The sequence below is a fragment of the Cricetulus griseus genome, chromosome 6 (genome assembly GCF_003668045.3).
Source record: "Cricetulus griseus strain 17A/GY chromosome 6, alternate assembly CriGri-PICRH-1.0, whole genome shotgun sequence".
NCBI classification, from domain to species: domain Eukaryota; kingdom Metazoa; phylum Chordata; class Mammalia; order Rodentia; family Cricetidae; genus Cricetulus; species Cricetulus griseus.
The window spans coordinates 26,138,816-26,282,994 of NC_048599.1; the positions used below are offsets into that span (position 1 = coordinate 26,138,816).

Here is a 144,179-nt window from a genome sequence, read left to right on the forward strand (position 1 = left end):
CTGTAAAATTCCTGGCATGCCCTAAATGCAACTGTGCCCTGAAGTCATGTGCCTTTCCCTGCTGCTTACTATCTGTTAGGATGTCATCACAACATCCCACAACTGCTGGACATCTGTCCATCCGTCCCCTGGCCCCCACCCCAGAAAGTCAAGGCAAAGACATGAACTGTTGGGAGTTTTGTGTTTTGTTTCATTTTGTTTTGTAAGGCTCAGAGGGCTCAAAAGATCCTTCAGTGGTTAAAAGCACTGTCTGCTCCTCCAGAGGACTGGGGTTTCATTCCCAGCACCCACATGCCAACTAACAACTGTCTGTAACTCTAGTTCCAAAGGATCCAGTGCCGCCTTCTGGCCTCTGCAGGCACTGCAGACACATGGTGCGCAGACATACCTATAGGCAAAACACCCACACACAAAATTTGGAGTTTTTTTCCAGACAGGGTTTCTCTGTGGTGTGGCCTTGGCTGTCCTGGAGCTCTCTCTCTCTCTCTCTCTCTCTCTCTCTCTCTCTCTCTCTCTCTCTCTCTCCTCTCTCTCTCTCTCTCTCTCCTCTCTCTCTCTCTCTCTCCTCTCTCTCTCTCTCTCTCTCTCTCTCTCTCTCTCTCTCTCTCTCTCTCTCTCTCTCTCTCTCTCTTTCTCTCTTAGACCAGGCTGGCCTCAAACTCAGACATCTGCCTACCTCTACCTCCCAAGTACTAGAACTAAAGAAAGGCATGCACCACCACACCTAAGAATTTTTATTAATAGGCTCTGCAGGCAGTCTCCTTCCTGAGTTCAAATCCTAGGTTTACCCAGAATCAGCTATGTGACCCTGGGGCCAGACTCTCAACCTCTCTGTGCCTTGATCTCATTATCTGGTAGACTGGGATAATATCAGAACCTACACCTTAGAATTGTTTCATGGTAAGGACTATTACTGTAACTGCAGGCTAAGGCTATTGCTTCTTCCTAGCTGCAAGAGAGCAGGGTGGGAAGGGACTCAGAGCCATACCCTGACCAGGGCCAGGAAAAGCCCACCATGGGAAGCCTACCAGAAGCCCATCCAGACTCCCCAACCCAGCCCAGATATTAAGTGGGAGGCTCAGTGTGAGCAAAAACAGAGGTTAGGCTCTCTGCAGAGGATCCAGGAGGGACCAAGATCCATAGGCCTGGGTCAGAACCATCCACTCCTGAGTCTAACCATGCCTGCTTCTCAGTATCTCTGACAGGGCAGATGAAGAATGCTGGGACTCAAGGAGCAGTAGCCATGGACCTCTGTGACCCACAGAAGAGACCTGATCTGGACCCCAGAGGGAGATCTTGTTCACCTCCCATGATGGTTGGTTCTAAATGTCAGCTTGCCACAATTTAGAATCACCTCATTAGGGAGTCTCAATTGAGAAATTTTCTACAACCTGTGGGGAACCGTCTTGTCACACCTTAAATGTGGTGACACCTTCCCTTAGCAGCGCAGATTTTAAAAAGGGAGGTGTCTTAGTCACTGTTCTATTGCTGTGAAGAGACACCATGATCAAGGCAACTCTTATATAAGAAGGCATTTAATCAGGAGGCTTGCTTACAGTTCAGAGGTTTAGTCCATTATCATCATGGTGGGAAGCAGAAAGATGTGGCACTCGGGCAGTAAGCTGGGAGCTTTACATCCTGATCAGCAGGCAAAAGGCAGAGGGCCTGGCCTGGGATTTTGAAACCTCAAAGCCCATCCCTTGTGACACGCCTTCTCCAATCAGGCCACACCTCCTAATTCTTCCCAAGCAGTTCCACTAGCTAGAGCCGCGCATTCAAACAGGTGCACCTATGGAGGCCATTCAAACCATCACAAGACAGAAAAGGAAGATCATTCTCTATTTGCTCACTTGGCCTCCCTCTTGCCAGCAAGTTAATTCACCCCATTGCTGCCACTGCAGGTTCCTTTGCTGATATTAGAAGCAGTTTCCCTAACCAGCTTCCAATAGGGACTGAGGAACAGTGGCTCTTCGGGAACACTCAAGACCTTTGGTGACAGTGGGACTGCTGAGACACTTAACCTCATGGACTGAGCAACCACTGGGCTCTTGGCCTTTCAGATGTGAGACAGCTGTTGTTTACTATTTTGACTATTGCATAAGCTGATTTAATCTTTTTAAATGTATGTATATGCGTGTGTGTGTGTGTGTGTGTGTGTGTGTGTGTGTGTGTGTGTGTGTGTGTGTGTGTGTTGGTTTTGTTCTTCTAGAGAACTCTAATACAAATTGTGGAAGCAGAAGTGTGATGTAGTCCACCTCCTCCTGGTCCATACTTTCTATCTCACCTTTGGGGCTCACTTAGTCTTAAGTCTGCTCATTGGCCTACAGGCAATGATGGGTAGACCCTGAGGGATGTACACTTGACTTGTCTGATGTCTCCTTCAGGGAAAGTCTAGACACAAAGGATTAATTCTCTCAGGCAAGGGCAATACTGCAGGAGGTAGGAATGGGGCGGGGGTGGGAATGCATCCTCTGCTAAGAGTAGGGAGGGTATTTCACTCAGCAGAGTGAACACATCAGACCACCTTCAGCCTCCATAGAATCCTCCCACAATCCTATCCAGGCTATAGGATCCCATTCTTTTCCAAACATTTTAACTGCAAACATCCCTGATGCTGATGGACTAATTGCATTGTAAGTCAGCCAACCATATATCATGTGATGAGGACTTGGGTTCAGTTTTCTGAACTTGAGATCTATAGCTTCTGGAAAGATGACTCTTCAAAGGCACGTGTGAAAATATTTAGATTAAACCATTAAGATTATTTATGTTCATTTGGAGTTGGTCAATTTTATCACTGAACTCATTTCCTTTTCCTTACTTACTTTGTCCAGAATTGTGAAAAGGAAGTAGCCAGCGGCCTGGTGGCAGGTGGACTACACTGGACCATTTCCATCGTGGAAAGGGCAGCATTTTTGTCCTTACTGGAATAGACTCCTACTATGGATATGGGTTTGCCTTTCCTGTACACAATGATTCCATCAGGAAGCATAAAAAAAGATCCCTTTGAAGGGAGAGCTAAGATCTCCTCCTGGGCACTTTGGGCTTATAACGCCCTCAGGTCAATGGTGTCAAGAGGTGTGACTGATCAAGAAAAGTGTAGCTTGGGTGTAAGAAATATGATTAAGGTCAGTGAAAAACTACAACAACCCAATTCAGGGAAAATGACAAATGTCCTAGAACGGTGGTTCTCAATCTTACTGATGCTCTAATCCTTTAATACAGATCCTCATGTTGTGGTGACCCCCACCACCACCACCACCACCACCACCACTACTTTTGTTACTACTTCTTAACTATAATTTTCTCTGATGTAAATCATAATGTAAATATCTGTTTTTCCCGTGGTCTTAGGCACCCCATGTGAAAGAGTCATTCCACTCCCCCCTCCAAAGAGTCACAACCCACAGGTTGAGAACCACTGGCCTAGACCTCTGAGGAATGAAGATATGAGTAACCTTCCCAAGTAAAGAACCAAGACCTACTGCAGTGCTTACTGAGAGTGGAGGAAATACATAATAGGTAGCAGAAGATAGAGACATAAACACCAGCTAAGATCATATGACCAGCTACAGGAATGATTACAATTGACATGAGTGTTTTTCTATCTGTTGAGAATATCCTTATGCATATATTCAGTAGATGGTTGTATTTTGTTCTATTTCTTTATCATGTGATATTGATTGAGATATCAGTGGTTGTGCTGTAAAACTATATGATCATATTTAAGTTATGGGATGCTAAAATATTAAGCATTGGTCAAGGGATTTAGAAGCCAAGATCTTTGGAACCTAAAATATTAATAGTCCAAGCTCCAGTTGTTGGTCATTGGAGTTACAAGATTTGGTCTTTTCCATGCTGGATTTTGCTTTTGCTTTGATGTGTTTGTTCATTTGCTATGACTTTTTTTCTCTTTTGGAATAAAGAATGTTTACTTGGTAACATAATTGTGGTGATACCTTGTTTGTACTCTAACAAATAAAGCTTGTCTGAAGATCAGAGGACAAAGCTTAATTAACTGTAGAGGTCTAGGGGTCTGTAGAGACAAATAGGAAGTGATATGGATTGGTGGAGAGAGGAATCTAAGGCAGGAGGAGAGTGGAGCTTGCTTTCTTTTCTGCTGGAAGTTGGCAAGGTTAGGTGTGGCTGTGGCTCACTCCTTTGTCTCTCTGATCTTTCAGCATTTACCCCGATATCTGACTCCAGGTTTTTATTATTAAGACCAATTAGAATTCATGCAACACATAACATGTTGGAAAAATGTAATTTGCTTTTTATAGTCATAGGAGGTTAAAGTCAAGAGATTTGGAACTTTTAAAGTATTGGGATTTTAAAAAGATTTTGGGGACCTTTTAAAGTTAAACTATATTTGGGGATGGAGAGATAGGTGCCTCTGTAGTTAAGAACACTGATTGTCTTCCAGAGGACCTAGGTTTGATTCCCAGCACCCACATGGTGGTTCACAACTGTCTGTAGCTCCAGCCCTGAGGCATCTGACACCCTGTTCTGATTTCTGTAGGCACTGCACACACATGGTGCACAGAAGAATACATGCATGTGAAACACCCATCTACATAAAATAAGTAATTTTTAAGAGTTAGACTATATCTTACATAATTATAAAACAAACATAAGACTTTGGGACAAGGCATGGAAGGTTGTGGTTTTTAAAGTGATGTGTTTCTGTGTCAGCTTGATAAGGGATTAGGCTGTGATCATTAGTTTTAAATGTCAATTTGTCACATGTAGAATTACCTGAGCAGGGAGCCCCAATTGAGTAATTGTCTACATTAGGTTACCCCACGGGTGCATCTGTAAGGAACTGTCTTGATTGCCTTAATTGACGTGGGGAGACACACCCCAAAAAATGAGTGGTACCTTTAGATAGTGACCCAGATCAAAAGAGAGATAAGAAAAAAAATTCACTCTTCCCTCTTAAACTGAGGTAATTTATCCTGTTTGTTGCTGCTGACTGACTCCTGCACTGACATTAGAACCAGCTTTTCTAGGCTTCTAACCTGAATTTCGAGCCAGTGGCTGGCTCTCCAGGAACTCTCCTAGTGTGAGACAGCCATTGAATGACCACTCTGACTGCCACTGCTAAGCCTCGAGCCCACTGCCCCTTTCTGACTCCAAAGAAGGCCTCAGCTCTGCTAGCCCTGATGCTTGGGGCTATTGGGAGGTAACCTGTTGCCACATCCACAGCCTGAGGACTCTGCCCAGAGCCACAAGACATGCTCCTGAGAGGTCCCCTGTTCAAGCTGGTGGGACCTCATGCTTCATGGCCTCTAAATAGAAGTCCACACATGCCCCAGAGTTGACCTTCTGAGAGAGACAGAGGCCAGGCAGAAGTTGGGACAGGTGCTTCTGACCAAGAAGGGTCCTCCAAGTCCAGAGAAGGGGCCATCTGCTACATATTCAGATATCCTTGATACAAGGCACAGGGCAGCTTCCAAACACTTTGGCTGGGGCTGAACTGCCTGGCAGCCAAGGAGGACAGACAGCAGGGACAAGGGACAAGCAGACACTGTCAGCATAGAATGACTTCTGAGAGGCTGAATCAGGCTGCCAAGCCATCCAGCATCCCTACCATATGATCTACCTGCCATGCCACACAAAGCCCTGGTGGGGTGGCCTGCTGCATGGTAGCCAAAGCATCCGGGGATCCTGGGATCCCTTTGTGTCTGCCTAAGGCCTTGCCAGGCATTATGACCTGTCTGGGCATAGGAGGGCCCTCAGCAAGTGAGAAATGAAGCCCAGTCTTTGTCACCTGTAGGACTCAAACACAGAAGAATATTTATTTTCTTCTCCAGAATTGTGCAGAGCCAACAGATAACTGGACTTATCCAGAGAGAGGCAGTGTGGGGGCTTCTGAGGAAAGGGCTACATCCCCTGGGCTTGGCAGGGAGTGAGCCAGGGACATGTAAGACCCTGTGGGTCCCCTGCTACAGAACAGAGGAAAAAAATGGACAACTCGAAACATGAGGTGGCAGCCCCACGTCACAGAGGACATGAGGACGGGCCCCCCGGTTTCCGGATGCCACATGAGGCAGGAAGCACCTGGCCTGACTGTCTCTGACCTCTGCGGGGCTGACTCAAAGTCTGGGGTGACGTAGAAGAGCTAGAGTGTGCTGGAGAGGCTGACCAGGGCCTCAGCAAGGAGACTGAGGAATGGGGCCTCACGGAGGTGGGGCAGCTGGGGTCCACAACCCTGGAGGCTGATGCCCCCAGGGAAAGCATGGACAGGGAGGAAGGCGAGGCAGCAGTTGTGCTGCTGGCTACCATGTCCATTAAGATCTGAGCCCGGATTGACTCCAGCTCACTCCGGATATCACTAGCCACCCAGCGGATGTGCCGGCCCTGCTGGTCCAGGACCTTATGCATCAGGAAGTCAGGATGGTTGACTTGCTTCAGGTCGGAGAAACACAAGCTTTGGTAGATCTGAGGGGAGATCTAGGAACAGAACAGGAGGTAAGCGCCTGCTGGAGCTGGTGGTACCAGGGACCAAGAACAAGCTTGCAGCAAGGGAGAGCCCTCAGGTCCTTCCCACGCCAAGTAAATCTCCAGCACTGTGACTGCTCCAGAAGACCACAGCTGTGAAGCCCACAAGCCCTGAGCAGGCCCCACCTTCTCACTTTTTCCTCCCCACACTTGTCTGTGAGGTGAGCCTGGCTCCAGAACTCTTCTGTTTGAAGCCTGAGGTGGACCTTGTGTGGCCTGGTACAGAAAGTTCCTGGATATACCTCAGGGCCAGGCAAGAGACAGGATGGAGTCTGACTGGCTTTTTTAAGTCCCTGATTCCCCTTTCTACGCCTAAGGAGAGCCACCCACTCCGTGTATCCCCCTCTTGTGCACTGGGTACCCACTCACCTCACATCTACTCTTGACCACCTACACTCATGAGTACAGGGACAGTTAATCTGCTAATGAGTACTCAAAGACTATAACGGTGCCCTGGGGGCTACAGACAGGAAAGGCCAGAGGAGGGCCACCCCTCCATAAGTTCAGGGCCTGTGTTCCCAGAGACAAGGCTTCTGCTGATGGAGACTATGCCAGCCTGGCCAGTTTATGCCAGAAACAGAGAACACAGACAGACCATGGGGTCTACTGGCCTCAGATGGCCCCAAAATCTCAAATTCAGACTCATTCCCTCACCTGCTGCCTCATCCAGCTATAATGCACTCTGGTGGATAGGAGTTTGGGGTTCCGCACATGCTCCTTGGGCTTGTAAGCTGCTCCCACGATTTTGCTTACCTGCAAAGAGTCACAGGTGAGAACAGTAGCCAGAAGCTGGGCCTCCTACCCTCCTCCAACTCTCCCCACCTGCTTGTCCTTGACCCATTGGTTCCAGGTCTTCTCAATGTCATCCATGGAATGCTCTTTGGGCCATGGGGAGATGGGGGCCATCTGGCGCAGCCTGGCTAGTGCCTCGGCTTCCTTCTCTTCTTTCCCATGCAGAAAGGCCATCAGCGCTGTCTGCTCACGCTCCTGGTACACCAGGGCTTCAGCCAGTTCCTTGCTGTGAGAGGTCTCCTTCACAACATGTGCCTCCCAGCCTCCACCCCCGACCCATGCCAGAGGGCCTCCCCTTTCTGGGTCTGACCCTCTCCAACCCTTTCCTGCCTCCTTCCAGGGCCCAGCACTGGACAAGCACTGTCTAACATGGGCAAGGCCCAGGTGCACTGGCCCAAGATCCGCTGTGTTTTCTTTCACTCAAGCCTCAGCTAGACCTCCCTGGCAGGATGTGTAAACATCCCCACCCCAAGGAAGCTCTGTCTTGCCTTGTTTTATAAACCCCCACAACAAGGCTGTCCCTCCAAAGAGGAGTATGCCTTGATGGGACAACAGGAGCCATAAAGATTCCATGGGTACCTGGAAATTACATTAAAATCAACTCCACAGCATCTCCTGTGAAGCCTTCGTCATTTAATCCAATCAGGTGCTAATCTCTACACAAACTCTCTTCTTGCTGTTCCCAACAACTGTCAGATGGACCCCAGCCATGAGTTTACATGTCCATCTCCCCATGTAGACTGTGGCTTCTCTATGTTAGACCTGTGTATGGTGGTAAAGGCCTTGTCACTAGAGGCACTGAACCATATCTCCAGCTATCAATAGAGAAAAAAGAAAAAAAAACAGATTTTTTTTTCCCCTTGAGACAGGGTCTCTCTAAGCAGCCTTGGCTATCCTGGAACTCACTGTGTAGACCAGGCTGGCCTTGGACTCACAGAGATCCACCTGCCTCTGCCTTCTGACTGCTGGGAATGATGGTATGGGCCACCATGCTCAGAAATAATAAAAATATTTTTGAAGGAACTGAAATCATTTGAAATTTAAGGAATAAGGGTGGGGTAGGTGATGTGGGTGGGAAGGAACCCAGAGGAAAAACAATAGCTAGAGAAACAGCCCTCTCTCTCCCAGGCATCACACAGCATCTGCTCAGGACCACCACCTCGGGTACTGGCATGGGCAGCACCCTGCCACATGGTAATGACCTCTGCAGATGCCACTGCTGCCCTGCAGATCTCAATCTAACTCAGGAGCAGGGCTCTTCCTGACTGCTCGCTCTTGCCTCTGAGATGGTTAAATAGGGCCACAGGTTGCTTGCAGATCCTAAGCATCTCACCCCACCCCAGTGAGAGACTTCTGGGAGCCAGGGAGCCCCAGGTGGCTACAGTGACGCACTGCATCTCCAAGAAGGATTTCTTGAGGGTGGTGCCCATGAAGTCGGGCTTCTCCTCTAAAGTTGCTTCCTGCTCCTGATCTTCAATCATCGTGGCCTCCTTCAGTCGTTTCCACATATTCAGGCCCAACGTTCCTGTAATGCGAGCAGACCATGCTCAGATCCAGGACTCCTGAAGCCATTGCTTGTGCCCCTCCACTCCAAGAGGCAGTGAGTGGCCCTGTGCTCCACCCCACCCACTCACCCAAGCATGCAGTGCCTGCCATGTGCCAGGCATTATACTGACTAAACAACAAATATCTAGATATGCCAGACTCCATCCTAGCAGGTACTTGGAGCTTAGGCCTAAAGCATCCTGCACCATGTGTAGGCTGAAATGGGAAGAATACTATGATGAGGGCCCAGTGACCCCTATTCAGATTCCCAGCAGCTCATGTGTGAAATGACAAGGGCATAAAATGACTGGGAATCTATCTAGGTGAGATCTGGAGTGGAGCAGAAGACAGAGAAATCAGTGTCCTGCTCTGGTCCTGGCATGGATGACCTGAAATCAGCCCCAGAACTGATGTGGTACAGAGAAAACCAATTTCTGTGAATTCTGGCCTCCACGTGTATATAGTAGCACAGGCATGCCATGCCATGTGTGAAACCACCAACACACACACACACACTAAATAAATAAATAAATAAATAAATAAATAAATAAATAAATAAATACTGGCCATTCTCCTGCTATTGAATTATTAAATTAAGAGAAAGAAAAGATACAGGTTGTAAAATGCCATTTTGGAGAAATCACCAAAGAGCTCCAGCAGTCAATAAGAGAGCAACTAAAGTGACAGACAGGGAAGTTTGCAAGAAACCCTAGTCTGGGAGTCACTTGCTTCTCCAAGAGTTCCTGGTGTGGGTCCAAGCTGTGTAAGAACCAAGCTTGGCCTAGACAGAAGGATGGATGCAGCTGTGGGACCAGCTGAGCTCCTGCCAGCCCTGCAGCCAGCAGCACTGAGTCTTGTCCTAAATGCACAAAAGTCCTGTTAGAGGTGCGCTGAGCACTAGGGGTTGGGCTAGGATGAGATCAAGAGGGAGGGCCTCCCAAGAAGAAGCCGGGACATCTCTGCTTTGAAATACCCAAAGATAAGGTAAATTGAGTCTACCCAAATCTGCTTTCCAGCCCCTCCAGCTCAGACCCAGCTGAATGAGGTGAAAAAAACACACACTCAGGGAAAATAATCCCAACTCAGTCTTCACAAATCAGTTACACAACATCCAGAAAAATCTCATTGTGTTCTGTTTTTGAAATGTATGTGGTAAACTATCATTTTGAGCTCACTAAGAAGTTGGCTCTGGAAGCAGGGTGACTCACCCCCAAGTTGAGTAACATCCCCAGAGTTGGAACTCAAACATATTTATCTCAAAGTCTCCTCTAAGACCCCTGTCCTAAGGCAGACTGGTCCCCTAACCCTGTGCAGGAAGAACAGGAAAACAGCAAAAGAGTCTAAGAAACTTGTGCAGCCAGCATTACTCTGATACCAAAGCCAGACAATAACAAAAAGAAAAGTACTTGGTAAACAGAAATGCAAAACAATAAAGTCAATGTCCACTGCATCAGCATGAGCACCAGAGCTCAATCCCCAGAGCCAATGCAGAAAGGTGTGGTGCTAAACCCCACTGGCAATGGTGAGGCTCAAACAGGCAGACCCTGGGATTTGCTGGCCAGCCAGCCTTGTCCAGCTTACAAACACGAGGTCAGGGAAAGAGTCTGATTCAAAAGACATCTCCACATGCATGCACTCACATGTGCACATTCATGAGCACATGCGTCACACAAGAAGACATCTTAGCAAGCTAAGAAAACAACCAGGGAAAGTCTTTAAACATTGGTCTTAGTAATGACTCCCTGGCCGGGACACCAAAAGCACAAGCAACAAAGGCAAAAATAGACAAGCAGAGCTCTGCACAAGCCTCTGGGCAGGTGAAATGCTACCTTACCATATATCTAACACGGGACAAGCTAACCACTAAAATATATAACTCCTCCAGACTGATAGCAAAAAGACCTGATTTTAAAATGCACAAAGGACTTGAACAGACATTTATCCAAATGAGAGATACAAATGGCCAGCAGGCTGTGGGAAGATGCTCAGCACCTCTACACAGGGAACAGGAAGACACCTCACACTAATTAGTGGGGCTGTTATCAGAAGGGTGGGAAACAGGCATCTCTCTGCATCAGGGAACATGCAAAGAGATCAGAACCCTTACAGCAATGTAAACCTGGATAACTAGTCTAGAAAGTGATGTGGCATTTCTCAAAGTTGAAATTGGGACTTCTATTCAATCCAGCCACCCCCTTTTGGTTATTTTCCTAAAGGAATTAAAAGCATGTGGTTAACCCATTTGGGTGGCAGAAACAGGAGAATTGTAAATTTGGGGTCAATCTGGCCTACATAAGGAGACCTTTCCCCCTTTATACACACGCACGCACGCACGCACGCACGCACGCACGCACGCACTGAAAACAGGATCATTTGCCACTCTACCCCCCCCCCCAGTCTCATTACTGCCAGCAGCCAAAACATGTAAACAACCAAAGCATGGATTGACAGATGGATTCAGACAACACGCCTATAATGGTATGCTCTTCAACCTTAGACAAGAAGGGAATTCAGTGACCATGACAGCAGAGATGAACCTTAAAAACACAAGGTCCAATGAAATGAGCCAGACACAAGGCAAACTGCATAATCTCATGGCTATATGGTATCTAAAATAGTCAGGCTCATAGACAGAAAGCAGAGACCAGAAAAAAATATATATATAAAAAAGAAAGAAAGAAAGCAGAGACCAGGACTGGGAAGAAGGGAGACACTGCAGGATAACAGAGTTCAGGGATCTCAGTAAGTGTAGCTAACTTAGCAAAGTGCTGGGACAAAGAGTTTTTATATTTGGCTGATGAAAGAACAGGAATTTGGAACCACTTCAAAAGACCACGGGGCAATAGCAACTGAAACCAAGAAGAAAACATATATCATTGATTAAGAATAATCTCTAGATACATACAATAGGAACAAATATATTTGTTTATTTAAAAAAAGTTACAAGAGTGTTTCTAGAGGATATAGGAGTATTATTCTCAATCATGCAAAATAGCTAGAAAAAGTAACATGGGTTAAGCATGTTATTTGCTGTGGATAAACTTCACAGCTAGACCGTTTAGAGAAAGAAAACAGAAACAAAGAAGAGCCCATCACATGATCCCATATGTACAAAGTGAAGAAACAATCAGAGCTTAGAAACCAGGCCAGAGATAGTGGCCCCCACCTGGGACCCAGCACTGGAAAAGACAAGAAAGAGGATTGAGAGGCCAAGGCAAGCCTGGGATATCATAGTAAAAAGCTGTCATTAAAAAAACAAGCAAACAAACAAAAAGGAATACAGGTCCAGAGAGATGTCTCAGCTGGTAAAATGCCTACTACAGAAGCCTGAAGACTGAGTTAACACTGCCACCACCCATACTTAAAGCCAGGAAAGATGAATCCCTGAACTCATTGTTCAGCCAGCCTAACCAAATCAGTGAGCTCCAGGTCCAGTGAGAGCCCGTGTATCAAAAAATAAGGTGGAGAGTGACTGAAGAAGACACAATGTCGACCTCTTGCCTACACAATGTCGACCTCTGACCTCTGCATGCACACACCTGTACACCCTGTATATACAACACACCTACACATATACAGAAAAAGAAAAAAAAAGTGTCAGGGTCTGGCGAGCTGGCTCAGTGGGTGAAGGCACTTGCCACCAAGCCTGCCGATCTGAGTTTCACTCCAGGGACGTAGTAGAAGAACATAACTGTCTCTCACAGTTGTCCTCTGACCACTGCATACCTTCCATGGCATGTGCCTCCCTCAATAAAGGAATAATTGTAACACACACACATAGCAGCCAAGGTAGGGATGAGAAGGGACCCCCAGGGGTGTATTCTTCCCAAAGTGTACAGACAGATGGATGTACACTCTAGAAATTCAAAGTAGAACACTTTGAGTTTCTGGGCTTTCCTTTTCTTTTTTCACTGTTTAAGGAATTTTTATTAAAGCAAGAATTTTATAATACAAAGTACATTTCCTTGCTCAGTCTTCAGTTCTGCTACTTGAAACAGAACTGACATCCCAAGCTATTCCACAGTAAAGAATTACCAAATTAAAGAAGGGAATGCTTTAAATTTTTGTACTTTGCTGAAAATTCTTTTCCCAGGGTCTATAAAATTTGTTTTTATATTTTACTATTTTTTTGTATTTTTTGTTGTTTTAAATCAAGTAATCTAGGACTAGCATTGTTTGCTAGACCTTGCATTTGCTCGGTACATAAGGTTCAAAGTTTCCTTTCCTTTTTATTTATTTTATATTTTGCAATGTTTTTTCATTATATTTAAATTTTTCAATGCTTAGATATTTTTTTCTTCGGTGAAGCACAAGTTTCTTTTCATGGCCTCTGATCAACTTAAACATGAAACCCCAGTGACACTGTTCACTGCCTTCTGGGCAGCCTCTTTTGCTTGGTGAGCTTGTAGTACAGCTACAGCTTCTTTATATAACACCAGGACAGAAAAGAACAGAGCTTACCAAATATACAAATTTTCTAAAACTCACCAAGACAAGCAAAGCTGGGTGGGCGAGTAAATGCATGGAAAGACAGTTGATGGATAGTAGGCAACCAGACAAATTCACATCTTGCAAGGTTCTCTGGGCAGCTGCAAGAGCCTTCTCCCCTCAGACAGGGTGTCAGGGGTGTGCTCCATCAGGGGCAGGGACAGGGACAGGAAAGGCCATGTCTCAGCAGTGCCCATACCTATGATATCACCAGAGAGTTTCCAAATCTTGACGTCCCCATCCTCACTGGCACTGACAACCAGCTGGAAGATGTCCACATACAGGACATCTACCACATTCTCCAGGTGGCTACGCCAGGTAATCAGAAGTGGTGGGGGAACCAGAGAAATGGTCTGGCCTTCCACAACCTGTAGGGGGCAGTAGAGAATGACTTAAACCATGCTATCACTCAGACTTGTTAGCAGTTACCCAGCAGTTACCCAGAGCAGCAGAGTCCAGGGGAGGGTACCTGGACATCAGCCAATGAACTACCTGTTGTGGCTGACCTTTAGTAGGTCTCAGCACTTCTCTGGCCTCATGGGCCCCTTTATTAAAGCCATCAGAATCATTCTCCATTTGCCTCTTCACAGACCATCTCATTGGAACCCCACAACCTCATACTCATGCGCCATAGAGCATGTTCACCACTTTACTGAGAAGACAGAATCAGAGATATTCAGAAATCAGTCTGAAGCCACAGATCTTGAAAGTAATGGGACAAGAGCATAAGCACATACATCTTCTAACTCAGCTGAGCACTGGAAGAACAGACGTCAAGAGGTGGCTGGTGACACATCACATTAGGAAAAACACTACACTGTGAGAGAAAAAAACTCTATATAATTGGGACGCAACCAGGAGCGTGCGTGCGTGCGTGCGTGCATGCGTGCGTGCATGCGTGCGTGTGTATGTGGTGTCATATGTAATGCATGCTTGCATGTGTTTGGCCCACATGCATACATGTGCGCATGCATGTATATGGTACAGGTGGAGGTATGAAGTTGACCTCGGGTGCCCTCCTTCATCTCTCAGGATCTCTGGTTGAACCCAGAGTTTGATAATCCCATCTGGTCTAGCTAGCCAGCTTGCCCCAGGGATATCCAGTCTCTGACCCATGCCATGCCTGCCTAGCTGTTACATGGGTTCTGGGATTCAAACTCCAGTCCCCACACATGAGCAACAAGTGCTATATCTATTGAGCTGTCGCCCAAGCCCCAACCATTTTGAGATCAAACAAGACTGAGGAAGGAGCATTTATTCTGCTACAGTCAGGAATAGGAAGTTAGACAATTAGACTACTGCAAACTAACCCAACAGTCAGAGACAGCAGCAAGCTCAGAAACCATCCCAAGAGTGGGTGAGAATAGTGTCAGGAGGTGTGGTTCAAACATATACACAGAGGGCTGCCAAAAGAAAAGCAACCATTATCACATCTGAAACTAAAATAAACACTAAGAGGTTTGTTTTTTGGGTTTTTTTTTATTTGTTTTGGTTTGGGGGCATTGGTTGGTTGGTTAGTTGGTTAGTCTTTTGTTTTTTTGGCTTTTAGGTTTTTGGGGACAATGTCTCATGAGGTATATGCTGGCATCAAAGTTACTATCAAAGTAATCCTGGCCTCACAGAAAACTCTTAGAAGAGTTTGTGCAGAACTGTCATTTATATTTTCAACCTTGAGCATTTGTGTCTCTGCATGCCTCTGTGAGATGGTCCATCGCTAATCCATCCCTTTAACTGCTTTATTCAGATGTCCCGTGTCTCCACATTTCCTATCTCTTACTGAGTCAGTTTCACGTCTTCCTCAGATTTTGACCACTTCTTTTTTTACAGTAAAAAATTAGAGCTGAGCAGTGGTGGTGGCACACCTTTAGTCCCAGCACTCAGGAGGCAGAGGCAGGTGGATCTCTGTGAGTTCCAGGCCAGCCAGGTCTACAGAGCGAGTTCTAGAACAGCCAGGACTACACAGTGGAACCCTGTCTTGAAAAACCAGATAGATAGATAGATAGATAGATAGATAGATAGATAGATAGATAGATAGATAGATAGATAGATAGATAGATAGATATAGATGAGAGAAAGAAAAGAAAGGCTGTCATTTGTCATATAAGTCAAATACCACATAACCTCATGTATGTATAGAATGACGAGGTATTAGTTAAAGGATTCTTTGTATGTGGAATCTTTAAAACTGTACGTGTATACTTACACATGTACACATAAATGCATTAATATATGACATGAAAACGATAGAAGGAGGACTTTGGTGTAAAAGAAGGAAACCAGCAATTGGGGCAGGGAGGGCAGATGAGAGAGCTAACGGGGTGCAATACAAGCAAAGTAGGATAGTAATCATGTGGGGAAATATCATGAAGCTTATTCTGTATGCTAACTAAAAATTAATTAAAATATCCATATGAAAAGAGAGCACAAAGTTTCCGTTGGACAGAAGAAATAAGTTTTGAGATTTACTGTATAAGGCCAACAACGAAATGCTGCATGCTTAAAATAGCCAAGACTATAATCAATAATATATTCTTCAAAATAACCAAGAGTAAACTTCAAATGTCTTATCACAAAAATAAGTAAGGTGATGAATATGTTAACTGTCATTCTCCTTTGTAAACACGTTACACTGTACCCTATAAATGTGCATCATTTCGATTTTCAGATAAAATAATATTAATAAAAATTTTAAGTGAAAAGAGTGTTTGATGATGATCTACTTGTGCAAAACATCAACCACAGTCTCTTTTAAATGCCTCATTAGAATGCACACAGGCTTGAGCAGGTTCTGAAGTTGGCAGATTTGGTTTTAATCTCAAACCCAGTGCCAGAAGCTCCATAGGCTTAAGTGTGAGTGCTGGCATCTCTGTTCCATACCCCTCATCAGCAAAGTATCACTCCTCATAGCCTCTGAGGGGACCAAGGGCACATTGCACTTACCACAGGCGGAAACACAGCTCACAGTAAGCAAACATGTCACTATTGTATGGTTGTGTTAACATCAGATATTGCTCATGTACTGAATCCACGAGGGGCCAATTCCCAGCACACATGGATGCAGTGCAATTTCTTCATGCTAAAACTAGTCATCTGAGCACGACATAGCTATTGTCAAATAATACCCCAAAGTGACTAATTGCCAATGCCTGCCCCCAGGGGCTGTTCCACTTGGTTGGCTTCCCTACAGACTTTGGCTTGTGCCTTTTTTGGTTTCAGTCACCCTAGTGAGGATATAGTAGCATCACTCTGTCACTTCCATTTGTTTTGTTTTTTCTGGGTAACTAAAGAAAGATACTTGATTTCCTGAGGCCCTGGTACTTTGAACCACGTATAAGTGTTGACTACTTGAAAAAGTACATAATATTTCAACTTTAAACTCATGACTCTGGGGTCCTCACATGTGTGGGAAGGGATGGTAGGCACATATCTGTGTGTACATGTGTGATGAATACCTGTGGGCTTACTTGGCCCCTGGCACCTGTAGTAATGATGACATCTGACTAACAGATTTTTTTCCATGCAGGCCAGACACCATGAAGGGAACATGAAGACTCATAATGTCCATGAAAAACCACAGTCCTGGCTCCTTAGTGGAACTTTCCCAAGCAACCCTCCTGCCATCTTCCTACCTCCTTCTCCGTCTGGGGGATGTAGTGCAGGGAGCGGGCCTGGAGTTGTTGAGGAATTAAGAACCGGAACTTGTTCTCCTCTTCAGTAGAGATCTTGATCCCACTGGAATGGACTGATCTCTGGCCAACAAATAAGCAGTAATCCTTGATGTCCCAGATCTAGGTACAAAGTGTGAGTTAGTGGCCCTGGCCCCAACCCCAGAGCATGTGTGGGTTCCTCCCACACTGTTCCTTTGAGCTTTGGGAGTGATTCATTACATGTCTGTGGAAACTAACTATATAGCCCCACCACAGAGGGGCTATGTAGATATGATAAGATAAAAGGGTAGATTATTGAATCTACTTTTAAAAAGCAACTACTAGTTTTAAATATTTTACATTGGATTGGGTTTATTCTGTATGCTGTATATAAATATTATATATTGATACAAATTTGAGATTAATTTTGTTAAGACATACTGTACATATATTTCTAATTTTGTTCAAGGTAATGTACCGATACAGTTCATTTAACAATGTAATGCAAATTTCTGGTCCTTGAAAGTTATTATTACCAGCTATATAAGACAACAAGGAAATGTAAGTTAGTAATTAGTCACCTACTACAATCGAACTTGTAATCACACTAGGTATGTTTTCAAGGTCAAACAGAGATATATTTTAGAAAGACAGGTCATCTTCAAACACTTCAGGGATCTATGGAATATGACATTTAAGATGTTTTAATAACACAGGTTCTTTTTTATGACAGTGAAATATCTGCTCCTGGCAATACCAATCTACTTCAGAGAAGATGATGGGCATCAAATAAACTCCACATGCTTCTTTGTGGCAAAGGTAAGCCGCTGGGCAAGAAAGTGCCCTTGCCTCAACTGCTGACAGTGTGCTGTCCAAATTGGACAAACAGAACACCAAAAAGAGTGACTGAAAACCTTGCCAAAACAAGGTGGGACAGTCTTTCAGAATATCCTGCTTCACAGAAATGTCTGTCAGATATGCTAGATCTAGGCAGAATATGGATGCCCCAATGTTGCAGAGGAACCTTGGGTGACTGTCCAGGCAGCCAGCTCTTTCTGTCATTTCTCACATTTTTGGAAGTTGTTTGCTTGCACTTCCTGTTTACTCAGTTAATATTATTTCCTTCTCGGGTCTCTGAGGGAGTTGAAGACTAGATAATATAGTTACAATTTTCATTGTTTACCAGACTCAGAAAAGAAACACACTAAAGATATGTAAAGTGTTAAAAGGTTGAGAGACATTAAAAGATAATTTGGTAATGCAAATTAGAACAGAAAGTAAATTAGGTACAAGACTTTGGACTCACAAAAATAGGATAGATAGTCTAGTATTTTCTCTAAATTTGTCAAATGCAAATGGACTAGACATTGTTGATACTTATTGCCTGTATATATTGTATATACTTATTGTACTTATTGTATATAATTTTTCTTATGTTGCTTGTAGTCTTTCATTTTTTTATTAAACAAAAAAGGGGAAATGTGGTGATATATTGTTTATGATTTAATAAAGAGATCAAAATGCAAAGCCAGCCACAAGCCATAGAGGTCAGGCAGTGGTGTCACATACCTTTAATCACAGGACTCTGCAGACAAAGGTAGATGGATCTCTGTTAATTCAAGGCCACACTGAGCTACACAAAATTGATCCAGTCTTAAGAGAAACAACTCACACAAAGGTGATCTCAGCACTTGGGATCACATGCCTTTAATTCCAGCACTAGGGAGGTGGAGACAGGAGTGAAATGACTGGGCAGAGAGGGAGTATATAAGGAAGAAGCAAAGTCAGTCTCAGAGATTTATTCTCCAGCCACGCTGAGGACAGGACAGCCCTTTCAGCTTGAGGTAGAGGTAAGAGCTGTGGCCAGCTGCTTTGCTTTTCTTATCTTCAGCTTGAAGCTCGAACCCCAAAATCAGTCTCTGGGATTATATTTTTCGTGTTACAGGGCCATAGGGTCTTCTGAGCCACACCCTTGGTTAGCAGGCAAAGGGGTTTTGAGTGGCTTAGATGGACAAGGCACTCATGCCTCATGTTTCATCAAAGAGTACAAAATCAACTGTGAGACAGCTGTTCAAAAATGAGACACATGGCTGGCAGATGATGGATAATAGGGTCCACTGGGGAGGGGAGCAACTTTGAAAGACCCTTTCAACAAGCCCTGGTTCATTTCACTGACCATGGCAGATCAGAAGACTCCTAAGTAACTTTCCTTGCCCCTACCACCTTCTCCCGTGAAACCAGGACCCAATGGGAGCAGGAGGTAGACCAGGACCACAGGCAGCACAGGGATGGCCAAAAGCTGGACTGTTCCAGTCCTTCCTCACCTTGATATTTCCTATACTGTCCCCTGTGATGAGGATCCAGTCGTTTTCGTCAGTGGCCATGGCACCCACAACAATATCCTCATCCTCTTCAAGGTCCACAGGGAACTTCCCCAGCAGGCCTCCATTCCCATGGATGGACCAGGCATAGATGAAGCCATTGGTGCAGCTGCTCAGCATGGCAGCTGTGTGTGGCAGGCGAGGCCTGGTCTGTAGAAAAATGATCTGCACAAGAGGGGTGGACCTGGCTCAGCAGTGGCTTCCCCTGGCCACAGTTACACATTACTAATGGACCCAGACAAGTCACCACACCCAACTGATGCCCAGGCTCCCAAGATGTTCCTTGCTTCCTGGCAAGAACGAGGGTCTGTGAGCTATGTGAAGGCAGGAAATGGTGTCTTTTTGTTGCTGTTAATCACTGCCCTCAGTACCTATAGTGGCTCCTGATACCAGAGTATATAGAAGAAGACACATAAGTTTGCCTCACTCATCTCAAGTTTTCCCAGTCTTATTACTCTCTCAATGTGACATGGAGAACTAACTCATTCTCCTTTAAATGTATTTACAGCAAAGTGACCATGTTAATGTCAGAGGACAAGCACATTTACCCACTGAGCTATCTCACCAGCCCAGCACCTTGAACTTTTTATCTTACCTCAGAAACTAGCAGTATCTCTTTACTATAGTAGAAACTTTATTAAGCCATCTAATGAGAAACCTAATTAAGAATTAGTTCCTAGCTGGGCATGATACACCCCTTTAATCCCAGCACTTGGGAGACAGAGGCAGGCAGATCTCTGTAAGTTTGAGACCACCCTGGTCTACATAGTAAGTTCCAGGACAGTCAGAGCTATATAATGAGACCCTATCTCAAAAAAAAAATTGCTATTACTATTCCAAGTTGACATTTTTTATTAAAAATGGTTTGTTTCTTCTTTGGCAATTTCATACATGAATATAGTATATTTTGATCACATTCATAATACCCAAATTCCTCTCTCTTACACTCCTCCCACTCCTTCTGGACCCTTTCTATTCCCAACACACCTCCCTCCTGCTTCTACACTTTTTAAGAGAGCCCACTGAAGCTGTGGTAGCACACACTCTCAGGAGGCAGAGGCAGACAGATCTCTGAGTCTGAGGACACCCTAATCTACCTAGTGAATTCTAGGCCAGCCAGGGCTATAGAGAAATGCTGTCTTAGGGGGAAAAAAGGGTGGGGGGAGAAAGAGATAATGCATTGAGTTGAACTGAGGTTGCTTGCATGTCCATGGGTGTGAGGTTATTTACTGGCCAGCTCCAAAATTCTTGAGTATCCTGCTTGTTTAGAAGCCCTAAACAAGACGCTCAATCCTCGTCCCATTGACCCAGGTGCAAGGATCAAAAGAAACAGAAATCCTTTAGACCCTGAACCTGAGGGCAATGGTGGGTGAATTCTACCCAACATTTAAGGAACTAGCAATACCAGTCCTTCTCAAACTTCCCGGAAGAGAAGGATGAGAAGGAGAAAGAGGTCGAAGAAGGAGAGGTGGGAGAGGAGGAGACAAGAATTCTTCCAAATGCACTCTATGAATCAAGTATTACTCTCATGGTAACATCAGAAAGAAACTCCACAAGAAAACTACAACCAGACAGCTTTGGCGAACACTGATTAAAAAAATAGAACCCTCAGTGACATATTAAAGGGGTAATATACCACAACCAGATGAGATTTATCCCTGAAAATAACAATCAAAAACCAACCAGCACCTGGGGTAGAGCTCAGTGGTAGAATGAATGCACATTTGAGGACATGAGTTTAGCCAATAAATCAACATTTTATATTAGCAGAAGGAAGGAGAAAATGCACACTGATTCAGAAAAAAACCTGAAAAAAAATTGACATCCTTTTACCATGAAAATACTGAACAAACCATGAATGGAAAATAGTTATCTGAAAGGAGGAGGGCATTTTCTTCATTGGTGTAGCCACTGGCAGGGTGTCCTGTAAACAGACTCCCCCATGCTTCTGTAACCAACCCTAAGGAAACTCACTAGGTGAAAAGCATACATTCACAAAAATACATACACATTAATAAGATAATAAAAATGTAAGTAGTATTAACTTTTCAATTAAATTAGATTTAAAACAAGATCCAACTCTTTGTTTGGTTTTGGTCTACAAGAACCATCTCACCAGCAAAGACACAAAGAGACTGAAAGGGAGGGAGGGGTATATGGTGGTTTGAAAGAAAATGGCCCCCAAAGGGTGTGGCACTATTAGGATGTGTGGCCTCCTTGCTGGAGGAAGGGTGTCACTGTGGGGTGAGCTTTGAGGGTCTCTTCTGCTCAAGCTTCCCTCAGTGTGACTGTTCAGTCGACTTCCTGTTGCCTGCAAGATGCAGGACTCTCAGCTCCGCACCACATCTGCCTGCATGCTTCCATGCTCCCCACTGTAACGATAATGACTGAACCTCTGAAACTATGAGTAAAACCCAATTAAATGTTTTCCTTATAAGACTTGGTGCAGTCATGGTGTCCCTTCACAGCACTAAAAACCTTAACCAAGACAGGATGGAAATCAAGATACCAGGCACATGGAAACCTAAAACAGGCAGGAATACTAGACTCCCACCTGATAAGGCAGATTAAAAAAAAAAAAAAAAAAACTAGTTAGAAGAGACAAAAGGCTCACTTTGTATTATTAAAGGGGATAGTTTATCAAGAAAATACAATTGCAAATATGCAATTATATGTAACAAACACTGGGACACCTAATATCCATAAAACAAACACTACTGGACATAAGAGACAGACAGGTCTAGATACAATCATAACTCTCAACACGTAGAGCAGACCAAAAAAAATCAACAAAGAAACTTCAGAGTTCATCTAAATCATAGTTCAAATGGACATAACGAGCACCTAAAAAATACTTCTCCCAGCTGCTTTAGATCACATTTAGGACATAAAGCAAGTCTTAAGACCAAAAACACTTATTTTCTTATCAGATAATAGTGGAATAGACATACCAGCCAACATCAAGAGAAAGGTTGGGCATGGTGGTGCAGGCCTTTCATCCCAGAGCTTGGGAGACAGACATAGGTGGATGAGTTCAAGGCCAGACTGGTGTACATAGCAAGTTCCAGTCTGTTGGCTGTGTTTATGCTCTACTGATAGCTTGACATACAGAAGCTTCTTAATTTTATGTAATCCCATTTGCCAATTCTTGAGGCTAATGCCTGTGCTGCCGGGGTTCTCTTCAGAAAGTTCTTGCCTATCATTATATATCTTTAAGCCTTTACTTATGTTTTGCTCTGCCAGTTTCAACAATCCACTATTGAATTTTGAATGTTGATTTTGTATCCTGAAACTTTATTCAAAGTATCAGATCTGTACATAAGGTGGTAAACAGAAAGAGACCTGTAGACGTGGCTTATGTGCAAAGTTTATTGGGGAGGGGTAAGAAAATAAGGGAAGGAAAGAGAGAAGAGATAGAGACAGAGACAGAGGGGACAGAGAGAGCTGCCTCTTCAGAGAAATGACAGAAGAGAGAGGGAAGTGGGTGGAGCTTTCCTCTTAAAGGGCCAGGGTACAAATGCCTGCCATGCACAGAGGGGTGGCATGCTGTGCCAGATTCCAAAGGGGCAGGGCCAGGTTTGCCTGGGTTACAACACCTATGCCTCATAGTAAATGACTGGATGCTTCCAGATGAAAGGAAAACAAAACATTTAAAGTTTATGCAAGTTCAGGGATGAAGAGATGGCTCAGCACTGGCTGAGCACCACTGGCAGTTCTTTCAGAGGACCCAGGTTCAATTCCCAGAACCCCCATGGCAGCTCACAATTATCTTCAACTCCAGTTCCAAGGGATCTGGAGTTAAATGGTCACACAGACACAACAACAATGCACAGGAAAAAAATAACAATAAATAGGTCATTTTAAAAATTAAAATTTATGCAAGTTGTTAAGGTCTGAGCAAGTGATTTAAGATTTGTACAAATGAGATTTAGAGATATTACATATGATGTTAAAACTTCAAAAGTTTAAAGTTTTAACACAGTAATCAATGAGTTTCAGATAAGCTGTTAATCTAACCTTGGTAAAGCACTGGCTACTATTATCATAGTCTCAGACTTGACATTTTTTGTTTCCCTTGGTTGTTTTCTCAATATAAAATTAAAGTGTTTCTCGTGCTGAAAACACCTCTGTCCAATCTGTACGTATCTAGATGTGCTTCCATCCTGCTGGTAACTTCTCGGGCTTTGTTTCCCTATGGCTCAAATGCATGAGCTCAAATACTCCAGCTATTCACAGACACTTGTTATCTGCTTTTTGTACAATGTGGGTTTCGATGCAGATTACAGATGGTGGTCATGCTAATATATTTAAAACTTTTGTCTCTTTTTGTAAACTTCAGGAAAATTCATATAAACTTCAGAGAGTCAAGACTTGGATCCACCTGTCACAGGTCAAACAGACTCTGGGATCCCTTAGCTGACAAGCACTCTTGCCAGTCAAGAGCTTAAGCTTTCCTGCCTACTGCTTATCCCTGAGGATGGGCTCTTCCCTTTCCCTTGTCTTGGGACTTCCTCACAACCCCTCCAACTACCAGGACTGCAGGTCCGGGAGAGTCAAGTGTACACCCAAGACAAATATTTTCCCCTAAATTCTTTAACTTTACCTCTGTCCCTAGTCTATATCTGTCCCAGAAAATTTCCACACAGCTGACAGATACCATCCAGGAATCAGCTTCAGTCCTGCAAACTGATCCAAAATGCCCTACACCTCATTATCCCCCACCTGGTCCTGCAGACCTGGAAAGCCTGGACTTGCTGAAAGCTGATGTGAAAGGGAACTGGTTTATAAACTATGGCCTCCAGGGGATGACTCCAAGTCTACTCTTTGGTCTCCCTTGGGCCCTAGCTCCTACCCACTCCCAGACTTTGACCCACATTCCAGCCTTCCTGTACCACCACAATGACCTTCCAAGCTGAGAAGTAGTTACACAGAAGATACTGTGTTGTACCTTGTCATCAACAAGGCTGGAATGACGGTTCCAAGGCAGTCCAAATATACAGAAATGAGCTCAAACTCAACTATAGAAGATTTTCTGGTGATTAGATAAAAGCCAGCATTCCTCAGGAACTTGTGAAACCAGTTGCCATCTGCCAAAGGGAGTCATTTCCATCACCTCTGGCAGAGGGGACATATGGCTACCTGTGGCACCTATCGGCACACCAAAGCCCACGCTGCCTCCAGGCTCCCTCAGCACCACAAGCACCTGTTACACATTTCAGAGTCCATGCCAGCATCCTGGCCTTTCTCACCTCCTCCCTAACCTAAAATCCCTCCAGCTCACCGGCTTCCCTCTCCCAGATCCTCATCCCTCCCATACCCCAGCGATGCTCACTATTCTCGCTCAGTCTCTTGCTCTTTCCCTATGCTCCAGTGTCTGTTTCTTGCTGTCTTGCTATATCTACTATTCTCTCCCACTCTCTCACTTCCCTAGGCCTGGCCATGAGCATCTGCCACTTCTTCCTCTCTCTGCTCTGAACTCTTCTGCTTGTTCATTCTCTCATATCTACAACCTTAACCATATCCTGGAAGTGGCGGAGAGATTATGCTAAGCCTGCCCTGACAGACCTAGTGTGTTGCTTTCCTTAATGATGACTCTCAAATTATATTAAGTTTCAGGCAGAAACAAAACAAAAACCTAGATCAGTCCCTACGCAAAACTAGTAAAAAGAATGAAGTAGATAAAGATGTGAGGTCTGACAGGAAAGGTTATCCACCGAATGCTGACATTTAAAAAAAAAAAATGCTAAACTACAATTTCAAATGCTTAGTTTGATTTTTTAAGCCAAAACCTTATCTTTGTGTATATACAGCATACAGGCATAGCAAAGAATTTCTAAGAAAGGAAATGCAGCATGCCTGCGCTATTTTTGTAGGAATTTTTAAGGCTGATTTTTATTTATGCGTGTATTTATATGTGTATGGTGTGCACATGGATGTGGGTGCCCACAGAGACCGTAAAAGGATACCATGCAGGATTCACCGTCATCCACACCACACGTGTCTCACTTCTGAATTGGGGAAAAAACTGAGGCCTCCTTCCCAAACCTCACTGCCAGTACTATGGTAGCAGAACAGCCAGAGGAGAGTGTGTGTAGGCCTATGGCAACATGCCAAGCATTGTGGGCCAAGCGAGGGCACAAGACTAGATGTGTAATTGGCAGTGAGGATGTGTATAGTCAAGAGGCTGGCTCTAGGAAGGACCAAGCAGGATTTGTATGATTGAGAGGAATGGATAACCAACACGATTCCTGTTACATTCTGGCTCTGGCCCCTCAAACCCCAATCATAGTCCCCTCTCATTGTAGAAGGAGCTTTTGGGTTGATAATGGGCTCCCAGGCACCCTCAGCCCAGTCCAACAAGTTTCCAACCACAAGAGGCTAAAGGTCTTCCTGTAGCCCTTTCAGAATAAGCCAGGATAGCTAGCAACCACTAGAACTCAATTCTTAGGGAATTTGGGGCCCTTGATTGGCCTCTGGGGCACCTTTATGCATGTGCACATATAAACATGTGGACAAGCATATACACAGTAATAAAAATTAAATGATATCAAATTTTTAAGAGGCTAATGACCTAAGGCTGGGAATGTAGTTCAGTTGGCAAAGTGCCTACCAAGCATGCCTGAGACCCTGGGTTTGATCCTCAGCACTGTGTAAGCCAAGTGGTGGCAAACACCTTTAATCCCTGCACTTGAAAGATAGAAGCAGGAAAGGTCTGAAGTTCAGGATCATCTTCAGCTATGTGAGCCTGGTATATAGGTGACTGAGTTAGGATTTCTGTTGCCGTGATAAAACACCATGACCAAAAGCAACTTGGGGAGGAAAGGGTTTATTTCATATTACAGTTCCACATCACAGCCAGGACGTAAATCTTCAGAAACCAGAAAAGCATCATAGTGAGGGTTCCAGGTCGGAGATGGGGCAGGAGGAAGAAATGAGCACAGATGAATCAACCCAGCTTGCACCCCACTACTGCTGTGGGATATTTAATTTTGTAAAGGTGTGCTACACTCGTTTCTGTTGCAGAATATTACTTTAACTGTGTAAAGGTGTGTTACGTTTGTTTGTCTGCTGCCTTTGTTAATGATGTAAAGATGTATTACATTTGTTTATGCTGCATTTCTTTAATGATGTAAAGAGGTGTTGCTGTTTCACCTTGCCTGCCTAACGTACCTGATTAGACTAATAAAGAGTTGAACGGCCAATAGCTAGACAGAGAAAGGATTGGCAGGGCTGGTGGGCAGAGAGAATAAGTAGGAGAAATCTAGACAAGGGAAGGAGAGGACAAGAGAGAAAGAGAGGGACACACCTGTGGCCAGAACCAGGCAGCCACTAACCAGCCAGACACTGGAGTAAGCAAGAAAGTAAAACACGAGGGGTGGGGGGGTAAAAAAGCCCTGAGACAAAAGATAGATAAAGAGAAACAGGTTAATTTAAGTTAAAGAGAGCCAGCCAGAAATGAGCCCAAGCTAGGCTGAACATTCATAACTAATGAGTCTCCACATCATGATTTGGGAGTTGGTTGGTGGCCCAAAAAGGAAAACCAGTTACACACTGAAAAATACCATCCAAGGCAAAGAAAGAGACTTCCAACAGTGGGTTCTAGAAAAGCCATTTCTCTATCAGCCCCACCCCTGACCAGGCCTTAGCAAGTTGTTCTGGAATTCCAAATTCACCAGGCCCATGTGGCACACCCACCCCTGCCCTGCCCAGCCCAGCTGCCCACTCTCCAACTGAGCGAAACTCACCTTCTCCACTGACACTTTTGACTGCAGCTGTATCTTCTTCCATAATTCCTCCGTTTTCTTTAGAGGATCTCTGTGAAATGATGCTTTGGGATGGGATGGTTTACTGGGGAGCACATTAGACAATGCAAGTCTCCGAGTATTGGAATATTTCTAAAAATAAAAAATGGCCTCTTGGTAGCCACATGGCATCCTCCCTCCTATGCATCCTGGAGATCAGAAGTAGGGGATAAAAAAGCAGCCATAGGGACCCCATCCTGCAAAAAGGCCAGTGGGGTATGTGGTTGGGCCTTAGGATACTCTGAGACTGAGAGGTTTCTATTTTTAGTGATCAGCAATTTTGCTCTGTAGGGCAGAGACTTGGGGTAGACCCTCCCATTGTCCTAAAAGGGAGGCTAGAGGGGCCTAACACCCATTCTTCTCAAGATACAACTGCAGAGGCCTAAATTGATCAAAGATGGCCCGGTGTCTGACAGTAAAGTATATTCATCTCACAGCACCCTCAAGTGCCTGAATCTCACAGTGCCATGGTGTGCAAGCACTTCACAGTCCAGCACATCTCATAGGGCTGTAAGGTATATGAATCTCACAGCAGAAAGTCATCTCAGCAGACCATGCTGGAGCTGGCCTATATTGCCCCATGCCTGGGACTGGCGCTGGCCAAAGCTGCCCCACACCTGGGAGTTGGAAAGCTGGTGCCTCTCCTTCAAGGGGTCTCAGAAATCAGAATTCAGCTGCAGAAGCAACTGGATTGCTTCCTCCATCTCTCTGGCCCTGCACCCCAAGGGTCTCCTGTACTCAGTGTTGGGATACTGTCATCATTCCTACAAGCCCTAGGTCAGTTACCTTCCTTCAGACCTTGCTCTCTTCCCACATCCTAAAAACCAGAGCTGTCAAATCAATCCTGGGTCTTCAGGTCTTAGAGGTGAAGACCATCTTACTGCATCTTTCCCTTCTGCACTGTAGCTTAAGCTTTGGAGAGGTGGCACTTGGTGCCCTGATATCTCACTCCTGGGCCAGGGCCAGGGCCAGGGCCAGGGCCAAGGCCAGGAGGCTCCATCTTAAGAACTAAAGCCATAGAACATGCTCTAACATCCAATTTAGGCTTCTAGAACTGTTCTCTATAGGTCCTATTCATAAGCTTTCAACTCTCAGACCTGGTCTGGAGATGCCAGCCATCCCCAGGCGTGAGTAGGCAGAGTGTGTTAGCTATAGTGCAATCAAAATAGAGAGGCAGTAGGTGGTGGGGGCACACACCTTTAAACCCAGCACTCAGAAGGCAGACACAGGCAGAACCCTGTGAGTTTAAGGTCAACTTGGTCTACAGAGTGAGTTCTAGGACAGGCAGAAACCCTGACTCAAAAAAAAAAAAGAGGAACTCTGTCCCCCCACACACACACAGACACACAGACACACACACACACACACACACACACACACACACACACACACACACACACACACACACACACGCCATGTTCAAAACATGTGAGCTGGACAGTTGGAGCAGGAGGGATGCTCCCACTCCCACCTTCTGAGACATCCTCCTTTCTTGGTCCGATTCTCTTCGGTGTCTCATCACTGGGGGAGCTGACATCAACCTCGGACTCACAGTGAAGCCAGCAAACTTTGTGGGAAGCTTGTGTGCCCACTTTTTCGCATTATCTTTTGGGAAGACATTGGTTCTGAGTACACATTCCTCTGAATCTTTCACCTGTGCAGAGAGAGAGGGCAGATCCAGAAACCCCTCCACAAGGGGAAAGCTCAGGCCCTCCTCAACCCAGTGCTGAGGTCACTGGCCCTCCAGGAACCCAGCATTGCTTCCCAGAAATCTTATGCCTTGAGAGGCCTCAGACCAAAGCTTATAAACCCACCCCTGGGCCTAATACTAATACTCTAGGCAGGACACAGCTCCTGAGAGGAACTCAGGCTCCCCATCTGAAAAAATGGACAGTGGTTTCTAAATATTTACTTTGTCACTTTTAATCTTGGGCAAGCCCACAGTACAAAAGAGATAAAACAATGAGCTCTTTTGGAGGATGTAGTACCTACTAGAGTCCCTGAGCTCTGCAGGAGCTTCCACCCATCAGCACACCTGCCATGAGGTGACCTGTAGTACCATTCTTGCTTTGGGTTGCTACAATGTTGCAATTTCGAGATTGTTCATGATTCCCACATCCCTATCATGAGTCTAGGGATCTTTGTAAGACATCTGTGCCCAAGTGGAGAAGTTGTAGGCAGGACCTACTGCCAACCTGATGGGATTGGGAGTATCTAGAAGAGTAAAGCCATACTGGGTGTGTCTGTGAAGGTGTCCTCAAGGAGGAAACAAAGGAGGAAAAACCACCCTGAATGTGGGCCCAGCTGGAACAAAAGAGAAAGCACATTTCTCTGGGACCTCTTTCTCTGCTTCCTAGTCACCCAGATGTGGCTACTCTGGCTAACCTGGCCCTCCTGGCAGGCTTTGACTCTCTAAAATTGTGAGCCCTGGCAAGTCTTCCCCTTTCAAGCTGTTTCTGTCAGGTATTTTTTTGCTAACATTGGGTTGTAGGGGAAGCTGTAGCCACGCCTACTTAGGGGCTGGCTACAGGTGTGCCTGACCACGCTGGCAAGGGCGTGGTCAGAGTGACGCAGTATGACTGTGTTTGCGCTTTCGGTTTCACTTTGGTACTTGCTGTACAGACTGCTGCCACGCCGGCTGGCTAGGTCGCTCTGTGAGTAAGGCTTTTCCCTATTTAAATACCCTTATATTTCTACCTGACTCCGTATTGGTAATTTCCCTATATCTGGTTGTCAGGAGCAGGATATTGGAAACCTACACCCCATTTGGGACAGGCTGTGGGTTCCACCAGGCCTGCGGCCTAGACCCGGAAAGCGCCCTCTCTCCACAGGTGCTCCCAGCTAGCAGCCGACCCGCTGCAGCTGAGCTGCTCAGAACCATCCACCCAGCTTGGAGACAGTTTCTAGCTGCCTAGAGTGGAGGTAGGCCTCGGCTTTCAGCAGAAGCTTCCCCTGGCCACTGTTGTGGTAAAGCCGCATCTGTTTCAGTGGTTGCAGCCACAAGGCCGTATACTCTCTAAGATAAGCCCAGCTGCTTTTGTGACCTCTCTCCACCGCTGACCGACTGCTGCAAAATGCCGTGGACTAACTGAACGCATGTGCTACCTGCTGGTCAAATATAGTTACTACATCTGGAGTAGAAATCAGTTAAAATTATGGTAGAATATTTATCATTTGCTAAAATTGGTAATATTTTTGCTTATTATGTGAATTCACTGTTTGAGGAGGATGTTAATGTGCCAATTACCGGCCTATATACTGTAATGGCATTTAGCTTGCTGGTACAAATAATATTACTAGCCAGAGGACTCAGGAATAGGGATAAGGATAACCTCAAGACCTACTTACAGGAAATAACAGCTTTACGCACTGAGGTTTTGGAGAACAGATTAGGTCAGACCACAATTGTGCAGCAAGTGGAACAGAAATTGGATGATAAGCTTGGCTCTGTGTCCAATACACTAAAGACAGAGCTGTCTGATGAGATGCAGCATATTTATGATAAGATAAACACAGAGAGATCCTCCATGTCTGAGGCCTTAGAGGCTAGGCTATCAGAAGACCATGAGGAGCTAAAGAATATCTGTAGCCAGCTAGAAACTCAGATAGGCAATGTTACCCAGCAACTAGATGCAATGCTGCAAAATACCCAGGATAGGGTTGAAGAATTGGACAATGCCATTCAATCAATTATTGAAGCATCCAAGGTAGCAGATCACAAATTTGAGTCTAGATTTGAATGTTTGGAAGATAATTTATAGTACAGGGCTGACAGATTACATAGATCCATATGGTCGATTGCTGAGGACTCAAAATCAGCAAATCATGACCTCGAATCCAGACTCCAATACCTAGAAGGCAGTTTCCATGCCATCCAGATGCTGCCTAAGGATGATCGTATTAAAGACCTAGAAAAACATGTAAATGAGCAGTTAGAGCAATTTACAGATTCACTGACATGCTTGGAATCTTTTATGATTAAGGAGATTGAAACTTTTCAAAAGGATATCATCACTAGGCTTAATGATCATTGGGATGCCTCAGAAGCAGAATCACTCCAATCCCTGGCACCTACTCCACCCAGGTATCGTGACTATTCTTCTATGGTTGTTACTCGTACACCATTAGTGTACCCAGCTACCATGGTAGAAAAGTCAGCTTCTAAGAAACACCCATGGATAGATGGCTTATGAATGGCAACCTATACAGCTGAAGGATCTTAAGAATATTAAAGAATCAGTTGTCTCATATGGTCTCCATAGCCCATACATAAAACAGCTATTACATTCATGGGCAACCTTTAACAGGCTGACACCCACAGATTGGGAATGATTGGTAGCAGCTGTACTTGAGAATTCATGCCAAATCCAGTGGAAGGCATTAGTAAGGGAAAAGGCAAAGCTCCTTGAGCGTCAGGGCATAAACGAAGGTTTTAAAGCCCCTCTAGATAAGCTTCTTGGTCAGGGTATTTATGCTGACCCACAGGTTCAGGCTGAATATGATGACGATATACTGTCTCTATGCAGGAAAGCAGCATTAAATGCCTGGGATAAGGTTCGTGAGCCAGGAGAACGCCTAGAAGCTTATACCAGAATAGAACAGGGACCTACAGAACAGTTCCAGGACTTCTTACAAAGGTTAACTAGGGCAGTAGAATTACAGGTAACAGATCCAGAAACAAGACAATCAATTATATATACTATAGCTTATGAGAATGCAAACCCAATATGCAAAAGAATACTTTTGCCTTTATGTAGGGAGCCGTCCCTGCATTCTCCATTACAAGATGGCGCCTGCATCCGGCAGGCACCGAATGTAAACAAGATTATTGCGCAGGCGCTGGGTAATTTTCCATTCCTTGATCTCTGCCTATTCCGTGGCGTCATATGGCCGGATGAGCTGCAGCCAATCATGGGGTGACACGTCCGAGGCGGCGGTTGCCAGCCTTTATTAGGGGACGGGATTCTTGGCTCGGCGTCTCCGCTCTGGGAAGCTTATGCTCTTTCACTCTCAAAATGCATTAAAGCTTGTCTGCAGAAGGATCCGAGTGTCCTGCGTGTATTTCTTGCTGGCGAGAAATACAGAGCGTGCGCGGGACATATGGTGCCGAAACCCGGGAACATATGAACATCTCCAGCACCGCGGAGACCCCTTGGCTACAAGGCGGATTCAGAACTGCAGGGTGGTAAATTCGGAGAGGTATGTTTTTTCTGGACTTTGGCTTGGGAATGTTGCTATTGTGGGAGGTTAATATAGAGGCTTCTATGCTTTTACTAGGAGCTATTTTGACTTTTCTCACTGTTGTAACAATCTTAAAGAAGTCCAGAATTACATATCAGAAACCGAATGTGATGAGAGATGGGGCGCGCCTAACAATAAAATATAAGAAAAAAGGACCTCCCGGGATGTCTAGTGACAAGGGAGTGAATAATTTGTTAAGAGAAACAACAATAAATAAGAAAAAAGGACCTCCTGGGATGTCTACTGACAAGGGAGTGAATAATTTGTTAGATGATTCTGTAAAAGCTTTAAATCTTGATAGCTCTGATGACTCTGAAAGCTCAGGAGATGAAGTCTTAAATACTGGGGAAACAGCTCAGCTAGGTGAAAAAGAAACAAAAATGGAGGGAGAGAAAATATGGGATAACCAGTCACACCCCGGTAAATTTAAGAGACCTGTTAATCCAGCGGGTGTACTTCCATCAGCACCCCCATTATTTGGTACCGACTCCTTTTTACCATTAGAGGAGCGGAGAAAATTGCAGATGGCTTTCCCAGTCTTTGACAGGGGAAAAGGCCGCACATGTTATTCAAAACTTCTTAGAGGCCTGGGGTGCCTGGGAAAAGCCTCATATCCTAAAGATGCTCAAGTAATTTATGTATGCTTGTTTTAAAATGTTCCATTTCCTGGTATGGCCATTTTGTAGCTGGTCACATGACTGACGGTAGCCATTTTGCTAAAGTTAAAAAAAGGATACTTAAACCGCCATCTTGACTAAAGGTTACCGCATGGAAATTAGAAGTACCATCTTAGAAACAAGTTTTTCAGTTAAGATTTAAAATGTTAATGCTTCTATATATTACAGAAAGACCTTAAGGAAATTTAAATTTCTTTTTAAAACCAGTTTTCAAATGTTTGATTTTATTAATGTTTATACTTAAAGAGCTTCAATTTAGAATTTTTAAGCAAAGCCTGACAATGTAAAGTTCTTGTTTTGTAAAAGATGCTAATCTATTATGTTGGTAGCACACACCTTTAAGCTCAGGGTGTTGATGACACACGCCTTTAAATTGAGGGCGTTGGCGGCATACGCCTTTAATCCCAGCACTAGGGAGTAAGAGGCAGATGGATCTTTATGAATTCAAGGCCTGCCTGGTCTGGCAGATCAAATTCAAGGACAGGCTCCAAAGTCACAAAAAAAAAAAAAACCTGCCTCAGAAAGAAGTTAAGCTACTGTTTAAGGAAGTTCAGCTGTATTACAGAAATAAGACTTTACCTAGCCACCTGTGTGCTTCTTAAAAACAGATAATGGGCCGGCTTATACCTCTCAAAAGTTCCAGCACTTCTGCAGACAGATGGAAATTACCCATCCAACTGGCCTACCTTATAACCCTCAAGGACAAGGCATTGTGGAACGTGCCCATCGCACACTTAAGTCTTATTTAATCAAACAAAAGGAGGGAATGGGAGCATCCTTACCCTCGGTGCCAAGAGTTGCAATATCCATGGCACTCTTTACCCTTAATTTTCTAAACACCGACGCTCAGGGCCATACAGCGGCCAAGCGTCATACCTCAGAACCTGAAAGGTCTAAGGAGATGGTAAAATGGAAAGATGTCTTAACTGGTCTTTGGAGAGGCCCGGATCCTATTCTCATAAGATCCAGGGGAGCGATATGTGTTTTTCCACAGGATGAAGAGAATCCCCTGTGGATCCCGGAAAGACTCACCCGAAGAGCCCCTTTGGACCCTCAAAAGTCGGAACTCCACCCTCTCCCCGGGAGTTGAGAGCCGCTATTATCCAGATTAACTCCTGTCCTTGACGGAGGGACTGTCATCATGGATTGCTTCAGCTGTCTCCTATTTTAAGGAATGGGTGGAGGTGGGATTGTTTGGTGCAGCCGTTTGCTGCGGATTGATGTTGCTTCTCTGGCTGGTCTGTAGGCTCAGGGCTCAAACTAAGAGAGACAAGGTGGTTATCGCCCAAGCGCTTGTAGCTTTGGAACAAGGGGCTTCCACTGATATTTGGCTAACTATGCTTAAGCAATAGGCCGCTGGCCAGACAGCTCTTGCACACCCGGAGCCTAGGCTCATTGCACAGGGTAGAGTGCCTGGCTTGAGCAGCCCATGAGGGATGTCGAGCAAGGCATCGCACAGAGAGTTGCCCAATATGCAGGCTTCTCTGGGAGGCATGTTGTCCTGCATAAGGGTTGCCTGCCCTAGTCTCCCTTTCCCAGAAAAACGGCAGAGGACAGGTCGAGAGCGCTTCGGGTCAAGCTAACAGCCTGATGGCGACTCTTGTACACAGTCTTAATATTTGATTGGGAAGGTACAACCTCTGCCTCTATCCCTCAACATTTGGGTGACCTATTTGCTTGTAAAAATATAAAGCCTTATCATTAATTAATAAAAAAGGGGGATCTGTAGGGAGCCGTCCCTGCATTCTCCATTACAAGATGGCGCCTGCATCCGGCAGGCACCGAATGTAAACAAGATTATTGCGCAGGCGCTGGGTAATTTTCCATTCCTTGATCTCTGCCTATTCCGTGGCGTCATATGGCCGGATGAGCTGCAGCCAATCATGGGGTGACACGTCCGAGGCGGCGGTTGCCAGCCTTTATTAGGGGACGGGATTCTTGGCTCGGCGTCTCCGCTCTGGGAAGCTTATGCTCTTTCACTCTCAAAATGCATTAAAGCTTGTCTGCAGAAGGATCCGAGTGTCCTGCGTGTATTTCTTGCTGGCGAGAAATACAGAGCGTGCGCGGGACACCTTTAAAAATCAGATCAGCTCCAATAGAAGAATGAGTTTTGTATGCAGCCAACATTGACTATAATGTGCAAGATACTGAAGCTTGGGTAGGAGAAGCCATCTCCAAAGGTTTAAAACGGCAACAGGAAATTAAAAGTTCTAGAGGTGAGGATGTAAGGGCTTGGCAAGGAGAAGCACCTTACAGAGGTCAACATAGGTACCAAGAGGCTAGAGGTTACTACTACTATGAACCAGAACCTTGGGTAGGAAGAGCCTTCCCCTGGAGACCACGAAGGCTCCAGGAACCTAGATGTTTCAACTGTGGTAAAATGGGACATACTAAGAGAAATTGTAGACAAATGAATTCTAACAATGCCTCATATGGAAGGTCACTGCCTTCTGGATTGTGTAAAAGATGTGGTAAGGGCAGACAATGGGCCAATAAATGTAGGTAGACCAGGGACATACAAGGAAACCCGTTAAGGTCGGGAAACCCAGAGGGGGACCTCAAGAAGGCCCCCACATCGAGAAAGGTCCGGTCATTCCCAGTAGCAGTGGGAGACAATCTCTCACAGGAACAATAGATAGTTCTTTGCCTATTGTGAAAAATGATACTGCTCTAGACGGTAGTTTGAATAGTGATGAAGAATCAAGTGTGAATGGACAAAATGAGAAACGCATATTTTGGCAAGCTTCTATTAATGATAAAAGGCCTCAGTTGGAAGTGAAAATTAATAATAAAGTTATTTCTGGCTTAGTAGACAATGGGACGGATGTAACTATTATTACTCAAAAGTCTTGGCCTCAGAAATGGCCTCTTAGAGAGGCAAATGTACAATTTTTAGGAATTGGAACTCTATCTAGAGTTCGACAGAGTGTTAACTCGGTGGTCTGCATTGGACCAGAAGACAGAAAGGGATACTGAAACCATACGTGGCAGATATAGCTATAAATCTCTGGGGTCGTGATCTCTTACAGCAATGGAATACTCAGATTAATATTCCTCCAATGTTAGATACAAATTATGTACAATCTTTAGATAGTAGAAAAGATCTGGTAAGACGCTATGGAAAATGGTTACCAACCATCCATGCTGTACAGAAACTAGGTACAAATGATGGACCTTCAGAGGATCCAAAAGCCCTGCCATTGAAGTGGCTTACAGATGAACCAGTTTGGGTAGGACAATGGCCTATGACCTCTGAGAAACTAAAGTTAGTACAGGAACAGCTAGATGCTTGACATATAGGGAATCTACCAGTCCTTGGAATTCTCCTGTATTTGTTATCAGAAAGAAGTCAGGTAATTGGAGAATGCTGACAGACCTGAGAGCCATAAATAAGGTAATTCAACCAATGGGCTCTCTGCAACCTGGAATGCCATTACCTTCCTTAATACCTAAAGGGTGGCCTATCATAGTCATTGATCTAAAAGACTATTTTTTCACAATACCGTTACAGGAAAACGATAGAGAAAAATTTGCATTTACTGTACCAACTCTTAATAATTCACAGCCAATTAGGAGATATCAATGGAGAGTTTTGCCACAAGGAATACTAAATAGTCCTACTTTGTGTCAGCATTTTGTACAGCAACCTTTGGAAATAATTCATAAGAAATTTTCACAATCTCTTGTTTATCATTACATGGATGACATTCTTTTATCAGGTTCTAATAAGGAAACTTTGGAACGTATGTGTGAAATGGTGAAGGAAGTTCTGCCTCATTGGGGTTTACAGATTGCCCCAGAAAAGATACAAAGAGGAGATTCTATTAACTATTTAGGTTACAAGATAGACTTACAAAGAATCAGACCTCAAAAGGTACAAATTAGGAGAGATTGTTATCAAGCTCTTAATTCTCTTCAGAAATTATTAGGGGAAATTTCTCAATTACAGACGATTATTGGTGTAGAAGGACATGACTTAAAGCATTTAAAAATGGCCCTTAAAGGTGTTAAGGACCTAAACAGTCCAAGAATATTATCTGCTGAGGCAGAAAAAGACTTACAATGGGTAGAAAACAGAATATTGGATATACATGTAGATCGGATAAACCTTGATTTAGACTGTATTCTGGTTATCTTTCCATCCAGAGAATATCCTTCTGGGATTCTGATGCAAAGGGAAGACACTATATTGGAATGGATATTTCTGCCACATAAACAGAATAAAAAGTTAAAGACATATATAGAAAAGATTTCTGATTTGATTTTAAAGGGTAAATTAAGACTTCGTCAGCTGACTGGAAAAGATCCAGCAGAAATTATAGTACCTTTAACTAATGAAGAAATTCCTCCTTGTGGAAGGATAATGAATATTGGCAAATAGCTCTTACTGGCTTTTTGGGAACAATTAGCAACAACTATCCCAAAACTGACAGAATTAAATTCATAAAAAAGACGGTCTGGATTCTTCCACATATTGTAAGACAAACTCCCATTTCTGGAGTTCTTACCTTCTACACTGATGCCAACAAATCAGGTAAGGCAGGTTATAAAGCAGGTGAGGTAAGTAAAGTAGTTCAAAGTCCATATACATCTGTACAGAAGGCAGAATTATATGCAATTCTCATGGTACTTATGGATTTTACAGAACCTCTTAATATAGTTACTGATTCTCAATATGCAGAGAGAGTCGTGTTACATATTGAGACTGCAGAATTCGTTCCTGATAATACAGAATTAACCTCTCTGTTTTTACAATTACAGGAAAATATCAGAAACAGAAGTAATCCTATATACATTACACATATCAGATCCCATTTGGGTCTGCCAGTCCCACTAGCACAAGGCAATGATGAGATTGATCGTTTATTAATTGGAAGTGTGCTAGAAGCCTCAGAATTTCATTAAAAAAATCATGTAAATAGTAAAGGTTTGAAAAAGGACTTCTCCATCACTTGGCAACAAGCCAAGGAGATAGTGAAAAACTGTCCTTTTATAATCAAACTCCATTGAGAGCAGGTTGTAATCCTAAGGGCATTCGGAGAAATGAGGTTTGGCAGATGCATGTCTTTCACTTTGCAGAGTTTGGAAATTTGAAATATGTGCATCATACTATAGACACATTCTCAGGGTTTCAATGGGCTACTGCTCTTAACTCTGAAAAAGCTGATTCTGTTATTACACACCTGCTAGAGGTGATGGCAGTTATGGGTATACCTGCACAAATAAAAACTGACAATGCTCCAGCATATGTCTCTACAAAATTGGAACAATTTTTCAAATATTATAACATAAAGCATGTTACTGGTATACCACACAATCCTACAGGACAAGCAGTGGTTGAGAGATCTAATAGAACACTTAAGGAGATGCTCAACAAACAAGCTTGGAAGACTAAACTCCCCAAAACCCCCCAAACATAGATTGCATAATGCTTTATTAACACTAAACTTTCTTAATGCCAATGAAAAAGGACAAACAGCTGCAGAAAGACACTGGACTACGGAGAAAACTGCCGAACTGAATCAGCCGGTATACTTCAAAGATGTACTAACTTCTGAATGGAAACCAGGACATGTGTTACGTTTGGGTCGGGGTTTTGCATTGGTTTCCACAGAAGAAGAAAAACTTTGGATACCATCAAAGTTGATCAAGATTCGAGTTGAAAAGGAAAAACCTCTCAACGAGGACAAATGACAGGTATTCTACTAAGGTATATCTCATAAACTAAATAAAAACCTCCCAAAGGAAAGGGAAGTGTTTTGCTTTTATCTTCACAGGAAAACTCATCTTCAGAAGGCAAAGGACACTGCATGGGTAGATACTTAAGAAGAAAAGGTAGCTATAACCATCAAACAAAAGGAATGTGCCATACGGTAAACTTTACAGCTGTCTCTCAAAAAACTCTATTTCTCTTTATTTCCTAGTCCCTATTCAATTAAACCAATGCTGGATTTAGAGGTGGATTTGGCTTTCCTCCTCTAAAATCCAAGCACGTTATTTAACTAAACTTTAGTGTTTCTGTGTTGTATCAAGAAGCCAATTGATGTAATACAGAATAAAAGAAGAATTTGGGGACTGTCTTTGTCTTTTCTTGGATCTTTTTCTCAAGGGTACACCCTCTCATAATTGTTATTCTCCCATGGTTGCCTTTCCCAGTATGTGTACATCACAAGCAAATATTTCTCTGCTAACTGTTTATGTTTGAGTCCCACACATCCAATGAAGACCTGCCTGTCAGCAATCCCTTGAACCCCTGGAAAGAAAATGGGCCACACCTCCTTGACTGCACTGGATCCAACTTGCTCCATTTCAACTGACACTCCGGCCAAAGCTTCGGATACTGACTTCAATCAAGTTGAGGATTTCAAGCGAGATCTTCTATCAAGAGAATCCCATCTAACATGGACTGGATACAATCCATTCAAGACTTTTACTACACTAATATTTTCTTCCTACAGGACCCCACATGACTATCATCGTCCCATTTCAGCAGGAAGTAACTTGGAGGATGCTACGCCCCCTTTCCCCATTGTTGTCACTTAGGATAGTGTATATACCTAGTTAGGGATAGCTTCCTATTGTTTATGGTTGGGATTGGAAGGAGGTGTTCAGGCTTGGACACCTCTTTCAGATGACTTTAGGGTTTAGTTAAAATAGATAGTTAGGATGTGACATAAGCAGATTGTTGTATCTTCTTATATTTCACCTTTATGATTGTTAACTTTGGATACTTTACACTGTTAAGTTTTAATCCTCTTTTAGACTAAAAGGGGAATTGTAGGGGAAGCTGTAGCCACAACTACTTAGGAGCTGGCTACAGGTGTGCCTGACCATGTTTGCTAGGGCGTGTTCAGAGTGACATAGAGTGACTGCGTTTTCTCTTTCGGTTTCACTTTGGTACTTCCTGGACAGACTGCTGCCACACCGGCTGGCTAGGTCGCTCTGTAAGTAAGGCTTTTCCCTATTAAATACCCTTATATTTCTACCTGACTCTGTATTGGTAATTTCCCTATATTGGGCCATCCTCACGGAGAAAGTAATCCATTGAAAAGGACAGCCTAGCACCACCAGGCCTTGGAGTCGGACTGTCGTGGTCTAGATCTACCCCTTCTTGGTTTATATGCCCTGAAAGAGGTATCTAAGCTCTTCACACCTCTTTTTTCTGTCGCTTGAAGATGCTCAAGGAGCTACCATCCACTCTCCTAGCTACCACGCCTCCCCACCCCAGTGTAAGACTCCATCTCTCCCTATGCTCCCTTGTTGCTCTCTCTGCCCTCCAAGATTCTGGCCCATAACCCAGACAAAACTGAAAGTGGCCTGTGATTGGAGTGAAAGGCACCTGAAAATCTAGAAAAGGGCATGACACTGTACCTTCTTTGGCTGTAAAGGCAGGGGGCTCTTGGAGGCATTGAAATTCAAGATGGGCTTCAACATGCTGACATTCCAGAAGAGGATGTCCCCATTGTAGGAAGAAGTGCCAAGGAACTGGTTCTGATACTTGGCCATGCACAAAACGTCCTCCGTGTGGTAAGTCTTCCAGTGGCAGCAGGAGAGTGCCATCTTGGTCCTGTGTAACCTGTGCACATGGCCAGAGGCAGGAGGGTCAAGAGCTCAAAAGCTTCAATACTCTTTGTGGGGAAACCACAGTCTTTAGGATTCAGAAGCCAACTCAGAGCAGCATTGTCTTGTGGGTCCAGAAGCTTGTTGAACGCCCCCACTGATCTCATTTCCTAAGCACCCACTATGCATCAAATTGGGGTATACAACTGAGGAGTCTTAATTCATCCCCTGAGTAAAGCGTCTGGTTCAAACAAGGGCAAGTGACAGTTGTGACCAGACCCCTCTAACAGAAGGGACCTTGTACATGTTGGTCCTCCAAGAAAGTGTGTTACATCTCAAGTGCTTCCCTGATACCCCTCCCGCTCATATCTCATCCTGGGCCTCCTTGACTAAGCTGCTCTGGACCACTTCCTAACACTAAGGATTCTGCTCCTCCACAGAAAGCCTACTCTTTCCCCACAGCAGTCAATATATTTTATAAATCAAACTATCCCATTATTTAATAGAGACTGGGTGTTTGTATGTACTTAAAACTCATATGTTAAGCCAGGTGGTGGTGGTACATGTCTTTAATCCCAGCACTCGGGAGGCAGGGATCCACCTGCCTCTGCCTACACACCTACACAGAAAAACCTACACAGAAAAACCCTGTCTCAAGAAATAAAAAAAAAAAAAACCTCATATGTTAGAATCTAATCCTCAAGGAGGGAGTGGACCTTGGGGAGGACATCTGGTCATGAAGACAGAAGCCTTGTTAATGGTATGATAAGGAGACCAAAGAGATCCTCCACCCTTCCCAAGACTACAGCAAGATGATGACCCTTTATAAATAAGAAAAAGACCCCCCACAAGACTCCAGAATGCTTTGGCCTAGGACCTTTCAGCCTGTATAAGTGCAAGAAATAAATCTCTATTGTTTGCATGTCACCTACTCTGTGGCATTATGCTGAAGCAGCTTACTCGGCTAAGGTAGAAGCTACAGAGAGAATGAGGTGCTGCTGGAACACATAACTAAAACTATGCAGGTGACTTTGGAGGTGGCAGATGAACAGAGGTCAAGAGAATTCTAAAGCACATTCCAGGAAAAGCCTACAGCACCATGTCTGGCCATCAAGGATGGCTTCAGAGAGGGCATAGAAAAGGGGAGAGCTGTAGAGAAAGCCATGCTGGGGATGTAGCTCAGTTGACACCGCACTGGCCTAGCATCTGTGAAGCCCTGAGTTTGAACCCAAGCACTGAATAAACTAGGTGTGGTGGTGACAGCGGTAATCCCACCACTAGAGAAGTGAAGTCAGGAAGATCAGAACTCCAAAATCATCTACATAGGGAGCTCAAAGCCAGCCTGGGATACAGGAGAGGGAGGGAGGGAGGGAGGGTTGGAAGGAGGGAGGGCTGGAAGGAGGGAGGGCTGGAAGGAGGGAGGGCTGGAAGGAGGGAGGGCTGGAACCCCAGCTCAGCATGCACTACTGAGTTACCCTCCCAGCTTCATCGATTTAAAGATGACATAAGCGATCCTAAATTACAATATGGATGATAATGACCATTACAATATCTCAAGTAGAAGTGAGGAACATGCTACTGGAAACTGGAGGCATAGCCATCATGGGTACACAGTGACAGAGAACTTGGCTGGATTGTGTTCACATTCTAGTGCTGTGTGGCAAGTAGGGCTTGCAAGCCATGAGACTGGGTATTTATTAGGCTGAGGAAATTTCTAAGAAAGATATTCCAAGGTGTAGACAGTTCTCTCCTGTTTAAAGTAAAATTCTAGAAGAGATGAATAATTTTAAAACAGAATTGTTGAGCGAAGGATAAGAAAGCCTGGGGTTGCTGCTCAATGGCAGAGCATTAGCCTAGCACATATGAGGCCATGGTTCAGTTCATAGTACCAAAAAAGGATGGGGGACACAACTTAAGGTTTGAGACCTCCTCTTCTCAGCCCTTATCTACTGAAAGGAAAGATGAGCCTGCAGGGGTGTGGTTCAGACTGTGAGAACACTGTGGGTCAGTCGCTTGGCAGAAGCTGTGTGCTATGCTCTAAGACAATGGAAAAAAGACTCTAAGAGCAACTCAGGCATTTGAACTGTCCTTCCTGTTGCAAAAGGGTTTCAGAAAAGAGACCACCAATACAAGTTAGACTTCAGCACACCCTTGCCTTCAACACCTCACTTCATAGTCTCTCATCTCACACTCCGGTATCATGTTCTTTAGCCATGCCCGGCATGGTTCCTGAGGGTGAGAGTATAATACAAGCTATACCAACAGAGATAGGAAAGCTTGGCTACTTCCATCATCTACATTCCAGTAGGCAGAGCCATGTGTTCAGGACTACAGCCCCAAACAGCCACAGGATCCATGCAGGGAATAGAACCAGAACAGGGGCATAACCTGGATCCAAGGCCACCAAGAGGACATAGCATTCCAAAGCCATGGAAGCAGATTATCTAGAGGTTTACATATTCAGCCCCTGCAAAACAGGACCTCCATCTCAGGAGCCTTGGAGGCAGAGCAGCAAAAAAAGAGGATTAGTTTTGTGTCTTAAGATGACTCAATGGATAAAGGTGCTTGCTATCAATCATGATGACCTGAGTTCAATCCCTGGAACCCACATGGTAGAAGTAACAAACTGACTCACCCACAAGTTGTCCTCTGCCTATATGCCATGGCACACATAACAGATAGACAGATGGTTGAATGATAGACACAAAATTTGCTCCAATGAGTTTTAGACTCACTTGGGATCTGCTGCTCATTTCTTTCCCCCACCCCTCCACCCCTGTCTCCACTCATCTGTCCTGTACCCATCTCACTGTTGGACTTTGGAAGTTCATAACAAGTCCATCACGTGTTTAGAGCCAAGGGAGAATTTGCCTCAGGATAAGTGGTACACTGGGTCTCATATTTAGACGATACTTTGGACATAGACATTTCAAGTGATGCTAACCAAATGATACCCTCAGTACCACCCTCCACTCCAACCACTAGTTGGTGGACTTGTCCCTCCTCCTTAGCTCTGTTTCTTGGGAAAGTCTCAGTTCTGAGATAATTGCATAGATCAGTCATTCCAGGGACTAGTGTGAGCATATTAGGAGGTCAAGCCTTTGGAAGGTGGTAAGGTCATGTGTGTGGAGCCCTCATCAGTGGGATTATAGCCCTCAACCCTTCTGTCAGGTAAGTTCACAGGAAGGAAAGAGCTTTCTAGGAACCAGGAAGCAGGCCTTCACTAGAAACCAAACTTGCGAGTGCCTTGGGCTGAGAATACCCAGCCTCCAGGACTATAGGGAGTAAATCCCTGTGCCTTGTAAGCTACCAGTCAATGGCATCTTGTTATAAGAGACTGAAGTAATTTCTCCATGGAATGAGAAGCTGATGGGGACAAAGACTGTCACTTTTGCCATGGCCATCACCAGCAGAAGGCACCTCACTACATGCTACATGAATGGATAGGAGGATGCAGGAGTGAAGCAATGGCTGGTGGCTTCCACAGGTGCCCTGCTCGCTATTGCAGCTGCTGAGAAAGCTCAGAATGAGGAAAGCTCAAAATAAAGGAGACCCCAGCAGCCCACGCCTCCCACTCACACTTCTGCTCACCTGAAATTGGTGATCCTCTTACTCCACCCTGTTGCATAGTACCCTTTGTTCATGTGAACAATTCCACTAATCTGTTGGAGACAAAGAAAACAGAGCACTAGACTCCTTGGAGCATACCTTTGGGCCCTTGATGCTTTCCTAAATGCACCCACCAGAAAGTCAAAACTCAGTGAAGGTGAGAATTCCCAGAGTCAATGCCACCATCAAGCTTTTAGAGTGCCTACTAATTACCTAACTGAAGGGAGCTAGAGACCATCTAACCTGGTGTATCTGAAAGAGGCAGATAATGTGGGTACCCATGTTCATTTTACAGAAGAGATAACTGGGCAACATGTGACTCAGCTAAGGCCCAATAACTGCTGAGAGATCCAGGCCAAGGGAAAGGCTCCCTCACTGGGAGCTCACCCATTAGGCTAGTCTGGTAGGATAGTAAACCTGAGGGACCTGCCTGTCTCCACCTCCCCAGTGTTGGGATTAGAAGCCCGTGCCACCACACCCAACTTTCTATATGGATGCTGGAGATCAAACTCTTCTACTGATGTGTTCTCTCTCTGGCACCCTCCCCTCCAGCTTCTTGACCAAGTGTTCTTTCTGCCCAGGTTAAAGGAAGGGGGCTCAAGTCCCAAAGTGGCACTTACAGCTGACTCCACTAGAGCCCTACTTTCTGTCTCAGGCTGTCCAAATGTCCAGAAATGAGTGGTTATCTAAAATCCAGAATTCTTCAGGAACTTGCGAAACCATTGCCCATCTTCCAAAAGTCATTTCCCTCACCTCTGGCAGAGGGGATATATGGCTACCTGTGGTGCCTATCAGCACACCAAAGCCCACGCTACCTCCAGGCTCCCTCAGTACCACAAGCACCTGTTTCAAAGTCCATATTTGCATCGTAGCCCTTCTCACTTCCCCAGGCTTCCCTCTGCCCCCACCATTCTCACTACATTCTCCTTCTCTTACTCACTCTCTCCTATTCTCTTGCTATGCTCTGTGCTCTGTCTCCACTATTCTCTCCCACTTCCCTAACCCTGGCCATGTTCAGTCTACTTCCTTCTCTCACTGCTCTGGACTCCTCCAGATGCCACTGGCTCTCTCTCTCTCTCTCTCTCTCTCTCTCTCTCTCTCTCTCTCTCTCTCTCTGTCTCTCTCTGTGTGTCTGTCTCTCTGTCTCTCTCTCTGTTTCTCTCTCTTTCTCTCTCTCTCTCTCTCTCTTACACACACACACACACCTACAATAAAAACCCTAACCTTGTCATGGAACAGTCATATCAGCAGTTTCTTTCCTGTACCCATTCACATACACTTTCAAATAGGAGCGAGCACAGGAGCCTCCAAATCAAACACCCCCCACCGCTAAACACACACCCCAAAGCTCCAAGGTGCAGAATAACATGTCCTTGCACATTTTAAATGCAAGAGCATTTATGGAACCCTCACTAGAGACACTGAGTAGCTTCATTTCATGCAGGAGGACCCAAGGGCTCCAGTAAGTTTGAAGGCAGGCAGCCTGATTATGCTGTGCAGCCTCTTAGACACACAGAAAACTACGTTCCAGGGTTCCCAGGAACCTGCTGGCTACGCCTAATAGACCCCACTGACCTCCACATGGTCCCCGGTGGAAAATGTCAACAGACACTCCCCAGTGTTGTAATTCCACATCTGCATTGTGCCATCACGCAAGCCTGTGAGCACACACCGCTCCGACTCGTCCAGGGACATGGCAGTCAGCTCACTTTGCTGAGTGCCAGATACAAAGATCTCCATCCTCTTCTTCCCCGTGGTGATGTCCCACACACTCACTGTGCCCTGTAGGCAGCCACTCACCACCTGTAAGTGGAACACACAGGTGCCCCAATTCACTGCAGGGCAGGCCTAAGTATGCCATGAGGCACCTCCCTTCCAAGCCTCCGCCCTCATGCTGGCAACCTGTGCAGCACAGGTAATGCCTGAAAACACACCTTCCTGGGTTCTGTGTCACAAAACTGTTGCTACTACTATTTTTAAATGAAGCAATTTCATAAAGCTCTCAATAACTCAAAAATGGTACTTGGGAATTCAAGTACCCAAGAGACACCTGTATTAAAGATTGTATAACACAGATCAACTGGTTAGAATTTCATGACTATGGAGGGTTAGAATGTTACAGTTCTAGACCCAAATGATCCTGGGCTATCTTTAGTTCCCTTAACAGCCATTCACCTCTTAACCCACTTCTGTGTCTGATCTAGCACCCTTTCAACTCTCAGGAAACACCTCTGAACTGTGTTAGCTTAGCAGACCACCAGCTTTCACTGACCCTATGGCTGAGAACAACATGTCAGATATATCTGACAGCAGAGGTCCCTGCTTTACTGTCACTCACCTACCTGATGCTCTCACCAATGTATTTGGGGAAATACCTCAGTGTGTTGATTTTTTCATCCCATGACTAATTATAAATCCCAGAATGTGTAATTTGATAAGACAACAAAAGGAGATCAAGAGGATACAAATTGGAAAAGAAGTCAAACTCTTGCTATTTGCTGATGATATGATAGTTTACATAAGTGACCCCAAAAATTCTACCAGGGAACTCCTGCAACTGATAAACACCTTCAGTAATGTATCAGGATACAAGATTAACTCAAAAAATCAGTAGCCCTCCTATATACAGATGATAAACAAACTAAGAAGGAAACCAGCGAAACAACACCCTTTACAATAGCCACAAACAACATAAAATATCTTGGGGTAACTCTAACCAAACTAGTGAAAGACCTATATGACAAGAACTTTAAGTCTTTTTGTTGTTGTTGTTGTTGTTATCTTTTTTTGAACTTTAAGTCTTTAAAGAAAGAAATTAAAGAAGTTATCAGAAAATGGAAAGATCTCCCATGCTCTTGGATAGGTAGGATCAACACAGTAAAAAATGTCAATCCTACCAAAAGTAATCTACAGATTCAATGCCATCACCATCAAAATCCCAGCACAATTCTTCACAGACCTGGAAAGAACAATACTCAATATGGAAAAACAAAAAACCCAGGACAGCCAAAACAACCCTGTACAATAAAGGATCATCTGGGGGCATCACCATCCCTGACTTCAAGCTCTACTATAGAGCTATAGTAATGAAAACAGCTTGATATTGGAACAAAAACAGACAGGTAGACCAATGGAATTGAATCAAAGACCCTGATATCAAACCACACACCTATGAACACCTAATTGTTTTTTACAAAGAAGCTAAAAATATAAAATGGAAAAAAGAAAACATATTCAAAAATGGTGCTGGAATAACTGGTTGTCAACATGTAGAAGAATGCAAATAGATGCATAGCTATGGCCATGCACAAAACTCAAGTCCAAATGGACCAAAGACCTCAATATAAATCCATCCACTCTGAACCTCATAGAAGAGAAAATGAGAAATACCCTTGAACACATAGGTACAGGAGACCACTTCCTAAATAGAACACCAGTCACCAGTAGCACAGACACTGAGAGCAACAATTAATAAATGGGACCTCCTGAAACTGAGAAGCTTCTGTATAGCAAAGAACACAGTCAACAAGACAAAATGACTCCCTATAGAATGGCAAAAGATCTTCCCCAACCCCACATCTGCCAGAGAGCTGATCTCCAAACTACACAAAGAACTCAAGAAACTAGAAATCAAACTACCAAATAATCCAATTAAAAATGGGGTATAGATCTAAACAAAGAATTCTCAACAGAACAATCTCAAATGGCAGAAAGACACTTAAGGAAATGTTCAACATCCTTAGTCATCAGGGAAATGCAAATTAAAACAACTTTGAAATACCATCTTACAGTGATCAGAATGGCTAAGATCAAAAACACTAATGACAGCTTATGCTGGAGAGGATGTGGAGAAAGGGGAACACTCCTCCGTCGCTGGTGGGAGTGCAAACTTGTACAGCTGCTGTGGAAATCAGTATGGCAATTTCTCAGAAAATGAGGAATTTTCTGAGACCTCAAAACCCTGCAATACCACTTTGGGGCATATACCCAAAGGAGACACATTCACACTACAAGGACATTTGCTCAACTATTTTCATAGCAAAATTATTCATAATAGCCAGAACTTGGAAACAACCTAGATGTCCATCAACCAAAGAATGGATAAAGAAAATGTAGTACATTTACACAATGGAGTACTACTCAGCAGTAAGAAACAATGACATCCTAAAATTTGCAGGCAAATGGGCAGAACTAGAAAAAAAAACATCCTGAATAAGGTAACCTAGACCCAGAAAGACAAATATAGTATGTACTCACTCATAAGTGGATACCAGACTAAAAGCAAAAGATACCCAGCCTACAATCCATAAGCCAAGAGAAGCTAGAACCCTCTTCCAGAAACAGATGGAAGCAAGGGCAGAAATCCACAACTAACCATGGGGCCAAGCTCCTGGAGTACAATCAAAGTGAGGGAGGAGTGATAATATGGACAAAAGGGTCAAGATCATAATGGGGAAACCCACAGAATCAGCTGACCTGAGCAAAGTGAGAGATCACTGACTCCAGTCTGACAAATGGGGAACCTGCATAAGACCGAACTGGACTCCCTTAATATAGGTGACAATGGTGCAGCTGGGGCAATATATGAGGCCACCGGCAGTGGGTCCAAGATCTAACTCTAATGCACAAACTGACTTTGTGGAGCCCATTCTCTATGGAGAGATACCATGCCCAGCCTAGACACAGGGGTGTGGGGGTGGAGAGGTGCCTTGGTCCTGCCTCAACGAGGTGATGGGACAGGCTTAGTAGACTTCCTAGGGGAGGCCTCACCCTCTCTGAGGAGCAGATGGGAGGTGGGGAAGTGGCGGGAGTGGAAGGAGAGGAGGGAGGGGGTACTGGGATTGGAATGTAAAAATAAATTAATTTTTAAAAGACTTAATAAAAAATAAATAAAACCGGGGGAAAAAAAGCAAGAACATGTAATTTGTGGGAAACTGAATCCATGTTCCCAGAGCACCATTATTCATAGTTGGCTCAAGACAAACTCTTCTTCCTGTGAGGTGAGAGTCGTGGTTTGCATCAACTCACTCATCACTCTCTCAGCATGGTATAGAGAGCACGCTTGCCAAAGCACCGTTAGTCGGGACCCAAATGGTGGCAAAAAGGCCAAGCAGGGAACAGGCTCCTGGTCCCTCCACAGAGAAGCTCAGAGGATGCAAGATGGCTGTGCTTTCGCTGCCATCATCTTGTTCTGAGGCAGTAGCCTGGAAAGCCACTTTATACTGGCATTGACATTCCCACTGCTGAGAAGAGCTGGGTGTGTTTACAAACAAAAACAAAAGCTGTTCTGCAGCCCTGAGGAACCCATAAGGTACCTGGAGTCTGAGACAGTGATACTAAAGCCAGAATTGGAGGAGCCAAAGCCACTCCCTCACAGATAGCCACCTGTCCACAGCCCAGGCCAGACAACAGGTGCCACTGAGAGTGGGCAGAAGCCTGCAGCTCTTTCTGCTCACATTCCCTATAAGCATTCTGTGTGCCCAGATGTCCTACACACAATGAGGCCTCTCCTCAGCCTAGGGCACTGGGGCCATGCCTTCCCCATAAGAAACAGAATGCGGCTTCCACAAAGTGGTATTCTGGGGTAGCTCATAGGGTGGGAACTTTGAGGGACACCCTGCACCAGCATCTGTTTCCATGCTGAGGACTGCCTGCCCAGAGATGACCTAAGTGACATCCCAAGGCAGGGATACTCAGAGGGATCAACAATCCAGTGACCAGATGGGGAGCTCGGTCAGCTCCCATGACAACCAGTCTACATTTTGTCTACATTTTGGTGACAGCAGGACTATAACCACGCACTAATGATTTCCAGAGTGCTACATGAGCCACTACTGTTTGAATGCAGACTCGGACACATGGAGAGGTCTGGGTCCTGATGGTGGCACTGGCACTCCTCCCAGCTGCCGAGGCCAGCCCTGCCCACTCACCTGCTTGAAGATCTTGCTGTAGAGGACTGCACTCAAGGCTGTGCTGTGAGTTGTCATCTTCCCTGTTTTCAAGGGCCCCTGGGACTCCAAGTACCCTCTGAGGATCCCGATCTGTGAGCAGGGTAGGGGCGGACAGCTGAGCAGTCAGATGGGCTCTACCCTCTGTGACTAAGACATCCTGTACCCCCATAAGGCTCCTCAGAAACTTAGAATCGCACCTCTTCTCTTACCCTAACCCAAGGCCCTACTTCCAGGACTGAGACTCCCAGTCCCTCATGTTCCAATAATCTCTGTGAGGCCCAAGTCCATGGTCCTCTTACCTTCTGAGGAAGGAGCTAAAGCCTCATTCAGGTGTTTCATTTGTAACCAGCCTGGCAGATATGAAGATATTCTAAAGAGACACTTGGGTCTTCCGATCTGACTAGGAGACTGTTGAAACAGTGAACCCCAGAGAAATAGGAATTTCCCAGGATCTCATGCTGGGAGAAGGAAAGAGTGCCAGCCAAAAGGGGGTTGGGATGGGTGGACACAACTTATCTCCGGGAAAGATATTTCACATGGTTCTACATCAGACCATCTTACAGGAAGACACTGAAGCCAAACAGAAATGGGCCAATGGCCAATCTACCTGGGACTCTATTTAAACTTGAATCTCACTTCAGGACCCCAAAGATAGACCTGAGGTATCTGCTGGATCTCTTTGTCCCTCTTCCCAATGTGACCATACTGAACAAATCTCCTTTTTCCGATTTCCACTATCAATTTGACTGTTTGTTTGTTTTTGGTTTTGTTTTTTGAGACAGGGTTTCTCTGTGTAGCCCTGGCTGTCCTGGAACTAGCTCTGTAGTCCAAGCTGGTCTCGAACTCACAGAGTTCTATGTTCCTTGAGAGGGTGGTCCAGCCAACAGTGGGTACATGGCTTCAGTGTCAGGGTACATGCCACTTGTCTGCCACTGGGCTCCCACACGGCACCAGGCCTCACCATGGCCCTAGCCAGTCCTCCCCTTCCAGCCATCCTCAAGGTCATAACAGACCCACAGGCACCAAGCAGGTTATAGCTCACAGGCACTCTTCCTGGAAGTTTTCTCCAGGGCCTCTCTGCCTTCCTGGAGTTGATGATTACAACTGATGGGGGAAAGGAGCATGGAGGGATGACAGGAGAGCCCAAGGGGTGCATGAGTAAGGATGGAGTAAGGGCAGTAGGGGGTGGAGAAAAGGATGGACTAGGGTCCAGAACCTGCTCTCCCTGAAGCTCAAAAGCCAGAGCCTCACAGACTCCAGGGCCAGGCCAGTGCAGGACAGACCATCAGCTGTGCCCATTCCTACGGCAGCACTCACGTTGTAGGTGCTACAGATGAGGGTGCGGTCTCTATGGAAGTAGGCGCTGGTTATGGGGCAGTTGCCCAGGGGGAAGAGCTTCCCACAGAAGGACTGGAGGCACACATAGTCCTGCAGGTCCCACACACGAATGTTCTGTAGGGAAAAGGAGAGAGGCAGGAGGGTCTGCAAAAGCAACCAGCACCCTAGGCCCTGGGGATGCCCCTAGGAGCAAGGCCACCCATGTATAAAGTATCTGCTTCGGTCACAGCACCGCCCAAAAAGGCTAAACCAATGGCCACATAATCCATGCTCTTAGTGAGGGAGAGAGAACACAGCCTCCCTTCCTCAGCTTTCCTATGCACCTCTGTGCTGCCTGGACTTCTAAGCTCAGCAAGCTAAAGGTAAAGGCTGCAGGAGGTCCACTTCCTACCTCAGACCTTCACTTGCTCCCCCACCCCAACCAGCTCTAACTGCTCAGAGCTGGGCTCCACCCCCACCAGAGGCTTGTGACTACCTGTACAATGACTCCTCTAGGGTACCTCCCAGTGGGCCTTGGGCAAAGTGTGAGGCCAGCAGCAGGAAGGTTACCTCTGTGCCTCACACTCCTCCCAAAACTGGCTGAGCTATATTAGCACCCCAGGGTCAGTGTCTTTTCCTGGGGAACATAGCTGGAGGGATGGCGGACAAAGGTTATGACCCACGAGGGTGACACCTTGTCCCTGGAGATGCTGATCAGGATGCTGGTGTTCTTGCTGTTCACAAGAAGGTGAGTCACTGATGTGTGATGTCCCTTCATCAGCCACACAGGCCTTTTGGAGACCAGGGGGTTCCACAGGCGGATGTGGGGGTCATAGCCACCAGTTGCTGGAGTCAAGAAATTTGTATCAGCTACCAGGGACCTTCTTCCAGGGCCAGGCCTCAGACCCCAGTCAGAGTGGGTAGATGGGGAAGGCCGCTGTGATCTGTCACTGTCCCTCTTGCTCTTTCCTCTCTGTGTCCATCTCTGACAACCTGAGTCACACCCCACCTCCCAATGATATAGATCAGCAGAGGAAGAAGCCAGAGGCCAGGTGCTACAGGCCTGTCCTCAGCTCTGATCATCCACAGGCAGCTGCAGCCCCCACCCCAACTCTGCTTCTGGGGAACACAAAGATTACTTACCCAGGAAGTTCCTGTCTGGACAGTAATCAAAGCAAAGAATTCCCTTTCTTAAATTCAACGATGATAACCTAGAGCAGAAAATCAAGGGCGGGGGAGATGCAGGGCTAAGAGCAGCAGCCTGGGCTCCAGGAGGGGCGGAGCTAGGTGCTTCGTGGGGAGGGACCAGTATCTCTCTACCCAGAAAAAAGAGGGGCCCCAGACCCACGCAGTGCTCACCCAGCACCCAAAGCATAGCTCGGTGAAGTAGCAAATGCTCAAATCAGTAGCTCACCTTCCCCATCTACCCACTCTGACTGGGGTCTGAGGCCTGGCCCTGGAAGAAGGTCCCTGGTAGCTGATACAAATTTCTTGACTCAGTAGCACCCACCCTTTAGGAAGCAAAACCCCCCAAACATGAGCAAATCTTTCCATTCATACACCTTGTCTTAACTTGATTTTACACCTACCACCTTCAGGCAGGTATCCTCCAAGCCAACACAAAAACAAAAATAAATTTAAAAAAAAAGCAGCTCAGGGCCATTGGTGCTGTGCCCTCACTCTGCACTGGATGTCATCTCACAGGTCACCTGGACCCCACATTCAGTCCTCAAGAGTGACATTGCCTGGTGCATTGAGAACACTAAAACCAAGAGCTGGGGCTGGAGAGATGGCACAGAGGTTAAGAGCACCGGCTGCTCTTCCAGAGGTCCTGAGTTCAATTCCCAGCAACCACATGGTGGTTCACAACCATCCATTATGAGATCTGGTGCCCTCTTCTGGTGTGCAGATATACATGGAAGCAGAATGTTGTATACATGATAAATAAATAAAATCTTTAAAAAAAAAATCAAGAGCTGACAAATGGATGCACTGTCAGGGACCTACAAGGGATGAGGACTGTGCCCTGGTGGGTACAACAGGAAATGACTCAAGACATCCAGGAACAGAGAAAAGGAGGAAGGGAGGGACAGGGCACAAAGGTCAGAAAGACAGCAACAGGATCCCAGGACTGTCAGGCCCCTACACAGGCCACTGAACTGCCTTGTCTAGAAGTTTCCTGGGACCATAGTCAAGCCAACTCTTCCTTATCACTTCACACCACACCATGCCTAGTCAAGGGCCCCTTAGTTTCCACAGCAGCTGTTTCTTAGCCTCCATCCTTGCTTCAGATTTTCAAGAACACATCAGAGCATGCATCCCCCACCAACGGGCAAGGTAGAGATGTGAGCCACTGAGATGGCTTGGTAAATAAAGACACTTGTTGCCAAGCCTAATAACAGGGTTCAACTCCTGGGACCCACACCCTGGCAGGAGAGAACCGACTCCACATTGAGTGCAGCAGTGTGTGCCACCATTCCTATAATACGTATATGAAAAAAAAAAAAAAAACAGAAGCCTCCATCTACACGTTTATGTGCAGAGAAATGTTCTGGAACAATGGTTGCCAAGTAGATAAAAGGAATTACCTCAGATTAGCTCACTCATCTATGCAACAGGCATCTGCTGGCTCCTGGTCCCTACCAGGACTAGGGAGCCGCTGTGCTTCCTGCCTTACAGATCTTGTCTCCTGGAGCAAAGCACAGGAGCAAGGAAATGGATGAATACAGGTGGGACAGTGGCCAACTATGAGGAAGCCTGCCGGGGAAGCGAGGAGATGGCTTGGCAGAGGGAAACTGAATGACTCATTTTGGACAGCCTCCTCGGAGAAGGGTGATGGGAGGCAGAAACCTGCAGGGGAATTAGAAATGGCCAAGGGGAGCATGCAGGGGTGGGAGGGAGGGCAGAGAGATGAGGCTTCAGACCCAGGGAGCAGCTAGTGCAAGGTTGTAGGGCTGGCGGAAGTGGTCAGAGGCAAAGGTAGTGGGGAGCTGAACTATGAAGGATTCAAGCAGGGCCCCACAGGGACGAGATCTGCAGATGGCTATGTATAGGGACAGCAGCCAGAGGGGACCTAGTGAGCAGTGACAATGACTTCAGATAGGATTTGATGGAAGAAATAAGAAAAGAGAAAGGATGGGAGACAGGGTGGGTCAGTTACACACTCCAAACCAGTTCCTACACCCCCAATCCCTGATCTTCCCTCCAGCTCTGCTTCTGGCTCGACCACCTACCTGAAGAGATCAGGTAACACCAACTACAATGAAGCTGGACCTCCAGGGACCTTAGATGCTGAGGGTGACTCCATAGGAGTCAGGTTTGGCAATTCAAGTCTTTTCTACAGAGATTACTCCCCAAGAGGGCATCTGGTACCAGAGACCAGTAGGCAACTAATAGTGCCACCTCCTGGCCTTAGGTGGTACTGCACCAAGACTGAAAAGAAACGCTCTGTGTGCGTGTGTGTGTGTGTGTGTGTGTGTGTGTGTGTGTGTGTGTGTGTGTGTGTGTACGTGTACATGTATAATAGTCCTCCAGCCTATCTCCAAATTAAATATTCCAACCTCTCCACCCCAACCCTTGGCCCCCCTGGTGGCCCCACCTCTCCTGGCCCTTAGACTTGAAGATATAAGTTAGGATCCCTCCATCCCTCTGCTCAAAATCATCTGCACTTTGCTTATACCTGATTCCAAAGAATTAGAACAAGACACTCTAATGTACTTGAACTAGTACCTACGTGATAATAAGAAATTTTGGATTTTTTATGTTCTTATGTGTATATTTGAGATTTTTCAAAATGAAAATGTTAATAAGAAAATGAGATGCAGAGAATGATGACGCATGCCTTTAATCCAAGCACTCAGGAGGCAGGCAGATCTCTGTAAAGTTAAGGCTAGCCTGGTCTACATAGTGAGTCCAGACCAGCCAGGGCTACACAGTGAGACCCTGTCTCAAAAACAATTTGAAAGAAAGAAAGAAAGAAAGAAAGAAAGAAAGAAAGGAAGGAAGGAAGGAAGGAAGGAAGGAAGGAAGGAAGGAAGGAAGGAAGGAAGGAAGGAAGGAAGGAAACAAGAGACAGCTTAGACTTTGGCTCAGTGATGGAGTGCTTGCCTAGCAAGCACAAGACCTTGGGTTTGGTGCCCTGGAAACAGGGGTAAAACTGAACAAGAAAGCCAGATATAGTGACACATGCCTATAATTCCAGCACTCTGGTGATAGAAGCAGGAGAACAGCAAGTTCAAGGCCAGCCTGAGCTACACAGCAAGACTGTCTCAAAATCAAAACAAGTAACAGGGAGAGAAAACAAAACAAAACAAAAGGCAAGAACACAGTGAGCAGAAAGGAACAGAGGGCCTGGAGCAGGAGGTGCCCGAACTCTGGGCCTGTGCACCTTGAATGGGAAGATGAGATGAGAAAGAAAGAGAAGACATCAGAACCAGCCTCCAGAGACCACGATGAGGTGACCCTCTGGCCTCCTCCTGCCATCAAATGCAGTAAGATTCGGCAGGAACTCCTGAGCTAATTGGGAGCATGAGGGTAGGGGAGAGGGAGCTGCCAGAATGAGAGGAGGAGGAGAGGAGAGGAGGAAATAGAGGAACAGAAATATTGAGTTGGGGGAAGGATAGAGGAGAGCAGGATGAGAGATACCATATTAGAGGGAGCCATTATAGATCCGAGGAGAGATCTGGCACTAGGGAGATTTCCAGAGACCTACAAGGATGACACGAACTGACAATCCAGGCAATGGTGGAAAAGATAACCTAAACACCCCTCTCCTAAAATGAGATTGATGACTACTTTTTTATGCCATCCTAGAGCCCTCATCCAGTGGCTGATGGAAGCAGAGGCAGACATGCACAGATATACACTGAACTGAACTCTGGAACTTAGTTGCAGAGAGGGAGGAATGAAGATCGAAGGAGTCGGTACCAGGCTGGTGAAACCCACAGAAACAGCTGGCCTGAACAAGGGGGAGCACATGGACCCCAGATGCTGTCTGGGAGGACAGTACAGGACTGAATCAGACCCCTGAACATGGATGTCAATGAGGAGGCCTCTGCACTCTATGGGGCCCCTGGTAGTGGATTAGTATTTTTCCCTGGTGTAGGAAGGGATTTGAGAGCCCATCCCACATGAAGGGAGGCACTCTTGGCCTGGACATATGGGGAAGGGCCTAGGCCCGGCCCAGGATGATGTGGTGGACTTTGGGGAGCCCCCGTTGAGGGCCCTACCCTGCCTGGAGAGTGTAGGGTGGATGGGGTGGGGGGTAGGTCGGGGGTGGGGAGGAGGGTGGGGGGGAGGGGAGGGAGAGGGAGAGGGATTGACATGTGAAACAAGCCTGTTCCTAATTTGAACTAATAAAAAAAAAAAAAAAAACTTCTAGAATGAAGGAAACAAAAATGTTAGTATTTCTCAAAGAACAAATGCACATGCTCATGGGTTGCCATAGGAAGAGAAGATGCACCTTTTGCCACCTAAATTAACTTACTCTGCAATTGAAGGCGGGTTTTTTTGTTTGTTTGTTTTTACTGTGTGGTTTGCCACACAGAACACTCCCCACTCAAGGAATCTCTGAGGTCTGAGGTAGGCACTGACTTCACCCTTCACAGTCGGGAAACTGAAGGCTCCAGGGTGAAGCCACTCACTTTTACTACTTCATTTAGAAATGTATTTTGAGCCCAACCAGTGGCACAGGCCTGGAACGCTAGCCCTTGCAGGGTGGAAGCAGGAAGACCAGAAGTTCAAGACCAGCTTGTGTTACTTCAGACCCTGCTGTCCCCTTCATAAAAGAGAAAGAGAAAAGATAAGATGTGCCTTTTGTCTGCCTACTTAGCATAGGCTGGGGTTAACTTGTTTTTTGTTATTCATTTTTAAGAAATTGGTCAGTAAAACAGGTCTACTGGGTTTTACTGTGGCTCAGTGGGTAGAGTACTTGCACACAAGCATGAGGACCTAAGTTTGAGTTCCCAGATGCCACAGAAAGTTGGACATTGTAGTACATATCTGTAATCCTGCCTTTCTATAGCAAGCTATGATGCCAAACCAGGAGAACCTTCAGGAACTCACAGGCCAGCCAGTCTGGTAGGCACAGTGGTCAACAACAAGCAGGCCCTGTCTCAAACAGTGAGGACCGGAGATTGTCCTCCACATGTGCACTAAGGCATGCATTCCACCACACCCCCAGACCACAGAGAGAGAGAGAGAGAGTCAAAATAGGCTTGTTACCCTTTTGCCACTGGTAAACATTCCAAAATGACGATTAAACAGAATCCAAAACCCAGGTGCTAGGTGCTACAACCGCTGTCAGCCTATGGGACACAAGCTGCTTCCTGGGGCCCAGCAAAAGCCTCAGGTCAGTGCCCTGTTGTTGATGCACCGACCCAGAGGTGTGTCCTCCCTCGTCAGGGCCTATCTGCATGCAGCAGAGGGAAGCCAGACTGATCCAGGACACACCGCCTGTCCATATCCCTCCGTTACACAATCCTTACTTGGGTTTCTCGGGGTCTTTGGTTGGCAGGATTATCAGCACCAGTGAGGACCTCTCAATGGCTGAACACGAGACCACCACATTCAGCTGGGGGATGAACTTGACCTGCTGACACCAGTTGAGGTGGAGATTCTGGAGAGAAAATGGTTGTAGCAGGAGACCTCCCAGGAACAGTTGAGGTCCATATCCCACCCCTGGAACTTAGCCAGGGCCAGTGCTGGATGGGACTGGAGATCAAAAAATCTAAGATCCTTGCCTTAGTGACCACAGCTTAGACAAAGTGATGTGGCCCACAGTCCAAGCCAGGTCCTATGGACAGGGTGTCTGGCCCATCGCTGTCACCAAACCTATGATCATCTGGATTCCTGTGTCCTAAGATTCTCTTAGATTTAGAAGCCACGGAGCCTGGGCTCATTATAATATTCCTCTAAGCAGGGAGGAAGGGTACCTAGACCCTTGTCTGTCTTCTACTGGCTGCCTACACTACAAGGAGCCTGCATTTTGGGCCCACTGCCACCCTCTGTATTTGTCAGAGCACTGTAACTTCCAGGATCAGGAGGGGCAGAATACACACCCTTCCAGGACTGTAGCAACAAGGAGATAGCACCCAGAGGGCAGAGAAGGCAGGCTGGCCCAGGCTCTGACTGGGAACTAGAGCCACTTGGGAAGATGAAGCCTCAGCTGAAGAACTGCCTCCATCAGACTGGCCGGTAGGTATGTCTATGGGTCATTTTCTTGATTAATGATTAAGGTGAGAGGGTCCAGCCCACTGTGGGTGGTGTCAGCCCTGGGTAGGTGGTCCTGGTCTATATAAAAAAGCAGGCTGAACAAGCCATGGAGTGCAAGCCAGTAAGTCAGCATCTTTCCATGGTTCCTGCCTCAGCTCCTGATTGAGTTCCTACCCCGACCTCCATCAATGATGATCTGTGATGGGGACATGTAAGCCAAAGAAACCCTTTCATCCCCAAATTGCCTTTGCTCCGAGTTTTATCACAGCAACAGAGAGAAAACCAAAAAGTCTTCACTCTGGACCTGATGGGTACCCATGCTTAGCTCCCAGTCTGGAGATTTCCCTCCCTGGGACAAGAAAAGTGGAGAGTGAAGAACACAGATGGACACACAGATGTCATTATCAAACATTCATTCAGCGCCTTATACATGCAAGCCCCTGGGTTGGGTATTACGTCTCTATTTCCTCTAATGTTTGCCATAATAATGGTATCTAAGCTGAGGCTCTGAACAAGGCCTGGGATGCTGAGTAACTTCCAAGGCAAGATTCATCCTAATGAGATAACCACAGATGAAAAGAGGGGAAGGAGTCAAGCGTGGTGGTACGTGTGGCGATCCCAGCACTTGGGAGCTGCAGGTAGGAAGATCGGGTGTTCAAGGACAGCAACCTTGAACTGAGTCTCAAAAAGAGAAAAAGAAAAAAGGGGAAGGGGGAGTAATATGGATACTACTTCCTGTGAAGTCACAGACCTGTTCCTAAAATGTGTCCAACTCAGATCTGCCCTGACAGCATCATTCATTCATTTGTTCCTCAAATGTATCAGGAGTCACTGGGCCCTGGGTACTGTTTTGGGAACTGGAGACAGAATAGAGGGCACAACCCTCAAAGCCCCCATCCTTGAGGAGCTGTCACTGTCATGAGAATGATAGGATAAGAACAATAGATAGATAATTCAAGGTTGAAAGTGATAACCTCTTCTGGGGACAGGGCTAACAGCAGAGGCAGCAGCAGGGCATTCAGGGACCTGCTGAAGTATGGGGAAGACAGATGAACCAAGCAGACCTCTGCAACATGAAGGAACAACGTGTGCCAGGGCCCTGTGCTAAGAAGTGGCTTAAGGAGCTCAAGGGTAAGCAAAGGAGCCTGTCTCGGCAACAAATGAGGAGAAAGTAGAGAACAGCAGGAGATGGAGATGCAACTCAGTTGGTAGAATGTTTGCCTAGCATGCACAAAGCCCTGGGTTCAATCCCCAGCACATATAGGATGACCCATGCCTGAAATAACAGCACTTGGAAGGTGAAGGCAAGAATATCAGAAACTCAAAGTCATCCTTGGCTACATAGAAACTTCAAGGCTAACCTTGAATACACGAGACTCTGACTCTGGTTGAAGGATTGGGGCGCTAGCAGTGGAGTAAGCTAGGGACTTGATCAGCTTGTGTTTGATGGTCAGTCAAAGACTTTAGATTGCTTCAAGTATGATGAGAAGCTGCTGGGGTGGCATGACAGTATTCTAAAGCAGATTTCCTCTGGTTGCTGAATTGAGCAAGAACTTCATGGAGACAGAGTAGAGAAGCCAAACAGAAAGCCAGCGACTATTCAGAATAAAGGTGATGCTTTCACTGCCTCAGGGAAGCCAAGAAGGCAGTGAGAGAGACAGGGCTAGCCCTGGGACACACCTGTGTCCTAGACACGTGTAGATGGGATGCAACAGCTTCCTGCACTCTGTCCTTAGAGGCCAAGCCCCCAAGAGCTGAGGCTGAGTCTAGAGGGTAAATCCATGTAGGGTGTAGGGGGCCGTTTCCTGCATCCTCCATTACAATAATGGTGCCTAAAGACACCAAGATGTAAATTACTTCACAGGCGCTGGGTAATCTCCATTCCTTTGATCTCTGCCTACCCCGTGGCTCATTTGGCCTGAGGAGCTGAAGCCATTCATAGGGTAACACGTCCCAGGCGGCTGGCCAGCCTTTATTAGGGATGGGTTTTCTTGGTTCAGTGTCTCCACTCTGGTAAGCTTATGCATTAAAGCTTGTCTGCAGAAGGATCCGAGTGTCCTGCGTGTATTTCTTGCCGGCGAGAAAATACAGCGTGCGCGGGACATATGGTGCCGAAACCCGGGAACATATGAACATCACTGGCACCGCGGAGACCCCTCTAACGGGGCGGATTCAGAACTGCAGGGTGGTAAATTCGGAGAGGTATGTTTTTTCTGGACTTTGGCTTGGGAATGTTGCTATTGTGGGAGGTTAATATAGAGGCTTCTATGCTTTTACTAGGAGCTATTTTGACTTTTCTCACTGTGGTAGCAATCTTAAAGAAGTCCAGAATTACATATCAGAAACCGAATGTAGTGAGAGATGGGGCGCGCCTAACAATAAAATATAAGAAAAAAGGACCTCCCGGGATGTCTACTGACAAGGGAGTGTATAAGGAAGAAGGACGATTCTGTAAATAAGTTTAAAGCTTTAAATCTTGATAGCTCTGATGACTCTAAAAGCTCAAGAGATAAAGTTTTAGAGGAAACAGCTCAGCTAGATGACTCAAAACCTAGCCTCTGCCCTACAACAAAACTAGAGGCCTTGGAGCTGAGCAGCTCAGACTCTGAGATTTTAGACTCTAGCAAGGAAGCAGAGCTAGAGGAGGAGGCAGCACGATACCACCCCGATAGATGCCAAAAGTGAAAGCAAATATGAGGCCATCGCCTGTTAATTCAGCGGGTGTACTTCTATCAGCACCCCCATTATTTGGTACCCACTCCTTTTTACCATCAGAGGAGCGGAGAAAATTACAGATGGCTTTCCCAGTCTTTGATAGGGGAAAAGGCCATGCCTGCTATTCAACACTTCTTAAAGGCCTGGAATGCCTGGGGCTTTAAAGCCTCATAAACATTGACGCTCAGGCCAAGCGTCTCACCTCAAAACCTAAAAGGCCAAAGAAAATGATAAAATGGAAAGATATCTTAACTGATCTTTGGAGAGGCCCGGATCCTATTCTTATAAGATCCAGGGGAGCGATATTGTGTTTTTCCACAGGATGAAGAAAATCCTCTGTGGATCCCAGAAAGACTCAACCTGAAGAGCCCCTTCGGACCTTCAAAAGTCGGAACTCCACCCTCTCCCCGGGAGTTGAGAGCCGCTATTGTTATCCAGATTAACTCCTGTCCTTGGCGGAGAGATTGTATCGCTAAGGGGTGGGGGTGGGATTGTTTGATGCAGCCATTTGCAGATTGCTGTTACTTCTGGCCGGTCTGTGAGAAAGGGGTGGGGGTGGAATTGTTTGATGCAGCCGTTTGCGGATTGGTGTTACTCCTCTGGCTGGTCTGTAAGCTCGAGGGCTCAAACCAAGAGAGATCGCCCAAGCGCTTCCACTCATATTTGGCTAACAATGCTTAAGCAATAGGCCGCCGGCCAGACAGCTCTTGCACACCCGGAGCCTAGGCTCATTGCACAGGGTAGAGTGTCTGGTTTGAGCAGCCCAATGAGGGATGCTGAGCAAAGGCATCGCACAGAGTTGCCTAATATACAGGCTTCTCTGAGAGGTACGTTGACCTGCATAAGGGTTACCTGCCCGAGCCTCCCTTTCCCAGAAAAACGGCAGAGGACAGGTCGAGAGTACTTCGGGTCAAGCTAACATCCTGATGGCGACTCTTGTACACAGTCTTAATGTTTGATTTGGGAAGGTTCAACCTCTGCCTCTATCCCTCAACATATGGGTGACCTATTTGCTTGTAAAAATGTAAAGCCTTATCATTAATTAATAAAAAAGGGGGATATGTAGGGGGCCGTTTCCTGCATCCTCCATTACAATAATGGTGCCTAAAGACACCAAGATGTAAATTACTTCACAGGCGCTGGGTAATCTCCATTCCTTTGATCTCTGCCTACCCCGTGGCTCATTTGGCCTGAGGAGCTGAAGCCATTCATAGGGTAACACGTCCCAGGCGGCTGGCCAGCCTTTATTAGGGATGGGTTTTCTTGGTTCAGTGTCTCCGCTCTGGTAAGCTTATGCATTAAAGCTTGTCTGCAGAAGGATCCGAGTGTCCTGCGTGTATTTCTTGCCGGCGAGAAAATACAGCGTGCGCGGGACAGTAGGGCATTTATTTCTGAGTAGAGGACATATGTGGATAATTACAGGCTAAGGAAAGTCACACTTACCTTCACTCGGAAGCTTCTATACAGAGGGGACTTCTCATTTAAGAGTTTCCGCAAGGAAACATTGGTCCAGTGATCTGACAGGGAAACAACCAGAGTCCACATTAGCAACTGCTCCCCTGCCAACCTAGACATTTTCACTGATGTGCATCCATGCTTCCCAGAACGCCAACCAGCCAGCCACTCATGGGAGCCTCGTGCAACTTCATGAGCTAGGTAGTGCTTCCAGCTGTTTCCCTGCTGCCCAGCATGGCCCTGCAAGCCCAGAGAGCAACAGTAACCAACTTCCAGGGGCTACACACTCCCAGGTGCTGCCACCTAAACAAGCTGGTTTCCACTTAGTGTGTCCCAGAGAATGAATGGAGACTTCAGGCTGTATTCACTCTGAAAAGTACTGGGGGCTTGCCATCATGCCTCAGGACACATGGCCTCCTTGGCCAGAAAGCAAAAGTCCCAAGAAGTACAGGGTGCATGTATGCACTATGAGCAAGCAACTCCTCCATGCCAGGCACTGCCCACACCAACTGCCCTGCCCTTGTAAAACCACCCAGCAGCAGCTGAAGAACCTCCAGGGAGAACAAACTGATACAGAAAGATGAGTCAGTGGTGCCAGGCGATGTTGTAGGGTCAGAAGCTGTTCAAGGAAGGTCAGAAATTCTGGTCAGTTTGGCTTTAAGTCTGAAAGCAACTCCCAGGGATCATGAAGGAAAAACACTGGGGGCATGGGCAGTGATGTGGCATGTCTGTACAGGGGTAAGAGGAAGATTCCAAAGGGGAAAAAGGAGTTCCCAGGCTGAGGATATAACTCAGTTTGTAAAGTGCTTGCTACGCAGGAGGATCCAACTGTAATCACCAGAGCCTGTGAAAGTATGCTAGCTCCCAGAGCTGGAGAGGCGGAGACAGGAGGATCCCTGGAGCTTGGTGAGCCCCAAGTCCTACTAAAACACAAGGTGGACAGTTCCTGAGGAATGATGCCTGTTGTTGGCCCCTGGCCTCCACACACAGGTGCACACACATGCGTATGCATCCAGAAAACACATGTATGCACATATACATAAGCACACACATGCAGAACAAGTCCTGAGCCAGATAGGATGTTACTTGTGGCTGATAACACAGAAGCTGCAGCATAAAAGTGTCTACTGCCCATCTTCCCCATTAGGCTCTGAGATCCTGGGAGGGCAGAGAGCCACGACCTCTAAGCACTACTCATTCCACGCATCCCATAGCAGAGCCAAACTTAAGCATGGTTGTCCCTGCCCCTGTTTGAACAGGAGATTGAGGCACAGAGAGGTTAAGCAACTGACTTCGGGTCACCCAGAGCTAGGTGCATACTGCTTAGCTTTGCACATCCCCTCTCGCATCCCACCATATCTTCAAACTCGTTTCCAGCCTTCAGTTTATTGGGTGTCCCAGAAGGACTCACACCCATTAACTCCCTGCCTTGTTTCATTCACTACTCATCTCAGAGACCACCATAACACAAACATGACCAGGGCAAGACAGCCACCAGGGGCTGATGGGACACAGGCAAAACAGAGTGCTAGTTGGAAGGGTAGCTCAATGCCACAAAGCTTGTCTGACACATTAAAGGCTCTGGGTTCAATCCGTAGCCCACATACATGTACACAAACACACACACACACACACACACACACACACACACACACACACACACATACACAGGCATGTATACACAGACACACACATGTACACACAGACATACACACATGTATACACACAAAAAAGGACACTAGTACTTGTTTATTCCCTTCTAGAACATCAACAAGCCAGCTTAGCAGGGGGCCTTGCCAAGGCCTGGGAATCCTTGGAGACCTCCTTAGCTAGAAGTCCCAGCAAGGGCTGCCCTGGCATCCTGGATGGAAAGGAGATGGGGCCCTAGGGTCCAGGCTCCTAGGGTGGCTAGAGGCCCAACACCACACCTAAGGATCCATCCTGGATCTGATCCAGACCCAGTGAGTCTCTCAGAAAGCCCCAAGCTGGTGTCCTCTGTTGACCTTGCACCCTTTGTTAAAGAAAGAAACTCCAAATGACTTCCTGAGTCAATTTAGGGCACATCCCAGCAAATGGTAAGAATTGAGACTCTGGACATGCAGCTTGGCTTCAGATCTCAGTCACCATTCCCCAACCTCGGGTCAGGTATGAGTAGCTTCAGTTCACTAAACCTCTTAATGGACAATAACAAGTCACTCAGTCCTAGTGGGTACAGATGACAGGAGATGATACATCAAGAGCTCAGGGCACAACTGCTTACTGACGCCAGGTGTGTTTATTCACACTGCTGCCAAGCTGGGTGGTTCCCCCAGACTCCACCATAGCCCACCCTGTGGCCTTGCTAGTCTACTCTCACCCATTCAAAGATAGCTCAAAACCAGGAAGAGCAGAAGTGCTCACAATCTCAGATAAAGTCACCATCCTGAACCTCAGAAGGTAGGAGATGTATCCTAGGGCCACAGCCAAGTACTCTCCCTGCAGCCTTCAGTCCTCACCAGCAAAAGTCCCCACCTCAGCTTGGACCCTCTGGCCTTCTCCTGTCACCACTGCACTATTCCCTTGCCCCAGGAAGCAGGGTGCTCACTCTCTGAGCTCCCAAGACAAGGAAATAAGAATGTCTCAGAGTCTCAACAAATGGTGCTGGCATAACTGGATGCTGGAATGTAGAAGACTGCAGATAGATCCATGTCTATGCCTATGCACAAAACTTTAAGTCCAAATGGATCAAAGACCTCAACATAAATCCAGCCACACTGAACCTATTAGAAGACAAATAGGGAAATACCCTTGAATTAATTGATACAGGAGACCACTTCCTGAACATTACACCAGTAGCACAGACACTGAGATCAACAATTGATAAATGGGACCTCTTGAAACTGAGAAGCTTCTGCAAGGCAAAGGACACAGTCAGCAAGACAAAACGGCAGCCCACAGACTGGGAAAAGATATTCACCAACCCCACATCTGACAGAGGGCTGATCTCCAAAATATGCAAAGAACTCAAGAAGCTAGTCTCCAAAACACCAAACAATCCAATTAAAAAGTGGAGTACAAACTAAATAGACAATTCTCAATAGAGGAATCTAAAATGGCTGAAAGACACATAAGAAAGTGTTCAACATCGTTAGCCATCACGGAAATGCAAATCAAAACAACTCTGAGATACCATCTTATACCTGTCAGAATGGCTAAAATCAAAAACACCAATGACAGTTTATGCTGGAAAGGATGTGGAGAAAGGGGAACACTTCTCCACTGCTGGTGGGAGTGCCAACTTGTACAGCCACTTTGGAAATCAGTATGGCAACTCCTCAAAAAAATGGGAATCAGTCTACCACAAGATCCAGCAATTCCACTCTTAGGCATATACAACAAAGACATCTGTTCAACGATGTTCATAGCAGCACTATTTGTAATAGTCAGAACCTGGAAGCAACCTAGATGTCCCTCAACTGAAGAATGGATAGAGAAAATATGGTACATTTACACAATGGAGTACTACACTCAGCAGAAAAAAAAAAATGGAATCTTGAAATTTGCAGGCAAATGGATGGAACTAGAAGAAACAATTCTGAGCGAGGTAACCCAATCCAAAAAGATAAACATGGTATGTACTCACTCATATGTGGATTTTAGATATAGAGTAAAGGATTACCAGCCCACAATCCACACTGCCAGAGAAGCTAGTAAACAAGGAGGACCCTAAAAGAGACATACATGGTCCCCCAGAGAAGGGGAAAGGGACAAGATCTCCTGAGCAAATTGGGAGCACGGGAGGAGGGGGGAGAGAGCTAGGAGAATGAGAAGGGGAGAAGAGAGGGGTGAGGAGGACATGAGGGAGCAGAAAGGTTGAGTTGGAGGAACAATAGAAGAAAACAAGAATGGAGATACCATAATAGAGAGAGACATTTTAGGTTTACAGAGAAATCAGGCACTAGGGAAATGTCTGGAGATCTACAAAGATGACACCAGCTAACAATCTAAGCAACAGAGAGGCTACCTTAAATGCCCTCCCCTGATAATGAGATTGATGACTGACTTATATGCCATCCTATAGCAGCCTTCATCCAGCAGCTGGTGGAAATAGAAGCAGACACCCACAACTAATCACTGAACTGAACTGGAATCCAGTTACAGAGAAGGACAAGTGATGAGCAAAGGGGTCCAGACCAGGCTGGTGAAACCCACAGAAACAGTTGACCTGAACAACAGGGAGCATTTGGTCCCCAGACTGATAGCTGGGATACCAGCATGGGACTGATCCAGACACCATGAATGTGGGTTTCAGTGAGGAGACCTCGGAAATCTACGGGGCCTCCTGTAGTAGTTCAGTACTTATCCCTAGCATAGGTGTGGACTTTGGGAGCCCATTCCACACAAGAGGGATACTCCCTGAGCCAAGACACATGGGGGTGGGCCTAGGCCATATCCCAAAGGATACGATAGACTCTGATGACACCCTATGGAAGGCCTCATCCTCCCTGGGGAGCAGAAAGGATATGTGATAGATAGGGTTTTAGTTGGGGGGAGAGGTTGTAGGGAGGCGGGGAGGGAGAGGGAACTGGGATTGACATGTAAAACAATCTTGTTTCTAATTCAAGTAAAAAAAAAAAATCTGAAAAAAAAAAAAAGAATGCCTCAGAGTCAGGCATCCACTCAGCATCCACGTCTACCCACTCCCCAGGCCTCTGCCCGTTCCCATGTCCTGTAGCTACCCCACTTGGAGGTCCGGGGAAGGATGTGCGGGTTGAACAGCCCACTAGCCACATTGTCAGATATGAAGATAACGACATTGCCCTTGGTGTCCCCATAGCAGAAAACACCTTTGTTATTGTCAGACCTGGGGGAAGAAGAAGAGAACGTGCTGTGTGTCAGATCGGGACTGACTGAGGTGACATAGAAATAAAGAGGAGACTGGCCTCTACAGAAGAGGACTGCCTTCAATCAGAACAACAAAGGGCAGCCTCTCTGCCATGAGAGCTCCAGCTGTGCACAGGGCACCAGGGATTTGGGTTTTTGTTTTTAAATAGGGCAGAAAAGGAAATTTGGGGGTAGGAGGATTTTTGTCTAAAGACATTTTCTGCTTTCCCAGGTCATAAAGGAATCCCTATCACACTGGTATCTCCTGGGAGGTCCTAATGATGTGCTGAGCCCTTGCCACTGACCGCCCTCCTTGTAACTGACCACTGCTCTCACTGATGTTACCAGGGTGTCCAATCTTCCTGCATGGAGTTTCTCAGGCTGCTTGAAGCTGTTGGGTTATTAACCCTTCCTGTGGAGCCTTCTGCCCTACTGCCCCAAGGCCCTGTCTTCCTTAGGGACAAGGACAGTTCCAACAGACTTCCAGCCTTGCTCTGGGCCTCTTGTCCATGGCCAAGCACATCCCAATCATCACTGAACCAAAATTCAGGTTCTGTTTCAACCACTTTTACTTCCTAGAGACCTCGGTGCATCAGGTCAAGCCTCTGCTAACACTAAGTGGTTGATGGGATAAGAAAGAAAAGGGGGAGGGGAGTAAGGGTGACTCTAAGAGTAGAGTGACGTGCACGATCCAGGAAGAGAAGCAGTGAGGGGCAATATGGCGATGAGCTCAGAACCAACTCTCCCAGGTGCCTCTCTGGGATCCCAGCCCCCTTCCCAGTGATGTGGTAGCTGCCAAGACCCTGCCCTAGCTCCTGTGAAACTTACCAATAGTCCATGACCATGACACAGCTATCCAGGTCAATAAAGGTGAAGGCCCGGACACATTTCTGGTTACTGATATCAAAGAACTCTGGAAAAGAGAAAAGAGAGGGACATACAGAGCCGAGAACCACGGCTCAGGCTTGGGAGGCTCTGGCAGTGGCAAGCAGCCTCCAGCACTCCCTGCCACCTCTCTGGCCCTGTAGCCCACCGCACCCCACGCCCACATCATCCAAGAGAGCTGAGCACAGCCACTCACCAAGCCAAGATCCAGCTGCTAACTACCCTTTGACCCCCACTGCAGCCACAGCAAAAGCCTTTTTGCAGATCTCAGCCTGTAAATTCCTCTAGAATTTGGTCCTCCACAGCCCAGTGTAACTTCTGTATAGAAGAGCGCCTCTGTGCCTCCCCCTGCCTGCCTGTGGCCCCTGTCCAGCCAGTAGGCTCTAAGCATGCCAGCTTTTTACCTCTGTAGATACATCAACCTCATATACTTCTGGGCCTGCCACTCCCTACTTTGCCCACCTTGAATACCCCCAGATCCCTTCCAGACCAGCTCTGTGACCCCTCCTTAGAAAGGCTTCCCCCTCATCAGCTAGGCCTGCTGGAATTCTCCCACCTGGCTCGCTGCCTGTCAATCTCCCTCACCACCTTTATCTCTGCCTCAAGTTCATTTCTGTTTTATTTGACTGCAGGAGCTGCCTGGCCTGGCCTGAGAGGTGTGTGAATGCAGGGAGCATGTTTTACATGGCACCTGTGGGGTTCTCAGCATCTAACACAGCACCCATGGCTCCACTCTGCTGAGCAACAAACAGAAACAAATAGATCTGCTCTCCATCACTCACCACCCCTCATCAGGGCTAGAGCTGGTAAACCCAAGCAAATCAGAGACCAGGTGAGCTCACCACATGCAGGTGCATATGAAGAACAGATTATAGGATAGCTTTACACAGCTCCCCCACCCCCATCCTCACTGTCTAAAACCAGCCTGCCAGACTGGTCTTTTGAAACATTATTTTACCCTGCCCAAAAGCCTTCTGGATCCCTGACACACAGCTGCTATTGACTAAACCCTACCCCCTAAGAAGCCTGGCACCTTCTGGCAGCCCTGGCCTCAAATCAGTCAGTCGAATGAGGCTGAGGAGCAGACTCCCATGTTAGAATGACAGGCCCTTAAGTGTCTGCTTCCTACAGACCCAGCTACAGGCCCAGCCATCCCAGAAGGGCTATGAGTCACAGAGCAGGGCTAGCTGGGCTGAGCCACACAGGTCAAGGTTCATGCTGGTAGCCCTCAACCCTTGACCAAGTGCTCTGAGCAGATTACATCTGTTCAGTCGGCAGAGCTTGACGGCTTGAGGAGATGGGGCCAGGCTCTCAGGGCTGAGGGCGAAGGGAGAGAACATTAGGAATCATGGGCAACCAGCTCCTAATTGCTCAAGCCCTTGCTTCTCTGGCTGTGTCATAGTCTGTCCTCTTGATAAGGACATCATTGGCTAACATATGCCAAGCACCTCGTACATCCAATCGCTAACCCACACTCACCCTAGAGATACAGAGCATTGACCCTGGTTTTCCTCTGAGTAGACCAAAGCCCTCGAAAGTAAAGTAGCTGCTCAAAGTCACACACCTACTGAGTGGCAGGACCAGAGTTGAAACCTGGGCACTGGCTGTTTCAGAATAGCCACTCTCCAGTCTCCTATTTAGCTCTGCACCGTGGGTCATGAGGACACACAGGAATGTCCTCTCCTTGATGATCTGGTCAATTGAACCTTTTGTCCATCCACCTACCTACCCAGTGCCACTAAGCCTCTAGGTGGCATCAAGCACTGAGATGTGAGTGAAGCAGAAACAGTCCTCCCTGCCTGAGCTCCAGGACAGAGGAGAAGAGACTCTCCTGGACAGACACTAGTGACAAATACACGATCACACTCTGAAGAGCTTAGCAGGGATGATTTTGAGAGGCGCCTGACTTGGACTAGGTGGTCATGGAAGGGTCTCTGGAGGAAGTAACACTGTGATGAATCAAAGGAAAAGTAGCAGCTCTGGCTGGGATAGGGAGAGGTGTGGGAGGCAGGGCAGAGCATGCAAATTGACCCACAGTGCCCATCAGAGATGGCAAGAGGTCACAGTATCCTCAGCACAAGAGCAGGGTCCAGACCAAGGGAAACTATGGGCAGCCGGGGCCAGACATCCCTCACCCCATGGGCCACGCTAAGTCTCCTTCTGCAGCCTGTGCTTTCTTAGGGTTTTCTGCAAGGAGACATTTCAAAAACCCATCTGTAGAGGGACCTTCAGAGGAAATGTGCTAAGCAAGAGGAGGCTTCAGGGCTATCCCAGTGACAGCTAAAGATAGCCTGGGCTGGAAGGCAGAATGACAAAAACGAGGATAGAATCAAGCTGGATACTGGCATTGGCTGTGGTTTTCGATTTGAATTGCTCAATACTTGTAGACATTCAGCATTCACTGAGCACATCTGCCTACAAAGCAACAACCAACATAAGCAACCAACACCCAGTGCCTCCTACAGCACCCAGGAGCCCTCACTACCCAACAACATTCCCAGAGGACTCCCATTCATGCTCATGCTCCAAGCCTCAGCCAACAGGTCTGTCCCAAGTGCAAATCCACCGCTCACTAGAAGCCATGGATGGGCCTGGAGAGCCCCAGGGACTCACCTATCTTCAGCTCAGTTGAGGCAACTGCAATGAGGTTCATGTTGTGCATACATACCATGTCGACAACCCACATCTGCTGGCGGCCGAACTGCTGGGTCTGGTTAAGCTGGCATAAGAACAGAGCCTCAGATCACAGAAAGTTACTAGCCGAGTACAGAGGTGCAGGGACCTTTCCTGCCACACAAGGTCCCAGAGCAAGCATAGTCCTGGCATGCCTTATACTAGAACTAAAAACAGAGCCTTGGCTAAACTCACCTGTAAAATGGGCCTAACCGTCACCCATCTTCATGATCCCAGTGACTTAAGGCCAGGCCCACTGCAAAGCCTCCCATTTGCATGCAGTAAGCCCCCAGTGGGTCCTGGCTGATGGTCCTAAGAGGTCCACAATCTATCCCAAGCCAGCCCCTTCGGGAAGAACCTCCAGAACTCTCAGGACTTCCCAAGAAGGCTTCCTCTGTCTCTTCAGGCTCCCCAGCTCTGGCCCCTCAAGGGCCATACAGGTGACCATATAGCAGTCACTGCCAAGAGATCAAGTTCCCTGCTTCCACAGACAGGTAGAGAAAGGGAAGACAAAGTATGCCAGAAACCATAGGCTCAGGAATGCAGATGTGAAAACACACACACACACACACACACACACACACACACACACACACACACACACACACACACGGCCCCCAAGAGAGTCAGGGAACCTCTACATACCCTAGCCCCACCTAGGTCTCTCCTCCCACAAGGGCTGACCCCTGCTGTAAGTGTAAAACACTGTGTGGCTACACAGTAGTGAAGCCCTTCACACTGCTGATAGTGTTTTCCATGAGCCTTACTGAGGAGCCCTGGAAGTCAGGCCTTTCGTTGTTTGCTACGGGATCCTCCATTAGCCTGGAAGCATCAAATGCCCAGAAAACTTGCCTGAATGTGTCATTCCTTACTACACTAGGCCATGAGATGATAGCAGAAAGCCCATGGTTCTATTGGCTTATACTCATCTTAATATAAGCCAGTGATGAATGCCTTGATCTGCTCAAGCCTGACCCATGATCCATACTATTAAGTTCTCCCTTCATCCCTGAGAGGGGCTACTACTCTAAGTCTCCTTGGGCATACAAGGAATCAGAGACATCTCAGCAAGACATCTCAGAGACATCACAACTGTTGTATGGTATAGCTGGGACTCAAACTCTGGTAGTTGGACCCCAGAGCCCAAATACCATGATTTCCTGCCTGAACCAGACAAAGGTTTCAATCATCAGGATTTAGGGACTGTGTGGATATGATAGAGCAAGGAGAGAAGGCTGGACACTGGCACAGAGACTGGAGGATAACATTCACTGAGATGGGGACTCCAAGGACACACTTCCTGGTCAAACTGCTTTGGAGGTGCCTCGTAGACATCCCAGCAGTGTTCTGCTTAGTAGGTGACAAGTATGAGGCTCCAATAGTAAAGTCAGAATATTGACCCAAGCCCTGTGACTTCAATGCCAGGTTTCTCAGATAATAAATGCCAACCAAGGACAAGTCCACTCTGGGTGCCACAAGAGAGGTTCTCCACCAACCCCATGAGTGTCCTACTCACCCGAAAGGAGTTCATCATCGAGAAACTCTCAGACCAGAACTGCAGGATCCCATCTTTGGTGACAGTCAGGAAACACCCAATCGTTTTGAATCGTTGGATTAAAAAAGCCACTTTCACAATCTCACTCCCATGGTGCCTACAAATGGCAAGAAGCAAGCATACAACTCAGAAAGGAAGTATCTGCATGAACCAAGAGCCAGAGCAGAGGCAGGACAGAGGCCAATGGGACAGCTGCACTGGTGCATGTGTGTGTGTGTGTGTGTGTGTGTGTGTGTGTGTGTGTGTGTGTACAGACACACATACACACACACACACACACACACACACACACACACACACACACACCAAGAAACTGTAGGCAGCTCCAGGAGACAAGGGACTCTGCCCCTTCTCCAAATGGACTTCAACTGGATCAACAAGGCCACAAGAAAATGAACCCCAATAGAGGTTCAGTGGTAGACTGTTTGCCTAGTGTGTGTGAGGCCTTGGGTTCCATCCAGAAAAATAACCAACTACAATACAGTATGAGATAGACTCTAAAGCTGATTTCTAGAGCTGGCCAGCGGGTTCTTCACTTTGTAATGGGAGAGCAGAGATGGAGAGTGGAGATCTTCAGAGCTTCTTTCACAGGAGAAACAGCCCACATATGGCAAGCAGGGTATAGCTTGTGACAGAAACTTGAGAAATGACACTTTCTAACCATTATTATCATGCTCTGGGGCAAAGAGGAGAGCCAAACAAGGCAAGAGTAGATCAAGGGGTAACAAGGAGTTGGGCCCTGTGCACCCAACTCCCCATGGGCAGGATACTGAACACAGCAAACAGTTCCTGGGAAGGCCTGGCTTTGCAGGCTGTTAACCCACAGCCTTCCCAGCAAGCCTCCATGCTACCTGCCAGTGGCTGCTTTTCTGCCCCAGTGCCAATAAAACCATTTCTCTGGCTATTAAGGCTCACACTCCCCCATGTCATCTGCCCATCTTGGATCATGATAGCTTGGGGCAGGTCACATCAATTACAGGGAGTTGCATCCCACACAGTCCCAGCAGAGCTAGAACTTAAAGCCAGTGCTTTCATCCCTCCTCCAGAGCCTTTTCCAGTTATGAGCTGACCTGAGGCTTAGAGGCAATCTACATGCAATTCCACAGTGGAACAGGGACATGAGTGTCTAGCTGTAGGTCTCCTTGTCTCCTGCCATCAGCTTAATTCTCTGTACTGAAGGTGACCAATATTCCCAAATGTCTCTCTCTCTATCACTTCAACTCTGCCCTTTCTATCAGGGCAGAGACTTGGGGAATAGAGATGTGAGACCTGACGCTAACACAGCCCTGGGAATAGCGTCATTGGGAGATCTGTTTCCTCTCAGCATGCTGACTGTGCCTCTCCCTTTCTGGATAGTGAGAGGATCAAAGAGGGTGGTGTGCTGGGTGTGTGCTGAACCCAGACTCAGTAAAGTGAGCTGAGTTTTAAGAGTCACCCTCTCATAAAATTAACTAAACATTGCTTGGCCATTATGGCTACTTTCCCCATCAGATCAGAGATCCCTCTGGGTCTGTAAGCTGTAGAAATAAATGAAAGCAAATAAGGAAAAAGCTTCCTAAGAATTTTGTGTCACAGATTTTAAACATTCTTGAGATCTGAAGAAACAGAAAGACCAGTGAAGAAGAAGCTACATCAAGCCAAATGTTCATGTCAAAATTACAGTTATAAAATATCTCATCATTCATATTTAATTGGCTACTCCTCAATTAACTCCCCACCATATTTCTCTTTACAAGCTACTCTTCTATGATCTCCATTAAACTACCCTCTCCACTGAAGCTTCAGGCTGCCCAAGGCAGAGACAACCTCTACAGCTTGCTCTTCCACAGCCTGCACTGGGTGTGGCTCTATAAGGCAGGCCCACAGCCTGCTCTCACCAGACCACAAATGTAGCTCACCAAACTGTGCACCACAGAAACCAGCACCCTGGCCACACAGCCCAGGCTGCTGATGCTCCAACCCAGGGTGGTTCTAGGAAAGGAGAAAGGGCCCCAGGCAGCCCAGCTCAACAGCCCTGGAGGCAGAGGGGCATTCACTAAGCCAGTGGTTCTCAACCTGTGGGTCGTGAGTTCTTCAGCAGTCAAATGGTCCTTTTACAGGGTCACATATCAAATGTCCTGAATATCAGATATTTACATTACGATTCAAAGAAGTAGCAACAAAAGTAACAACAAAATTAATTTTATGGTTGAGGGTCACCAGAGCATGAGGAATTGTATCAAAAGGGTCACAGCATTAGGAAGGTTGAGAACCAATGCAAGCCAACAAACTGCCCCTTGTCCTTAGGGTGTTAGAGGAAAGAACATCACTGGGGAGACAGGGTCACAGCACAGAAAGGAAGAGGTTGATGAAATTTGAGACATGCCATTCCAAAGCATGATATTTGGACATTGAATATATTCAGCTGAAGGTGTTTGAGAAGCAGTTTGTTGCCATCATAAGATCCCAGGTGGGGGCAACCTTATTATCTTTTTTTTTTCTTTTATTTTCTGAAACAGGGTGTCCTGTATACTAGGCTGGTCTCCAACTCATTGTATAGCTGAAGGGAACCCTGAACTTATGATCCTGCTTCAAGCACCTGAGTGCTGGGATTACAGGTGTGTACCACCACTCATAGCTACAACCTTCCTTCTGAAAAGCCAAGGATAGATACAAAGAAGTCTAGGAATGGGCAGGCTGGCTAAGTCTCCTCCAGTTATTACACCAACTCCTCCCTACTTTGCCCTAATTTCCCCAAGTCACTGGGGATTTAAATCATTTGAAAGAGTGCTTGGCTAGCATGCAGGAAGCCCTGGATTTGATCCCCAGTACTGCATAAAACTAGCTGTATGCCTGTAACCCAAGCACTCAGGAAGCAGAAGGTGGTAGGATCAAAAGTTCGAGTGAGTTGGAGGCCAGACTAGAATACATGAGGTCCATCTCAAACATCAAATCAGCCATTTCCCCACAACTTTTCACTCTTCCTAAAACCTACCACACAGACACTTGGGACTTATAGCTTATAGCACTTTCACTTCTCTAGGAAGGTTCCCATGAAAATGTAAAACATATGAAGTAAGTATGTATGATCTTCTCTTGTAGGTCATCTGCTACAGAAGCCCTCCAAGGCCAAGCTCCAGGGGACACCATGCAAGCAAGTAGCAGGGCAGACAGAGCCACTATGAGGGTCAGCAAGGCCTCACAAGGTCTCCACAGCTTGGCCAGCTTCCTCCCTGTCACCTCACAGGAGACTCCTAGCTGCACATGTGTGAGCCATCTGTGTCTCTAAGGATGACACCACAAGACTTGCTCAGCACTGGCCATACAGAGAAATAAGAGAAACTTCAGCGTGCAGAAAAGGGGGGGGGGGAGAACTTAGAGTTAACTGCCCCATCGCTTTCCGCCTGTTAGCCTGAGCAGGCCATCAGGCTGGCCTCGCTGAGCCTTGGCTTCCTCGTCTGTGAAAAGGGGACAAGCCACCTACCTTTGTCATCACGACCACCTACAGGTTGTGAGGGACAAGAGCCATCCACCACCTTGGTTGGGCCAGCAGAGTGACTCATGGACTGAGGACCTCAGCTGCAGGGAAGAGGCTCTTACATGGGAATGATGGTCATGGGAAGGTGAAAGCGCAGGCGGTACTGGCTCTTCCTCATCTCCTCCTTGCCCTGGAACTCACGCATCATATAGTCCACGTACTTTTGCTGTCTCAGAAAGACAAAGCAAGGGAAAGAAGGTATTGGCAGTGGTCTTAATGTCTGCCTTTGGGGACCCAAGCCTGCGTCTTTCCTCATCTCCCTACAGCCCCCTCCGAGTGCCTCTGAAGGCCGTCCTCGGAGTACTCACCAGGAAAGTAGCCAAGCCACAGGCCTGCGCTTGAATCTCAAATGTGGCAAGAATGATATATAACACAAAGCCCCTCGGCCAGAGCCACACCACCTGGCTGCCCATGGAAAGCTTCAGGTTACCTCTGCTTCACTCGGAGGATAATCCAATTGAGATACCATATCTGATTGGTCCAAGCCCACGATCAAGTTAGCAGTGGGGAGACCCACAGCTATGGGGGTACTCCTACCCTGCAAATATCTGCAACTCTGGGCTCCAGTGACCGGCCTCACTGAAACATGGCCAAGGCCCAAACATATGAAGCTAATAAGAAACAGGAACCAGTGATGGTGACACGTTAGTTCCAGCTACTCGGCAGGCTGACCAAGAAGGATAACCTGAGTCCAAGAGTTCAAGACCAACATGGACAACAGAGCACCCATCTCAATGAGAAAGGGGTGGGGGCAGAGAGAAGAGATAGAGGAAGGGGAGCCGAGGATGAACTAACTCAGTGGTAAAATGTTTGCATAGCATGCACAAGACCCTGAGTCCAACCCCTAGCACCACAAAAAAAGAAAAGAGATGGCAAGAATCATGTAGACAGGGAATGCTGGGAACATTACACCCAAACCATGAGGAGGTATTCATCTGAGGCAGTTACCCCACAGACCTCTGAGGCACATTCCTCAGGTTTGAACACAGGCTCTGCTGGTACAGCTCTGTAACTCTGAAACCAAGCTCCTAATGGTTCTGAGCCTCAAGTTTCCCAGCCTCTATTCTTCCATATCCTGTGGGACTTCAGCAGAGGAATACACCAAGTGCTGAGCATGGCGCCTCATCATCTTTACATCAGTCTCTCTGATCCCCGTCGAAGCTCTGCATGTTTCTGTAGCCTTAATGCCATGTGTGCTATTCAATGTTATGAGTTCCTTCAATTCAATAATATCACTACACTACGAAGACCTGATTCAACAGCCATGGGCTCGCCTGCCCCTGAGTGATAAGAAAGGGCCATAAAACCATCATGATACCAACGAAGATCCCCTACACCAGGAGGGAATGGCTCTGAAGTACAAGCAAACTAGCTGTACCTCAGGAGTGAATGCTTGATGGGAAGGTCTCAGTGTGGGAGCCAATGAGCCTATCTCACAGAGGTCTCAAGGGAGCCTCCTCACAGACACCAAACTTCCCTCCACTTAGCAAGTGTCCCAACTGGTACCAGAGTCCATTTTGACTTTCTGATTCTTGATGCCTTCCATCTTCAAGCCTCTGCTTGCTCCACTGACCTTCTAGCCTTTCCCAACTTTCTGTGGCAGCAGGGCACCCTCCTTACCCAGGTGACATAGCCATTGCAGTTTGAGTCCACCTTCAAGAACAGCACCTCCAGCTTCTCCTCCGACATGCTGCTTAGCACCTTCTTCATGACCCTGATGAAACCTTCCTTGTCCAGGGCTTCAAGAGAGAAAAACACCACTGCTTCATCACAAGTCGCTTGGCCCTCACAGGCCACAGGCTGCAGGTACCCCACTCCAGACACCCTCTCTGCTACCCGTCTGTGATTGTCAGTTGGACCCCCCTCAAAGGAGGCAGATGGGAGAACTCCAGCCAGAGGTGTGGTGCCTTAGGAGGCAGCCCCTCCCCCACCCTTCACATCAGTCATGAGCTTGGTCCTGTTTACTCTTCCCTCAAGGCCCCAGCATCCACCTTAGCACAGGCCAGCTGGTCCCTGATGCTTCTGTGATCACCCAGTTATCTTTCCCATCTCATTGGCCCACATGCAAGTCATTCCTCATGAACTCCTGTCACTGTGCTGACCCCATAGCAGGAGGGAGGGTGGACAGAGGTCTCAAAAGACCAGGCCCCACTTCTGATCAAGGGATACAGCATAGCAACAACTCTCCACAGACCAGAGGCAGGTGATGAGCAGCAACCTCCGCATGGGGAGAGAGAAAAGTATAAACAGCCACACGGAGAGAGAGACACAGCAGTTTCACGTTGTGGATCCGAACCCAGGGCCTCACACATGCTGGCAGGTACTCTACTATTGAGCTGCTCCACAGTATGGTAAATACATCTTTTTAAAGCACTTTATGAAAATAAATAAAAACTTTTAGTCAGGTATGATGGTATATGCCTATAATTCTAGCATGTGGGGGGCAGAGACAGAAAGTTCAGAGTTCAAGGCCAGCCTGGGCTACACGTCATTCAGAAAGACATAATAATAACAGCATGCTTTGCCTAGCTGGGGAGATGGAGGAAGACAAGGCCATCATAAAATACTTCCTCCCTGAGCTGGGTTCAAGTTTGAAAAGGTGTCAGTTGGCCCTAATTTTTTTAATATAATTATTGCCTTTAAAAATCACTTCTAAAACCCTTTCAAATACTGGAACCCTTACCACAGCCTGAAGGCCATGCAGTATCTTGGTCCGTTCAGAAAGAATCATCTTCCCCCATGTCCTCCATACTCTCTGTTCCAGCCATAGGACCACCCCCCCACCCCAACCCCCGCTGCCCATGCCCACCATAGGGCCTTCCACAGCCTGGAAGGCCCTCCCTGAAGTTTAGCTCATCTTTCTACAAGGATGCCTTTCTTCCTAAGAACCATCTGAAGAGGCTGCCAACCCCGTTGCCTGACATTCTTAGTTGTCTGACACAGGCACTGTCTCCCACTCCACCATGACCTCTAGAAGTACACAAAAGCCCTTCTGTCACTTGGTTCTGGGCACTCCACAAACACTAGTCCCTGAGTGTTTCTGTGGGCACCAAGAAATGACAGCTCTGCATTCTATGAATGATGGCCACATAGGGGGACTTAAGGAAACTGAGGCTGCCTGTCCAAAGTCACACAACCAGTAGGTTGGCAGTGACAGACAGAAACTTCAACATCTGGCCACAGATGCTCATGGTCTTCACACCACCCTGCTCTATTCATAAACAGGAGCCCAGTGCTGCTACAGCCATTGTCCCCATCAGACTAGACTGATGGTGAGATGAGAGCCTGAGTAACATGTGCTTGTTTGGAGAGATGCCCGTCTCAAGTATGTAAAGCTGGGGCCAAGAGACTTACATGTTGTAAGTAGTGCTCCATGCCCCTTCCATGCCCAGATGGTGACAATGACAGTTTATGAGCACTGCAGGAAGATAGGTAAAGGAAAACTGCCTCTGCACTTGCAAATCCTCAGGAGAAGGGAAGGAGGTCTCTTCAGAGCCATGGGCCTCCCATGATGCAAGAACTCCCTGGCTTGGAGGACACATGGTAAACAGGAAGGCACCAACATGACCTTGCTCATCCAGCCACCAGGGCTAGTGTCCAGGAGCCTAGGAAATGGAATGGCACCCATGTTCTTAACAGCCTTGTGGAAGGTGTCTAAAGAGAAAAAGCAGCCTGATTTCCTAACCTTCCATCAATATGGAGGGAATTTTCCTTCCTCAAACTAACACCATGGCCAGATGTTTAAAAATAAAAAGCTCAGGCTGGAAAGCCAGTTCAGTGGTGAAACACTTGCAAGTAGGAGGACAGGAGTTCAATCCCAGGAACCTACATGTAAAGCCAGACATGGCAGCACATGCCTGTTACCCCAGTCCTAGGCAGGGCAAAGCCTGCTGGATCCTGGTGGCTTGCAGTCCACCAGCCTGGACAAAACAACAAGCCTCGGATCTGGTGAAGAGACCCTGTCTCAAATAAGGTGAAAGGCAATAGAAGATATCCTGATGTCAACTTCCAACCTCCACAAGGGCACACACACTCTGTCTGTCTCTGTCTGTGCCTCTCTCTCTCTCTCTCTCTCTCTCTCTCTCTCTCTCTCTCTCTCTCTCTCTCTCTCTCTCTCCAGTGTGGCTGTGAAACTCAAATGAACAGGAAAGTAGGTAGGCCAGGCGCTAGCACCCATGGTCAACTCTGAAGATGCCTTTACTCCTATTTGACTTTCAGGAGTACCATTGCAAAGGGCAAAAATCAAGCTGCCAGAAGGAGAAAGGTCTGGTATGCAGAGGGTGTCCCCAGGACATCATTTATAGCCCACGGAATGCAAATAAGCAAAGTGGAGGGATGGCTCCAGTCACGGAAGAATGCTTGGACCCATTAGTAAGGCTTGCCTAGGAGGCTCCAGGGCACCATGCTGTCCTTCAGATATTAAAATGATGTGAAAAAGAAGGGTCTGTAATAATGTACACAATCCCCAGCTTAGGGCTTTTCCACTTTATAGAGGTGTAAATGCAAACCCATTTAATTGCTGTTTCATGCTTTCATGAGATATCTCACACTTTATTTAAAAATGTGCATTGTGTTAGGTGATTTTACCCAACCTGAGGCTAAGTGAGTGTTCTGAACACATCTGGGTAAGGGAGGCTAAGCTAGAGTTTGGTCAGTTGGTGTGAAATGCTTCCTCAGCTCAGAATATTTTCTACTTCAAATTAGTATCTGAAGATTAAAGATTAAAAATATTTACAGAGGCCCTCAGGATTGGTGGGCCCTGATGTTCATACCCTCCAGTGGTCCCCTCCTACTTAGTGTGAGGCCTTTGACTTGCTTTTAGACAACAGGGTATCACATCATTGCTTACAGCCCTGTGACCATAAGATTGTGACACCTGTGAATGTTGCTCTACCTTTGGCTCAAGCCTTGCCAGCTGCCATGTTGGTGAATCTTACACAGCCAGGCACTGTAGGGTAACTTCTGGGAGCTGAGGGCAACCTTCTGGCAACAGTCAGAAAGAAATGAAAGGCCTCCATACCACAGTCACAAGGATCTGAATTCTGGAACAATGTATATGAGCTTAACGTAAGTCCTTCCTGAGTCTAGCCCCAGATGACACCATGGCCCAGCTGACTACAGAACTGCAGCTTTTTGGGGTCCTGAGCAGGAAGGCAGCTCAGCCTTGTCCTCACTCCAGACCCATGGAAACTATAACATCATGAGCACAAGTTGGGTTAAGCCACAAGTTGGGGCAGCTGTCATACAGCAATTGATAACAAACCACAGACTGAAAATGCTTAGAAGGGAACATACCAAAATGCAGCAGGGTAGACTTGGGTATCTGGGATAGCAGGATTTTAAAAACATCTTGGATTCCAAATAGCTTTCAATATTCTTGTACCACTTACCTAGATTTAAACAGGACACCAGACATAAAAGTGCTGGCCAGGTGTGAGCCCTCCACACCCCAGATACCAGGCCCAGGGCAGGAGTCACAAAGCCCATCCTGTAGTATGGCTGTACCTCCATGCTCATCTGTCTCCGCCTCAAAAACCTTCTGTAGGTCGGCCAGGTGCATTTCATTAAACTTCTGAGTCCTGTTGTTGGCATCGTTTTTCTGGCTAACAGTGCTTGTCACGGCCAGGGAATCAGAAGTCTTCTTGTCACGGGATCCACGTGGAGAGGCCAGCTGGGACAAATAATGACCGCAAGAACTAGGCACTAAGACAGTTCCCTGAGCCAAATGTTTGTTGGCACATCTTATTTACAAGGTAAATCTCTGTGACTGTTGCTCACTGATGGAAGAAGTAGGGTTTCCTTACTCTTTCTTACATATTTTAATCCTACAAAGATGAAGAAGGGTCTAGAGGCTTTCTTGTGATAGTAAAGGTAACCATTTTTCTCTTATGGATGCCATGTTTGGGTCAGCAAGGTTAGAGGACACAGGCTCCTCTTTTTGTTTTGTTTGTTTTGTTTATTATAGAGGGTCTCACCATGTAGCCTAAGCTGGCTTTGACATCCTCATGCCTCAACCTCCCAAGTGCTAGGATTACAGGAGTCTGTCACCCCTCCTAGCTTAGAACGCTCTAAGGGACTTCAGCTCTACCAAAGGGGCAAACATGCTTGGGCTCCTATGAATATCCACAAATTCCCTCATGATTACACACTCTTACTGAGCACCAGGCACTGTGGATCCAAGCAACGAGGGACAAAGCAGAGAATCCCGCCTTCACAAATCAGATGGAGTTGACACTCTTACCATCCACCTAAGACCCCTTGGGAACACCAGCACTGTCTCAGCCCTTCCCTCTCCTCCCTGTGCCTTCTCACTGCTCCCCTTGATCATTCTTCTTGATATCTGTCTCCCAGTCCCTGTCCCACCCCAAACTCTGGCTTATGGCAGGCACAAGCACAATGACCTTCTCCCCAAGACCAGGGTCTGCCCTTCCTTTCCAGTCCATCTCTCAACATTGATACCAGTCGTCTTCCTAGGAGGCAAATATGGTCATGACTTTACCCAGCTAAGACACACTCCATGGCCGCTCCCGCTACTTCCGATTCCTAAGCATAGCATTCAGAGCCTATCACAGTCTAGCTTTCCCAAGGCACACACCATGTCCCAGGCACACCGACTGCAACCCACCACTCCAACACAGCATGCACTCCACCTCTCAGCTTGTATGCTATCCTCAGCACTGCCCACCTACCCCACAGCTAAACCCCACTCTACCAGCGTTTTCTCCAAGGAGTTTTTTCTTAACATTGGGTTGAGAGCCATCACTGCCACCCCTAATATCCCCAAGCTCTCGTCATTTCTACCACTCTAGGGCATCTCCATCTGTGGACAGCAAGCATGAGAGGAAGCACATGGTTGCAGAGATCTGAGCTCTGAGTCAGAATTACAGCTAGCTCTCCTACTTACAAGCTATTTTATCTTGGGCAGTTTTCATCACCTCTCTGAGCCACTGATTTCTTCACCTGAGAAATAGAAATCCACGGCATGCAGAGTTCTGAAGACCTAAATGGCACATGAAGCCCCAGGAAAATGGCTTTACAATAAATAATGATAGTTGTTGTGACATATCTCAGAATGAGACTCAAGAAGATGAGGATGTATCCAGTTAACTTAATCATAATTTTCATTATCTCTGTGTTTCCCCATAACTTTCATTTTCTCTGTATTTCCCATCCCATGCACTGAACAGATAATGTGACATATATCTAGCTTGATGATAACTTATATAATAAACTCACTATTATCACAACTTTGCTGAACATAATTAAGTATAGGCCATATACAGACAGTGAATTGATATCCTCATGTGTGTAGTATTTGGCCCATGCTGTGCTGTCAAAGAAGAAGCCAAGCTAAATGTGTGACTATGAAAGCACACATCTGCAATCCCAGCCAGCACTTGGGATGCTGAGGCAGGACTACCACAAATATGAGGCCAGCCTGGGCTTCATAATGAAACCCTGTCTCAAAAACTAATAAGTAAATAAAGATTCTAAAAAATAGAGCTGGGCCCACAGCCATCCTTCCCTAGAAAGGGCAGGATAAACACACACACATCTCCCCTTTATAGATGATACTGACCCCTCATCACTGTAAGTTCAGGGGATTTGTTGCCCTTCAGCCAAATCACAGTGTTATCCAATGCAGAGATTAGTAGCCATCTTTCCAAATAAAATTGTCATCTAACTGTGCCAGCCTACAGCTATGCCTGTCGCCATAGAGTTGGGGGTTTCTAAGTTTCCAATGCTGCCTCTCTGGGACTACTTGTAGAGTGACCCTGTCCACAGAGACTCAGACTATTCTTCCAAAGTTTTACTCTTCTTTACATGTATGTTGTGTGTGTCATTGTGTGGGTGTGTGCGCAAGAGTATAGATCAGATCCCCAGGGGCTAGTTACAGGTGGTTATGAGCCACTCAATCTGGGTGATAGGACCCAAACTCAGTTCTCTGGAAAAACAGTAAGCACTCTTTTTATCATTACTAATACCAAATATTTTTATTCTATGTGTTTCTCATAGCATGTATCTTGATCCCATTCATACACCATCCCTTCAAATCTACCCCCTCCCAGGAATAAAAATTCAAGAGAAAAAAATGAAGAAAATAAATAATAAAAAAAATAGAGCTGGGCATGGTTGTGTGTGCCTTTAATCCAGGCACTCTGAAGGCAGAGGCAAGCAGATCTTTGTGAATTTGAGGCCAGCCTGGTCTACATAGTGAGTTCTAGGCCAGCCAGAGATACACAGTGAGACACTATCTCAAAAACAAAACAAAATATTAGGGCTGGGGATATAGGTCAGTGTTACACTTGCCTAACTTACTTGAGGTCCTGGGCTCGGTCCTCAGTGTGGGGCATGGGGAGGAGAGGAAAAGAGGGAAGAGGAGCCTGCTTATTAGGCTCACCTAATTTACTACTTGGTCCTATAAATAATCTTAAGTTTGCAGGCCTGGTACAGAAGCTAGTGGACTTGTATGCTGACAAGTGACACTTTGTGTGGCTCCCAAATGCCCTCTCCCTTTGTTCACTCTTATTGCTCTCTTACCGGATAAGGCTGAGGGTTCTCTTTTAACTTCTCAGAAGACATTATTAATCTTGACCTAGAATGAGTAATCACAGTTGCTTTAAAACAAGTCTGCAGAACTGACCTAGCCCAGCCCAGTGGAAAGGGGTCAAAGGAGATGATGGCTGTCCCTTGTCCACAGACACTCCTAGTAAGTATTCCATGAGCATCCCCTTTCCCAGGGAGACCTTCTCTAAGTTTACAATGGTGCCTTCCTAAATTGATGGAAAGGGGCTGACCCACTGAAGCCATAAAGTTTCTCAGGTTACTTTACTTCTAGCAATTTGGAGGGGCTCAGCCAATCACATGCTGGTCCCAACAACCATTCACCTGAGGAGGACATCCAGAGGTAGACACACATCTAAAGTCAAAGACATGACCTTCCTCTACGCACACCCTCCAGGGCCCTTGGGGACAAGACCTTCTCCAATGAGATCAGGGGAGAGCACATGGAAGGGCTCACTCTTCCATGTCAAGGTCATGTTTCTAATGAAAGATCAGTGCTATGCGAAGATATTGGGGCACAAGACCAGAAGGGTCCCCAGCCCTGATGAGAGTTGAGGGGCATTCTTAGCAGAATAGCCAGCTAGGAAAGAGAAGAGACTACTGTACCCAAGTGACTGACCAAATAAGCCACATGGCTGGACCATAGGGTCCTGGGAGGCATCAGGGAGAGAGAGAAAAGTGAAAAGAAAATAGTGAGAAGAAAACCAAGGAGAATGCAAGATCATAAGTATCTGGCTTAGGAGACTCAATTCCCAGGATGAAGGGCAGTGAAGAAGGTTCTCAGCACAAGAGGGAAGGCCATGGGGAGGAAAACTGAAGACTAGCAAGAAGGTCCTCTCCAGTGGTGTCTCTACAGCCCACAAAGAAGGACCAGGGGAAGGGCTAGAAGCCAAGAACCAGAGTAACTAAGGGGAATAGCAGAAGCTTCTCAAGAAAAAGGAGCCGGAAGGAAAGGAAGCATGAAGCTACTCATGATAACCACTCACCTAGAAATAAACTCAGATATCTGGAAATTGGGGGACTGATAAGCTTAGAGCATAGATACATTTAGAGAACAGAAAAGAAAAACACAAAGGCAACTAATATGTAGTGGGGAAAACAAACACTGAAAACGGCAGCAAAAAAAAATAACCTGCAAAAGTATATTTATTTGTAAGTGCATTTCTATTAAATATATAAACGTATATTTTGGTGCATACATAAAAAAAATGCCTAGTAGGGCTGGAGAGATGACTCATCAGTTAAAAGCATTAACTGTTCCTACAGAGAACCCAGGGTCAATTCCTAGCACCCAACATGGCAACTCACAACTGTCTACAACGACAGTTCTAAAGAATCTAATGCTGTCTGCCCTCCTTGGACACTGCACACACGTGGTGCACAGACATACATACAGATAAAACAATCATACACATAAAATAAAAATAAAATTTTAAAAAATTAAAAAGGCCTAAGAAAATGTGCCTTTAATGTCAGTTATCTGTGGCAGATGAGATAGTGGGAGAGAGGATACATATTAAACATCCATTCCTCGGGGGGGGGGGAACAATTTTTTTTAGGCTGGCACAAACACCTACCTCCTCATAACAGAACAAAGGGAGAAGGTGGCCCCTATACCCTTATTCATCAACATCCACCCTCCTCCCTCCCCCCTCCCTCCCTCCCTCCCCTCTCTCCCTCCCCCCTCCCTCCCGCTGCATGGAGCCCCCCCCCACCCAGTACCTTGGGGAGGGGAGTGCTGACAGAACCAGATGGTTGAGGATGAATATTTGGTGTTGGCAGCAGTAGCTAACAGTGGTTGGTGTCTGAACATGAACACTGAAGGAAAAACAACACAACTGTTGTGAGCAAGCCGGGGAGGGGCAGGGCTAGCTCCTAGCTAAGAGCTTCCCACCGGATGAAGGGAAAGAGCTCAAGTGGCAGTGGGCGAGTGCCCCAGCATGCCTTGGGCACCAGATGCAGGGAAATAGGGCTTCACGTGGGTGATGGGTAATGTCTGCCTGCATCTGTCACTGCACCAGGTTCCAGATCCCGAGTGAAGGCAATGTGGATGGGCCCCCATCCCTGTCCTATTTCCTCTACCCCCGGAGACTTACCCAGCTTAGTTTAAGGCACTAGGTAAGGTGGGGCGGAAGTGCCTGAGCGCTCCAGCTGATGACAGTTTGGCCGGGGGACATCCTGGGGTCTAAGCATTGTCTTCACTAGTCATGCCTGCTGCTTCTGCCAGCCCAGACAAAAGGTTACCTTGTCAGCACCGAGAAGTTTATCAGACCTCTTTTAGGGACAGGGGCGCACTCCCAAGCTGCTCTGCGAGAAGGGGGACCCCAGATTAAGAGCCCAGAGAACAACGTCTCCCAAGGGAGGGGCTCAGGAGGCACAGACTGAGGCTGTGTGGGACGGGACGTTAACCTTGTGTGAGAAGGCGGGCAAATGTGCGCGTGGGTAGGAAAGGCGCTGGGATTGAGATCGGAGGAAAACTGCTCCCTCCCCACGCGGCGGGCAGCAGAGCCCCGCAGCTGGTGGGTGGGAATAGGTGGGAGGGGCGGGGCTATGGGAGGCGGGGCTGGGGATAGGCAGCGGTCTCTCCTGCTCCTTAGCCCAGGACTCCTAGATGGTTACTTCTAATTCTTCCAGTTACAGGGTTTTGTCCTTTGGTCTTCTCCCTGAAGCTGAGGTAGTTTTGCAGGTCTTGGCAGGGCCCTTATTTTTGATTCCCCTTTGGTTGGTCAGAGATCTCTTCAGTGTTGGCACTTTGCTGGACTCCATCAGCAGATTACCAGACTAACCCAAGGTTGCACTGACCTGCCTTCTCAACCTTTTCCTATTTGGAGGTCAAGGGCTGGCTGGGCTTCAACTTCTACTTCCTCTAGCTCATCTTCCTGCTCTGTGAAGCCACAGAATGCCAGTTACGATGTGCACACTGGTGTCCACCGAAGTCAGACAGAGCTCAAGGATGAGGACTGGCTGGAAGGAAATGCAGGTGCTTTCTACGAGCCCCACAGAAGTGGACCAATTAGATCTAGACTTTTTGTTTACTTGGTTTTAGTTTGTTTTTTTAAGACAAGGTCTCATGTAACCCAGGTGGCTTTGAACTCCCGATACCGGCCAAGGGATATGACTTGAACTCCTGATCTTCTTGCTTCCACCGCAAAGGTGTTGGAACTACATATATGCACCACCACACCCATCATCTAACTTTTAATTTTTAAAAGGGGGGTCTGACAGCCATCTTTAGGATTTACCTGGCATGGGCAGGGTGGCTGGTATTGAGTCCTAGTGCTCAGAGAATTAAATAGGGGGTGGCTCTGGGAGGCCATGCCTCCTTAGCTTCTGGAATCCTCATCTAGTCAAGTAGGACACAGCCAGAGATGAGACAAAGTAGGATTACCCTAAAGTTCTGGGCCCAGGGCAGGCCAGATCTGCCTAAATTTATCAGATGGGGATAGAAGGTTTTTCCCCAAACAAGAGGACCTTGTCAGAATGGGGACAAAGTTTGGACCCCTTTTAGGGACAGGGGCATTCTCCCAAGCTCTCAATTTGGATTCCCAGGAGTCAAAACGCTAACAAGGATTGGAGACTACTACCAAGAAACATAAGTTCTACAAAAAGTCTGCATTCAAAAGCAAGTGGATCATCACACTTGCATGAAGCTGGCAAGTTTTTGGATGCTTATAAATGTTAAGCTTTCTATCGTGCTGAAGTCTTAGCTAATCTCTAGGGAATGGAAACGAAGCCCAGTATTTATCTAGTATATATGAAACCAATAGGTTCAGTCCCCAGGCTTGGAGTTTGAGTAAGAATGGCCCCCATAGGCTCATATATTTCAATGTCTGGTTCCTAGTTGGTAGACTATTTAGGAAGGATTAGGAAGTGTGGCCTTGTTAGAAGAGGTGCATCACTGGGGGAGGTGGGAGGGGTTAAGGTTTCAAAACTACCACACCAAGCCTGTCTTTCTCTCTCTGCCTTCTGCAAATTAGGGATAATGTTGGCTCTCAGCTCCAGTACCAGGCTTCCTGCCACAAGAGAAATGAGCTAACCCTCTAAAATCATAAGCAAGCCCCCAATTAAATGCTTCCTCTTATAAATTGCCTTGATCATGGTGTCTCTTCATAGCAATAGAACAGTGACTGTGTGATGTCGGTAATCTCAGCATTCAAGAGGCAAAGAGGCAGGAGGATAGTGAACTCAAGGTCATCCTCAGCTTAAGGTCTGCCTGAGCTACATGACACTGTTTCAAAAAAGTAAACAGCACCAGTAGTGATGGAGGTAAATAGCATCTCTTAATGCATTTGTGATAATAGAGCCATGTATAATTTAAATCAAAACATGAGAAAAACGGCAAGCTTAGATTGCAGGACACTTTATAACTGGGCCAGTGTACTCCAATGTCAGTGTACACGCCTGTACTCCAGCACTTGAGAGGCTGAAGCAAAAAGATTTGTAATTTTAAAAGCCACCATGGGTAGCCAGGTGGTGGTGGCGCACACCTTTAGTCCCAGCACTTGGGAGGCAGAGGCAGAGGGATCTCTGTGAGTTCAAGACTAGCCTGGTCTACAAGAGCTAGTTCCAGGACAGCCTCTAAAGCCACAGAGAAACCCTGTCTCAGAAAACCAAAACTGGATAGATAGATAGAAAGATAGATAGATAGATAGATAGATAGATAGATAGATAGATAGATAGATAGATAGATAAGTAAATGTCACCATGGGCAACATAGCCAGCTCCAGGGTAGCATGAGCCACATAGAAAACCTATAAAACACAAAAAGCAGAAGGGAAATGGCTCAGTGCATCAAATCTTGCTGTTCAAGACTGAGGACTTGAGCTCAGATCCCCATGTAAAACATTGGCATCAAAGAACACAAAGGTAACCCCAGAGAGACAAGAGGACCCAGGGCTTGCTAACCAACCAGGGTAGCTGAAACAGAGAGTTCTGGGTTCAGTGAGACCCTGTCTCAAAACCTAAGGTGGAGAAAGATAGAAGACAACCATCATTGACCTTTGCCTCCATAGGTGTACACATCTCCACTCACATGTACAAGCACCTATATGCATGCATGCACATTCATACACATATGTACAAGCACACGTGCACATGCATGCACTCTCTCTCTCTTTCACACACACACAAACAGGGTCTGCAATGTAAAACAAAGCAGCTAAGAAACTATTGTAACTTGAAGATGATTCAAGGAACCCAACAACTAGAAGCAATATATGATTTTGTGTTGGATCCTAGACTGGAAAAATAGAAATACTCTAGGGTCCAACAATAGGTGACATCGAATAAGGGTTCTATATAACTATTGATTGCATTTTGTCTTCTAGTCTTTTAAGAATTGTGTATTGCTTAGGAAACACACATAGTTATATTCTTTCAAGGGTAACTTGTTCCAAATGGCTCAACAAATACAAGGCAGCAGATCAGGGCAATGGTCACAATCAGGGCAAAGGGGAGTTCTCCATGCTATTCTCTCACTAGTGTGTGGACACATGCTGGTATGCTGGTATGTGCTTAGTATATGGCTAAGCACTGGTGTGAGGTTCCATACAGGTGTGTGAGCATGCCTGTGGAGGCCAGGGAACAACTTTGGGTATCATTCCTCAAATGCCATCCCCAGTGAGACAGTGTCTCTCACTGACCTAGACATCACCAGGTAGGCAGCAGACCCAGGAACCTGCCTCCACTTCCCCAGCACTGAACTGTAAGTATGTGTCATCATGCTTGGCTTTTTTTTTTTTTCAGAACTTGCATGCTACATGCAAGGCAACATTTAGCCCCTAAGCCAATCCCCAACTCCTCAAAACTAAGTTTGATAAGAGACATATGTCTAAGTGACAGCTCATGCTAGCAAGGATGTGGAGCAAGGGAAACACTCCTCTGTTGCTAATGGGGCTGCAAACTTAAAACAGTGACTATGGAAATCAGTATGACAGATCCTCAGAAAGATGGGAATCGATCTACCTCAACATTCAGCTATATTGCTCTTGGGCATATACCCAAACGATACTTCATCTTACCACAAGGACACCTGCTCAACCATATTCATTGCTGCTCTATTCATAATAGCCAGAAATTGGAAACAACGTAGACATCCCTCAACAGAAGAATGGACAAAGAAAATATGGTGCATTTACACAATGGAGTATTACTCAGCTGTTTAAAAAAAAGTGACATCATGAAATTTGCAGACAAATAAATGGAACTAGAAAAAAAATATCCTGAGTGAGGTAACCTAGACCCAGAGAGGTAAATATGGCATATATTCAATTATATCTAGATATTAGCCATTAAATAAGTTATAATAACCTATAATTCATAGACCCAGAAAGGATAGGCATAGAGGAGGAGACTTGGGGGACACATGATCTCCCTAGGAGGGGAAATAGATATTATTAGTGGAATAGAAGAGAAGGGGAGGGGCAAGAATGGGATGATCAGGTGGGAAGGCAGAGGAAAGATGGGATTGAGGGAGGGAATGAGGGGAGAGACAGCTAGAGCTGAAGGGCATTTGAAAGGCAGTACAGAATGAGTCCTAAAGATGATACCCTGCTATACTCACAGATTGGTGCCTTACTCAGCCATCAGAGAGGCTTCCTCCTGCAGCAGAGGGACATGAATACCAAAAGCCAGACATTATGCAGAGAGACCTTGGAACACACAGCTCTAAATGAAATGTCTTCATCAAATCCTTCTCATCAGAGTTCAGGGAACCCCACAGAAGAGGAGGCAGGAGTAGGGGAGGTAGAGGGAATGGAGGATACCAGAGCAAACAAAACAACTGAGCAAAGCTCTTATGAACTCAGGCTGAAGCAGCAAGCACAGGGCCTACACAGGTCTGCACCAGATCCTCTGCATATATACTATAGCTCTCAGTTTAGTACTTTTACAGGACTGACTCCTGGATGTATGAACAAGTAGGTCTCTGGTTCTTGTGCCCGCTCTTGGGACTCTTTTTCTGTTGTCTTGGCTTGTCCAACTTTGATATGATTTTTTTAAATCTTATTATATTTTGTTAGAAAAAAGAGACATATGTCCTTAACTAGAAGAGAGAGCATAAACCTGTGGTCACGAACCAAGGCAAAGCACCAAGTGCGATTAAAGATACTGTTCAATGGCAACAGAGACCACTCAAAAGAAATGCACAAGGGCTGGAGGCACAGCTCAGTGGAGAGTCCTTGCCTATCATGAATGGTGCTTTGCATTTCATCCTAGGAACCAAAGAGAAAAGAAGAACAAAGGAGAAGTGAAGGTGGAAGAGAGAGGAACTGGAAGTCCAGAGGGATAGAAAGGAGGATACAGATCCATCTGGAGGCGTGGACCATGACAGCAGCACAGGCAGGGAGTAACTGACATGATACATTGTAATTGGTCATCATGTCGTTGTAAGGCAGATGACTCAAGGCTAAGGACATCTGTCCCAGAAATGAAGAGATGCTTCTGGTTTCCATTCAGTTCCTGGAGTCAAGCAAATGGCTCTTAAGGTCAAGGTGTCCAATTTTCAGAAGACATTCTCCCTGACCCAATTTGATCTCCACAGCTAAACTTGATGGCTGGCAGATAGCAGTCAGTTTTCAACGCTACTTCCTTTGTAACCTCTTGGCAGAGATCCCTGAGTCCAAGGCAGAGAAGGCTTCTACCTGACCACACAGTCAGCTGGTCAAATTTATAACCAGGGCACTAAGGAAGTTCCGCACCAACAACATGAAGGGAACATCAGAATCTAACCCAGAAACCAGAAACACACAGCCATTTTCACCCAGTTTGAGAGCTTTTATGATGAAATTGACTCACAGAGGGCAATAACAGCACCAAGAGCCAGGACACACATGAATATAGAGCAATCCATAGGACAAACGCTGGCCCAGAGAGACTCTCAAGGGAGCCATGGGAAATGTCAGGGGGTCCTATGGTAAAGCAGGTTCACCAAACCAAAAAGGCCAACTGGCTCCCCCAGTTCAGAGAACAAACTTCGGGCCCCCACTTCTGCATTAGCTCCAATTATTTAAGAAGAGGCATTACATACAAGATAGGGGACAAGCTGGACAGGCTACCTTTCTCATGGCATAAATGCCAGAGCCAGCTGGTGAAAGGTCTCTTCAGTGAGACTTCTGGTAGGGCCATGGATTCCAGATCTTCAAATCTGACTATAAGGAACTGGACATTACCAAACTGTCAAGACACCACCACCAGTCAAAACTACTTCCCTGGGCCTAAACAGAGAACATCAACACACCAAAAGTAGTATCACCTATTTCACCTTAACAGACAAAGGTCACGCTGTTGAATAGGAAAGGTCAAGTGAATGAACAAGCTATCATCAAAACAAAACAAAACAAAAAAAAGGCACAAAAACCCTTTCAAATAGTTTGGTTAAATATGAAGAAACTATAAATTTTTATTTTTATTAGAACGGGGGTGTGGTTAAGAGCACTGATTGCTCTTTCAGAGGACCCAGGTTTGATTCCCACCACCCACGTGGTGGCTCATGAAAGTCTCTTAATTCCAATCCCAGGGAGTCCCATGCCCTATTCTAGTCTATCTCCTTGGATACTACATGAACATGGTGCAAAAACATATATGCAAGCAAAACACCCACACCCATAAAATAAGAACTGTGCGGCCTATGGTGTGGGGGAGGCACAAGTGGAAGATAGAGGATAACTTCCATTAGGTTCCTTCTCCTCTCCACCATGGGTTCCGGGGCTTGAGCTAGGGTTGTCAGGTTTCTACAACATACCTGAGCTATCTCACTGGCCTGAAGGTAGAGATTTTCGTAGTAAAAAAACACAAGGTTGATGTTTCTCATTGGTTTTTGGTTTTGCCCCTATATTCTTATGACAGTTTCTACATTTTTCCAATGACATACATACATATTTACTAACTTAATAGTTTTGTTTTTTATAGATTCTATTTTCAGTGACTAATCTATCAGTATTTATAAAGCTTAAATATGGTGGGAGATAATTTTTCCCCCTTCCCTGGAAGAAAAATGGGGTGGGGGAGACATGGACCAGGTTACAGAAAATTCATTTCTTTAAGGAAAAGTTCAAAAGAGTCAAAATATAATCAGTAACTCAAGTTTTTAAAAATGTGGGAAGGCATTTAGAAAGAAAATGTAGATAAGTCTCAGAACAATGATTCAGGAAGTTCAAGGCCTACTTGAGATGAATTCAGGCATTACAACCTAGAGAATACCCTCTACAATCTAGTCAATGACAGGCTGATCACTGAAAGGGTTGCAATAGAGCCCTTGAGCAAGGCACGAGCCACAGCAGAGACCCTCAGAACAGGCACTACCTCACTCACAAAGCAACACAAACGCTCTCCCTCACTGTGGATTCTAAAATGTCAAAACTCCATCTTTCAGCTCTATGTAACTTGCATTTTTTAATATGCAAGCCAGGCATGATGGTGCATACCTATAATCCCAGAACTTTGAAGGCATAGGCCACATGGATCTCTATGAGCTCAAGGCCAGTCTAGTCTACATAGCAAATTCCAGATCAGCCAGGGCCAATCACATACCAAAAATAAAATTATTGAGGTGTAAAGTGACACCAACTATGGATCTATGCCTGCCTATAAAATGAACACATAGGTTACCATCCTCCAAAGCAGTTTAAAATTTCAAAGTGAAACAGCACTCCTGGGGCTAAACATATAGTTTGGCTGGTAAAATGTTTGCCTAGCATGCAAGGTTTGATGCTGCTTATGCTGGGCATGGTGGTGCATGCCTATAATCACAGCATTCATGAGGTGGAGGATCCAAAGTTCAAAGTCACCCTAGGCTACATAGTGGATTCAAGGCCAGTCTAGAAAACATGAGACCCTGCCTCAAAACAACAAAAAGATTGAAGGGTCTGAATTAAGGAGACTAGAAATGAGACTGACTCTAGTCTAGACCCACTCACCTAGACAACCAAATTAATGAAGTTATCAGACAACAGTCTCAACAGAAAGACCCTAAACTACATTGAGGGAAAAGGTGAACATTCACAAACTGCAATTAGACAGCAACCTGGCTAAAGCTATATAGGTCGAGGGTTCTAACTATGATCAGTTCAGGAAAAGCACAGAACCCCTGTCTTTGAGAAAATTCTGCACACCTAGTTATAACATGATTCAAACACTATGAAAGAGGCAGTAAATGTAACAAAAATACAAAGTATGACATCACTCACAGCAAGTAAAAGGATAGAAAATAACCAATGATTCACAGACTGATCACAAGCAAACATTTAGCTTGGTTGAAAGCAGTTCCTTTCACTCTCCCTGCTGACTATAGTAAGATTTGGGTCACGCGCACACACTAGCAAGCTAATCTGGCCAGGCTGATCAGGCTTAGAGCCCAGGGCCTGATTTGTGAACTAAGCAAACCATGTGTTATGGGAAAATCACCCAATGAGCTCCCCACACTAATGCTCACAGCATAACCTTTAAAGGAAAGCTTCCCTGAGGAGTCCTATGCTTATAGCAAAAGAAAGCTGCTCTGCCTGTCCTCACCTTACATCCTAGAGAACAATCCTGGAATCATGGTCGTTTAAAACCAGTAAACTGGGAGCCACTAATTCCTCATTTGCATGAAACATGAAATGTGTTTAGTCCTTCATCCAGGCTGGGGAAAACAGGATGAAAACCAGCCTGAAGACAAAGGAGCTTGATGTCACTGTCACCAAATTGAGAAAGAACTGCTAGGAGAACTCAGCACTCACTTTTCAAAATACCCAAAGCCATGCCCTGAATTCTCAAGGGCACAAAAACCCATTCTAAATATTTTCTAATCTATAAACAACTTTGGCCATGAAATCAGGTCTCTGGAGAGTTTTCCAAGCCTGCAGTTCCTGCACTGCCTGCTAGCTCCCTCTGATCCCAGTGAATCATCATCGTGGGAGGCGGCCCTCCGGCCAACACCAATGCCCTTGATTTGTAGACAAGACAAAGAGGTGGATTACAATCTCATATCTGATATTCTCACTGAAACATTAAGACTTGATGCTGCCTCTAGGCAAGGCCCACATCTCGGCCACCTGAGAAGCATATTAAAATGCAGACTCACAGTCTCCCAACTCAAGAACTTCTGAGGATGTTCACCAATAAGCTCCCAAAAGATTGGAAAGCAATCAATTTAGCCTGAGAAGCAAATCCTGAACCCCAATCTATCTACAGTACCCAGTTCCTCTACGTGCATCATCTGCCAAACACTGTCCAGCTGCACTCTGAAGAGAAAACAGCCTGAAGCTGCCAGGGCAAGCTTTACACTTCTGTAAAGAAAGCCTGGTCAGGGTAACAGAAATTTAAAACAGACAGACAGACAGACAGAAACAGTGACAGAGAGAGAGACAGACTTCAAAATAAACATTTTAAGCCAGGCAGGCACGATGGCACACACACATAATCCATCATCCAGGAAACCAAGGAAGGATGATTACCATAAGTTTGAGGCCAGTCAGGACAATAATAGTAAAGCCCTGTCTCAAAAAAAAAAAAAAAAAGAGAGAGAGAGAGAGAGGAAGAAAGAGAAGGTTAGAGGAAGTAAAAGGAGAGCCTGACTGATTGGTTTGAAAAAAGTGGGGGATTTGGAAAGATTAGTTCTATTCAAATAAGCAGGAATCACTTCTCAGCCTTCTGTCTAAACTCAGCTGGAGATTCTGACACTGCCCCTAGCCCTGACCCTAATGGATATATGACTACCTTATCCCTAGAATTAAAAGCTTAAACCCGAGGCAAGACACATTTCAGAAGACAGGACACTTGAAATACAGAATTTTATTTAGAAACTGTTTAAAGTAGAAAAAAACCCTGTCAAGAAAGACCAGGTGAAAAAATGGGTTCCCAATAAAATGGAATTTGGGGGCAACAGAAGTCTAAAAGGCCACAAAGGAGAAATAGCACCACTGTTATTTGAACAATGGCTAGTTACTTGCTTTTTTTTTTTTTTTTTTTTGGCAATTGTTGATCACTAAATCTGGATTTTCCTCTGAATTCCACACAGCATGCACTACATAACAATCTGTCATAAAATACCTGTTTTCTACACACAGCATAAGACAAGCTACCACCAGAAACAAATCAATACAAACACATTAGGGGCTGAACAATCTCAGTAGTGAGTAACATATATTTTGCAGAATTCTGCCAAACAAAGGAACTGAATAGGCTGTGGGCAAAGCAAATGAGGGAGAATTAAGGAATGAAGTCTTTTAAATATTAATATTTCAGTCATGGTACTGTATATTCTCAAAAAAAAAAAAAAAACAACAAAAAAAAACATTTTAACATTTAGTAACACACTAAGAGAATTTTATCTCCAAAGAGATTATTAGTGCACTGGCAAAGTATTCGGGTGACAATGGAGAGCTGTGGACAGCAGACACCAAACACCCCAGCCTCACAGAGCCCAAGGTGACACTGGCCTTCACTGATCACTCCTTTGCCAGAGGTCCAGAAAGAACTTGCAGTGCGATCACCAGCCTGCTGTATTCACAACACTCAGCAGCAAACTTAAGGAGCCAGAGGAGTCCCCATAGGTCAAGGGGAGCAGAGAAGAGAACGTGTTAAATGTAAACTTAACAGACAGTACAACAGGACTCAATGCCTGTTCAAATCCCAGAGATGTGGGCAAGTCCCAGAAACACACTACATAGGAACTCAGGGGACTGATTGAAGTCCTCAGAGGAAAGCTCAGTGAAAACTGAGCTCTGTCTATCTCAGGCACTGCAGGGCCGAGACACCCTCTATTCACCCAAGCTACCATGCTGCTTGCTTTTATAGCAGGGATGCAACTGGTCAATGACACCAAATGGCTTTACAGAACAACTTTTCAGACATTCCTTCTGGGCCAAAGACTACATCTGTGAGATTCAAGAGACTTGAAAGGCCTGTGACAGCAGGTTCCAAAGGGTCTAAAGTCTGGCCCTTCCTTCCCAAAACATCAGACACAAAAATTTCCTGTCATGTTATATTTTATATTTTGAAATATGGAAGCATATTTTAAATACTCTTAAGGCATTTATTAAAACGTTCTCTGCCAGAATTTCACATTAGCTTAAATTCAATTCAGTCTTTACATTTCTCTGAGGTTGTCACCTCAGTGTATTACAAAACCCCCTTCTCCATCAGTCAGTGTGACCAGCATCCACATGAAGAGCCCCATGGTTGGCCTCTCTGTTCCCCTGGTGAACCAACTAGATGTTAATACTGCTCTGCTACAAGGCAACAGCTCCTAACTCAAACTCATCGGAAAGAGACTTCTGCAAAGTGCACTTTGAAGAAGAGGTACTTTTTGCTTATGAAAAGAAACCAGTGAATCCTCTAAGAATAATAAAAGGGAGTATTTAACAGTTAAGCACATGATTTGGAGTGAAGAATTCGGATGTTGCTCTGCTGGTCCAGGCTGCTTAATACTCTTCTTGTTCTTCTTGTGGGCCCCCTTCATCAGGTATCACAAAGCCTTCCTGAAACGGGAAATCAAAGTGGGAGAAAGCTATCACTCAACACTTCATGCCAGACCCTCCCTCTACTCACTAACTTCATAATTTAAGCCTCTTCATGCAAGCAGTTCTTCCTGTCTCTCACATACCTACACTTAAGCACAAAGACCACTATTGTATTTATTTTTTTAGACAATAGCATCATTTCTTTTGTTGGTTTTTATTTTTGATATAAGGTCTCCCTACGTAGCCTTGTCTTGTCTGGAGCTTACTTAAACAAGACCAGGCTGGCTTCAAATTCAAATTGTCCTGCCTCTGCCTCCTGAGTTCTGGGTTTAAATGTGTGTCCACCACACCCAACAATCACCATTCTTAATGCAAAAATTACACACAAATTCATCCTCAAAGCATTAGAAGTAATAAATATTTATGTGTCCAAATGTATGCTTAAAATGTGCATTCCTTCAAGTTTTTAACTTCAAGTCCAGAAGCAGTGGTTCACACCTGTAATACCAGCCCTCAGTAGGCTAAGGTAGGAGGATGGCCATGAGGCTGAGGCCAGTCTGTAGGTACAGACTGAGTTCCAGGACATCCCAGGGTAGAATGAGACCCTGACTCAAAAATTATCTGACAAAGCTTCAGTGGCAGAACTGGATTCAATCCCCAGTTGTACAAAACAAAAACATAAAAAGGTCAATGACATTCAAACAGGCAGAGTAGCATTCACATGTAATCCCAAAATTCAGGATACACAAACAGGAGTTCAAAGTCATCCTTGGCTACACAGTGAGTTCAATTCCAACCTAGGTTATGAAACTTGATCAAAAACAAAAGACCTGAAGTTGACTATCAGGTTCAGTCAGTATCCTAACCAGGTATGGTGGCTCACACCTATAATTCCAGGCTGAGGCAGGAGGATGCTAAGTTTAAGGTCAGCCTGGACAATCTCAAAAACAAAAAGCTTAGTATTCTGCTGTTATTAGTGCTGCCTTCATGCATCTTTGTTACACTGAACACCAGTGTTGAACCAAAGTACCTGCAACAGCAGGATAGGACTGGTCCAATGTTAATGAAAGCTAGGAAGCAAAGAGCAGGGCAAACTCATGACCCCTTCCCTACTCACTGCAGGGCATACTACATGTCTGTACAGTACAGAATGGTCACACTGCTCTACCATAAAAACACATCTTGATTTTTCTTTTTAACTAAATCTCTTCAGCTTAAAGTAGTTAAGATGTACTTTCACTAAACGACCAAAGACTTGTATATCTTCATCATCTTTTCATTACCAACATGATGAAACTTTAAGGATTCACTGCACAAACAGCAGCTTTTCAGTTATCTGTCTTAATCCTCCAAAATTCCAACAATATGTTCAGAAAATTAATACTTTATATTTATTGTTACACAATTGTGAAGCATGAGCAATTACAAATACTGTTAAAGAGTGGATAAAGCCAGGTATCAGATCCTAAACCCAGGGGGAAGAAAAGCTGTCTTCTGTAATGAACTAGTATATCATGATTAAAGGCTAGATAATAAAGATGGATCCAAAGAAAATCACTCAGGGAGCCAGGCAAGCTCCTGTGAGGGAGGAGCAAAAGCATAACCTGGCAGCTATGGGCACAAACATCAAGGACGAAGGACACGCCTGGGGTCCTGATAATGGCAACAACACCTTCAGCTGGAGTGGTCAAGCTGCAAGGGTGGGATGGCCTATAAACTACACAAGCTGGACAAGCCAGCAACTTCCATATTCCATTGCTTCCTTAAGCAAAGACACGGGGACTTCAAGGGCTGAAGCTAGCTATGCAAGATGCTCTCTGGCTGAGTTGAAGGAAATCAAAGATAAAATTTTCTGGTGAACCCTACACTGGAACACAGGTACCAGCACAAAGTGAGCTGCAATCAGCAATGTTAACTTTTTTCTTAGGGGGCAGAATGAAAAGAAAATATCTCCAGGTAAACACGTACATCTGTGGCATAAAGAATATCTACAATCCTTTGAAGTACAGGGTCATTTTCCCCCTCATTCTCCTGGCAAATCAATTCAATGTTCCTTAGCTTTCCGAAGTAGAAGTCTCTCTCTTTCTCCAAATCTTCAACAGTAAGCTTCAATACTTTGACCTGCATTTAATATTGAAAACAGTGAGCATTAGTGTACCAATAAAATATCAAACCCAAAAGTGATGTGGTCTTTGATCAAAATAAAACATAAGCAAAAATCCAGTTCACTTTAATGTCAATTTTCTTCAGCCTCAGAAAAACACAACACACTAGTTCACAGCAACCATGACTATGAGTTCCCCAGAAAGGGAAGACTACGCCTTAGAGTCAGGCATGGTGACATATGCCTTGAATTCCAGCACTCAGGAGGCAGAGGCAGGCTGACCTCTGTGAATTTGAGACCAGCCTGGTCTACATAGTAAGTTCTAGGGCAGGGCTACTCGAATAAACCCTGTCTCAAAAAAAAAAAAAAAAAAAAAGGAAAAAGACTAGACCTTAAACTGCTAGGGAGCTTTTCACTGAGATTGGATCAAAAATGGAAAACTTAAGGCTGCCTGAAGTGGGTGTAGAACCCACAACCCAGCTTAGCAAGATGACCAACAATCGTAACTAAGTCCTTACCAGGAGAATGGTCAATCAAGTCCAAGACTCGTTGCATGTAGAGCTCAATGGGTTTGGTAGTCCAAATCCCACTCAAATCCCACAAGAGGGTTTTAATTCCCACAGGGGCCATTAAGAAATTAAATTAAAAAATAAATCTTGAGAGGAATGGTGACACACACCTTTAAGCCCAGCACTCAGGATGCAGAGGCAGTTGGATCTCTGAGTTCAAGGACAGTTTGGTCAACATCGTGAGTTCCAAGCCAATCAGAGCTATATACAGAGACCCTATCTCAAATAATAATGATGATAATAATAATAAGTATGACACACACACCTGTAATCCCAGAACTTAGAAGTCAGGAAAGAGGATGGCTAGTTCCAAGACAACTTAGGCCACACATAAGACACTTTTTAAAGTATCTCCATGATGTCTTAATGTGGGATCCCTGCATATCAACCAAGGATGAGTAAGAATTATAAAGCAATTGGCATAGAATACAAGTGCTGTTCTCAGCCTAACCAACCTATCTAGCTCCATTTCTCCCATTTATCAAGGGCTATAAGTTCAAATGCTTACAGGGAGTCCACACAGAACATATAATACAAAGGGGTTCAGACTTTGGGAACCTGAGGAGAGAATAAAGTCATATTCATAATAACTTGTTTTTAAAGCTTATTCAGATCAAGAGCCAGGTGTATCAGTTCACACCTGTAAACCCAGATCCTTGAAGGTGAGGTCCAAGCAAGCCAGGACTACATGAAACTCCAGCAAAACCAAAAAGAAGAAGACATATCAGGGCTAAGTGTTTGTTTCTGTGGCAAGTATAGACAGCTGGGTATGAGTGTCTGATCCTCAGTTTTCAGGATCAAAGAAGAAAGTGGTTAGTAGAAAGTCAGCCTCCTGACCTCCCACATCCTTAACAGAGACCCACAACTACCCAGAGCTCCATGTCTTCTCTTCAAATCCATAGAATACCCAATCTCAACTATTGAAACCTATCTCTCCTATTGGGCCCTTCCCTCATAGGGGTCTGCTGACCAGCTTGTGACTAGGAGCTTACCTAGCAGGTACATCCTGATTTCTTCCTTCCTTGAAGGCCTGAGTGCAAGTTCCTGTTACCCTGTTGTTCACCCATTCAGGATTGCCTGATGGGCTTGGGAACCTGAACTTGTTATCTGGGTAGTTTTCCACCATCCCTGCTGACTGGTATATAAGACCCCACTCTTGTTGGAATAAAGGGCATTCTCCCTGCAAGAAAGACCTGCTGTCTTGTTTTTATTTAAATCCTCAAGCCTCTCGCCCTATACTGTGGAAGTGTTGTAGTGCAGGCGCTACACTCTCCAATGTTTACCATCAATTTTCCAAGAGCGACAGTGATTAATACCAATCTTCAATGCAGGATGTAAGCTAAGAACTTTAGTGTACCTCCTCAATTTCCCATTCAGCACCAAACCTAGGCTACAAAGCCAGAAGTAAATTCTAATTACACTGTGTTCATCTGCAAAACCTTACAAAAGTATGTAGTCCATGGCATAAGTAGCTATTAAAAATGTAAGATAATTCTGTATTTCTGACCACTCTTGCACTTTACCCTGCAACTGCTTCCTCTAAAGCAGTAGGTTCTCAACCTTCCTAATGCTGTGACCCTTTAATACAGTTCCTCATGCTATGGTGACCCCAACCACAAAATTATTTTCACTGCTACTTCATAACTATAATCTGGCTAATGTTATGAATCACAATGTAAATATTTTGGAGACAGAGGTTGTAGAGAGGGGTCTCAACCCACAGCTTAAGAACCACTACTTTGAAGTTTTAGGGAAGTCTCCTTTTTCTTTTTTTTTTTTTTTTTTTTTTTTTTTTTTTTTTTTTTTTTTTTTTTTTGCAATGAGTCTTCATTGTTTAACGAGTTAATCTTTTCAAGATCTTACTTATTTATTATGTGTACATCATTCTGCTTCCATGTATATCTGCACACCAGAAGAGGGCATCAGATCTCATAACAGATGGTTGTGAGCCATCATGTGGTTGCTGGGAATTGAACTCAGGACCTTTGGAAGAGCAGTAGGTGCTCTTAACCTCTGAGTCATCTCTCCAGCCCCGGAAGTCTCCTTTTTCTGATTCATTTCTTATTTCTCACACAACCAAAAAGTTCCAAACAATGTGAACTTTTAAAGAACACTACAGCATCTACTCCATTCTATATCCAGACTATAAGAATAATCAAAACTATCTTTTGTTTACTATTATTTATCCCAATGGAATCTGTACCAATTACCATTCCAGATATCTAAATTACTGTGAGCAAGTGTCAGCTCCCTCCAGGCACAGTAGTACACATCTATAATCTCAGCATTTGGGAAGCAGAAATTGCAGTATACACACAAATTCAAGCCAGCCTAGTCTGCATAGTAAGACCCTATCTCAAAAGGGGGAAAAAAAAAATGTACAACAAAAACACCCATAAAGTATCAATCAGCCCCCACCTCACACATGAATCATTCAGTCCAGAGAGGCTGAGAAGCATAAGTGAAACAATGACAGAGCTGGTCTCAGTTCCTTCTTGTGCTCATCATGAAGAAAACTGTCTGTTCCTGCAGACTGCAGAAGGTCAACTTGCCAGCCATGTGGCCTCAGTTGACCACTCTTTATAATCTTATAGCCTTTTTTTTTCTGCAGCTGCTTCCTCTGAAATTTTAGGGAGGCTTCCTTTTCCTCCAGGACTCTATATTTCACAGCAAAAGCATGACTGAGTCAAAATAATCACCCAAAAGCAATGAGCAAAGGTAGGATTTATAAAGAGGATCAACAGTCCCCATTCTGTTTTTCTGATATCCAGTCACTGAACTGTGAAGGACAGTACCTTTCGTAGCATTTTCATTCTCAATATCCAGAAAGCAACTCTCAATTATCTTTCACTCTCTTAATCCTGAGAATCCGAGGGCATTCCAATGAGGTTCAAGAACTAACTATGATCCACAATGTGGATCATAACTGCCTATAACTCCAGCACCAGGGTATCCAGTGACCTATTCTGGCCTCTGTACATACGTCAGACAAATACACACACACACATAAGTAAAAATAAAAAAATCTTTAAGTTGATTTCCAGACAGACATAGGTTTCTGTGGTACCTCCACAGCTGATGGCCCACTCTGCAACCTAAGGCTCACATATGTCAAGAAGACTGATCAGGCAAGCATAGAAGCCCTGCCCTCATGAAGCAAGGAATCCACAATGACAATGTCAACAACACAAGAGGGGCATACCTGCTGCATCAATTCGGCTGCTTCGTCGTCACCATTGCCCATACCAGGGTTCTTTCGCACCATCCCTGGGCCAGCCTTAGGAGCTGCAGTAGTTCTCTGTGTTGCAATGGGTCTCTGTGGAGCTGAGAGAAGACTGACCATGTTAGGAGAAATTTCAAAAACAGACAGATATACACAAAAAGCAAGAGGTCTGTAATCAACTGCTTTCCACAGACAAGTCAGTGAAGGGAACTGATAGTAGAGAACCCAGATAAGAGCACAACAGCCCAACACAAAGTGGTTCTTATGCCAGCAGCAGACTCAAGTAACAATTTTAGCAAGCTCCTTCATGCTGGGGATAGTCCTCCAATAAGATCTTCACTCTGGTGCAGTGAACTCTCAGCTGAAAGGTGTAATCACACTGGAACATACAATGATGGACCTTAACCCACAAGCAAGGCAGTTTCATGGATCAAAGGCAAACCTTGTATCAAGAACAGATCACAATTCCAGCCTGTACTGAAGTACTATGCTCCAACTGGAAAACTAGCTCCCTCTAATTCACTGGATTTGGTAAAGAGCTCACAATGACTAGGAGTAGAGCCCCCCTTTCCACTGTAACTTCAGAGCTCACCTTTTAGATGGCTACAGGGTCAGGAGAGAAAAACAACCTCAGCTCTCTCAGTATTTATAGCCAAAAGGCAGATGAAGCAGTGACAGAAAAGGCTCTTTTAATAAAACTAAGAATGAGCTACTTCAAGATAAATGTAACACTACTCACTTTAGCTATTCATCTAGCAATTATTCAATTATTCTATTATTATTATTATTATTATTATTATTATTATTATTATTATTATTCCAGGCTTAGAAACATCTCATCTTCCCAGCACCCCAAAATCTATAATCCTGGACCTTTTGTCCATAGTCATAGGCATTTCCTTTAGTTGGTACTCTCTGGAACTTGCTTATCCTGAACACTAAATATTTACTACAAATCTACACTCAGTTGTTAGCAGCATCTGAAATATGCTACATCCAAGATTACCTATGTAGTTGCCATTCTCAACAGCTAAGGAATAAAAAGTCCACAATTCTGAGGGCAATCAGAACCCTCCTACACCACTGACAATAAGACACTGCTGATAGTATGGAAGTGGCCAGCTGCTTTGGAAAACAGGCAGCTCTATAAACACTTTCATGTAGCCCAAGAATTCAGCTTAAAAACACACTCCTGGGTATACACCCAAGAGAAATAGTAAGGTATCCCACACAGAAACTACACATGAACTTCACAGCAGCATCACTCGTAACAGCCAAACACTAGCAACAACTCACATGACCATCAACAGACAAATGAGGTATTCAAACAGTGGAATATTATCCTGCAACAAAAACAATCAAGTACTAGGCCAGGCTGCTTGGGTGTAGAATAAGGCAAGACTATCATAAATTCAACGCCCAACTAGACAACTTTGTAAGAGCCTGTCTCAAAAATTTTTTTAAAAGGTGTGGCTCTAGGGGGAGCTGGTATTTTTCGTAAGTCTCACACAGCTTCCCTAGCATGCATGAGACAATACACAAGCACCAAAAAAGTACCAGCTGGGTGTGGTGACACACATCTTTAATCCAAGCTTTTGGGAGGCAGAGGCAGACAGGTCTCTGTGAGTCTGAGGCCAGCATGGTCTAGACAGTGAGTTCTAGATGAGCCAGGACTGTTACATAGAGAAATCTTGTCTCAGAAAACCAAAACAACCAAAAAAAAACTTAATAAATACTACAGCACAGATGAACTTTGAAATTATTGTGCTAAATAAAGGAAGCCATATACAAGATGACACATATTCTGTGGTTTCATTTATAGAAAAAAAGTCCAAAATAAGTGAAGCCATAGACAGAAAACAGGTAAGTGGATGCCTAGAGCTGGGAAAAGGAGAAAAGTTGGAGGAAACAGGCTTCTTTTCGGGTAAAAAGCTGACTAAAGCAGCAGCAGTGCACACCTTTAATCCCAGCACTTGGGAGGCAGAGGCCAGTCTGGTCTACATAGTCAATGCCAGAACAACTAAAACACACACACACGCACGCACGCACGCACGCACGCACGCACGCGCGCGCGCGCTCGAAAAGGTGAGGGGCTTTCCTAAGCTTTTCTGGCTTTCAGTCAGTAAAAATGCTTGCCTTGAAAGCCTCACGACCTGAATTGTATTCCTAGAACCTATGTTATAGTGCATGCTTGTAATCCCAGTGATGGAGGCTGAGAAAGACAGATCCCCAGGACTCTCTGGCAAGCCAGCTTAGCCTATTAAACAAGTTCCAGGCCAATGAGATAACTCAAAAAACAGGTGAATGGTACCAGAAGAATACCCAAGGTTGTCTTTGACCTCCAAATGCACCTGCACATACACAGACAGGAGCTGGAGAGATGGTTCTCTTCCATAGCACTGGCTGCTCTTCCAGAGGACCTGGTTCAATTCCCAACACCCACACGGTGGTTCACAACCATCTATAATCCAACACCCTCTTCTGACCTCTGAGGATATCAGGCACATATGTAATATAGACATACATGCAAACAAAACACCCAGACACATTAAAAATTTTTTAATTTCTTTTTTTTTTTAGGTTAAACATTTTAAGAAGGTAAAATGTAAGGTGTGTGAATTGTTTCTCAATAAAGTTATTCAAACAAAACTCCAACAGATGGAGCAGGAGGAACGAAGTTCAAAGTCATCCTTGGCTACACAGTGAGTTCAAGAGACCAGAGACCCTGTCTCAAAAAAAAAAAAAAAAAAAAAAAAAAAAAAAAAACAATCCTCCATCTTTAGCAGGAAGTGGTGGTCCAGAACATAAGTACATATTCTATAATATACTACTAAAAAGACACCTTGGAAAACCAGAGGCCCAAACATTCTCAAGACACTCTCTACCATCCACTTTCCCCTCCCTCCTAGACCCTGCTAGCAGCAAAGCTAGCCACAGCAGCTCTCCCATCCATCTCCACAAAAGAAGCCATAATCAGGCACAGAAGGTCAGCATATGGACTGACAGCAAGATGATGCAGATAGCCTAGAAGGATACCTGAAAGACCTAGAAAGTCCTTGAGGTCCTAAACTTCAAACCTAACTGTAACTTACCCTTTTGGGTAATTTTAAAATGCCCTAAATTCCCATGTAACTAAAGTTCTCTTATGTGAGCCAGCATAAGTAAATTCTATTACATACAAGAAAAAAGCCCTTAGGCAACACAGCACACAGTAACTCATCCAGGCCAGAGCCAAGTGTTAACTTCCCATTTTACATAGGAGGAAGACCTGGGGGCAAGAGTGAACAGGTTCCCATGGAGCTGCAGAGCACAGGCATGTATCTACCACATGCAGAATCCATGTCCCTGCCAAAAGCACAGGGAAGATCTATGGCTACACATAGATTCAGGGCTACAGCATAGTTCTATGTGGAGCACCTACACCCAATGTTGAATAAGTGGAATTACTGGAACCGAGCTAACAGTTCTCTTTACCTGCACTGCCGGAGCTGAGAGGTTTCTTCGGTTTACTCAGAGCTGGAGCGACAAGAGAAGGAGCCACTGCAGTTTCTTGGCCTTGTCTGGCAGCCACAGGGTCATACTCTTTTCCATCATAATTTGCATCAAAAAACTTCTTGAACCACTGAACAAACTCAAAATTGTCCTGAAATTTTCCTTTTACTAATTTATCCACAGGAATTATCTGCAGAGAAAAATCAAGACTGTTTAGACCAAAGCACAGGCTTTGGCAAGCACAAAACCTGCCCATTTATCACACCACAAGCTCTGCCAAAATGAGAAAATGTTTTAGAGATCTTACTGCTAAGACCAGTTTGCCTTCAGTACAGTACCAATCCCTAGTCAGTCCTCCAAACTCCTGAGGAGAAATGTTGAACAAAAAAGGAACAAGGCTGGCTGGGCAGTGATAGCATACGCCTTTAATCCCAGCACTCGGGAGGCAGAGGCAGGTAGATCTCTGTGAGTTTGAGACCAGCCTGGTCTATAAGAGCTAGTTCCAGGACAGCCTCCAAAGCCACAGAGAAACCCTGACTCAAAACTCCCCCTGCCCCCACCACGCCCCAAAAGGAACAAGGGCCAGGATATGGTTCAGTGCCTGCTGGCTGTACAAAGCCTTGTGCCGCATCCTCTGCACCACTGGGGAACGAGTATCAGCAAAGTCACAGTCACACATCAAGACACACTGAAAGTCACAGTCACACATCAAGACACACTGAAAGTCACAGTCACACATCAAGACACACTGAAAGTCACAGTCACACATCAAGACACACTGAAAGTCACAGTCACACATCAAGACACACTGAAAGTCACAGTCACACATCAAGACACACTGAAAGTCACAGTCACACATCAAGACACACACTGAAAGTCACAGTCACACATCAAGACACACTGAAAGTCACAGTCACACATCAAGACACACACTGAAAGTCACAGTCACACATCAAGACACACTGAAAGTCACAGTCACATATCAAGACACACTGAAAGTCACAGTCACACATCAAGACACACTGAAAGGCTCAGTCACACATCAAGACACACTGAAAGTCACAGTCACACATCAAGACACACACTGAAAGTCACAGTCACACATCAAGACACACTCAAAGTCACAGTCACACATCAAGACACACTGAAAGTCACAGTCACACATCAAGACACACTGAAAGTCACAGTCACACATCAAGACACACTGAAAGTCACAGTCACACATTAAGACACACACTGAAAGTCACAGTCACACATCAAGACACACACTGAAAGTCACAGTCACACATCAAGACACACACTGAAAGTCACAGTCACACATCAAGACACACACTGAAAGTCACAGTCACACATCAAGACACACTGAAAGGCTCAGTCACACATCAAGACACACTGAAAGGCTCAGTCACACATCAAGACACACTGAAAGGCTCAGTCACACATCAAGAAAGACACACTGAAAGGCACAGTCACACATCAAGACATACTGAAAGGCAGCAGAAGTTTCACTGCACCATAAAGAGAAATCCCCTGGCTGGGTGAACACTCTGGGAGCTGAGACAGGAGCATGTCAAACTTGAGGTCAGCCCTGGCTACAAAGTAAGACTATCTAGAAAGGGAGCAAAGAGAGGGAAGGAGGAAGATGAGGGAGGGAAAAAAAAACACAATCATAATGCAAAATCAAGTACAATATATTTTATAGAAGTAAATCTAGAAATTAGGATAGTTAGGCCTCAGACTAGTAGAGATTAAATAATACTTAAAAAACAGAAGACAAAAAAAAAAAAACATTAGCATGTGTTGTGGAATATTTTTTACACTATGAGGAAGTGTCACTCAGATTAGTTTAATAAAAAGATAAACAGCCAATAGCTAGGCAGAATTTTCAGAGCACAGTGAACGCTGGGAAGGTGGAGTCACCAGTAGATACTAGAGGGAACAGACATGTAGGAAAAGAGGTAAAAGCCACTAGTCATGTGGCAACACATAGATAAACAGAAATGGGTTAATTTAAGTTATAAGAACTAGTTAGATGATATGACAGAATTTGATGGTTCCCCGTGGAGGGCCTCACTATCCTTGGGGAGTGGGTGGCGGGTCAGTTGGAGGGGGGGCATGGGAGGAAGGGAGGGTGAGGGAATGGTGATATGTAAAATAAGACTGTTTCTAAAATAAAAATAAAAGAACTAGTTAGAAACAAGCCTAAGGTAAGGCCAAGCTTTCATAATTAATAAGAAGTCCCTGTGTCATTTATTTGAGAGCTGGCTGGTGGGACAAAGAAAGACTCACAGGTATGATACAGGACCAGTGAGATGGTTCAGGGGTAAAGGCGCGGTCACACATGCACACACATACATGTACTCGTGCACTCTCTCTCCCTTTCTCTCAACAAAATGGAATGAAAGAAAGTTTTAGGGGCTGGAGAGATCACTGAATGATTAAAGGCACTTGTTGCTCTTACAGAAGACCTAGGTTTGGTTCCTAGCATCCAAATGGTGGCTCATAGCCACTTCCAATTCCAGGGGATCCAACCCCCTCTTCCAACTTCCACAGGCAGTCTGCACATACATGCTACAATACATATATGCAAGCAAAAAACTCATACACATAGAATAAAGAAGTCTTTTAAATTTTTAATTTTTGTTTTAAAACACTGGTTCAGATTTACAGGCTGATTGCTTCAAACCAATATTAAATTCAGACAATAAAGAAAGAAGAAAGTAGTGGAGGGGGAATAAAGGAAAACCTGGTTGCTTGTAAATCATGTTAACTAGAAACAAGAGGTAACATAAATTGGAAAGAGAAAACACCCAGCCCACAGAGTGCCTCACACCTATAATCCCATCAGTTAGGAAGCTGAAGTAGGAAGACCACCAAGAATTCAAAGCCAGCCTGAGCTAAACAGACTTTCAAAAAATAATTTTAAAGGAGGCAGCAAAGCTAGGTGTAGTGGCACATGCCTTTAAACCCAGTACTTGAGAGGAAGAGGCTGACAGATCTCTGTGAATTTGAGACCAGCCTGGTCTATATAGTGAGTTCCAGTACAGCCAGGACTATACAGAAAGACCCTGTCTCAAAAGAAAAAAAAAAAAAATGAGTGGGAGCAGAGAGAGGCTCACTGGGTAAAGACACATACTGCCAAGCCTGATGACCTGATTTCACCCCAGTTATCCTCTTGCATGTGCCATGTACAAACACATACACACACATACACACACATACACACACACACACACACACACACAAAATCTTTTTGTTAAAAGATATCTAAAACTTAAATAAAAAAATTTAAATATAAGTAAGTAACCTAAACAAAGGAATAAAGCTTACTTACTTTGTCAACACCCATCCTCTTGAATCCTGCTTGCAATATTTTGAAGTTCTGGATATATTCATGTTCTAGCTTAGCTTGAAATTTCACTTTCTTCAAAGCAATGGAGCCAGGGAAGAGCATGTCCATAAACTGACAGTATGCAGCCCCTGAATCAACAATAACACAAAACAAAAATTCAATAAACAGGATCACTGAATGCCACTTTTTCCCCACAGACAGAATCTCACTAAGTAGCCTTGGCTGGCATGAAACTCCCTATGTAGACAGGCTGGCCTTGGACTCAAAGAGATCCACCTGCCTCTGCCTCCTGAGTGCTGTGATAAAAGGTATGCACCACTATGGCCCACTCTAAATACTACTAGTTAATAAAGCACAGTCATCCACATCTATTTAACTCAAATATAATTTGTTAACGAAAACTCTCATGTAGCCTAGACTAGGTTCAAACTCAAATAAGCAAAGATAATGTGGAAATTCTGATCCTCCTGCCTCCACTTCCTGAGTGTAGAGATTTTTTAGGCATGAGACAACACACCCCATTATATGTGTGGAGCTCAGGGTGAAACCCAGGGCTTACATGTACTAGCCAAGTACTACATTCCCAGGCCCACTTAAATTTGTACAGTGGACCATAGACAACCAAAGAGATGGAACTACAAAGACAGCTCAGTGGTTAAGAACATATACAGCTCTTGCAGTGAACCCCAGTTTAGTTCCCAACAGCTGTATCAAGTGGCTCTTAAATCACTTGTAACGTCAGCTCCAGGGGAATCTCATGCCTCTGTGGGCAACAGCACACATGTGCACAAACACACACACACATAAGTAACAGACCAAAATTTTTTCAGGGGTGGGGGGGTTGTTATATGAATGCAAAATCGATTTTTAAAAAATCTATTAACAAAAGATGGCTCAGCAGTTAAGACTAATGGATGCTCCTGTGGAAGACCTGGGTTTGATTCCCAGCATCCACACTCACAACCGTCTCTAACACCATTTTCCAGGGGATCCAATGACTAAAAGTGATGAAGAGTGTTTAGGCTTCAAAGAGCACATGCCACTTGATCCTCTTAGATGATTAATAAAGTCTGAAGAGAGAGGGCTGAAGAGTCATTAATACACACCTTAAAAATTCAGACCTTACCCCATCTGAATGTAGATGGAGGAGGAGTGGATTGGGGGGGAGGGGGTAAAAGGGAGGTTGGGGGAGGGAATGGGAGAAGAGGAGAGAGTGGAAACTGTGGCTAGTATGTAAAATAATTTTTTAAAATGATGAGAAAAAATTTAAGCTCAAAATATTTTAACAAAGGAAAATACTATTTTGATTTTTAAATCAGTAAACAGAATTGTTTAAACAGCATTTGCTTTTGCTTGTATGTTACTCACTGTTAACAGTCTTGAGGGTCAAAAAACTAGAAACAAACTACACACCCAATCCACCAATAGAAGACTGACACAAAGAAATTAATAGTACTGCCCACCAGACACAGGGAAGCAAAAAGCAAGTCATGGCTCCTTCTGGACAAAAGCAAGCTCACTGTCAAGAATCACTGTGTGATGTCAAAATCATTCTGTGTGAAGACAAATCCTGTGATTCTATCTGCAACAGATTTGACTGGATAGCACTCCAAAGTTGATCCCTGACAAAACACAGGAAGCCTCTTGAATCAACCTGCCACTGTCACAGAAGTTCTTCTCACCCTTTCTCACTTCCAGAGCCAAGCAAGGTCTCCTTACTCTGTGGGCAAGTGGGGAGCTAAGGGTACTGATGACAGTCAATTCACAGCCAGCAGCATATTTACAGGGAAGGACCCCAGCTTTGTAGTTCTAGAGAAAATTCTATCTTTACCTCCTAAAGACTGCTTGGTGGGAATTTCTGGTCTTTCTGACCCACTGCTTATGAGAAGTTCAATAAGGAATAATCAGAGCTGGTGTTAAAGGTTTTAGACACACGGGACCTGAGAAGCACCCCCCACACCAACTCTTCAGGAACAGTCAGTTGGCAACTTCTCCTGTGTGGTCTCAGGCTACAAGTGAAAGCTGCTTTCAAAACACCAATTTGAAACACAATGCAACCACCTACATACTCCAAGAGCCATACCACACAGCTTTCAAGAGGACAACTAGCAATGAAAACAATTTACTAACACATCAGCTAAATGTCTTGCACTCAACACTGTCTACTAAGGAAAACCATCTTATCTGGGATAAGAATAGTGGCAGGAGCCAGAAAAGCTGAAATACTTCAGAGTTTATGGTAAAACAGTATCATTATAACTAATTATATACAATTACATTTATTCAATTCTGTTCCAAATGCCTGTTTAAAAAAATGTAACACAGGAGCTGGAGAGATGGCTCAGAGGTTAAGAGCACCGACTGCTCTTCCAGAGGTCCTGAGTTCAATTCCCGCAACCACATGGTGGCTCACAACCATCCCTCTTATGAGATCTGGTGCCCTCTTCTGATGTGCAGATATACATGGAAGCAGAATGTTGTATACATAATAAATAAAATCTTAAAAAAAAAAAAGGTAACACATGCCACGTGTAATCAATCCCACATGTGTAATATTATAAAGGCAATCACAACATGTGAGAACAGAGGCAGGAGAATGGCCACAAGTTAGAAACCAACTACCCTTGACTACAGAATAAAACTTTGTCTCAAAAAAAAAAAAAAAATGGTAGGGGGCACTAGAAAGATGGCTCAGTAATTAAGAGCACTGGCTGCTCTTGCAGAGGACTCATTTCTCAGCAACCCCATCAGGCAGCTCACCAGCATCTGTTACTCTGGCATCCATGCACATGGGACACACACACATACACATGAACTAGGTTCAAACCCAGACTCTGCAATGTCTAAGTTATGCCCCATGGGCAATCTCCTCATCTTTAAAATGAAGAAATCTCTACTCACCACCAGGGTCTGACAGATATCAACAATACTACAGGGGACTCTGACAACAGCCAAGCTGGTAAGCCAGGACTACTGCCCCAGTTAACAGCTGAGGAAATAGTTCTAGAAAACTATCAAAGAATTCACCCAAGGTCACATGGCTCAGAGCAGACTAAAGAACTCTTCATGCCATGACATGTACATAACAACTTCCTGCCTAAGTAAGAGAAGCCTGGGGCCAAACTGGGAAGTGTACAACTTATCTACACAGGAAGAGATGCATCTTCTCATTCAATGAGAAATATTTTGGACTTTATTTATAGACAGAAAGAAAGTTTAGGGGAAAACTGCTGGTGAGCAAGCAGTCTCCAATGAAAACGAAGATGACCTCACCCCACATTACTCATAGCACGGGGCAAACAAGTGCTTTAAAAAACCTCCAACAAAATGTGACACAGCAATAAAAAGCTGAGAAAATCAATAGGAGATAGAGGACAGCAGCACAAATCTGAGGCAAAAATCACTTTATAACAAAATAAGGTTAATAAAGGCCACTCACTCTTGGGACCACCACTAGTTACTCATTCTTCCTGTACCACCTCCCTCTAGACAACTGTAAAACAGATTGGACCTCACAAGGCAAATGAGGCAAACGAAACCAAGGCCAAGAGGAGGAGCCCCTCCCCCCTCAAAAAAAGGAAGTACAAAAGCTGAACATCAGAGGAAGCAGCGAAGGAATGGCTGTCTCTTTAAATCAACCTAAATAGCACCAGTCAGTTAAGAAAAAGTCCAGTGCAAATAGAGTGTAGTGACTGAAGAATACAGGTTCTTGATTTGGAAAAAGGTTCAAATCCCCATTGTGCTCTTGGTTCTATATGCCTAGATTCATTATTCAAATTCTCTAAGCCATCTTTCCCATCTGAAATCAGAGGTACCTCTATCTTCCTTTTGGAAATACACTAAATGGAGATGTCTGAGAAGTGTAAACAGCTGAGCCTGGTTGTCCAGGCTGTCTGTAATCCCGGCTTCTTAGGAAGCTGAGATAGAACCATCATAAATCCTAGGCTCCAGGGTGAGTTAAAGCCAGACTGAGACAGACATTTAGGAAGACACTGCCTCAAAATTAAAAACGGGCTGGGGTTCAACGGCAGTGCACTTGCATAATGTGTGTTAAGTCCTGTGTTTAATCAATAGTACCAAAAAAAAAAAAAAAAAAGTTATTTACTAGAAGAAGCAATCTGTATCATTAATAAGACCCCGTCCCCCATGCTGGGGACGGAACCCAGACTTGGGCGTGTTACCCAAGCGCTTTTCCACTGCATTGCATCCATATTAATTAAGGCAAGAATTTCACTAGTTGGAGGAAAATATCCCTTTCCCACCCCTGTATGTCTGTGGGGGGAGGGGGAGTGTTTGTTTTTGAGAGAGGGTTTCACCATGTGCTTTTAGCTGGCCTACTACTTGCTACATAAGCTATGTAGACCAAGCTGGCCTTGAACTCAAGAGATCTGCCTGCCTCTGCCTCCCAAATGCTAGGATTGAAAATATGTACCATCACACTCAGCTCTGGTATATATTCTTGAATTCATCTACTAACTGTGGAAGATCCCATTTTACAACACTGACAAGGAAAGGCTGAAGAGATGGCTCAATGGGTAACAGCATTTGCTCTGCAAGCTCAAAGGAGAATATCTAAGTTTGAATCCCCAACACCCATGTTAAGAGCCAGGGGGTGGTATGCATGCCTATATCCCCAGCATTGGGGGATAGACAGGCCAATCAAGACCTCACCAGTCAGCCTCCCCCAAACTGAAAGCCTAGCCAAAACAGCAAGCTTCTACCTCCAGTTCGCCAGCTCAGTGACAGACCCTGTCTCAAAGCAATGAAATGGACAGCAACGGACAAGACACTGATATCCTGACCTCCACATGCAAGCACACAGGCAGTCATACCCACACATTCCTTGGCAATCAAACCCAATGCTCTGTGAATGGTAGGCAAGTACTCTATCAACTGAGCCACACCTCCCAGCACTAAGCAGAAAGAAAGAAACTTATAATCTCTTTGTGGCTCTATATAGAGGCCTGTGCAAACCCTAAGGCCAGGCCCTGTGTGCTTTTAAAGGATGCTCTAGTGAGCCAGGTGCAGTGGTGCACACTTTAATCCCAGCACACAGGAAGCAGAGGCGGGTGGATATTTGAGTTCAAGGCCAGCCTGGTCTATCGTTCCAGGACAGCCAAGGCTACACAGGGAATTAAATACTGAATTTAAAAAAAAAAAAAAAAAAATGGAGGCCCGGCGGTGGTAGCGCAAGCCTTTAATCCCAGCACTCTGGAGGCAGAGGCAGGAGGATCTCTGTGAGTTCGAGACCAGCTTGGTCTACAAGAGCTAGTTCCAGGACAGCCTCCAAAGCCACAGAGAAACCCTGTCTCGAAAAAAAAAAAAAAAAAAAAAAAAAAAAAGGGTGTCTAGTAGATTCCTCTTACCTGAGCACAGCTGTTCTATCTTTGTCAGATTCAACTGCAGAGATTCATTGATCCAGGCCAGCATGTCATGTCGACTTAGGTTATCGCTGGTAACTGACGTCGAGTACACATTCACTGCCATCTTCTGCAACACACAATCAAAGAGAGGCTCCTGTTACAGTAAGCATGGAAGTGAGGGCAAGCAGTCCCCAAGGTCACCCACAGCAAATCTGTACAAACACTCAATTTTAAGCCCAGCCTTCTTCCCTGAGAGGTGAAACCAGACACTAAGATTCCAGTCATAAGCCAGAGTTCCATGCATAACATGACCTGAAAAAGTGCCCCAAACTAGACAGTCTAAAACTTAGGCCCCAGATTAATAAGACTGATACACAAGTACAAGCCACAAAAGATAGTAAGAAGTAAGCACTTTTATAGATGCACAGATTAAAGATGAAGGGAGGCTGTGGATTATTCCTTTATAATGTGTGAATATGTCACTGTGATTGGTTTAATAAAGACCTGACTGGCCAACAGCTGAACAGAATCAGGTTAGGCAGGAGAGCCAAACTGAGAATGCTGGGAGGAAGAAGGGTGGGATCTGAGGAGTTTCAAGCAGACACAGAGAAAAGCAAGATGGGCATGCCATACTGAGAAAAGGTACCAAGCCACATGGCAAGACGGAGATAAGAAATATGGGCTACTTTAAAATGTAAGAGTTAGCTAGTAACAAGCCTGAGCTATTTGGCCAAGCATTTATAATGATTATAAGCCTCAGTGTGTTTATTTGGGAGCTGCTGGCGGGACAGAAACTTCTGCCTACAGGAGGCTGATGCACAAACAACATTCTGCTCAAAAACACTAGTCCAAAGGCTGTGGGGGTAGTTCAGAGTAATAGAACATGTGTTCTGCATGCATGATGCCTCCGCTCAATTATCAGCACCAATAAATAAATAAATAAGTAACCCAAGTGGGCATGTTGGAAGCCTAACTGTACTCAGGAGGCTGAGGCAGGACAACCTCAAGTTCCAGGCAGCACCATCTACAAAGTAAGACCTTGTCTCAAGTCATCATCAACAATAACACATATGCTAAGGGCACTGCTCACCCTGACAGTGCTTTGCACCAAGCCCTGGGCCAATCCCTAGCAGTACCTACCTATCTATTTTCCAATAACCTAGGTACTGTACACGGTGAGGTCAAGTGACAACCTCTCAAAGTCAGCTCCTATCTTTTCTGTGGGGACTAGAGGGTACCAACAAAGTACAAAGTCTCTCAAAGACACCTGTTACTGAACTGACAATCCTCTTCAAGGCCCACTTCACTCTCTTCATTTTAGGGGTGAAGAAAGGAGGCCCTGAGTATTTACAGCCAAGTCTGCCCAGCCTCATTTTCCCATTTCTCAGAAAATGCTGCCCCATACCTTTCAGCCAGACTCCTGAAATAACCTTTTTATTTGGGGATACAGATCTTGCCATGTTGCACAGGTAAGCCTCAAACATGTAGGATTATGTTATCTTCTTGCCTCAGACTTGGGAGCAGCTGGGACTACATGCACCAATCATTATATTGAACTATGAATCTCATTTAAGGCACTAATAAATATGGGTGCCATACTCTATGAATTCCCATTCAACCAACCCTCATTTTTTATCTACTGTGTGTTTTTGTGTGCACATATACCCATGTGTGTGGAGTTCTAAAGAAAACTTCCAGAAGTTGGTTCTCTTCTTTTACCATGTAATTCCAGAATTCAAATTCCATTGGTCAGACTTGGTGGCAAGAACCTTTACCTGCTGAGCCATCACACTAGCCCAAATAGTAGGTTTTACAGTGACCCTAACACTTGTAATTGTCCTAATTCCCTGAGACATCAGCCTTGCCAATAGAATAGGGATGGAATTCACAGCAATTTACAACCATGAGACCACAGCCCTTAGCCCTTCTGGGCGCTTCACCCCCTCCACCTCGTAACTGGTGTGTAAAAGGCTCTTCCCACTCTCATCTCATGCATGGAGCTGCTGCAAGCCTTGAGTCACACACACTAGACTGAGAACCAAAGATGGGGTTCCCTCTCCCAGGGCTCTTATGAGCAGTGGTGAGTAGGTCTACAGACAAAGATAACTTGGCAATCTATGCCCCGTCTCCCTGTCCTGTCTCCCACCCCCACAACCCACATTTCACACAGTGCCTTGAACAGAGTGAGTGCTTTAGTAAATGTTACTTGTTTCAGACTGTGGAGGAGGAAAGAGCAAATATTATACTCTTTTCAGAAAGCTACCAACCAACACTCTCTACACTCCCTGAAAGCAGCTGAAAGAACTAGCAAGGAAACAACACAGTTTAGTTCCTCATTCCTCATGCTTCCAGAGCACTTCATTCAAACCTCTGGGACTTTAATTATCACACTAAAATTGACATTATCCCTTCATTTCTGAGCTTCCCAGGCCAGACTTAGGCCAGGAGGCAACTAGAGGACCTGGGCTTAAACGTGAGTCCATTCCATGTGACTTTGGAAAAGTTACTGAACTCATTAACTAAATTAAATTAATGCAACCATCTGATCTGAGAGAGCTATCTGAAATACGGAACATAACATAACTGGCCATAGGAACAAGCGGGGTCCAGGATAGGGACCGCCTCTCTTTGGTGCTATCTTCGGTGGTGAGAACTGTGCCTGGTATCAGCTGCCAACACCTAAAGATCCCCTGCAAGTCCTCAAATTAGTCTGTCTCAATCTGTTCCTATTCTGCAGCCAGAAACAATTTTCTGAATCGCAAATTACATGAGGTATTTCTCTCCTGTTTAAAAATCCCTGTACAAGTAAAATGCATACTGTGTGCAGAATGCTATTATCAAGTACCAATGAGAGTCACCCAAAAAAAATGACATGATCCCAGGCTGAACACTTACAATCTATCTTGGGCATACATGTATACATTGGGTATTGTGTGTCTCATGCTACCATAAAATGAAAGCAGCTGGTAAAGCCACATGTGTCTCCTGACCACACCCCAGCTCAGAAAAGGTTAATGGCCCTTCACCATCATGTCATTTCAAACTCTTTCATTAGCAGTACATTAATACCAGGTCCCATGTGTTCCACAAACTCTGTAGCCACTGAATACATGGGATTAGGCACCCTGTGGATGTGCAATAAACATCCACTCACTCAGCCAATTAATTGGCTCTTCCAGGCAGTCAAAACAGAGACTAGCTCTCAGAGCTAAGTTCTCCCTCACTCTTTCTGGTAAGAATGTTTGAGCCAGAAGTCAGGGCCCATGCCTATAAACCTAGCACTCACAAAGCTGAGGCAGAAAGATCACTCCATGTTCAGGATCTGTGGACCACACAGTGCATTCTAGGCCAGCCTGGGCTTCAGTGTTCAGATTCTGCTCCATAAAGTAACAAAAATGTCTGCTGCTTAGCCTTAGTGCAAGACCCCTGAGTACAACACACCCACCCTTTCAGGGCTCTATGAGCTAGGTATAACCACAATGAAAAAAATCCCCTTCCCTTCAGTCACTCTCCTGGGAGTCTCCCTAACTTGTTCTAGTCTGCTCTTTCACACAGTAGCTGAAGAACTAACTCTGTAGCTAGATGACCTTGAATTCCTCATTCTTCTGCCTCTATCTCCCAAGAGTAAGAACTACAGGCTTGTGCCACCACACCTGGCTCCTAGACTCATGCCAATTCAGAGTAGGCTAAAGAACAAGGTATTCCTCTCCAAGTACCATCCTGGGTCCTATGGAAAGTCGGGAGGGACTGAATGAAACACTTCCCCTCTCCTCAGAAATGGCTCACCTGTAAAATGGGCAAGACCCTACCTTCTGTACAAAGCTGTGGTGAGGACTGAGGAAGAATCCAGTGGACACCCTAACAGTAAAGAACCCAAGTGTCCATGTGCTGGCACTTTGACACAAGAGGCATGCCTGTATGAAATACCCTTCCCACATGGGGGAGAAGGGGTAACACACAGGTTATGAATGAAATCGAGTTACTTGCTGGACAACATAAGGCAAGCCATTCCACTACCTAAAGTCTCAGACTTGCCTCTGCAGAAATGTCGATGAGCAGACAGTAGCTCAGTGACACAGTGTGCGTGCGCCCAGTGTTGAGGGTGGGGTAACTGGAGTCAACTCCTAGCACCAAAATAAATAAATAAACAGAATGAGCAAAATACAATAGAGGGGAAAGAGAGAAAATGAAGATAACATATCTTCAAAACAAGGTGACTATGAAATGACACAATGCTAAATCAAGCCTTAATGGCACCACACACAGAAAGTGCCCATTAAAGAGCTATCTTGATTAATGCTCTTCAAGACATCCATCCCATCATGGGCCGACATCAGGCCTAGCTTAACTTCCCTCAATGGGCCTGCCTCAGGATCCTCATCTCCTAGGGGCAGTGGTCAGGCTGCACCCTGCAGTACTGGTATCACCCTTTTACAGTAATTACAGAAATTATCTTGGCCATGTATTCATTTTCTTGCTTCCTAGCTCTCTGCCCACAAAGCAGACTCCTAGAAAGCATGTCTTTGCCTGTCCACTCCCTGATGGAAACGAGGCCTGGCATCTACTAGGCACTCAACAAACACCGGCTGACCGCCTTACTTCTGCCAGGCACCGCGCTGAGACCTTTCTATGCTTCATCCCGCTGTCTCCATTTTACAGATGAGGAAACTGAGGCACAGGGCCTAAGGTCGCACTCTGGGGTCCAACTCCGCAGACCAACTCCCCACCCATTTATGCAACGACGCTTCCTACACCGAGGGTCCCCACCTCACCCCTCGCGAACACCCTCCGAGCTCAGCAGTTCAGCCAGGACCTCGCCGGTCGCCACTGAGCAGCCCCCACTTCCGGCCCACGCCCCGCCCCCGGGACAACGGAGCGCGCGCCCCCGGACCAGGCCGCGCGCCGGGTCACGGCCCCGCCCTTCCCCCCCACCGTCCGCGCGCGGCGGCGCCGCGCCGCTCACGAGGGCCGCCTCCCGTTGAGTCCCCGACCGCTGCCGCCGCCCGAGCCCGCCAGCCGCCTCACCGGCTCTCGGGGAACCCGCGTCCACTGACCGCGCGCCCGGCTCCGGTTCCGTCTTCGTCTCGTTCAAACCGTCCGACCCCGCCCGCCCGCGCGCAATTACCTCACACGCACCCCGCCGTGACGCGCCGACGCACGGGCTCGTCAGCGCCCGCCCGGCCTTTTATAGAGACGGACTGCCCGCGCGCTGGAGGCGGGGCCGAGCCCTTGATCGACAGCTGGGATGCCCGGGGGCGGGGAGGAAGCCTGTTGGGCACGTGATCGGTTGTGGCCAATGAGATGTGAGTCCTCCTAGGAGGCGGGGTCCAGTTGCACATTTTGGTTCTCTAAGGCCCATAAGAAAATTGGTTTGACCAAGGTGGATTATTGAATGGGCTCGGGATGAAGCTTGGTTGATGCTCGCCTAGCATGCATGAATCTCTGGGTTCGATCCCCAACACAGCAGCAACTGGCTGTGGAGGAGCACATTCCAGTAACTCGTTTGTCATCATCCCAGACCCACTGGGAGTTCAGCCTGGAATGCATGAGACCCAGTCTCAGGAAGAAAAAAGGAGAAACCGGGAGGGATGGGCTACTCCTGCACACTTGGACAGGAAAGACAATCGCTGCAAATTCAAGGCCAGCCTGGTCTGCATAGAAACTAGATATCCGGAGCTACACAGCGAGATCCGGTCTCAAAACCAAAAGAAAAAGGGGCCATCGAAATGGTTCAGCAGGTAAATGTCACCAAACCTGACATTTGCAGGTGAGATAGCAGGTGAGAACCGAATCTGCAAGTTGTCCTCTGACTTCCACATGTGTGCGGTGCCTCTTGCATGCCACACACAGAGAGACAGACACAAATACGCACACAAATAAATGTAAAAAAAATAAATAAATAAAGGTGGATTAGCTTGATGGGGTGGTATAAACCTTTAATCCCAAGACTCAGTAGGTAGAGACAAATGAATCTCTGTGAGTTTAAGGCCAGCCATAGAACTACACCACAGTGAGACTTTGTCTTAAAAAAAAAAAAAAAAAACTTATTTGATAGGCACCTGTCTTAGTTACTGTAGGGAGGAAAGTGTTTATTTGACTTACGCTTCTATTCACTGTTCATCATGGAAGGAAGTCAGGACAGGAACTCAAACAGGGCAGGAACCTAAACTAGAGGCAGGAGTAGATGCAGAGGCCATCAAGGGGTTCTGCTTACTGGCTTGCTCACCATGGCTTGCTCAGCCTGCTTTCTTACAGAACCCTGGGCCACCAGCCCAGCAGTGACCCCCACCCACAATGGGCTGGGCCTTACCCCATCAATGACTAAGAAAATGCCCCACAGGCTTGCCTACAGGGCAATCTGATGAAGGCATTTTCTCAATTGAGGTTCCTCCTCTCAGATGACTTTAGTTTGTGTCAAGAGGACATAGAATTATACAGCACAGCACCTTACTCAAAAACCTGAGTCACCTCATAGGAACACCTGCAATATCATGCTGTTTATTCTTAGCACTTCAAAAGAAGTTTCCTTGCTTTCCCTGCCTTTATCTTCTGCCTTCCCACAGTGAAGCTTTCCTATTCTGGGTCCAGGCTGTGTCTCGGTGCTTAAATGTAGCATCTTGATGAAAGGATGAACTAAACCACTTCACAGAAACAGCTCAGAGAAGCCAGGTGACTTGCCCAGGATTAGAGTTGGATCTAGGTCTCAGAATGGTTTCTTTGTCTCAATAGCACTTATTTATATACTTCACATTTTTTAAAAGAAGAGTCTAATATAGCCCAGACTAGTCTCTGACTTCCTGTGTTGCTGAGGATAACCTTGAACTACTGACCCTCCTATTGCTACTTTACAAATGCTGGGATTACAGGCCTGTACCACCAAGCCTGGCTACAAAGCATTTATTTTCTCTGACCCAAACAGGCCCTAGACATTTGATGGTGAGCTAAAGCCAAACATAGCCTCTGACCTCCTAAAGTTTCTACTGTGGCAAAGGAGGCAGAATGGACACATGAGTGACTCGAATCTTAGTCGAATAACAGATCAGATTGAGGGCTAAGCAAAGGTAGTATACAACAAGGCACTTGCATTATATGCACAGGCTCCCCTAGTGTCAATTGCCGAATCCCAGGGAATTTTTCTGAGAACGGCTGGAACTCTGACAAGGTAGCAGGGGATGACTTACTGCCCATCCTCCTGCCTCCACCTCCTGAGTGCTGGGAACACAGTTGTACACCACCACACCCACTTTATGTGATACTGGGGATCAAGCACAGGCCTCTGGGCATACTAGGTGAGCACTCCATCAGCTGCATTCCCAGCCTGCACACTGATGGTTTCCATGGTAGGTAGAACTCCAAGCACATCCCAAGAGACTCAACTTCACTTTGCAACATGGGAAGATGTCCCAGAGTTGACATTGGTCCCAAAAGATGAGCTACTACCATTATAAAAGGGTTAGTATAGGGAAATACCAGCAAGAGAAAACAGCAGAGCGTGGTGTAATACCAGAAATTAGGAGGTCAGGAGGACCAGGAACTCTAAGTACTGCCTAGGCTACACGAGAGACTCTTAAACACACACACACACACACACACACACACACACACTATAATGAAGCATCAATAGTCCATCTAAAATACTTGTAAATGCTTTGGGGAAACATTAATAATGCCATTTTATATATGAAGACACATCCTAAGCATGAAGGCTAATAGATCTACCTCTGCTAGGAGTTGGAATTAAATGAGATATGTATGTACTGGCCAGAGTCATAGCTGTCTACCCTGTACAGGCCCTGGGTTCCACCTTCAGCACCACTGGGAGAAAATAGATCTCTGTGAAGTTTTTCTTCGTTTAGGTATTTATTTTTTATGCATGTGTATGTGTGTATAGTGTGTGTGTGTGTGTGTGTGTGTGTGTGCGCGCGTGCACACTCGTGTTTGAATGTGTGCCAGTCTGCATGCATGTGTATCTACAGGTATAGAGGCCTAGGGTTGACATCCAGTGTCTTCCTCTCTTACACTTCACCTCATATGTTGTTCATGGCTTGTTTACTAAATACTGTGCCTTTCCAGGGCCCTCTGTTTAAGTCTACTCTGTCCCTTTAAATCTCCTGTCTGTTTGCTACAATGTACGGATCAGAGATTACATTCTGGCTCCCCCTTTTACTGTTATCCAGTCCTGCTTGTCTCTGTACCTGTAATTTAACTTTATACTTATCTAGCTCTACATAAAACTTAAATTAAACTGTGCTAAGTCTCATATTTCTAAATTGCTATGCATCTTTAAAATGATGGTAAACATTTAAAGTCATAAAGGTCTAATTTAACTATACTTAAAATATAAGCTAAGTCTATACAACTTAAATTTAACTCATGTATCCTTAAATGATGATCAAAGTTTAAAATCATAAAGGTCTATTTCAAATTAACGAAATATTTATGCCACTCAGTTCATCCTATAAGCCGTTTACAAAGATACAGCTTTTATTACAAAAAGGGATTTTTCTCTAACTAAAGACAAACTTTTAACTGCTGAGATACTAAACAGACAGACAGCCCTCAAATGCTCAGAGATCTAGAGAACATGGCATTTAAAATGTTTTGTTAAAAAGCTCTTTATAACAGAGATAGGCCAGCTGCTAGCCCCACCCCATTTCCTCCAAGAAGACTGATGGGCACTGAAGAAACTTCATCTTGAAGTCAGTGACAACGCTAGTCACTGAGCAACCCTGCCCTTCACCTCAACTGCTACAAGGTACTCCAGACCGTGGACAGTATGACCGTGGAATTGACTTTCCCCGCATTGCCAACGGAAGGCGAGTCTTCCTATAGTCTGTAATCCACAGGTCACAAGTTATCAACAAGAAGGCAGGTGTCCTGCAGCCCACTACTATGGATGGAGGACCTTGGGGGTGGCTGTCCATGCAGCCTGCTGGCAAGTCTCTGTTATTCTATAATCATTGATTCAAGTAAAATCTTATCCTTCTCAAGAACTCTGATGCTTTTGACGACTGGTAGTCTTGCCAGCTTAAAGCAAAACAGATTCCAGGAACAGGTATTTTAGGGTTTATCTATGTGAAGATAGGAAAGTCCAAGATGTATGAAGGTCTGGGAATGTATTACGAAGGTCTGAGGATGGAAGGTCTAATACGATGGATAAATGTAAGTTATGAAGGTCTGAGAATGGAAGGTCTGAGATGGTAATGTAAGGTGTATGAATTAAAGTTATCTTAAAGGTCTGAGGATAAAAAAAACTTAAGTGATGATAAAGTGAGTTGAGACATTAAAAAGAATGAAATATGTTCCTGATTTCTCTATTTCTCATACTACTGTTCATAGGCAAGTTCTACAATACCACTATATGATCATAACTACAAGGTCAAGATTAAGATGCTTTTCTTTGTCCTAAAAAAAAAAAAAAAATGTCAATTTTAAAATGGTAATGCTTTCAGCTAAGTTGCTCCTAACATGAATATGATGCTAATGTGTCTAATACTTATGTTTCCACAAACTCTAAGGATCCTTGTAAGTTCCAGGGAGCTGAATTGGATCCAAACAAACAGGTCTAAGAGGCGTCAGGGAGTTATGTACAGCCTGGACTGCAATGAAACAACCAGCTACCCCAGGACGTGGCAGCACCCCAGCCTTCTCGGGTCCCCCAAAGATGGTCAACGCCCCCCCACGTCAACAGGAAGCAGTCTTGAGAATTCGACGCCCTTATTCCTTAACCTGCCATGTCTAACACCCCACCTTTTTTTAAATAATAGTAGAGGTGGGAATGAAAGGTTCAGGCTTTGACGCTGATTGGCTCTACCTCTTTAAGAGACAGACCACGCCCCCTGACACAGTGGGGCATGCACAGGAAAACTTGCTAAGTCATTGCCACATCACCCATGATGACTCTGGACATGCGTAGAACCTCAGTGCGCATGCGCAGTCTTCCCTTTAAAAGTCCCAACTTTCCTGTTTCTCTCTCTCTCTGCTTCCTCTCTCTGCTTCCTCTCTACTCTCCTCTGTTTCTTCTTGGCTCTCTCTCACCTACATGCTCTCTCTGCCTCTGCCGTCAGCCATTACCCCTGTTCCTCTTCTCTCTTAGTCTCCCTACTCTGCCGGGCCCTTATAATAAACTAGTCAACATGTCTCATCTTAAATCCTTCTCTTTTCCTCCTTTTGAAATAAAAACATAACATTGGCGCCATCTTAAATCTTTCTCTTTTCCTCCTTTTAAATAAAAACATAATATCATATACTGAAACAGGGTCTCCCACTTGAACCCAGAGCTCACAAATTCTCTAGCCTAGCCAGCCAGCTTACTCTGGCAATCCCCATCTCTGCTTCCCATGTGCTGAGAATACAAATGGGCCACTATAGTGGGAAATACTTAGGGGCTGGCTACAGGCTACGGTGCCCACTTGGCTTTTTTGTGGATGCCAAGGATCCAACCTCTGGTCCTCATTGCATGGGTAGCAGGTACTAGCACCTAGCACATAGTAATTGCTCAATAAATGTTAGTAAGGTCTGAGTTCTTTCACTTTGTGTCAATTATCAAATCATGCCACTTCATCCTTTCATTCTTTACAGGCCATTTTGCTTGGAATGTGAGGACACTGATGTGGGGATGAGAACAATGGACAAGGTCAGTAGTGCTTTGAGATGGGTGTGGTGGTGCACAACTGGAATCCTAGCACTTGGGAAGCTGAGCTCTATGCTGGCCTGAGCTACACAGCAATACCCTCTTGTCTGGGGTGGGGTTGGACTATACTCCAGTCCAGGAATGAAGTATAGACTCAGCTTTTAGAAACACGGGGGGTCTTGGGAGGTGCCTGAATCAGGGTTTCTTTATATATATATATATATATATATATATATAATATATATATATATATTATATACTATTATTTATTTTTCCATCTCATGTTTTTATTTTTATTAATTTTTTAATTCTTTAATTACTACTCATATTTACATATCCATCCCCCGCATTCCCTTGCCCTCCCATCCTCCCATGTTCCCACCAACTCTCACTCCCACCCCCCACCCCCACCCAACCCCCAGGGATAGTGAGGCCTCCCATCAGGGACCTTCAAAGTCTGTCAAATCGTTTGGGGGAGGGCCTAGGCCCTCCTTGCTGTATCTGGGCTACAATAGTGTCCCTCCATAGGGAATGGGCTCCCAAAGTCCATTGTGCTCTAGGGATAAAGACTGGCTCCACCGTTAGAGGTCCCATAGACTGTCTTGGCCTCCTAGCTGGCACCCACATTCAGAGGGCTTGGTTTGGTCCAATGCTGTTTCCCCAGCTTTATGACAAGGGTCTCCATGTTATCAGTAGATCAGGTCCACTGTTTCTGCAGGTCTCTCCAGCCCCGTCTTGGCTCCTTTGATCAACCCTCCTCCCTCTCCACCTGAATCAGGGTTTCTAAAAATAAAACTCACCTATACTCCATGACAGTTCCCACAGAGAAGAGAGAGGGGCTCGTGGCCCGATCAGTCCACCATTAGTCCTTAGTGACAACCTGATTATATTTAGAGTCAATTAGAAGAGTGTGGGCATGGCTGTGAGGACAGGACATTTTTCAAGAGGTTTAACTGAGGAAGGGAAACCCATGCTGAGCATAGTGGGGACCTTCCCATGGGCTGGGGTCCTGGTCTAAACAGAAAAGGGGAACAGGAGGAATGCAACCGAGTACTAGCATTCCCTTTTCTCCGCTTCCACTGCCACACACTCACAGCTCCACAGAGAGGCCTGTCACTGAGTTCTCCTGACATGCCTGATGGACTTGCTCATGATGACAAGAAAAATAAATAATATACCAAACTTACCTTCATCTCAGTACGTTTTGATCAGAAAACAGGTGGAAAAGAGAATTCCATCCTGTCACAGAAACAGTTTGGGAAACTGGGTGTGGTGGCCTCAGCCTCTAATCCCAGCACTTGGGGGCTGAAGACAAGAGGATCACAATTTTAAGGCTAGGTCTGGGATACATGCCACTCTGTCTCAGCTCACACACACACACACACACACACACACACACACACACACACTATTACATGTAAGATTTAATTCCAAGTTTTTTGAACTCAATAAACTTTGACAGGAGAAGAACAGGAGGAAGCAAGATAGGCGGTGAGAAAGGAGGGCGGTGGGGCTGAACAAAAAGTAGAAGATAGTGTGAAGTCAACAAATTGTATGAGTGCCACGGGCTGCAGAGAATCAAGGGCTGCAGAGAATTTTAATTTTCACCAAAGCAAAGCAAAACAAGATGCAGCCAAGACCAAGGAGCAAAGACAGACTGGCTTCAGGAGTTGGACTTCTGCTTGCTACCCTAGACCTGACAGCTGTATGAGCCTGTGGAGGGGCCTCTCCCAGCTCTCTTCCCCTATAGCTGCAGTGGTCAGGCCTCCCAAAAGTTACTGGGGGTCTGGGAAGTTCAACTGCAAGAAAAAGCATTTCTCAGCCATGCTTCCCGAATGCTCAATCATTTGAGCCAATACCAGCCCTGTGAGGCTGAGAGTTCATAGCTGTGGAGTGGAGGGACCCAAAGAAGATATCAAAACACGCACGCTCACATGAAGGAATGGGCCGCCAATCCGGGAACCCAGATAATCTGGCTCCAGAGAGGAATAAAGGACCAAGATCATCTCAGTGCAGGTACTTAATCACTTAACTAGAAAACAAGAATGAGGAGGAATGGGAGCGTCACGTGCCTGGTGTTTGCCCTACAACCACCACACGGCCATGGGAGTGACCTGGGGCCAGGTCCTGAAACAAGATCCCCACCTAGCACCCAAAGCCACTGCTCCATCCCTAACAAGGGACACTAAGACCTCAAACAGTGAAGGACAATGAGGGATGAGCACCAGATGCTGCTGTTGCCAGCACTGGCATCAGTGGGCAGCTGCTGCACATCTGGGCATTACTGTCGCATCCGTTTTAAGGGCTTCATGATTCATAATCATTGCTTGTTGCTCTCATTACCATCGTCTTCATTGCTGCTAACACTGAGATGACAGATGCCTTTCATCTTAATGCCGTATATTACAAGTATAAGGCTTGCTGCCTATAAGGCAGAAACAAAGCATTTTCTCCAGATCTCGCCCATGGAATTCACTAACCTATAAAATATATAGAATGTACCATTCTCGCCTTTTAAATGTGAAATTAGAAGCTCCAGATTGCAAGGCATCTGCTTGAGGCAATGCAGAGTGTGTCAGGCCCCAGATGCAATCCTATGAGAGCGAGCATGCCAAGAGATCTACATGGGATGCCAACTCCAACCTTTGTCCCAATGTGTTCATACTCTCCCACAGCCACACAGCCGGGGCCACTCAAATTCAAGCCTAGCCTATCCTGAGAAAAGTTACACATTACACATTACCCCCTCAAGGTCTCCACCAGCTTGCCCCACAGCAGGCTGGGATGCCCCAGAGCCCCTCACCTGGGGGGCCCGTCGGTTTCTTCTCTTGAGGTTCTGAGGAGGGAGCTGTTTATTCTGCTTCATCTTGTCCTGGCATTTGGTGCAGTGCTGTACACAAGATGGCTTAATTGGGCAGCAGCCATCCCTCGGGTCTCAAGTCCTCAGAGAGTGGAGTACACAGGCCCAGTCTTTTGCTAATTGCGGGTTGTGTCACCATGGCAAATCTCACCAGGGCTGCTCTAACTAACCACAGGCAACTTTCTAATAACCTACGTGGTTTCCCATCCTTCCACTTGCAAAGCTTCGCCCCTCCCTATCTGCTACTAGTTAACCCTGGGCCAGACCCTATGAGTCCCTGACCTATGAAGCCAAGTCACACCGTGAGGCAGAGAGGGATCAGTGTGAGGTTGATCAGGGCCACATGCACCCAGTACACATCTTACCTGCTGTCCCACATGCTAATAACTGATGCACGCTCCCCTTGGCCCCTGCTTCATAACTAAAGGCTGGAGCGCGTCATGATGGGCTCTAGGTGTTGTACACCTTGGCTGTTTGCTGGCTCCAACTAAACTAAGGCAGAGCCACCAAAGGCAGTTGCAGTTTTGAGTGTGAAGAAACAAGAACATCTTTAAATGGTCAATAAATATGATATTAGTCTGGGCATTCAACTCACTGTAAGCCAGTCTAGATAAAAGATTGTGTCAAGTGCCCGTGAGATGGCTCAGTAGGCAAGGGTACCTATTGCACAAGACTGATGACTTCAGTCTGATGCCCGGGGCCTCTGTAAAGGTGGAAGGATAACCCATTCCACAAAGCTATTCTGAATTCCACACACATGCTGAGACACACACACTAATAATGATGATGATGACAATGATAATACATGAAATTAAAAACCTGTTAGAATCTCAACAACCATTCCCAGCCAGCCTGGTCACTAAAAGTAGCTGCCCTGCACCCTGTTGACTGGACAATTGGGAAATTAGGTTCAGTAGACTGCTACAGAAGTTGTGAGGAACCGTAGGAATCAGGAATCGTGTTCTTCTGCATGGGTATCATCTTAGCTTCCTAAAATGTCTAGAGATGGGTGTCACAATCAAGCCTTTGCCAAATGTCCTAGTTAGTTTGGGTTGTCAACTTGACACAACCTAGAATCACCTGGGAAAAGGGAGTCTGGATCATGGACTGCCCAGATCATATTGGCCTGAGGCAATGCCTGTGAACGACTGTCTTGATTGTTGATTGATATGGGAGGGCCCAGCGCCATTCATAGGCAAGTAGCCTGGGCTGTATAAGAAAGCTAGCAAGTAAACCCAGTGAGTGAGCCAGTAAGCAGCATTTCTCCATGGTTTTGCTTCAGTTTCTACTTGAGTTCCTACCCTAACTTCTCTTGATATAAGACAAATAAATGCTGAGTTGCTTTAGGTCAGAATTCAGGGTTTTGTTTTGGTTTTGCTTTTGTTTTCTTTGGGGGAGGGTGTTTTGTTTCACAAAGGGTTTCACTGTATAGCCTTTGCTGGCCTGGAACTTGATATCTAGACCAGGCTATCCTGAACTCTGCTTCCCCGTGCTGAGATTAAAGGTGTACCACTAGGCCCAGCAGGTCAGAGCAACAGAGAATAAGCTGGGACTCAAGGCCTGAGTAGGCCTTTCTAGCTGGCTGTCTCCCTGGAGCAGCAAGCAGCAAATGAAACTGTCAATGGGGCTAGCCATAAGGACTGTCAGAAGCCCCCGGGGAATGCGGATGCAGTGTTCTGAGGGCACTGCAGTAGATGTCAGGCTCCATGAGCCCCTGCAGACCCCAGGCATCCCTGTGCTTGATGCTTGGATAACCAACAGCACACTTCCAGAAGAACAAAGTGCAAAAGAGATCATTTCTGTGCAGCACATATACTAAAATTGGAACGATACAGAGAAGATTAGCATGGTCCCTGCACAAAGATGACACGCAAATTCGTGAAGCGTTCCATATTTTTATAAATTTTTTAAAAGATATTATTGCTGAGAAATATTGACTTTAATTAAAACAAAAGGGTAAACCCTATGCATCTGTCATCTTTCAGCCTAAAAATCAGCAAAAAACTGTTGAAGCAAAGCAGTGTCTCCCTTGTTGACTCTGGTTTTTTGGTTTTGGTTTTTCAATAAAGGGTTTCTCTTAGAACTTGCTTTGTAGATCAGACTGGCCTCAAACTCACAGAGATCTGTCTGCCTCTGCCTCCGGAGAGCTGGGATTAAAAGCATGTGCCACCACTGGTCAGCTTGGTTTTAAAGTTCTAAACTTGGAAAACATGAGAACCATGTTGGACCACTATAAGATGCCAGGTCTGAGCTTTGCACAAGGAGATTCCCCTGTAGGGCCAGGAGGCTTTGCTACCACTGACCCGAAGAGAACTGAGTATATAGTGAGGCCCAAACAGTGAGCTAAAGAAGGGCAGATCTGGGGTGCTCTAAGGATCAATTTGACTCCTAATGACTGGCATTAACCCCAAGACCCTAGAGCTCCCCAGTCCTGGGTAGAACTATTCACATGCAAAGTAGTCCTTCAGCGGGGCAAAGAGGTGTCTGATGACTGGCACACTCCAGGACTTTCCCAGCAGCTTCTGGCGGGCACCACGGCCCATGTTAGACACATCCGTGTAGTGTGAAGGAAAGCCAAAGATCCTAGGAGAGTACAGAGAGAAAAGACGCAAGGTTAGAAGGGCCCATGTCCCCAGCACACCCAGAACAGCTGTGTTCTGGAAACCCAGGTCTGGGAAAGCCTAAAGGCTGCCACTGTCTCTGCACACAATTGCCTTTCCCCATGCCTTCAGTCAGGACTCTTGGGCTCAAAGGAACCTTCTACACTACCAGTTCCCCTGGATCTTCAGAACACTTGCTGACAGCTGATAGTTGAGTCACAGGGCACTGGTGCTCTCTTGTGGGACTATGCTTCAGGTCCTTATGTGCTGTGCAGGGACCATTCTTAAATGCCTACTGAGAATTAATCCATGAATTGCCAGTCAGCCCATATACATGTGTGACTTCAAACCACCATGAGAGAAGTTTAGCAACCGATCTCTTGGGATGGAGAGATGTAGATATGTCCATGGGGCCAGAGGTCATCCTTAGTCCTCAGGTGTTATTCCTCAGGGGCCATGCATTCATCTTTTTTTTTTTTTCTTGAGACAGGGTCTCTTGGAATTTGCAGATTAGGCTGGCTTGTTTGACAGCAAGCACCAGAGATCCTCCTGCTCTGCCTGCCATACTTGGCTCCAACTCAAATCCCTGCACTTGTCATTTTAATGGCCAAGCATCTCCTCAGCCCTGCAGTTTCTTTTAGGGGGAACAAATCACCCCCAAAAAAGCAGAGCAGACTTTCAACCCCAGTTCAGTTAAGTACAATTTAAAAGTCAGAATCTGCCTACGGCATTTGTCAAAATACAGACACACAATGCGTATGTAATAACATTTGAAAAAATAAGTTCTTATGACCCAGTTTCTTGAAACAGCACCAATGAGCCAGGGGCTGTCCCCAGGGTTGCTTTCCTTTGCTTTGACATTGCCATTGTGTCATCCTTCTGCATTAGGTCTCAGAATCACAACTCTGAACACTATGCTAGGGTTTCCAGAAGACTCTATTCACAGATAGACTGAGCGAGGTTATCTGCAGTTTTTCTATTAATGAGAAATCACTATTTTTCAATTATTTGAATTCATTTAGTTTGTGTATATGCATGTTTTTGAGCAGAGGACAACTTTCTCAGGTGAAATTAAGGTTGTCTGGATTGTACAACAGGTGCCTTTGTCTGCTGATCCCTCTCACCAGCCCAGAAATTAACCTTCTAGGCTGTGTATGGTGGTTCGTGCCTGTAGTACAGCCATTGAGAGACTGAAACAAGATGGCTGCCATGAGCTTGTGGCCAACCTAGACTGCATACTAAGTTCCAGGCTGGCTACAGAGTAGGCTAGTAACAGAGTGAGACTTAGCTTTACCCCTAAAAGAAAGTTACATTTTTATTAAAACTACTTGTTAAAGAAGAAATAAACCAAAACTGGGATTTGGGAAGAAAATATACACTACAAAAGTCTTCAGAATAGAGGTACAACATAAAAAAAAGAAAGAAAAAAAAACTTGAAATCCAAGAGATGGATCTTCACATGACAACAGACAGCACAGCCCAAGAAACTGTAAGAGGTTAAAGACAGACTGTGACCAAGGAGGAATCAGCTGCCCCAGAAGGAATGTGGATAAAAGAGCTGAGGGGTTTCCCATTTTCCTAAGAACCCAGGAAGTTGGGACAGGACAATGTCAGGGCAATGCAGGTGACAGAGAGGCAGTGCTATGTAATAACCTCATACCTGAGATTTCTCATCACCACAGTGCCACCATCTCTGTGGGAAAATAAGGACTAGTTCTGAAAAGCTATTATTATGCAGACTATATAGGACCAGTGGGACCTGGAGGAACTAAGGCAACTAAGGCTAAGGAATTGAGGCTATGTGTGCTGCTGGCTCTGACTACATTCTCCTTCCAGTCTGCCCCCACAGATTGCCTCCCCAAGTGCAGCCTTGTTCACTGTGGTGATTAGAATGATAAACAACCCACAGTAGCCTTGCTATAGTAATGCCACTAGGAAAGACCTTTGTGAGTTTAAAGATTCCACCATTTCTAGTTCTTCTCTCTCTCTCTCTCTCTCTCTCTCTCTCTCTCTCTCTCTCTCTCTCTCTCTCTCTCTCTCTCTCTCTCTCTCTCTCTCTCTCTCTCTCTCTCTCTCTCTCTCTCTCCCTCTCTCTCTCTCCCTCTCTCTCTCTCTCTGCTTTCATTCTTGCAGTTCAAGATATAAGTTCTCAGCCTGCTGCCATGCTTCCTGCTTCCCTATCATGATGGACTCTTAGTCCTCTGGAACCATAAGCACAAATAAAGTGTTTTATAAATGTTCTTGGTCTATCACAGCGATAGAAAAGTAAATAATGCACTTACTTTTCAAGCTCAGTACACCACAAATCATCGTCCTTGCCATTCATGACTACAGGGAAAAGCTGGTTTTTCCCCTGTCTGATGGAGTTCGACCTGGTGGTTATTGTCTGTACTTTCTTTAACTGGAGAACAAAACAACATCGCCGGGTGAGCACAGAAGGCTTCCAAGTAGAGTCGGGCTCAGGGGCATCCAGAGGGCAGAGGACAGAAGGCATGAGTTTGGAGAGGTGGTAGGGACAGGCATACAAAGAGAGAGGACAAAGACACTTGAAGAGATTCTATATGCTCTCCACAAATGCCACATACATTTTAGCCAAAAGTGACCATGAAGGATCACATGGTGCCCAAGACACCAGTTATTGACCAAAGGGGTCATTAAGAGCAAAAACCATCCAGACTCAGAATGCCCAACCAGAGCTTGAGCAATAGGCCTTTGCTTTTCACAGACATGGAGGAGCAGGCACCGGACGCCTTACAGTGCATCTCTGACTGCACAGCACATAGCCTTTTGCAACAGCATCTGCCACTGTTGCCTCTGCAAAGACTCCCTGCAGCACAGCCTCTATGCCTCCAGCATTAACCACTGCAGAGCCCGGTCACATTGTCTCACGGGGATTATTTACCAAGAACATCTCCTACTCTGTACTTGAAGAAGAGACAGAACAATTCTGTGGGGAAAGAGGCCCAGCACCAGGGGTCTGTGAGGGAATGAGTGGGAGCCACGTGGATAGAGCCAAAGTCACAGTTTTCCAGAAGGTGCAGCATAGACCACTCAGCGTCTTACCTTTGCTGTCCTACTGAACTCCAAGCAGTCCTGCAGCTCGAGCTTATCATTCTTGGAAGCTATCACAGGCCTGGGAACAGCCAAAACCCGTTACTCTCCAGCATCTGCCCTGGAGGTCTAAGCTAGAGACCTCGCAAGTCAGACGAGGAGAGAATCTGCTTTGCCCAAGTGTACTCTGGCAGTGAGCATGTTCAGCCACAGGATGAAATCCATCAAGTCTGTGCCGTAAGAACAAGAGTCCACTAGTCCCTGAAGAGTACAGCCCAGAGCCCAGAGGTAGTGTTTCTCTGAGTTTTAGGTTTTAGCACTGGGCAAAGTGAGGCTCCCACAGAGGGATAGGAGCACTACAGTGGGACCTGTGCAGTCCAGGCCAATGTGACGGAGAAGCTCGGTCTAGATCAGAGCTTTAGGGGGTGGACAGCCCTTTCACAGGAGTCGCCTAAGACCATTTGAAAACACATATTTACACTATGGTTTGTAACAGCTGCAAATTTACAGTTATGAAGTAGTTACAAAAATAATTTTATGGTTGGGGTCACCACGGCATGAGAAACTGTATTAAAGGGTCGCAGCATTAGAAAAGTTGAGAACCGGTGGTCTAAATGTTGGTGCGTCATCTTCATATGAGTAACCCACACTTTGGAAATGAAGTTTAAGTGGCTTTTAAGTGGATGCCATCCTCAAAAGGAAGGACAGTCAAACCTTTCACTTTCTCTCTGGCAACCTGTTTTGCAAATGCAGAGACAAACAAGCTGACAGGGCAAGAGCTAGAAGCAGATGTCTTCACAACATCCACATGCAGGAGTCATCAACACTGTAGTGGCCCCAGTTAGGGGCTTCAAAGTCAAAAAGAAAAAAAGAATGAGTGCCACAAAGAGGCTGAGGAATCACACCAAGAATTTCCCTTGACCACACCTTTCCGCTGTCCAATACCAGCCGTAACTCTTCTTTTGAGGATGTATTTATTACTGACGTGTGTTTGTGTGTTTGATGTGTGTGGGCAGGCATGGCACAGGGCATGTTTGGAGGTCAGAGGACAACTCTGTAGAGTCAGTTCTCTCCTTCCACCTTCACGGGAGTTCTGGGGATCAAACTTAGACCATCAGGAAGCTCCTTTACCCACTGAGCCACCTCACTGACTTCCTATCCCTTTTGTGTCCTCTATGAACCTAAATGAGGTGAGGGGCCAGGAGAAAGGGGACATAGAAAGCCCGGTGTTATATAGATTCAAAGATTAAGATTTATACAAACACCAAGCATGGTGGCACATCCCTTAATCCCAGCACTAAGGAGGCAGAGGCAATAGAATCTTTGTGAGTTCAAGGCCAGCCTGATCTACATAAGGAGTCCTGGGCCAGCCAGGAATATATGTGAAAAGATCTGCATAAACTAGATGACTCAGGCCTCAACCCACCTGACACTTCATACACCCACTCTGTCACCCATCAGAGCCCACTTAGAGCAGCCCATCCTCTTAGCCTGGAAGCCACCAAATGCATAAACAAGTGTTCAAATACCCTGCCAGCCTACAAACTCCAGAGGTCACTGCCACCAACTTCATCTGTTTTCTGGCTGGATGGCACCTTCTGGGACACCTGGTGATAGCTGGTCATATCTCACTTCCTTCCACAATGCACCACCTCACTAGTGTCCCCACCTCTGAGCTCTGCCTCTTCTCCTTCTACTAGACACCATATACCTTAATTGCTTAAATTAATTTATGAAATGTCTTACCCCCATGTACAACTAAGTGGCATCATGTATCAGGCCCGCAGCATCCAGTCAGAGATACCTGCCTCTCTCTTTTCAAGCCACTCTTGACCCAAGAACACTAATCTCCAAGCTGGCCTAGGGATGCCTGCCCACCATCTATCCCAGAGCCCTCCCTTCTGCCTGGATTGGCTCCATTCCTTTAGTTCTATTGAATGAGGCCTCTCCCTTTCCCCACCCTACTTTCCAAGGCCACCTCCCCAACCATGAATATACAATTACTCCCTGTGTTCCCTACCCCTCCCACCAATACATCTACTCTGCAAGAGTCACTGACATCATTGTGTTCCCCCATTGAACTGGCAGCAATACAGTGCTTGGCGGGGAGAGCTTGAATAGTGAATAAATCAGCCCATGTGATTCCAAACAAGAACATGGTACCTTTTGATTAGATGGTTAACGGAATAAACATTGAAACTATGCAAGGGGTAAAAACAATATTAAAATTTGAATTTAAAAAAAAAATTTACAATGTCTAAGAGAAATCTCCAAGCTGTCCCAGGACTCTCTGACTTCTGTCCACACTCTGCCAGACTTCCAAAATTGTGCTTCTGACACATTTTTCGGCAAGTGCTTCACAGCTTAGGTCACTTGCATATATGGGATGGTCACTACAATCATATTTCACACCTTGGTTAGCAAGCTGTTCTTGAAATCACAAAGGATGATACAAGGAGGCCTCTGCAGAACCACTTGATTTGTGTCTAATCCTGAGGACTACTAAACACTGGGTATGACTACACACATGTGAGATGAACAAGGACAACACCAGTGAACACGCCAAAGTGGACTAAGAAAAGCCCATGTGGCCTCAACCCTACACAAAGAACCATGAGCAACGCAGGAATGCTGGGAACAGAAAGGGTGGCCTTCTTCGGGGAAGAGCACACCAAGTGGTTGTCTAGTGCCAAACAGTCAGCCCTGAAAACATACAAGTAAGTTATATGGACGTAACGGGTTGTATCTAGGAATATATATGTGTAGACAGATACACGTATGTATACACTAACAATTGATAAAAAGAAAGGCCATGAATTTCAGGAGTGCACGAAGGAGTTTAAGGAAGGATTTGGAGGGAGGAATGTTATAATTAAATTATAATCTCAATACATGGTCCCCTGGAGAAGGGGAAAGGGTCAAGGTCCCCTGACAAATTGAGAGCACGGGAAGAGGGGATGAGGGAGCTACAAGAATGAGAAGGGAAGAAGAGGAGGGATGCAGAGGTCGTGAGGGAGCAGAAAGGTTGAGTCAGGGGAATTACAGAAGAAAGGGTGTGTGATAGGTAGGGTTTTAGTTGGGAGGATGGTAGGGGAGGAAGTGAGGGAGAAGGGAACTGGGATTGTCATGTAAAACAATCTTGTTTCTAATTCAAATTAAAAAATTATTTAAAAAATTATAATCTCAAATAAAATTTAAGGGCAGAATATATTCCTGACTGAGAAAACTGGAGGAAGCCAGCGTCTGTGCTACTGTTTCACACCTCAGCTCTGCCTTCTGTTGGTCACCAGTTGCCTATTCCAGGGCCCACTTCATCCCAGGGGCAGAAGGGATGGTTTCTTTAACATTTAACATTTGCAATGGAAGACTTAGCACAGCAGGAAGAATGGGAAGGCTTTACAGTTCTCAGTCATCAGGGGAACCTTGAGAAATATCCACCCTGCCGCTAGAGCAAAACATCTACCCAAGGAGACCTGCCCAGTGCTCCAGTTATCCAGAGCATCCTAAAGCCAGGACTTTCTAGAAGGTGGGAATATATACAGTCAGACTTGTATATAACTTTGCTGTCTGTTACCTGTCCCTCTCAGGTCTCTTACCTGTTCATCCCAGGTAGGTTGCCCCAGAAATATCGGGCCCTGTGTGCAGCAGAAACCTTGATGGCATCGATCATCACTGGGTTACACTGCAGGAAGAGAAAGGGAGCTGTTGGAGACACCTCAAGACTCGACTGTCAGTCAGCCCAGGTCTGACCTGTCAGGTGACAAGGCTTTCCTTGCTACACAGAGGCAAGGAGACAGACCAGTTCCCATCTAGAGGCTGGCTGGAGCAGAGCTGATGTGTGTTCATAGCATTAGAACAGTGACCAAGACAGAAGTTAGTACCAGGAGTTGGGTGGTGCTCCGAGAGACCTGACCATGCTGTTTGTTGGCAGAATGTAGACTTTGGGACTTTGCATAGAAAAGCAGCTGAACACTAAAGCTTAAAAGTGCAGCATACTAGTAGAAACCTGGACAGTAATGCTGAGAGCAATGTGAGCCTAGCTCAAGAAGTTTCCAAGGGGAAGAGTATTAGTAAGTGGCCTAGACACCACTCTTGTGATACTTTGGCAAAGAATGTGGCTGCTTTCTGCTCTTGTCCTAAAAATCTGCCTGTGGCTAAACTGAAGAGTTTTGGACTAAGGGCTTTGACAGAGGAGATTTCAGGATAACTGGAGAGTGTGGTTATCAGTAATCATTCTTATGCAGATCTATAATGAAAAAGACTAAGATGGATAAAAAGAAATACAAAATGTACAGTTTGAGGAGAAAAGGAGTGCCAGAAACTGTAATGGCGCTAAGTCCAGTGTTCAAGGAGATAAAAAGTTTAAAGCCTGATGCTAAATGAAATAAGGGGAGTGGTAACCTCAGGGCAAGACCCACCCAACATTTTTTTCCAACTTGTGAAAAGGAATTAAAGAAAAGCACAGGGCAGTGGTAGCACATGCCTGTAATCCTAGCCCTTGGGAGGCAGAGGAAAGCAGATCCCTATGAGTTCAAGGCCAGCCTGGTCTACAGAGCAAGTACCAGGACAGGCTCCAAAGCTACAGAGAGAAACCCTGTCTCAAAAAACCAAAAAATAAAAGAAAAGCTTAAGCAATGAAGGGAACCATGAACAACAGAAAGCTGATGTAAATGTAATTGGAAAAGGGGCCCAAATTCCAGCCCCACCAAGCAGCAGAACTTCATTCACATGGCTCTGGCTTATGAGTCAAAAGTACAAGGGGTTGTGGAATCTTCCTCCTTGGCTAAGGAAAGCAACTGAGGCCAGGTCAGGAATGTCCCTGCATAGAGGCCCAGAGAGGCCATTATGTGAAGCTGTGAAAGTGAAGCCTTGCTAGTGTTGGAGATCCCAAGATGTTGGAGAAGCAGAGCCATGGGATACCTGCCAAAAAGAGCTGCAGACCAAGTATGAAACCAGCCCAAAACAGAGAATTCAACAAAGCTGGAAGGAATTGGAGATCTGGAGTGTGCTTTCACATCAGATGTGGAGATGCGGAATTTGGAGCTTGCCCTGCTGGTTTTCAGTTTCCTGTGGTCCAGTATTTTCTCACTATGTTTCCTTTCTTCTCTTTTGGAATAGTAATGTATATTCTGTGCCTTTATACGTTGGAAGCATGTGATCTGCTTTTTTATTTTTATTTTTACAGGGGGTTACATTTAAGAGATTGCCAGGAGTCTCAAAAGGGATTTTGAACGTTTGACTTTTAAACAGTATTGAGGCTGTGAAAGACTATGGGAACTTTTGAAGTTAGACTGAATGATTTTGCATTATGACATGACTATAAACCTGGGGGTAGGGCAAAGAGTAGAATGTGATAGTTTGAATAAGAGTGGCTCTCACAGGCTCATATATTTGAATGCTTAGTCACCAGGAAGTGGAACTGTTTAAAAAAGGATTAGAAGGATTAGGGGGTGTGGCCTCGTTGGAGGAAGTGTGCCATTGGCGGTAGATTTTGAGGTTTCAAAAGCCCATGCCAGGTCCTGGCTGTCTCTCTTCCTGCTGCCTGAGGATCAGGATGCAGAACCCTCATCTACTTCAGCAGCAGCATGCCTGCCTGTATGCCATCGTGCTTCCCACTGGGATAGTAATGGACTTCACCTCTGAAACTGCAATCAAGCACCTAATTAGTTTATTTTGTTAGAGTTGCCTATGTCATGGTGTCTCCTCACAGCAACACAACAATGACTAAGACAGCTGATGTCTGCCTATGAATGGTGGGTGACAAGTCAGATCAGACCTGCCCACTCTGAGTCATGTCAATGACAGAGTGCTCAAAGGTAGAGGTGTTCCACATCAAAATCTGCTAAGTCAAATCCCAGTTGCAGACAGACAGTGTGAGCAATGCATGGCTCAGGACACCCAGTCACAAGTAACATATGACAGTTGGAAAATAGCCAATTCTATCACCTCTGAAGCCAACATTGTAAAATTCTAAAGAAAACTAAGGAACAGTCCAGGCTTGGTATACACCTGTAATCCTGGCACTTGAGATGTGGAGACAGGAAGACCAAGAGTTGAAGAAAAGCCTGGGCTACATGAGACTTTGTCCAATAAAAGAAAAAAAGAAAACAAACAAACAAAAAAAAAAAACCAAACATGGGGTTAGAGAAATGGGCTCAGTGGTTAAGAGCACTGGCTGCTGTTCAGAGGATCTGAGTTTAATTCTCAATAACCATATGGTGGCCCACAACTGCCTATAAAGGGACCCAATGCCCTCTCTGGCATGTAATATGTACTCATATACATGAAATATATAAATCTTGAAGAAGAAAAAGGAGGAGGAGGAAGAGGTGGAGGAGGAGGAGGAAGAGGAGGAGGAGGAGGAGGAGGAGGTGGAGAAGAAGAAGAAGAAGAAGAAGAAGAAGAAGAAGAAGAAGAAGAAGAAGAAGAAGAAGAAGAAGAAGAAGAAGGGCAGTGGTGACACATGCCTTTAATCCCAGCAGCCTGGTCTACAGATCAAGTTCCAGGACAGCCAGGGCTACACAGAGAAACCCTGTCTCAAAAAAAAAAAGAAAGAAAGAAAGAAGAAAAGGAAAGGAAAGAAAGAAGCTGGAATCCAAAAACCTACTTACTACAGTGTTTGATGTAATTCAAGTGGTGGATAGTTAACTTCTCTATAACTCCTAAAGCTACCATTTTCAGAAGAAAGAGGAAACAAGGAACTGTCTAAAGTAAAAGTAGAGGTTAGTGTCATTCTTGGTGCCTTGCACAGGCAGGATTATGTTAGTGACAAATGCCTCCCATGCACTCACAAGTGTGCTGTACCCTCCCTCCCCAGATCTAGTCACAAACCGGGGAACCATTCCCAGCTGTCCACACTCAGGAACCTTCAATGCCAATGTGGTCTCCCTGACCCAAGTAGTCTTGACACTCAGGCCACTCACCTCCAGGAATAGTGAGATGTCCCTCTTGTCACCAACCTCCATAGCTACCACATTCTCAAACATCCAGAAGAATGGGCGGTTATCACACTCCTCGGGACGTGCGTAATTTAGCAATCGATAAAATTCAAAGAAGAGCCGACCAGTGCCCTCTGCATCCATAAAAGAACATCAGAGAACAGAATTTGAGCAAAGCTTCAGTTTCAGCCTCTGCATTCCCTGAGACCAAGAGAATACCAATAAGCCTCATCAGTAAAGCCAATGTCCTCACATCCCAACTCCCCTAGTCCCCTAGAAGACCAGGCAAGGGCACAGGGAGCAGTAGAACACCATTCACTGGCATCTTTCTCTGAGGGCTGAGAATTTGCAAAGAGCACAGACAGTGCTTAAGGACCAAGGTGCTAAACAAGAATGAACAGAAGCCAACAGCTTCTTCTCTGCCACCCCACATGGACCAGTCCTCAGGTATGGAAGGACCTTTGTGAGCCAAAACAAATGGCTGCTTACCAAACAGCCCTTTCCTGCCAGGATTCACACAGGAGAGATCATTGCAAGGGCTTCCACCAATCACCAAGTCGAATGGGCCCCACTCATCAATCTGAGGGAAAACACAAAAGGCAGGGATGAGCCTGAGGGAGGAGGGACCGGAAGCTTTGATTCTGGGGTAGGCAAGATGGCTTGGAGGATTCAGGTACCTATCATGCAAGCCTGGCAACCTGAGTGTGATCCCCAAAACCCATGTAAAGGTGAAAGGAGAGGACTGACTACATGAAATTGTCATGTCATCTGCACACACGTGCCAGGTACTGGCACCCCCATCCATTTCTGCACACACACACACACACACACACACACACACACACACACACACACACACACAAGATGATGAAAATTTTTAATTTAAAATAAAGAAAACTTAGGTTCTTAGAGAAGTTGCTAAGAAAACACAGTTCTAGAAACTTGCTCCATTGGCAACTCCAGTTCCAATACATGGAGCCTGAATGCTCACATTCTACCAAAAGTTCTGAATTATTCCTATTATGTCACTTTTTCTGAAATGTCTCTGGTTCTCTTCTATTCACAACCCTGGGACTCAGAGAAAGGGATAGCATGCCCTGAGACCAAGATTCAAGATAGAGAGGAACAAGCAAAATGAACCCCAGGAAAAAATGCCGCCCTCACATTTCCCTTTGTGATGTTCCTGACGTCATCCACATATTTGATTTGACCTTCATGCTTAACAGTTCCCACAGCAATGGACTCTGTACACACTTCAGACGCAACATACTTTTCCACTTTGATACCCAGCTCTTTGAGCACCAAGTACCCTGTGAGGGATCAAACAGAAATGTGAGGACAAGAGGCCAAGCGCAGAGCCATCAGTCCCAGCCACGGTGTCCTCCTGAAGCACACTGAAGAACCCCTTACTACATCACTGTCACTTCAGGGTGTCTGTGTCGACTCCAGGGACCTCAGAACATTGCCAGTATTGGCTATGTTCATTCCTTCTATGTATGGGACAGCTCACAAAAAGGGAAGGAACCAGGATTGAGGAAGGCAGCTGTTGCCTAATTGTCCCTAGTTATTTATTCATATAGAAGGAAAAGTTGAAGAAAGGACAC

General features: G+C 45.5%; 3 protein-coding genes and 1 pseudogene across 8 annotated transcripts in view; 1 reads left to right on the forward strand and 3 right to left on the reverse strand.

The window, feature by feature from the left end:
- Nucleotides 1–5,790: 5,790 nt before the first annotated feature.
- Efcab8 (EF-hand calcium binding domain 8) lies at nucleotides 5,791–86,454 on the reverse strand. The gene is made up of 26 exons (XM_035446657.1): nucleotides 84,928–86,454; nucleotides 81,892–82,057; nucleotides 78,007–78,125; nucleotides 76,449–76,552; nucleotides 72,831–72,966; nucleotides 71,255–71,360; nucleotides 68,585–68,669; nucleotides 67,612–67,736; nucleotides 62,882–62,955; nucleotides 57,997–58,127; nucleotides 52,655–52,722; nucleotides 52,206–52,357; nucleotides 51,512–51,646; nucleotides 50,174–50,284; nucleotides 45,819–46,046; nucleotides 44,226–44,296; nucleotides 40,446–40,650; nucleotides 28,628–28,810; nucleotides 27,100–27,249; nucleotides 19,298–19,519; nucleotides 16,956–17,114; nucleotides 13,526–13,694; nucleotides 8,686–8,818; nucleotides 7,324–7,519; nucleotides 7,156–7,254; nucleotides 5,791–6,453 (listed from the first exon to the last, which is right to left on the reverse strand). Exons 1-26 carry the CDS (start codon nucleotides 85,195–85,197, stop codon nucleotides 6,001–6,003), a joined length of 4,050 nt encoding a protein of 1,349 aa, XP_035302548.1. The 5' UTR covers nucleotides 85,198–86,454; the 3' UTR covers nucleotides 5,791–6,000.
- A 10,251-nt stretch (nucleotides 86,455–96,705) lies between these two features.
- On the reverse strand, nucleotides 96,706–121,670 carry Mapre1 (microtubule associated protein RP/EB family member 1). Of its 6 annotated transcripts, none has more exons than XM_027421444.2 (7): nucleotides 121,519–121,670; nucleotides 116,497–116,620; nucleotides 111,113–111,258; nucleotides 107,761–107,968; nucleotides 104,266–104,387; nucleotides 100,359–100,511; nucleotides 96,706–98,408 (listed from the first exon to the last, which is right to left on the reverse strand). In XM_027421444.2, the coding sequence occupies exons 2-7, from the start codon at nucleotides 116,615–116,617 to the stop codon at nucleotides 98,352–98,354; spliced, it is 807 nt and encodes a 268-aa protein (XP_027277245.1). In that variant the 5' UTR covers nucleotides 116,618–116,620; nucleotides 121,519–121,670; the 3' UTR covers nucleotides 96,706–98,351. The 6 variants fall into 6 exon arrangements, with proteins under 6 accessions (XP_027277245.1, XP_035302181.1, XP_027277248.1 ...); XM_035446290.1 differs by having other exon boundaries at nucleotides 121,619–121,638; XM_027421447.2 differs by having other exon boundaries at nucleotides 121,548–121,629.
- Nucleotides 121,671–131,787: 10,117 nt separating this feature from the next.
- On the forward strand, nucleotides 131,788–131,884 carry LOC113836448 (annotated as a pseudogene).
- A 543-nt stretch (nucleotides 131,885–132,427) lies between these two features.
- Nucleotides 132,428–144,179, reverse strand: part of LOC100760192 (DNA (cytosine-5)-methyltransferase 3C-like) — a 33,493-nt gene continuing 21,741 nt past the window's right edge. Inside the window, 5 exon segments of the mRNA XM_035447030.1 lie at nucleotides 132,428–132,569; nucleotides 139,234–139,319; nucleotides 142,561–142,709; nucleotides 143,065–143,155; nucleotides 143,740–143,885. Coding sequence (XP_035302921.1) covers nucleotides 132,428–132,569; nucleotides 139,234–139,319; nucleotides 142,561–142,709; nucleotides 143,065–143,155; nucleotides 143,740–143,885 — 614 coding nt within the window.

What these genes read in the sequence shown, in the direction of transcription:
- Efcab8 (XM_035446657.1), bottom strand. Translation starts at nt 85,197, where the DNA reads ATGGCTTCAGTGGGTCAGCCCCTTTCCATCAATTTAGGAAGGCACCAT. An exon ending in AAAGACCCCGAGAAACCCAA is followed by an intron (nt 52,723 to 57,996) that starts GTAAGGATTGTG and finishes TTTCTGCTCTAG; the next exon opens with GTTATCATCGTTGAATTTAA. An exon ending in AAATCCTTCTTGGAGATGCA is followed by an intron (nt 7,520 to 8,685) that starts GTGCGTCACTGT and finishes GACCTCTCACAG; the next exon opens with CAAGGAACTGGCTGAAGCCC.
- Mapre1 (XM_027421444.2), bottom strand. Translation starts at nt 116,617, where the DNA reads ATGGCAGTGAATGTGTACTCGACGTCAGTTACCAGCGATAACCTAAGT. An exon ending in TCTCAGCTCCGGCAGTGCAG is followed by an intron (nt 104,388 to 107,760) that starts GTAAAGAGAACT and finishes GTCTTCTCTCAG; the next exon opens with CTCCACAGAGACCCATTGCA. An exon ending in CAGCCGAATTGATGCAGCAG is followed by an intron (nt 100,512 to 104,265) that starts GTATGCCCCTCT and finishes TATTAAATGCAG; the next exon opens with GTCAAAGTATTGAAGCTTAC.